At 47.6% G+C, this 137,449-nt stretch overlaps 3 protein-coding genes and 1 pseudogene across 3 annotated transcripts; all 4 read left to right on the top strand.

The window, feature by feature from the left end:
* Positions 1 to 10,776: 10,776 nt before the first annotated feature.
* Positions 10,777 to 20,666, top strand: TM4SF1 (transmembrane 4 L six family member 1). The gene is made up of 5 exons (XM_004603192.2): positions 10,777 to 11,499; positions 13,030 to 13,119; positions 13,221 to 13,366; positions 17,408 to 17,588; positions 19,851 to 20,666. Exons 1-5 carry the CDS (start codon positions 11,323 to 11,325, stop codon positions 19,863 to 19,865), a joined length of 609 nt encoding a protein of 202 aa, XP_004603249.1. The 5' UTR covers positions 10,777 to 11,322; the 3' UTR covers positions 19,866 to 20,666.
* Positions 20,667 to 50,381: 29,715 nt separating this feature from the next.
* Positions 50,382 to 76,010, top strand: TM4SF18 (transmembrane 4 L six family member 18). Its single transcript, XM_055127468.1, has 5 exons — positions 50,382 to 50,810; positions 55,670 to 55,759; positions 64,968 to 65,110; positions 70,885 to 71,065; positions 72,232 to 76,010. Exons 1-5 carry the CDS (start codon positions 50,634 to 50,636, stop codon positions 72,244 to 72,246), a joined length of 606 nt encoding a protein of 201 aa, XP_054983443.1. The 5' UTR covers positions 50,382 to 50,633; the 3' UTR covers positions 72,247 to 76,010.
* Positions 59,509 to 60,038, top strand: LOC129402204 (60S ribosomal protein L24-like; annotated as a pseudogene).
* A 22,382-nt stretch (positions 76,011 to 98,392) lies between the features above and the next one.
* LOC101544398 (ceruloplasmin-like) lies at positions 98,393 to 136,926 on the top strand. Its single transcript, XM_055128132.1, has 19 exons — positions 98,393 to 98,514; positions 100,236 to 100,507; positions 104,596 to 104,808; positions 105,472 to 105,642; positions 106,726 to 106,976; positions 110,906 to 111,069; positions 112,298 to 112,428; positions 113,117 to 113,257; positions 113,465 to 113,676; positions 115,771 to 115,921; positions 117,175 to 117,387; positions 118,488 to 118,695; positions 120,193 to 120,332; positions 122,916 to 123,044; positions 129,452 to 129,558; positions 131,140 to 131,341; positions 133,636 to 133,775; positions 134,773 to 134,935; positions 136,792 to 136,926. Exons 1-18 carry the CDS (start codon positions 98,393 to 98,395, stop codon positions 134,929 to 134,931), a joined length of 3,126 nt encoding a protein of 1,041 aa, XP_054984107.1. The 3' UTR covers positions 134,932 to 134,935; positions 136,792 to 136,926.
* The last annotated feature ends 523 nt before the right edge of the window (positions 136,927 to 137,449 follow it).

Raw genomic sequence — 137,449 nt, 5'->3', positions numbered from 1 at the left:
CTGTAAAAGTACTATGACCTCTGTCTGTTGGGTACTTCCTCCCATAGGCAATGAACCGTGCCAGCCTCCATTCCACGGTGCAAATCCAAGGGTTAAATTTGGATTGAGTTTGTCCTTTCTTTCACTTTATATCTTTGTGTCTTGCATATGTGAGATAATCTGGCATTTCTCTTTCTCAGTAGTTTTCCTTGACATGGCATCCTCCAGCTCCAACCAGGTCATCACAAATGGGAAAATTCTGGTTTCTTGAGGCTGAGTAGGAATCCATTGCGTTCATACTTCTTCATCCATTCACCTGTCACTGAGCACTTTTGCTGTTTCCAGCTTTTAGTTTTGTAAACAGATATTACATAAAGCGATAAAACAATTGCCTTGTACAGAGGTATACATAAATCCTGGCCAATGAATACTTTTGTATTCTCTGGAGAGCTAGCTGGGAGTGGATTTTTAGGACCATATAGTTAAGTCTATTTTTAGCAGCTTGAGTCACTTCAATACTGATTTCCAAAGAGGCTGAACCAGTTTATAATCCTACCAAAAACTTACCATGCTTCCTTTTCTTCCATGTCTGGGGCACAGGGAGAGATCTTGAACATCAGTAAGAATAACAACCTCAAAGGACTGACACACATTAAAAGTTTATACCATTTATTTATTATTTTGAGTTTAATGATACTAAACAAAATAAAAATTAATTGGTCACACTGGGAGGATGACAAGAAGCCAGCTATTGAGTTAAAATCATGATCAATCAAGTGAAAGAATGTGGTCTTTATACTGTCTTACTCAAGTACACCATTGGATCATCAAATGATCCACAAAAGGAAAGTCCTCATTTTTCAAACGTAGTTTAACTAATAAATGAACATGCAGAATATTCTATTTTGGAACTCAAAGAGCTATTTATCTAGAAACTGGTCTGTGACGGCTGTGAGTATTACCCTTGGGGTGGGAGATACATACTGAGATATCTCCTAATGAAAAATCACAAACCCACCTAAAAATATTTTAACCCCCCCCTAAAAAATGGAGGTGGGGGAGAAAGACACAGTATGTTTGAGGCCCTGGATTTGATTGTGAGTCCCTTATGACCTCCCGTTGTCCAGCTCAATGTGACACCACCCCCACTCCACATGCCCACAAGGGGCAATAAAGCCAAAGCAAGAAACAAATCCCCTACAATCATTTTAAAGTTGCCTGTATTAGATTATGAGAAGCTAGACCTTCTCAGGGAAATGTCCTAATGTCTCCCTAGGGACGAAAATTCTTTCTTCGTGTTTATGGCTGTGTTTTTCTGTCTTCTTCGCCCAAGCTTGAGGGAGCTCAGCCCAACTCCGTAGCAAACCCAGAAGTGACTCTCTGGCAGAGTGTTCTGATTTCTGAAGACATCAGCTTCTGTGACTGCAGCAAAAGCTTTCAGAAGACGTCCCGGAAGCCGGAAGAGGAGGAAGGCAGGAAAGACAAGGGCCTGAGATCATCTCCCCCATGTTCTCACGAGGGGGAGTGAGAACCTATACAACTTGTGTCCACAAAAGAAGGTGCAAGGTGAGGTAGGGAGCCCCACTGTGAACTGGCTTCCAGTGATAACTTCTCCGCAGCTATTGCTAAGGGGCTCCCCAAAGAGTTATTAGGTTGTTTCTGGGAAGTGCCTGATAAATAGTCAAGATCATTTTAAAATGATTTAAAATAGGCATTTCAGCCTACCCTCCCTCCCTCCTTCTCTCCTTCCCCTTCCTTCCTTCCTTCCTTCCTTCCTTCCTTCCTTCCTTCCTTCCTTCCTTCCTTCCTTCCTTCCTTCCTTCCTTCCTTCCTTCCTTCCTCCTTCTCTCCCTCCCTTCCTCCCTCCTTCCTTCCTTTTCTTGAAAACAATTTTCATTTCTGAATAAGTTTGAAATCTAAGTGAGATGCTCAGCACAGGTGATCTGATCAGGGGCTGCAGACATGGGCGGGATGTGGCAGGGGTGGGGGCGGGGGAAGGGTCATTCTTGTAATAGACTGGCGGTGACCACTGCTTCTGGGTTCTCCAGATAACCCAAGACTTGGCCTCAGGTGGGAGAAAGTGGCCCCTGTTTCTCACACATAGCCACTTGGCAATTGGCATGACCATTTGGTGTTAGCTCACTGCCTTTATCCCAAGGAGAAGCAAGACTTTACATGTCATGGGACAAGAAGTAGTTTTGTTACTTGAAGTGAGTTGCCTGCTGAAAGGAGCTCCTGTCCTCCCTCCCCTCGGATTGAGGGGGGACTCTATCTTCCTTGATGATGGCATGAATTTTATGGAGGGGGTAAAGTTTCCTAAGAGAGGTATTTGTGGGTCAAAAAGCTGAACCATGAGGTTGCTTGCTAAGTTTCCCTTCATCTCCTTCTGAGTCTGTGAAAGCCACTTCCAAGTCACGTGACGCAAAGGCATTGTGGCATTCTCACGACATGGAGTTTGAAACAGATCACACTAACGTTTTCACTGGAAAATGGAATGGATTTCCCTGCAGGGTTCCCACAAAAAGCAACTGTTTTCATAGCCTAACACAATGAAGGGAGTTGTCGCTAGATGATTCAGCTTGTTCCAATCTCAGCTCCCTTTCTGGAGAGGAAATCTGAGGCCTTGGGTTCATGTTAGACGTTGGGGAAGGCTTACTGGGAATTCATCCACATTGATGCCAGGCGGAGCCAGTGACAGAAGGGGAAGCAGATTCATCACTCCCCTTCCTTAGAACCTGGCCTTCTGGTCGACCCCAATCTGCCCTCTTTCCTTGGCATCTCTCTCTGACACACAGACCCCTCTCACCTGCTCCTTGTTAGAATAATGCTCTTCTTGGGCTTATTCCAGACAATCAACTCAACAGTTACTGGAGGTTTCAACTCCTTCAGTATCACTGGGAAGGTTGCCATGGTGCGTCTGATTGACAGCTGCAAAAACCAGTTTGACTGAGAGTGGTGAGGCCATGAGGCTGGAGGAGTGTTAGCTCATCCACTTGGAATGAAGACGGGAAAAAGATCCAAGGGCCTCTGACTTGGGCCTCCCAAAGTCTGTGGGAGCAAAGTCTTAGGAACGATTAAGCAAATGAAGCTCAGGGAGCCTTTATTCAAACCCAACCACAAGAAAAGGACCGCAGTGACCAGGCTTCCCTGGAAAGCGCTGGAGCAGGGAGGTGTCCCCTGGGAGAGGCTTGCTTTGCATATGTGAGGCTCTGGGTTCCATCCCTGGCCTTGCCAAACAAATAGATAGAAATGCAATTGAAAGCAAAAGGTGAACTCGGAGTCCGTTGCTCACAGCCTCTCAGCCTTATGCTCCCGTCATCTGCCACCCAGCAGAAGCCCACCAGGGGAATGGAAATGGCAGGAAAGATGAGGAGGTGGGGAACCCTCAGCTTTCTAAAAGTGGGTAAACTTTTATTTGCGTATGGGGAGGCACACCCAGCAGTGCTCAGGGCTTAATTCTGGCTCAGCACTCAGGGATCACTCCTAGCAGTGCTCAGGGGATGACAGGGATGCTGGGGATCGAAACCAGGTTGGCCACAGGCAAAGCAAACACCTCACCTACTCTCCTATTGCTCGAACTCTGTACACGTATTTTCTATAGATGACCAGGAAGTGGGAAATCCCTTTGCATATCAGACAGAAGCTAAAGGAGTAAAAAGAGGCTTTATCACTTTTCTCCCATACTGAAGCTAGAGGGGAGATGAATTCTGCGTGTGATTATGTGCATGTGTGTACGTGTGTGTGAATATGCGTGTGCATGCCTCTTGAGTCCTGACGCTTCCAGTTGTCTCCAAGAAACTCGGGTCAGTTGGTCAGACTCCTCAAGTGCTCAGCCCACGAGGAGGACGGGTTTTCTCCTTTGAAAACCACCAGGTTGACCTAAAATTCACTGTTCTCATTAAACTCGAGTTCCGATGTGACTCAGACACTTCAAATAAAAATGCCTTCACCTGGCCCATGTTTTTGGTTGGACCAATGGAAACAAGCCCCCTGGGTGAGGGTCACGCTGTGGGCGCTGGAACCAGGAAGGGGGCAGGAAGAGGAAGGCAGCGCCTGGCACCAGGCTGATGATGCCAGCCCACTCGCTTAAGCCCCTCGAGCCTCAGTTCCCTCCCTCCCCGCCCCCCCCCCTGCCGGACATCGCCCCGCGGGAGAGCTGAAAGGTGCAATGCCAGAGTAGGAGCGCCGGGCACGTGTCTGCGCTGGATGCCAGGAAATTGTCCCTCCCTATGTCTACAGAAACCAGATGACCATTTCATCCTCCCTCCCGGAGGCAGCTGGGAGCCAGGGATGAGAGGCAGCTCCAGAGAGAACCACCTGGCCGGCCACACTCGAGCTACACAAACAGATGCAGGCCTCCACCCTCATTTTTCAGCGGTTGTTTTTGTTTTAATTTAATCAGTGTTTTAATTTTCATCAGACCTTTCGGCTTTGCTCAAAGCAAATAGTCTTTCAAGCCAAGCACACTCCACTCCTCTATTTAATTGAAGAAACTTCAGCGACTCGTTATCGAGCACCAACCCCAGGCTGGCTGTAGTGGTCCCCCCAAAAAAGAATTAATTACCCGCTGGTGTGTCTGTGTGTGTGTGTGTGTGGGTTTGTGAGCTGTGGTCGGATGCTGCAGAAAGCAGGTGTGTCCAGGTCAGAGTGGACGCAAAGAGCAGGTGTGGGAGACGGGGGGTGGGGGGGGGGGGGAGAGGCGGGGGCCGGGGAGAAGGGGCGGGGAGAAGGGGCGGGGAGGAAGTGAGCTGTCAGGGGTATCCGAGCCGCTGTCCTCAGGATCATGACAGATGGAGCTGCCACGTCCCCTGCCCCTGCGCTCACCCAGCTGGTGGGAAGGTGGGGGCCCCTGAGCTAGGGCAGCGCCCGGCTGACGTAAAGGCGGGGGCGTGCGCGGGGAGGCGCTGCGGTGTGGACCGGGAGGGCACGGGCAGAGCAGGAAACCCACCGTGGCGGAGTCAGCAGCAGCCTCTGCAGCCTGCACGCGGCCAGCTGTGCCCTGCCTCTGCTCCCGCCGCGGCCCCCCACCGGGACCCTTGGGGCGCCTTGCTCAGGACAGGAAGCTTTTCCCAGCCTGCAAACCTGCCCCGGGGACCTGCATAGCTTCGTCCTGCCACCCGCCAGCTCCGGTTTAAGTGGCGCCCGCCCGGCCCCACCTCCTGACTGCTAGTTGAACTGCGTCCCTGGCTGGTTGTCTGGTGGATTGACCCCCCACCCCCAAACACACACACACACACACACACACACACACACACACACACACACACACACCCTGGTCACTGTGTCCCTGGCTGCTTGTCTTGTGGATGACCCCCCACCCCCAAACACACACACACACACACACACACACACACCCTGGTCACTGTGTCCCTGGCTGCTTGTCTTGTGGATGACCCCCCACCCCCAAACACACACACACACACACATACACACACACACACACACACACACACCCTGGTCACTGTGTAATTGTGCTCAATGGGCTTGAAGAGCTCACACACACACACACACACCCTGGTCACTGTGTAATTGTGCTCAATGGACTTGAAGAGCTCACACACACACACAAACACACACACCCTGGTCACTGTGTCCCTGGCTGGTTGTCTTGTGGATGACCCCCTACCCCCAAACACACACACACACACACACACACACACACACACACACACATACACACCCTGGTCACTGTGTCCCTGGCTGGTTGTCTTGAGGATGAACCCCCCACCCCCAAACACACACACAAACAAACACACACACACACACACACACACACACACACCCTGGTCACTGTGTAATTGTGCTCAATGGACTTGAAGAGCTCACACACACACATACACACACACACACACACACACACACACCCTGGTCACTGTGTCCCTGGCTGCTTGTCTTGTGGATGACCCCCCACCCCCAAACACACACACACACACACACACACACACACACACACACACACCCTGGTCACTGTGTAATGGTGGTCAATGGGCTTGAAGAGCTCAGTGAAACCTCCCAAAGGGGACACCTGACATCAGCCAGAAGAACAGAGTCCTGTGGGGTGGGTAGCAGGGGCAGGAAGGAAGGACCTCGTGTCCACCAGACAACCGGGCCACAGATATGAAATTCGGGAGTTTGAGACCAGTGTTAGGGGGCCAAGGGTCTGCAGCTCTGCGTGCATTTACAAAATGCTCAAATCTGTGACTTGGGGGGAGAGGGGGGTGGGGGCGGGCGGGAAGGAGCCTTGGAGAGCTCCTGCTTCTTTTTTTGTTTGTTTTTTGTTTTTGGGGTTTTTTTTTGCCTTTTGGGTCACACCGGGCAATGCACTGGGGTTACTCCTGGCTCTGCACTCAGGAATTTCTCCTGGCGGTGCTGGGGGGACCCTATGGGATGCCGGGGATAGAACCCGGGTGGGCCGCCTGCAAGGCAAACGCCCTACCCGCTGTGCTATCTCGCCAGCCCCGAGCTCGTGCTTCTTCAGCCTTGGCCCCGCTGGTGATATCCGTGTGAGGTCGTCCGGGAGCCTCTGCACGGTGTGGAGGGCGCCACGGTCCTGCCAGCACCACCCCCACGCAGTCCTCAGCCCGCACTGGAGACCCACTTTACCTGCACATCACGGGAACAGGTCCTCATTACTCAAGTGCTCAGGGGGCATGGTTCTCTGCGGGAGGGAGGGCCGTGGGGCCTCACACCGTGATGCTCAGGGCTTATTCCTGGCTCTCTGCTCAGGGATCACTCCTGGCAGTGCTCAGGGGACCATATGCGGTGCCAGGGTTGGGACACAAGGCAGACCCCCAACCTGCCGCAGGTTTGGCTCTTCACGGGGAAAGGGAGGTCTGCCCTGGCTTCCTCCAGCCCTTGGCTCTCCCGGGTTCAGGGTCTATTTCCCCAGGGAGGAATTTCAAAAGAAGACAAGGAATGAGGCAGAGAATTCTTATGAAAAAGGGAAGGAGAGGGCCGGAGTGATAGTACAGTGGGGAGGGCGCCTGCTTGCGTGTGGCTGACCCAGGTTCTATCCCCCGCACCCCAGAAGGTCCCCAGAGTCTGCCAGGAGTGACTCCTGAGCACAGAGCCAGGAGTAAGTCCTGAGCACCACAGTGTATGTCTCAAAAACAAAAAAAAAGGGGGGGGGGCTATAGCACAGCGGGTAGGGTGTTTGCCTTGCACTAGGCCAACCCGGGTTCGATTCCCAGTATCCTATATGGTCCCCCGAGCACCACCAGGGGTAATTCCTGAGTGCAGAGCCAGGAGTGACCCTGAGCATCGCTGGGTGTGAACCCAAAAAGAAAAGAAAAAAAGAAAAAAAAGTAGGGCAGTGGGAGAAAAGGAACTGTGAAGTGGGAGAGATAGTACAGTGGTTAAGACACTCCGAGGGGCCCTTATCTCTCCCTGAATGATTCTTTCTGCAGAAAAAGAAACGTGCTGACGAGAGATCATGGGCTTCCCCGGAGAGGAGAGAGCTGACTCACCCTGGCCGTAGGGCTGTCGGCGGGTGTTCTCCAGTGTGTCATGGCCCCGGGTTCTCTGTGCGGGTGGCATCTGGGGGTTGTCAGAGGCCTTTGAACCCTGCATGACCCTTCACTGGCTTAGTAGCTCCATTTTGTTCTTTCTCTTCTGAGAGGTTTCCGCCATTTTATTCCTTCTCTTCTGAGGGGTCCAGCCGGCAGCTTACATCATTCCATCTCAGCAGGCCTCAGCTTGGTGGAATAGGGCTCTTGCCACGTGCTCTAGGGCTGGAGACTTCTTTTCAGGTGGTGTTTTTTGTTTGTTTTTTTGCTTTTTGGGTCACACCCGGTGAAGCACAGGGGTTACTCCCTCCTGGCTCTGCACTCTGGAATTTCTCCCGATGGTGCTGGGGGAGACCATATGGGATGCTGGGAATTGAACCTGGGTCGGCCGAGTGCAAGGCAAACGCCCTCCCCGCTGTGCTATCGCTCCAGCCCCTCCGGTGGTGTTTTGATTGTATTCCCGGATCTCACGGCTAGGAGGTCCTTACCTGCCTAGTTCAAGAGCCAGTTGCGGAAGGAGGCTGCGGTGAGAGAGCATTGAGAGAGCACGAGGGAAGGAAAAGCCAAGTTTCCCCAGACACGTGGGAAGGCCAGCCTGGGGGGGTCAGACCAAGTGAGGAGGAAGGGACGACGGGGATGTACCGGCAAGAAGGACCCCTGGGGGGAGTTGACTGAGCAGGGGTTAGACTGCAGGTGGCACTGAGGCCCCCTCCTGCCTCCCTCAGCTACCCACAAACACATGCGCGCGCACACACACACACACACACGCACACACACGCGCACACACGTGTGTGCATACACACACATGCACACATACACACGTGCGCGCATACACACACACGCACACACACATGCACACGCACACACGTGCGCGCATACACACACACGCACACACACATGCACACACGTGCGCGCATACACACACGCACACACACACATGCACACGCACACACGTGCGCGCATACACACACACGCACACACATGCACACACGCACACGCACACACACACACACACACACACACACACACACACTGCTCTGGGCCCTGGGGTCACCTACTTCCTAATCCCACTATGGGGTGCTATCACAATCTCACTTGCCAGCCCTGTTCTTTACATCGTCTCCTGCTTGGGGGCTCCCAAGCAGTGCTCAGGCTCGGGACTCTTGGCCAAGCTGGACATCCGCTGGGCACAAGGGCCAGTGCGTATACTGCTGCTTGGAGCCTCCGCTCTGGGCTTCCTCAGGCCACCCGGGCAGTGCTGGGGGTCTGCGGGGCTTTACGTGGTGCTGCTCGAGGGAACTGTGTGGTGCCTGGAATCGAACTTAGCCGTCGGCGCGACCCTAACAGCCCTACTCCCTCCAGGCCCCAGATTTTGAGGCTTTTGTTGGTCTCATCGGTTTGGTGGCCACACCTGGCTGTGCCCAGGGCTGACTCCTGGCTCTGTGCTCAGGGATCACTCCTGATGGCGTATGCAATGCCAGGGATCCAACCGGGGCCTGCAACGCAAGGGCCTCGTCTGCTCCCTCTCTGGAGCCTGTGTTGTCTTGGCTCCAGTCCGTGTGGCTTTGGTTTGTCCAAGGCCCAGCGAGGGTGAGTCTGGCCTCCTGCTGTGTGCACACACCTTCGGAAAGTGTCCACAGCCCGAGGGACACTGGAGCACACGTGAGGCGGCCACTGTGCTTCAAGGCAGTTGCTCACCCCCACGCAGCGGGCCAGGCGGGCAGCGAGGGAGAGGGAGAGAGCCGGTGGCTTCCCGGGATCGGAGGTGGCGGGCCGGGACCAAAGCCACGACCTCCTCTCTAGAAAGCCCTGAACCCTTCCCCGAGCACTGACCCGTTCACCCACTAGTCAGGAGTTTTTGCTAAGCACCAAGCAGCACCCAGTGGAGACAAACAATGGGTGTCTTTGAGAGGAGGCTGAGCCCCTCCCTGCAGGGAAGAAGATAAGGCCGGGTGAGGGCCAGGAAGAAGGCTGGGGGGCAGGGCTGGGGGTCTCAGAGCTCAGGTCAACGTGGTCCATTCTTCCTCACTCCCATTTTTTCTCTTTTATTTCGGTGTCTAGACCACACGTGACTTACTCCCGGCTCTGTGCTCGGGCATCATTCTTGAGGGACCCTGGGCTTACTCCCGGCTCTGTGCTCGGGCATTATTGCTGGTGGTGCTTGAGGGACCACGGGCTGTACCGGTGCTCAGAGCAGAGTCCCCTTTTGGCTGAGCTCTCCCTCCAGCTCCTGCTCTCATTCTCACCCTTGGTGGAGGACGAGTGTGATCGAACCTCAGCCAAGGACCAGCGGGCCTTGCACCTGGGCACCTGGGTGTTATACCCAGGGCCTGCAGGGGTCGGCGTGCCCTTGCGGGCACGTGGAGGTGACGGAAGCTGCTCTGGGGTGCAGGGGATCCACCGCCACCATCAGCGTGCTCAGACGGCGCCCCCCCTCGCGTGCTGTCATGTCATAGCCCACACCTGCCGCCACTCGTGTCGCTCATGTGGTACGTGGCCTGATGTCTGCCCTCAGCCCCAAACCTCTGAGATGCTAGGACCCTCTGCCTCTTTGGAAAGGATGCCCCCACTTCAGTTTTCTGCCTCTTTTCTGGCCTCATGCTCGGGCCCCTCCATCCCTCGCCCATTGGGTCACCCTGTCTAGTTCACCCTGCTGGCTGGTGTCATCCACTGGTCTGGTCGAGCCACAGTCTCACTAGACAGTGAGCCTAAGCTGCCACCCCCTCTGCTTCCTCGGGGCCAAATGACAATTCCCCATCTCAGGCGAGGGCTGGGGAAGCCCGTGTGTACCCCACCCCTCCCTGGGAGGCCCTTCCAGTCATTGCGACTTCCCTCCGTCCCATCTCCCCTCTGCTTGCCAGGTCCCCATCTCTGCTCTTTCTTTTTCTTTTTTTTTTTTTTTTGATTGGTTGGTTTGGGGGGGAGGGGTCACACTTAGCAGCACTCGGTGCAAGTTGCAGTGCCGGGAATTGAACCCGAAGCTCCTGCAGATATATCATGTGCTGAGCCCCAGGAGCCTTGGTCTGGATATCTCTCCCTCCCCTGTGCTTCGTCTGGGCCTCCCTGGTCGTTCCTGCAGGGGAGGGGGGCTGGCCCGCAGCCATCTGGGGGAACAAAGGGGCCTGAGCTGTCTGTGTTGACGAATGCCACCTTTGTTTGGGGCCGGCCGGTTCCCAGGCAGATGTCCAGGCGGGCTGGCCGGCCGGACGCCGCCTCGGGCAGGAAAAGCAGGCTGCTGGGTCATCTTCCTGGGTGCCTGCTCCCATCCGGCCACGGCGGCGGGGACTGTCCCAGACCAGAAGGAACCCAGCGCGGAAGGGACGGCGCGAGCCCAGAGACCCCCAGACGGCAAAGGAGCCAGGCCAGAAGCAGCCTGGCAGAGAGACTCAGCCAGCTGGGGCAGCGACTGGCCGCGCTCTCAGACTTCCCTGGCGCATCCGTCCGTCTCGGCCCACCCCCCGGGAAGGGGCAGCCCGGAGCATTCCACGGGGAGGATTAATCATGTTCCCTCTCGCCACTGACTGCGGCTGTTTCTCATGTCCGGCCCCCGGTTTCGCCTGTCCCCGGGATTTCATCTGAAGGGCGGGCCGTTCCCCGGGCCTCCTCCACCTCCCCACCCCACCCCACCCCACCCACCCGGGGCTGCAGGCAGGACCAATGAAAGCGGGGCCAGCACCTCCTGCAGCCGGTGACTAACTGCTCCGGGTATTTAACAGGTTGCAGGAATGAGCAGAGAATCGCCTCTGATTCCTCTCCCGACGGGCGCGTTCCCATAGGCACCTGGGGGGGCTCCAGCCAGCGGGGGGGTGCCTCTGGATTCCCCGACGCCGCCGCCACCATGTGCTACGGCAAGTGTGCGCGATGCATCGGCCACGCTCTGGTGTGGCTGGGCGTCTTCTGCATCGTGGCCAACATCCTGCTGTATTTCCCCAACGGGGAGACCAAGTACGCCTCCGAGAACCACCTCAGCCGCTTCGTGTGGTTCTTCGCCGGCATCGTGGGCGGGGGTCTGCTGGTAAGTGGGGGGCAAGGCAGACCGAGCCAAGACGAGGCTCCTGCCAACGACGGGGCTGTTTTCAGGATGCACTTGGGTTTCTTTGCTTTTTTTGTTTTTTTTTTTCCCCTCCCTGGAAAGTTTTCTCTAAGGTCTGCTTCCAAACCCAACGGCTGCGAGTCCTTTCAGTGCTTCAAAACAGAGGGCAGGAAAGTCCGTTTTTTTCCGATGCCTCATTGTCCAAACTCCTTTTTCAGTTCAGCGAGAATGACCTCTCTTACAGTCTCTTGCTTTGCAGCTGGAAACAGAGTCGCTTTGAACGGGGCTGTGGGTGACTATAGAATTTCCCTTTCTGGAGCCAGGAGCTGTTTCACACTGGCTCCAGGGAGCCAGGAGAAGCCGGGCTGGTTCTCCGTCGAAATCAACAGAATTTGGGCACCAAATTCTCTACTGTTTATTCTCAGGCGTCAGAGACAGGGGGCAAAGAAAGAGAAAAAAAAGAAAAGAAAAGAAAGAATTGTGAGTATAGATTGCTATTTAGAAAAAAAAAAAAAAGATCTGTTTTCTCCTTCTCGTAATTCTGGGTGTGGTATCCAGGAAAAATTCTGCAGTGAGCAGCCCTCAGTGTCTGAAGCCCCTGGTGGAATGCGTTGTTTTTTTTCTAAGGCTTGTTTTTAATTGAAGTGAGAGGAATTTGCCCGCTGAGAGCTGAGCGCATTAGCCTCGCTGGCAGGCTGGAAGAATGTGGGCCAGCTGAAGTTGGCTCAGGAAGGCTGGAATGGAGAATTTTCAAGAGGAATCTGATGCAAGTGTCCATGTCACCCAGATTATTTTTCTTAGTCAACAGATATGAAAACAGTTCAGGCTCATACTCTAAAGTAGGCAGAGCCAATGTGCTTTGAGTGAAAAGTTTCACTGTTTTTTTTATTTTTAAACACCTTCAATTGTTCTGACTAGAATATAGCTCCCGTTTAAGCTGCTTTCCGCCTCAGATGCGTGGCCTCTCATATTTGCTTAGAAGAGCTCACTTGCAAAGCCCTTGCCGCACCACCGATGCTTCCAAGAGGCAGCCCCTGTTTTATGGAACAGGGAAAGTTCCAGTTACACCGTGAAAGATTAGTGGGTATCTTACAGGCTTCGTGAAGGTGGTGGTGGTGGCAGGAGGGGGCGGGGCGCTGAGGGGCCAGTGACGGTCAGATTTGAGGATCAGGACAACTGGTTCCACAGCAAAGATTTCCTTGGGGACGCTGTTAGGAACTTCAGAGTTTATTAAACACATTCCTAGGCCAGTAGCTCGCCCCTCGAGGGCAAGCACCCCTGTAAAGCAGGCAGGGCCCCTGGCGAGGAAGCAAGGATTGCTCACCGGGTTGCTTTTTCCCCTTTCCTCACCACGGTTGACATTTTAGGAAGATGCCCCGGTGGACATGACCCACAGGCAAGACGCCTCCGACGGACAGAAACGCTTTTGTCCCGAGAGGCTCGGCCTGGCCCCGGGTGGAGCCGGGGGGGGCGGGGTGGGGGCTGGGGTTTTGAGTTGCTTGTTTCCCACAGATGTTCCTGCCGGCCAGCGTTTTCATCGGGCTGGAGGAGGAGGACTGCTGCGGCTGCTGTGGGCATGACAACTGTGGCAAGAGCTGCGCGGTAGGTCCCGTGCTTCAGGCTGGGGGGGACCTGGGGGGCACTCGGGCTCGCCCCCCCCCCCGATGCCGTCCCCTCACTCCCGATGTCTGCCCTGCCCCCAGATGCTCTCCTCCGTGCTGGCAGCGTTGGTGGGCATCGCGGGATCCGGTTACTGCGTCATCGTGGCCGCGCTGGGCTTGGCAGAGGGGCCGCTGTGCCGGGACAACCAGGGCCAGTGGAACTACACCTTCGCCGGCACCGAGGGGCAGTAAGTCATGGTCCACACACCTTCCTGCCCAGCGCACGCGCCCGGCCGCCACCCCGGGAAGTCACAGAAGCCTCAGTGTGCCCCCCTGACCGCCCCCCCCCCCGAGGGTTGAGTGATATCGACTCGGCCCTCCGTGATCGGTGGTGTAGAGGAGGGAAGTCAGTGGCCAATCCTGGTGGTGTCCCCTGTGGGGGTTGTGGGTGAGGGGACAGCCACCGTAGGGCCATTTTACAGATGAGAAAACAGAGGCCTGGGAGTTAGAATAACCCATTCGAAGGTCACCACTGTCAGGATTTCCACCCAGGCAACCAGGCTGTTGAGTTGGTGCTCCAGAATGGGTGTCCCGTACCAGAGCCAAGGGCTGATTTACTCGGTTGTAGGAAAATATAATGGGATCCACACATCCTACGGTGGGGGACTCTATGGGTTTAACTTAACTCCCTGGGAAATCACACCCCTTGCCCACACACACACACACACACACACACACACACACACACACACACACGATAATTATAGACAATTCACCCTTCGGTTAAGATGATCAGGTTATTTTTATCCTCCTTTTGGATTTTTCGACCACACTGACAGTGCTTGGGGGCTACTCCAGGCTCAGTGCTCAATGCTGGCAGTGCTCTAAGGTGCCAGGGATTGAACCCAGGCCTCCTGCATGCAAAGCACTTGCCTCTTGAGCTGTGCTCCCGCTCTAAAAGGATTGAGTCATACATTAGGTCTCCTGCACTTTGGTGCCAGGATCATTTGAGAGGTTGCACTGTTTTGTGTGGGTTATTTCTTATCTCCCATCGAGGAGAGAAGAGAAGAGCCGGCAGGTAGGGTGATTTGTTGTGGTGATGAATGAACGGCATCCTCTGGGAATTTGGACAGGTTTAGTTCTGCGGCTCCTGGGTGAAGAGAACACAACTCATGAATTCGCAGTATCTTCCCACGACCCCGTGTGCCTCGTGATTTGTAGAGTATAGTGAGGTCACAAGTTCTTGAACTTGAAATCCAAGAGACCTGGTTTTGACCCCAGGTCCCCCATTTCCTCTCTGAGTAAGCAGGAAAAAAAAAAAGTGAATGAGCTCCCTGCCTTGTAAAATAAGACGAATGCAGGGGCGTTAGCGAGATAGAGCATTTTGGTCACAGAAAGGGGCACGCCCTGGGCACAGCGACCAGTAGTTCTTGGTGCTCTTCACTCCTTGCCCAGGAATACGGCCCCACGGGAGTCGGAAGGTTAACGCTTAAACGACCTTGACGTTTCGGTCTCAGTAGCTATGATTCATGTTTGTTCAAAGCCCACTCACTCTGCTCGGAGAAACTGGTTACTCATGTATACACAAAACCATCTCTCAAAAAGGTGGTGCTTAATGCAGTTGGAATGCAGGGAGAAGTGATTTCATGGGAGATTTTTTTTTTTTTTTTGGAACTGGTTATCCACCCCTCCCGTGAGCCACCAGCTTCTGTAAGGAAACTGCTCCGTTTTATCCCTCATAGAAACCTGCCGAGGGATTTCCGTATGGGGAATAAGAAGGGGTCCCACGCGAGTGATTGGTTGCTCGATAACCTCAGAACTTGCTTTACTATATCCCCGGAACTTGACACCTTTATTCCATGGTTGTGTGAAAAAAGGTCGGGCCAGAAGTTGAATTTCTAATGGGCTCCGTGGACCGTTCCAGGGTTAGATCTCGAATTCCCAGCACCTTTGTTCTCCTGGGGGTAGGAAGAAGCGATAAGGAAAGAATAATGCCTTTGTGGAATAAAGTCGGTCCTGGATTTTCCCACAGCGTCGAATCCCATCTAATAAGAATCCAAGTGTCTTCCAGAGCGTAGGCTGAAATCTAGGAGAGTAATCAGAAGTTGACGTTTTTTCAGACTGTGAGAAAATTCAGATGATCAGAAAATCTCCTGTGTCATGGATCTGGTATAGAAATGTCTCTATACATTCCGGCACATGGGACGTTAGCATGATTTGCTAACACTTCACAGACACCCGGTAGTTTGGTAATGAGTACTGTCACTGTTACTGTCATCCCGTTGCTCATCGATTTGTTCGAGCGGGCACCAGTAACATCTCTCATTGAGAGACTTATTGTTACTGTTTTTGGCATATCCAATACACACAGGTAGCTTGCCAGGCTCTGCCATGAGGGCTCGATACTCTCGGTAGCTTGCCGGGCTCTCCGAGAGGGGCAGAGGAATCGAACTCGGGTCGGCCGCGTGAAAGGCGAGTGCCCTACCGCTGTGCTATCAGTAATGAGTACAGTAATTTTAAATGCTGAGTACCACCTGTAGGTCAGATGTAGGTTGAGGGCCTGGATCCACCGGATCCCTGTGACCCGCTGTCATAGCAAATGGGCGGTGAGCAGGGTCTGTGAGCAATAGGGTCCTGCAGGGTGGTGGTTTTCCTCTGCGGCCCTCACACCCGAGCTCTGCCGGGCAACCTGGGTCTTCCCCAGAATGGGAGGGTCTCCTGCTCAGAGCCACTCATGTGGAGCTATCTGCTCTTACTGCATGGCTACAGGGTAACATAGATGTGGGTGTTCTTTGTGAAAGTAAAGGTACTTATTAATTGGATTTAATCTCTGCTTTATGTTGCAAATATAGATGTGGGCGTTCTTTGTGAAAGTAGTTGGATTTAATTTCTGCTTTATGTTGCAAATTGACTTGTTTCTTAAAAGTAAAAAAAGAAGAGGAAGAAGTTGGATCAGGGGTTAAGGCATTTGCCCTGCATGTGGCTGATCCTAGTTCAATCCCTGGTGCCACCTGGTCCCCAAGCACTGCTGGGAGAAGTCTTGGGGTCTTGGTGTGGCCCCAAGACCCCTCCCAAAGGAAGTTTTTGTTCAAAAGATCTAAGCTGAGGCTGGAGCGATAGCACAGAGGGTAGGGCGTTTGCCTTGCACGAGGCCAACCTGGGTTCCGATTCCCAGCATCCCATAGGGTCCCCCGAGCACCTCCAGAAGTAATTCCTGAGTGCATGAGCCAGAAGTAAGCCCTGTGAATTGCTGGGTGTGACCAAAAAAAAATAAATAAAGATCTAAGCTGACCAACTTTGCGCATTAAAGCTCCAAACTTGCCAAAAAGTGAATAATTTTCAGAAGAAAAAAATATTGTTTTAGCGAGACACTGAGTCAGATGTCCAGAGAGGGAAAGTAAAGAAGTCATATTTTCCAAAAAGTATTCTCTCGATATGGGTATGAAGGCCTCTCTTTCAAAGAGATGAGAAGTAGTAATTAAATAAGAAGACAGAATTTTTCAGTGCCCTCTACCTTCACCTCTTTCAAAGTTACTTCTCCACATTTACTCTTAGCTCACATACACAAACCTATAAGAATTACATTTATCTTGAAATAAAGCTTGCATTTTTGCTTCCTGGATCTGGGATCACATCCAGCAGTATTCAGTGATTATTCCTGGCTCTGTGCTCGAGGTCCATTCCTGCGGGTGTTTTGGGAGCCGCCAAGCACTGACAATTGAACCCAAACCTCCTGCATGTTGTTAGCCCCTTAGTCAACGGAGTAGTGATTTCTCCAGACCGTTTTCCATTCAAAACTTTTTGTGTGTTAATAATTCCTATGTATCTAATAACGTGTTTGCATAATAACTCCTATGCATCTGCAGAACATATAAACATTATGATATAAAGATTTTTAATTCCCCTAGATTAGGGGCCCAAAGTATAAATTTTAAGTTTATGTTTATCATGGCCACCCGATCTGGGATAAGGGGCCAGAGAGATAGCTCAACAGTTAGGGTGCTTGCCTTGCTCACGGCCAATCTGGGCTTGATTCCTGGCACCCCATCTCGTCCCCTGAGCACAGTCAGGAGAGATCCCCAAGCACAGAGCTAGGAGTAAGACCAGAGCACTTCCGGGTGTGTCCCCCCCCCCCCACCAAACAAACAACCAAGAGTGATGGGAGTTAGATCATTCATTTCATGGACCAACCTGGGCTGAAGGAATTTGATCCACGGCGTGGAACTCTCCAGGTTTTGCTTTCTTCATGAATGCAGCCTGGTGTGAGCAGTGTCTGGCTTTACCCACAGGTACCTCCTGGACACAGCCTCCTGGTCCCAGTGCGTCGAACCCAAACACATAGTGGAGTGGAACGTCTCGCTCTTCTCCATCCTCCTGGCCCTGGGTGGGATTGAATTCATCTTGTGTCTCATCCAAGTCATCAATGGCATGCTGGGTGGCATCTGTGGCTTCTGCTGCTCCCGCCAACAGGTAAGAAGCCGTACCGGGAGCGAGGGGAGAGGAGGGAGTTAGGACACAGGTCAGGCGTGCTCCTGACTCAGGCTTGATTCCCAGTGAGTGCCCCATAGTCCTCAGAGTGCTGACCCACAGGACCCCACGCCCCACTGGGTGTGTCCCTGGAGGCCCCTGGTCCAGCTGGGGTGGCCCACAGGGTCCCAGGCACCTTGTGGAGCCTGAGATGCATTGCACCCTTGGAGCCTGTACTGATGACCCAACTCCAGGAAATTGCTGCTGGGGGCCCTGGTCCTCTCTTTATTTTATTTATTTATTTATTTATTTATTTATTTATTTATTTATTATTTTTGCTTTTTGGGTCATACCCAGCGATGCTCAGGGCTTACTCCTGGCTCTGCCCTCAGGAATTACTCCTGGTGAGACCATACGGGATGCCAGGGATTAAACCCAGGTCGGCCTCATGCAAGGCAAACGCCCTCGCCGCTGTGCTATCGCTCAGGCCCACCCCTGGCCCTCCACTTGGGAGGCCTCCTGGCCCCTTCGGAAACAATGTGTGTGTGTGTGTGTGTGTGTGTGTGTGTGTGTGTGTGTGTGTGTGTGTGTGTGTGTGTGTGTGTGTGTGTTCTGGCCTCCCGTGTCCCGTCAGCACCACGCCAGCCGTCCTCTTTCCGGGTGCGTCACAGACCCCGGCCCCCCGGAGAGGCATTTGTGAGGCCCAGGGAGTCTCCGGGATCGCCCAGGCCCCCTTCCCTGCAGGCATACAAAAGGAGGGCGGCCTCCTGAGGCGCCCGGCACAGCACAAACAAGGCCCGAAAGTGCCCCCACCCGCAAGCTCGGGGGGCCGCCCCCCGCCTTTGAATAGCAGCGGAGGGGAAAATGCCTTTCACTGGGGAAGAAAGCCAGGAAGCACTTGTTTCCTGGGGATATGATTTGGGAGAAAAAATATGCATGCGCTCACAGAGGGCACCTCTTGTTTCGAGAGCCCCCCTAGAAGGCATACATTATGGAGGGGGCGGAAGTGTGTGTGGCTAGCGGGGCAGGGGGCTTTGTTCTCCGTCTTAGTCTACACAGTGGGGTGAGGTGCCCAGCTGGCATTGCTCGACCCTTCTGGTTCGAGGTTTCTTAACTTCATTTGTAGGGCTTGGGGGAATGCGCTTTGTGATGTTCTTGGGGCTCACTGCCAGCTCTGTGCCCAGGGATCACTCCTGACAGTGCTCGGGGCACCCTATGCAGCTCGGGCATCGGGCTTGGCCACGTGCAGGGCGAGCGCCTGAGCCCCCGTTATTATCTCTCTGGCCCTAAACTTTCTCTTTAAATGAAGCCCCAACCTCCTGAGCCCCAGGCACGGCCCAGCGCTGCCCTGAAACTCTGGGCTGTCAAATGAATGGAAACTTACAATTTTTGAGGGGAAGTTCAACTAAAGCTCTAGTTTTCCCTTATCAGGCAAGTCCAGCAAGATTAATAATTTCCTTGGGAGCCTGCCAAATTTCCAAGCAAACAGCTGACTGGGAAGCCTTAGGCCTGGAGACGGTTCCAGGCAGAAGGGCTGGGGGGAGGGAGGGAGGGGTCCCCGGGGATTACTCTCCTGTGACCCAGCTGGGGCCTGAGCGAGGCTGTGAGTGCAGGAAGACCAGGGCCGAGGTACCTCATGGTCTCCGAGCAGTGCTGCCAGGAGCCCACCTCAGCTGAGTCTGTTACCCGGAATTTCCTACAAGGTGGTTTCAATCGGGTCAGTGCCCCCCACCCAACCCCCACCCACTCCCCGCTGGATTCCAGCCCCACTGTATATGGGGGACAGGCTGGCAGGCTCCCGGTCAGTGGCCCAGATGGCTGAACCGGTTCAGCAGACCGAGACCATGTCTGCCAAGGGGGCCAGCAGACGATCCCGCAGTGGTTCGCATCCAAGTTGACCTCGGGGACGGCCGAATGCCCAGGCTGGCCAGCAAGCAGATCAACCAGCCTCGTGGCTAGGACAAAAGGCACTTTCACAGGGTTTCGGTGGAGACCAGTCAAACTTGTAAGTGGGGAGTGTTGCCTTGGCAAGGTGACCCGCATTGAACCCACTTCTGGGCCATCTTCTCTCCGGAAAGGAGTTTGTTTAGGAAACAGCCTGAGAGCTCTCTCTCTCTCTCTCTCTCTCTCTCTCTCTCTCTCTCTCTCTCTCTCTCTGCTGAGATTCGAGGGAGCAGGTGGACACCCGCAGTTGCCTTGGCAGATTTGGCAAATTGGGTCTCTCCCGAGGGTGACCTCATGTCTCTTCTTTCCTTTGTCTTGTAGCAATACGACTGCTGAATGGCCCGGCCCGGGACAGAACCACACTCTTCTCGTTGTAATTTATGTATCTCACTTGTATGGATTTGTAAAACTTTGTACTAGTGTATCATACTCCGCATCGTCTACTTTTATAAACGTGTCTGGAGACCGGCTTCTCCACCCCGTATCAGTGTTTGAACACAGCAAGTTCCAACTTTATTTTATTTTATTATTATTTTTTTAAAGGAGTAGGACAGGCGGCCGCACTGGGAGGTCATTTACAGAGCCGCCACGCTCAGACTGTATGGGAGAAATTCCAGTCTAAAGTCTTGTGATTTTTGAGAAAACTACAGGGATAAACAGCACATTCCAATGACTATTGTATATATGTGTGTGCACTTGTGTTTATTAAACGAAAGATTTCTAGCTCTTCTTTTTTCTTTTTTTTAAGACCATGAAGATGATCCGACATCTTAAAAAGATGTTTGTTAGTTTGGGTCTTCTTTTTTTTCTAAAAAACTGTTTATATGATGTTTCCCATGAGTTTGCTTGCAAATTCCTAAGATGAGGCCTTTGAACCATGATGTGCCCTCTGAGGAGAGGTATTTACCTGTCTGGGGTACGGTCCCCAGACCAAAGGACTGAACGGAAGCACGCCACACTGCGCCGGCTGCGAGTCCCAGCAATTTGAAACTTTCCTAACACGGGGGCAAGCTCTTCTCTTCCCAGACAAGCAAGAGGGACCGTGGTTCCCAAAGGGAAAGGCCTCCAGAATTGGACCAGAAAAGCTGGAAACGGAATAAAACAGTTGGTCAGAGTCATTGGAGGTGGGGGTGCGGGGGGGGGTGGCAGTGCAGCTTCCATGCCATCATACTGCCCCGTTTAACCACAACAAAATAAAGTATCTGTGACCTTTTGGTGGTTGAATTTCATTGTTTTTGGTTTGAAGTTGTTTCTTTCTATCTCCCTGTGTTTTGTTTCTTATTTAAGTGTAGGAAGCTGGGGAGCCCCTGTGAGCCCCCCTCTCACCTGCTGTCCCTCTGGCCCCTCCTCCTTGGGCATCCTCTCCCTTCTCTTCCCACTCCTCCTCCCCCTCCTCACCGCCCTCCTCCCCCCTTCCCCTCAACTGTGTCATGCCTTGTCATTGCTCTGTTATGTTCCGTATTCTTACTCTTCATCCCTGCCTCGCAGCTCCCCAAAGCCTTAGTTTTTTTTCCCCTCAGGCTTCCAGGAACAAAGAGTGACTCTCACTAAAGTAGTTTCTGGAAAAGACCAGAATCTGGAGACGGGTCACTTGGGAAACCAGCATCCCTGGAGACGGGAACTTTCGGTTCTGCACCCTGGTTTCCAGGGAAGACTGGGGGCCAAAGGTTGAATTCCATGACCTCTGCATTCGCCCATCATGAACCCCATCGCCCAGCTCACGGGGCCCCCACCGTTGTTAAGCCTGGGTCCCTCTGGCACCCTGCTCACAAAGTGGGCCCTAGGACAAATGAGTTTGAACGGTGAGGGTTCATTCCTCGGGAAGGGGCTCCCAAAGAGTGCTCAGGAGTGCTGGGGTTCATTCTTGGGGATACAAACATGATTTGGTGGCGTGGACTCTGAAGTGCACCCCAGTGTCCAGTGCTATAGGGGTATTCAGTGCTGACAGCGTAGGGGTCCCAGGTGGTGCCGGGGTGCAGGAGCTACTGGACCCCTGTGAAGCACAGGTCTGTGGGCAGGCAACCCAGTCCGGTGAGAACTTCCTTCTCTTTGGATTTTTGCCTATTTGGGGTCACATCTGTCTATGCTCAGGGATGACTCCTGGTCAGACTCAAGCACCTGAGGACTCAGGTTGGTTAAATGCCCGAGATGTGGCATCAGTTAAGCTAGAGGGCTGACTAAAGTCACACACAAACTTTCAGCGGCTTAGCGGGGCCATGTCCTCGACTCTCCTGAGTGGTTCAAAGGCCAACTCTGTTTAGAATTATGGAGTCAATCAATATATTGGAATATTTCATTAAAATATTTTCCAGTGATCACATCATTGTCAGAATACTCGCGGTAGCTTGCCAGGCTCTCCGAGGGGGATGGAGGAATCGACATATTCGATATGCCAACAACAGTAACAACAAGTCTCACAATGGAGACATTACTGGTGCCTGCTTGAGCAAATCGATGAACAACGGGAGGACAGTGCTACATATCATTGTCATGACATGTGGTTCACGACCCCGACATCCACAGACAGGAAGATGAGCAATGCCAGGATCTCAGAGTCATCGCATGCTGTGTCCGAAAACAATTGCACTTTGAGATAGCCTTTTAGGGGCACAGAAACTGTACAAGGGTTTTGGCCTTGCTCGCAGCTGACACCACATGGTCCCCCTGAACACTGCCCGGTACAGCCCACACTCCCACCCTCACAGGTCAACTGATACAGGATTTTAACTGACAGATTTAAAGATGCCTGCAACCATTTTGTCTACCACCACCACTACTACAACAACTACTACTATTATTATAATAATTATTATTATTTTTAAATAATAATAATTATTAGTGGTTGGATAGCAGCACCTCGTGGTGCCAAGGGCTTACTCCTGCCTCTGGGCACAGGGATTCCATCTGGTGGTACTCGGGGGACCATACACAGTGCTGGGGACCACATGGTCCTGGTTATTCCGGGCCAACCTTACACAAGGCAAGTACATTGACTCTTAGACCAATCTCTGACCCTGACCTGCAATCATTTTAACATACTAGGAAAACACAAGGCATTTTGTGTTGCTGATCCTGAGGTGATCACAATCGCTGATATCACTGCAGAGCTGCTTGCATTCTGTCATCATCAAGAAATTACACACATTCACGAGAGGTTAATAAAAACATGGATATATTTCCCCTCATCCAAGTTTCACGCCTTTTCTGCAAGGACCTATCAAGGGTCCTCTTGGGAGGGGAGAGTTCTTAGACACCAAGTTAAGAATCTCTATGAGAGAGAAACAGAGACAGAGAGACACACAGAGACGCACAGAGACACACAGAGAAAGAGAGGGACAGAAAGAGACAGAGGGACAGAGAGAAGGAGAGTGCCGGCCATAGAGTCCTCGAGGCAGACTGGGGGATGGGTAGTGGTGGAGAGAAACCAGGTGATTGGTGGTGGGGAACGAACTGTTGGATCATTGTAGACTGAAACCCAACCATGAGCAGCTTGGTTACTGTGTATCTCATGGTGACTCAATTAAAAAAAAATTCTCTACAACAGAGTCCCACTGCCCCCTCGAGAGAAACAAAAGCATCAGTTGTCATCGTCTGGCACCAGTTTTGGTCCTAAATCCATTCTCAGAGGAAATGGCGGTCATGGCCATTAGCTACGGTAGTGACATCAGCCCTTCACTGAGTTCCTGTCGCGTGTCAGTAACTACACCCCGACACAGTTCACTCACTGACAGATCTCAGCCATTCTCCAAGGAGGCGTTTGTGTCATTTATCACAGCTAAATTGGGCGAGGTTAAATTGGGTGCCTAAGTCACCGTTTTGGCTCACAAACACCCTTGTTTGCCTCTGCTTTTGGGCCTCTGCCTACTCTGCCACCCCCTTACTCGGGGGCTTGAGTCTTATGCCCACTGCGCACTCAGTCAGTCTCTCTACTCATCTCACAGGGACCCTTGGTGGCCCCCTCACATCCCTCCGTCCCAGAGAGAAGAGTGGAGTGACTCAGTTTCCCTCCTTTGTAAAGTCTTCAATAGTGGGCCCTGGATGACCCTGGGGAGACACTGCCTTCTAGCCCAGTTCATTTCTCTTTACGACTCCCCTGTGGGTCTGTAATAACGCTGTGAACCCTCAGCCAGGCTGGAAGTTCCCTCAGGGGGTGCTTTCCCAACAGTCCACGATCACCTGGTAACAGGGAAACAACCAAAGTGACTGTCAACGCTGAGTCACCTGACCGGCACCGGGGCCTTGAAGGTTAGAGAGATTTCCTCTAGGGGGTTATTTGCGGTAGTGATCAAGTTTACAAGTCACCACCCACAGAAAGGGATTTTCTGGAACTGAGATGGAAGGAAACTGGTGCTCCATGGCCTGTCCCTGGTAAGAGAGCTCCTTCCGATGGCGGATCTCCCCCGCTTACTTAATCTCACGCCTGGTGGGCGAAGGTGCGAGTTGTGCTGGGACTCTTGAGAAAACACAAAAGTCTACTCACCCTTTCCACCCAGTATATTTACTTGTAGGAACTGATTTGAAGGGAATCATCAGGATAGTTCGTCTCCAGGGATAAATATCTATATTCCATGAAATAATTTATTCCATGAATTAATTCTCCCAATATTATGATAATTTATTAATCATTCATTCCAGTTATTCACAAAAGATTTTTAAAATAAGAAATCGGTTGGCGGGGCTGGAGCAATAGTACAGCAGGTAGGGCATTTCCTTGCACGCGGCTGACCTGGGTTGGATTCCCAGCATCCAATATGGTCCTCTGAGCACTGCCAGGGGTTATTCCTGAGTGCAGAGCCAAGAATAAGCCCTGTGCATTGACAGGTATGACCCAAAAAGCAATAATTAAATAAAACATGACAATAATTAAAAAAAAAAAAAAGAAATCGGTCGGGGGCTAGAGAGATGGGGATTAAGGCCCCTGCCTTGTGTCTAGTTCAGTCCCCAGGGCTGCCAGGAATGACCACAGACCTGGGAGTAGCCTCTGGCCACAACCCCCACCCCCGCAATAAATAAAATCCCAATTGTTTTGGTGATATGTAGTCAGATAAATAAAATGTATGTAACATTTAATTTATATAGATTTAATTTATATAACACACAATTTATATAGATTTAGGTCTAAGTCCATGTTCATATGTAGGGTGTGTATACACTAAAAAGTAACTGTGATCAAATTCCAAGGAATTCTTGTTTTGATTCATGTTGCTCCTACATACTTCTAACGTTTCTACCAATTGGGTAATTTTTGTCTGTTTGTTTGTTCTGTTTTGGTGCTCGGGGCTTACTCCTGGTTCTGTGCTCAGGAATCATGGTACTATCCAGACCATCTTTCCTTTGGAGAGAACACACAAATGGGAAAAGGCAGACTCAGCCTAAAACCCTTTCGTGGCCAGGAAACCCCCAGGTTTATGAGAACACAGGAGCTGTTCTCCAGAAAACACCCGAGAACCCGTGCCAGAGCCAGGTGAGGCAGACCCAACCCACAGGCTAAAAATATCCCGGGAATGCCAGAAGCAAGCACAGCGCAGGCGCGGAGCCGCGGCACAGGACTCGGAGAAACCTTGAGCATAAGCTGTGTTGTCCATTTGGGGTGTGGACTCAGAGACCGGCCGTGGTTTTCGACAGGTGGTTTCCTGATCCACCCCCCGCCCCCACCCCACCACTGCACACACCCATCGCCCTGAGTTTGCTCTCCTGAGATCTGAGAAGGGTGGGCCACAGCCGTGGTTAGGAGTCTTAGAACTTGACCCAGGCGGAAATGCTCCAGCCTGTTGGGACAAGTCTAGAAACGGAATCCCCCTCAAAGCCAGGCAGGAGTGCTCCTCCTGCCCATCTCATGAGTTTCTTTTGTTCTCTGGCGCTGAGGACTGAACCCAGGTCTCCTGCAGGGAAGGCGTGCATCTTACCCTTGAGCTGTATCCCCAGCCCAGCACAAAATGTGCATGTGTGTGTGTGTTGTGTGTGTGTTGTGTGTGCGTCTTTGTTCATTGAGAGACTTACTTTCATATGGACCTTCAAGAAACTTTCTATGCCTGCTGTAGCTAGATTTCCTCTTAATTCCTGAAACTAATTAATTCTGTGTGCTCTTTCCAACATACACACACACACACATACACACACACACACACACACACCTTTAAGATACAGTGATGAAAGAGAACAAATTTCTGCTACACAAGGCGATATGGATTGTTCTTTCAGAGTTTACTTAATCAGTCACACTGAGACGGTCTTAAGAGAGAAAGCAAGAGGATTTTATTAATTAACATCTAGACGGACCACACCTAGGAATTTATCTGAAATTTTGGTGCAGAATAGGAATTCAGACCACTTTGTATATTGGGACTGGAGTGATAGCACAGCGGGTAGGGCATTTGCCTTGCATGCGGCCAACCCAGGTTCGATTCTCAGCATCCATTTGGTCCCCTGAGCACCGCCAGGAGTAATTCCTGAATGCATGAGCCAGGAGTAACCCCTGTGCATTGATGGGTGTGATCCAAAAAGAAAAAAAAACCACTTTGTATAGAAATGTTTCTGGCAATCATAGCCACGGTGAGGACAGAGAGAAGAAGGTCATAAGAAGGGAAGTTTCCTATTGGTTTCTTTGCCACGTGCGACCTTGCAGGAGAGATACGAGGGGTGGGTGGGGAGGAGGGCACAGAAACGACCCCCATTGCTAGAAATTGTTGTGTTTTAAGTTCCATACGGACATTGATTAATTGACGAATTGTTATGGTGGTCCCATCCTCCCTGCCCACCCTCTCTCCCCCACCCATGTTAACAACACAGTTTTGGATTCAATCTCTGCTCAGGTGTCCAAATCCTTACAGCAGAGAAGCGTCAGGTACGACCTCCTTACACAAAACCCCACAGACTTGCTTTCTGCATTCATGTGTCCTGGCTCCCCACAAAGGGAGGGTGAAGCTGTGGTGCTCACAGGTTGCTCCTGCCCAGGGTCCCACATGCCTCCCTTCTGCCCCCTGCGTCTCGCCCAGGACCCTCCTCACTGGCCCTTGTGCAGGAGTCTGGGCTGGGGGCAGCGGCTGATCCTCCAGAAGGCAGGACCAGGAGCCAGGCAGGGCTCCCTCTGAGCTGTGTGTTGTTTAAGGCAACCTCTGAGAGAGGCAATCACTTTTTTTAAATTTTTAAACTTTATTTTCATAAGGTTGTTGACATTAATTGATTGCATTCAATATTTCAACACCCTTTACACCTGCCCACCAGCATTATTTCGAATTTTCCCACCACCATTCAAGCCTGCCTGCCACAGGCAGATGCTACATAATTTATAATTTTCTGTTGCTTATTGTGAATATCATAAAGCAGCTGCTTGCTCCCGGAACTCTAAAACTGCAAGTGATTGGGGTCCGGAGACATCTCTGTAGGGACCTAATCCATTTTGAGATTCATTTATGAGTCTCTGGATCAAGGCCGGTGACACCCTTAAATATGGCCCGGAGGCAGTTCTGGGCGTGACAGCCAGGACTCCCGAAGGGGTGGGTGGGGAGACGGGAAGAAACAGAACAAATCCTTCCTGCTGAGAGGTGATCATTTAAAAACTAGTCACATGAGTATCATGCTAAGTGAAATGAGTCAGAGAGAGAGAGGGACAGACATAGAACGACTGCACTCATCTGTGGAATACAGAGTAACAGAACAGGATACTAACACCCAAGGACAATAGGGGCCAGGAGTATCTTGGAAGCCGGCCTCACATGGTGGGGGAAAAGGCAGATGGGATGGAGAAGGGCCACTAAGTAAATGATGCTTGGAGGGCCCGCTCGGGATGGGAGATGCGTGCTGAAAGTAGACTATGGACCAAACATGATGGCCACTTACTACCTGTATTGCAAGTCCTAACACCCAAAAGGAGAGAGAGAGGAAAAGGGAATGTGCCTGCCACAGAGGCAGCAGGGGGGTGGGGGAAAATGGGGTGGGGGTGGCGGGAGGGATACTGGGAACATTGGTGGTGGAGAACGGGCGTTGGTGGAGGGGTGGATACTCAATCATTGTATGACTGAAACGTAATCACGAAAGCTTGTTAAGTCTGTAGCTGTATCTCATGGTGATTTATTAAAAATATCGTATCACTTGCATCACTTGTCATCCTGTTGCTCATTGATCTGCTCAAGCAGGTGCCAGTAACATCTCCATTCATCCCTGTCGCGTGCTAGTGCAGCCCACTGACATCTGCTTGTTCCAGGAACTCGAAGAGCTTCAAAGCATTCGTTCAGGGTCTTGAGGAAGAAGTCTGACCATCTCGGTAGGTGGGCGGTCAGGCATTCTTTTGACATCACATAGAATCCAGTCGGTAATGGCTCTAGTCCAGTGGTCGTCTCCAAATCAAATTACGTGTCCTGCCCATCTGATTTTTGATGCCTTGGCAAACGAGGCAGCGTCCCTGATCCTTGATCAACATTTAAAATATTAAAAGGGCTGGAGCAATAGCACAGCAGGTAGGGCGTTTGCCTTGCATGCAGCCAACCCGGGCTCGATTCCTACATTCCTCTCGGAGAGTCCGGCAAGCTACCGAGAATATCCCACCCGCATGGCAGAGCCTGGCAAGCTACCCGTGGCGTATTCGATATGCCAAAAACAGTAACAACAAGTCTCACAATGGAGACGTTACTGGTGTCCCCTCGAGCAAATCCTTGAACAACGAGATGACAGTGCTACAGTCATTAAAAGATTAAATAAATAAAATAAATCAAGTGAGAAAAAAATAAAAAAGTTAAACTAGTCACAGTCTCAGACCTCTCTATGCCCCTTACACTTTGGGAGTGGGATAAGGGCTGGCCCTCCCAAGTGCTTCTTGGAAGCCTGGTGCCATTCCTGGTCATTCTTGGCCAGATGAACTCACAGTTCAGTGCACGGGCTGGAGGATGCGACTCTGCTCAGAAGCCACATTGCTGGGGACCACCAGGGCCACCCGAGTGGTGTTTGGGGGCCTCTCAGCCTGCCGTGCCCAGGAGGTCCTGATGCAGGAGATAAAACCAGGGTGGCCCATACCTTGCTCCCCCGTGTGGTCTCTCCAGCCCTCTCATACTTTATTTTTATTTATTTATTTATTTATTTATTTATTTATTTATTTATTCTGTTTTTAGGTCACACCTGGCAATGCATAGGGGTTACTCCTGGCTCAGCACTCAGGAATGACTCCTGGGGGTGCTCAGGGCACCATATGGGATGCTCGGAATCGAACCTGGGTTGGCCACATGCAAGGCAAACACCCTACCCGCTGTGCTATCACTCCCGCCCCCGGCCCTCTTACACTATAAACCTTTTTTTGAAATTATTTTTCTGCCTGTCGTCAAGTGCCCACCAAGAGGTAGAGCTCAGTGAAGTCTGACCTAAGTTTAGAACCATGTAGACGCACCTGGTCCAGGATTTTCTTAAACGTTTTCCACTAGACCCCTTTTCTCCTTCATCACCAAGAACTTTTACACAACCAGGAGTATACAGGCATATGAAACAGGCATGCATCTCAAACAGTTTCTGATTGCAAGCCACAATCATTCAGTTAAAAACTTGCATATGGGCAGGGTGGGGAGGGGAGTGACAGAGAGTAGGGTGTTTGCCTGGCACAGGACTGGCCCTGCTTCAATTCCTGGCATCCCATATGGTCCCCTGAGGACCACACGTCTCCAGATGTGGCCTGGAGAACCAGGATAAACAAAACAAAATAAAAAGTAAACTAGATGACAGAGATCATCAGGGCCAGAGTGATAATATCGCAGGTAGTGAGGTTGCCTTGCATGCGGCTGACTCAGATTCAATCTCTGGCATCCCGTATGGTTCCCCCAGACACCAGCTGTGATTCCTGAATGAAGAGTCAGCAGCCCCCCGAGTATCACTGGGTGTGTCCAAAAGAACAAAAACAAAAATAACAAAAACTAGAATGTAGGAAGAGGAAGGATGGGGAAGAAGTAAAGTTGACCGGGGAAGTAAGGAGAGTTGGGTGGGAAGTAACAGGGGCTGGGTTCAAGGGTCTCAGTCACGTCCATTAGACATACAGACATCCATGTGTCTAACCTTGAAGTAAACATCACTGGAAGCAGGATATTCAGACCACACAAAAACCAAACTTAAAAATCCGCCTATCAAAGAGGCTGGCTGAGGGGTGAGAGGGGACCTGGGGACACTGGAGTAGGGACATTGACACAGGTGGTGGGACAGGTGCTGGAACACTGGACGCCTGAATTAGAAATCAAGGTGCCTTAATAAAAAGGCTTTTAGGGGCTGGAGCAATAGCACAGTGGGTAGGGCGTTTGCCTTGCACTTGGCCGACCCGGTTCGATTCCCAGCATCCCATATGGTCCCCTGAGCACCGCCAGGGGTAATTCCTGAGTGCAGAACCAGGAGTAATCCCTGTGCATCTCCAGGTGTGACCCAAAAAGAAAAAAAAAAAAAGGCTTTTAAAATAATCATTAAAAACACAATGAGTTGAGTTCACGGGAAGCAGTTCCATCCCAATTCAACGACTCGCCATGTAGATAAATCCCAGGCACCGCAAGGCCCCCCAGGTGCCACCAGGAGTGATTCCTGATACCACTAGGATGCTTAGAGCAGCCCCTCAGCATCTCTTGACCTGACTGCCCCCCAAGTTGTGCACCCCTGTACAGGATCACAAGGGACTTTGAGAAGCTTCTAGAACAAGGAAAGGGCATTTTTAGGACCCTGGGAAATTATGTCCTTTCCTAGACACTCTGAATTTTGTCAACCTACCACACATCCAGAGGAACCACAAATCTAATTTCCGTTACTACAGATTGTTCGGCCAGTTCCTGAGCTTGACATAAATCAATTTATAAGTCATATTCTCTTCTGGGTCTGGCTTTTTTCACGAAACGTTATGTAGTTTTATGCTGCCACCTGAAATATCATCCATGCAATCTGCTCTGAGACAAAGTCAGCTGTGTGTGTGTGTGTGTGTGTGTGTGTGTTGGGGGTGGTTAGGGGAGGTCAGTGTGCAATATTTTCATTCTGTCTCATGACACTGTGTTTTGGTTTCCTCTTGTTCTCTACAGTATCTCTTTGTTGAGATATAAACCAATTCATTTACCTGTTGTTCTATTCATGGTGGTTTCAATTATTTCCAGTAGGATGCTAAGACCATCTTACAGACATCTTACAGTGTGTGTGTGTGTGTGTGTGTGTGTGTGTGTGTGTGTGTGTAAAGTCTCTGAAATGACTTTTTCCCTTGTTACAGAACCAAACTGTCAGTGGAATTTCTCATCTTGTTCTATTAGCAGCCTAGAGCCCGGCACGGTTGAGGAATGGCTCACCTCTCCCTGCTCAAGGGACTTTCCGTTACTCACTCACTCTGGAATTCTGGGGTTTCCACGGAGTGCTCTGTACCACGTCAGGTGCAGACGACACAGGTAGGAGACACATACTCCAGTCTTGGGATGCTGACTTGCTTACACTCACAGCTCCTAGAACAGTGCTCCACTGGTTGGAGGTGCTCAGGGACTGGAAGTCCCCACATCATGAGCAATTCTGTTTGCTGCCAAAATAAATCAATTCCGTTTGGTGGGAACACATTTGTGTTCGTCGGCAAAGGTACTGTCTCCAGCAGCTTTCCCAGTCTGACAGTGCTGAGTCATGGTGACAGAGAAACTAAGTTCCACAACAGTGGAAACGCTCTTGAGTGCATGACAGAAAATCTCTGCTGACTTGTATTAATTTCAGCTGACCACTGGCCCTGCTAAAAATCTGAGGCTAAAATAATAATAATAATAATAATAATAATAATAATAATAATAATAAATAACTGAGGCTTACGTTTCAATGGATGAAAACAAGAATGGATATTCTTATTATTTTGAATCTTAGAATAGAAACTTTCCCGTGTATTGTGTGTGTGCGTGCGTGTGTGTGTGTGTGTGTGTGTGTGTGTGTGTGAAGTGGAAAGAGAAAAATAATGAACTCACTTACCTACCCCTTGGCCTGCAGAATGGCAACGAGGCTGGAGTATGACATCTTGTGCTGCGGTGTTAGAGCCCACACATGCGGGACCATGACAGAAACCCCTTCTCCGTGGAGCTGGAGTGCTGGTTCAAGGGGCTGAAGCATCGGCTTCGCATGCAGAAGTCCCGGGTTTCATACCCAAAGCCAGCAACTTCCGGTATGGCCCAAAATCAAGAGAAAGAAAAGGAAATGACAAAGAAATTCCTTCTTCGAGTTTTGCATGTCAGAAATCCAAAGTCAGGGTGCATGAAGCTGGACCACCACTGAGGGTGCCGGGAAGGCTGGTCGAGGTCTCCCCCCTCCCGTCCCCACCCCGCCCTCCCCTTCCCCCCACTCCTGAACATTCATTCCACAGCATGAATTTCTTTTCCAGAGTCTCTGTCTTCCCTTGAAAGTGTGTCTTGGTGTCCTAATGACAAGACCTGCCCTCAGTGCTCTCACTTTGCAGAGATTCCCTACGTAAGGGCTGTCCTTGAGACTCATGTTCCCTTCCAGGCATCTGAGATTAGGATTTTGTCTTTGTTTGTTTGTTCTTTTGTTTTTTGAGTCACATTCAGCGATGCTCAGGGGTTACTCCTGGCTCTGCACTCAGGAGTTACTCCTGGTGGTGCTTGGGGGACCATATGGGATGCTGGGAATCGAACCCTGGTCAGACCGCATGCAAGGCAAACACCCTACCCTCTGTGCTATTGCTCCAGCCCAGGATTTTATCTCTTTTTGGAGGAGACACACTTGCACCCATGGTCAAAGGAGAGGCAGCTGGTTTTGAGACCTTAGCAGCACCTTCCTTGTTTTCATTTAAAATTTTGTAAAGTCGTTCAAAATTATTTATTATATTCAATATTCTCCAACACCAATCCCACCGCCATTGCACCTTCCTTCCTACCACCATTATTTTCAATTTTCCCAACCATCACCCAAGCCTGCCCCACCTGCTAGTATTTCCTTAGTCATGATCAGTTACCTTCTACTTTATATCCCACTCAATGTTGTGTACTACTCCTAGTATATCGTGGTGTATATCCATGTTGTAGAGTTTGCAGCCATGTGCTCCAGGAATTTAAAAAAATTTGAATGGGGTAATAGAGCTGGAATTAAATTTTTAACTGGATGGTGACTTAGGGATCTAGAGGCATCTCTGTAGCTTGATGATCTCTTTCAATATTTATTTATAAGTCTTTGGATCATGGCCAGTTTAATGAATTTATATGGTGCCAGAGGCAGTTTGTGGGTGTGACTTCCAGGCTCCCTGAAACACAGGGAGATGGGGGAAGGAAGCCCACCCCAGACTCCAGGAGAGCCTAGAGATTTTAGTCACAAAACCTAGTGGTGACTTCTAAACTAAAGTGAGGTCCTACAAGGAGCTCTTGAAAAAGTCTATGAAAGTGAATTAAAGGCTTCTAAAATGCAATAGAATTTTGGGCCAGAGAGATAGTAGAGGGGTGATGGCGCTTGCCTTCCATGCTGCTGATCCCATTTGAGTCCTTGGCACACCAGAGATAATCTTTTAATGACAGTCAGAAGCTGGGGTGAAAGAACAAAACCCCTGAACACTGTAATGAGTAATCCCTGAGCACAAAGCCCAGAGTAAACTCTGAGTTCTGCTGACATGGCTCAACCTCCTCTCCTTCCAAATAAAATTAATTTTTCTTTATTTCTTTTCTTTTCCAGCTTTTGGGTCACACCCAGGGTGTTCAGGAGCTACTCCTGGCTCTCCACTCAGGAATTACTCCTGGTGGTATTTGGGGGACCCATATGGGGTACCAGGGATGAAACCTGGGTTAGGAGCATGCAAGGCAAGTACGTGCAAGATACTACCTCTCTGACCCCTAAAATTAGTTTTTAAAATATGCTGTATAATATTACAATCTCCCTGAAGATTAGCTGCATGCATTACCATTCCACACCCTCTGCGAAATCTGCTTGTGAGAATCAAACTCCAAACTTCCCCACTGGGGCCAGATTGTGACTCAGCCGTAGAGCACATGCCTGGTAGGAAGCTGGGTTTGATCCCTGGCATCACATAACAACACAGCCAAACGTCCCCAGTTCCTTCACTACTAGCTCTTAGAGCTGCAGTTTTGGAAAGAAAGGGGGCAAAAGATGAGGGGGGCGGGCAGAAAAAGCAGAGCTGGACACAAGAAAAATTCGTGGACAGACTCTAAGGTGGGGTGCAGAGATAATCCTTTAATGACAGTGAGAGGCTGGGATGAGAGAACAAAGCCCCACCCCTCTCCCATGCCGAAGGGAGGCCTCTGGGCTGGTCCATATCTCTGTTCTCTGCAGAATTACCACCTTTGGGCCTCTTGCTCCCGTTCTGTTGGAGAATCGTCTACACCTTTTCAACAATCCAACTTCTTAGGCTCTGACGAAGTTTATTTCCTACTGCAGTATTGGAGGTATTTGAGGTAGAGTGCTTCTGTTGTCATTGTCGCCTCTGGGGGTGGGGGGGCGAAGGGGGGAGGGGAGGTCCTGTCAGAGCAAAGCAGAGAGAGACATTCCTGCTTTGAAGACTTCTCATCGCCTGGAACCAAGCCAGTTTGCCCACCAAGTCTGCTTTTCGTTCCTGCGTGTTGAACGGTGGGTGCATTTGGATGCGGGTTATTGTGTCTGCGACCCACCAGGTTGGAAAACCACCTTCCTTCTGCCTCGGCCCACGCATCGTCCTCTAGCGCTGGGTGTGGCGGCTTGGGGTTCCAGGAGAAAACAGGGGTGCAGAGCAGGCGTAGCTGTGGGAAAAAGACCGGAGTGAATGCTACACTGTCACCGGTCTCTGCAAAGGCACGCTGCATGAGTCAGCCTGCATCGGGCTGGCAGGGGTGTGGGCTGCCTTGTGAGTCAGTGAACCTACGAACACTGGGGTGTGCCTCTGGCCCCAGGCAGGATCACCCTGAGTGCTAATGAGTGTCCTCTTGCTCAAAGACAGAAGAAATCAGACCGCAGCGGCGTCAGGAACGCCAGGGCTGGGGAGGGCGTCAGTTGGATGGGTGGGGGGTGGGGGAGGGTAGTGCCTGCGGGAGAAGAGAGAGCACCTAGAGAGGAGGGTACAGGGGCTTGCCCTGGACCCCACAGGGTAGCCCTCTTATTATTAATGCCCTAATGCCAGCTCACCCCCTGCATGGAGGCCCCCTCGGTGGTTTTGAAGGACAGAGGGGGGGTTGTTCTTGCTATTTGCTGTAACACTGCAGCACTGTTGTCTTGTTCATGGATTTGCTTGAGCGGGCACCAGTAACGTCTCCATTATGAGACTTGTTGTTACTGTTTTTGGCATATCAAATACACCATGCCAGGCTCTGCCGTGCAGGCGGGATACTCTCGGTAGCTTGCCGGGCTCTCTGAGAGGGATGGAGGAATCCAACCCGGGTTGGCTGCGTGCAAGGCAAATGCCCTACCCGCTGTGCTATCGCTCCAGTCCTATTTGCTATGTGATTTTTTTCTTTGATAGTCATTTTGCCTTCAATGCCACAGGAAATTAAACAAATACTGGATTCATTATTTGGGGCTGGGGGCTGGGAGCTCACCCAGGGGTATTGGGGGCTTCTCCCAGCTCTGTATTCGCTGCTCCTGGAGGTCTGGTAGGGGCGGATTCGGTGCTGGAGATTGAACCCTGACACTCCAACATGTTGAAGCATCTCCCCAGTGGCTGGGCTCTACTTGACAACACACTTGCACAGAGACGGCGATGCCCTCTCTAGCTGCCTGCCATCTGGGGAGGGTTCAATTCAATTCTGCATGAAAATGTAATATAAACCCCCACGTTCCACCCGTACCAGATGCATTGTTGTGGGTATAAATGATATGTTTAAAAGAATACTCCATATAAATACATATATATACACATATATTTCTTTCTTCTTTCTTTCTTTCTTCTTTCTTTCTTTCTTTCTTTCTTTCTTTCTTTCTTTCTTTCTTTCTTTCTTTCTTTCTTTCTTTCTTTCTTTCTCTCTCTTTCTCTCTTTCTTTCTCTCTCTCTCTTTCTTTCTTTCTTTCTCTCTTGCTCTCTCTTTCTCTCTCTCTTTCTCTCTTTCTATCTCTCTTTCTCTCTCTTTCTCTTTCTTTCGCTCTCTCTTTCTCTCTTCCTTCCTTCCTTCCTTCCTTCCTTCCTTCCTTCCTTCCTTCCTTCCTTCCTTCCTTCCTTTCTTTCTTCCTTCCTTCCTTTCTTTCTTCCTTCCTTCCTTTCTTTCTTTCTTTCTTTCTTTCTTTCTTTCTTTCTTTCTTTCTTTCTTTCTTTCTTTCTTTCTTTCTTTCTTTCTTTCTTTCTTTCTTTCTTTCTTTCTGTTTTGAAACACATCCAGAGATGCTCAGGGATTAATCCTGGCACTGTATTCAGAGATTACTCCTGGCTCTGTATTCAGGAATTACTCTTGACATTGTTCAGATGGCCATATGCAGCACCAAGGACCAAACCCAGGTCACTCTCGTACCAGGCTGTACTTTCTCTCTCTCTCTCTCTCTCTCTCTCTCTCAGGTGGCCTAACTTGAAATAATAGTCATAGCAGAGACAACAGGAGACAGCCACATCCTGAGGACGTTTTCAGGGTCTTCAAAGGAGGCCTTTACACTAAGAGTAGACAGTCTTTCCTCCTGGGAGCTCAGTTCATTTCATAAACATGATCTTATGAGTCCTCACAGCCCCAGACATTTTCAAACAAATGAGTTCATGTTTCAGGCAGTCAAGGTGTGAGGATTATAGACACAGCATGAAGGTAGAGCACTGTCTGGGAAGCTGAACAGATCTGAAGGCCCCAGTGAGATTTTCCTGAGCAAATGTAGCCCCTTCCTCCTTGGACACAGAGGCAGCGGGGGGAACACGTATTCAATAGAGGTTTCCCAGTGTGGAGATGGAGTATGTGGATAAAGTGGAGACACTGAAAGGAGTTTGCCAGGCAGCTCTGGTCGACAGAGAAGGGGCTGGAGCGGCAGTGGCGGGATGCACTGGAAAGGGTTCTGGGAAGGCTTAGTGACGTCTGCCATGGACACAGGGCTGGTTGGGTTGAAACCTACATTCCAGGAGTCTGGGTGGAGCCCAGGGAACCATTTGTGTTTTGATGAACCATCAGGTACTTCTGATTTTCATCAAGTTTGAGATCAACTTGACTACTCTCCCTTGGTTTAAGAAAGAGCCTTGCCCTGAACATCATCCCCGCCCCCACCTCCCCTAAAGGGAGCAACTCTCAGTGTTTGGGGATGGATGCATCGAGACTCTAAGGAAAGGAAGGAGGTGTGTGCTATGAATTTAATAGAGAGGTTGCTCCGATGGGCAAGAGATGTGGGTTGGAAGGTGCCATGAGGACTCTGGGAGGGATGAGACGCATTTGAAGGGTATGCAAACACCATCTGCACCAGAGGGAACCGGACAGGCACATGCCCGGGGAACTCTGGGAGTCCTGGAATATACACACTTTTGGCCCAGCAACACTGGTCCTCCAGTTGGCATCCCCCAAAGTGGAAAATCTGGTACCCAGGGAGGGCCCAGGGGTGAAAGTACCTACCTTGTAAGCATGTGGCTGCGAGTTCAATCCCCAGTGCTACCCACATGTGTGGCATTGTGTGTTTTCTCCCTGACAGTCAATTGCCACAAGTGACACAGAGCAAAGGTGAATATTTTTTTTCCTTTTGGGTCACACCCGGCGAGGCACAGGGGTTACTCCTGGCTCTGCACTCAGGAGTTACCCCTGGCAGTGCTCAGGGGACCATATGGGATGCTGGGAGTCAAACCTGGGTTGGCCATGTGCAAGGCAAATGCCCTACCTGCTGAACTATTGCTCCAGCCTCCACAAAGGTGTGTTTTCTAAGCTATGAGGTGTTTGTCAACACAACACCCAATTTTTCCATTCTCCCCCCATCCTCCCACCCCCATTTGTTCTTGTAATGACAGGGGATCATCCACATTTCAGGCTCTGGGACTCAAATTCCACTTTGGCCCCGCACAGACTGTGCTCAACTCCTGCGGGCACTCATTAACTTCCACGCTGACCTTAGCCACCTCAAGCCAGCATCCAACGCCACAGAGTTGAGTTTAATACCACAGACACCCCTCACGAGACCTTCCAATCCACATCTTGGATGTCTTGTGACCAAGTGGCTGTCCATCAGGACCCCTCTCCAAGCTCAATAATCGCCTGGTTACTCCCTGAGCTCAGAGACAGGGCTCAAGATCCTGGCATGTTACTAGGATGCAACGGAGGAACAGGTAGGCAGGGCAAATGTGGGAGGTGTGGTGAGAGAAAGGACAGAGGCTCCCCTGCTCCCCTGCTTTTTGGGGGGCTCATCCCCCTTCCAGTCCCTTGAGATGTTCACCAACTGGAAATGTCCTCCAATGTCCTTCTCTGAGAGTGTTTGTGAAGCTTCATCTCTAACCACATGCTTGACACTTTCTGGGGACAGTTAGTGGGGGAGCCAGAAATCCTGACGCTCCAGTCACCTGCCCTTCCTGGTGACCAGCTCCATCCTGAGGGCCCCAGGGGGGCTTCACCCCACATCAGTTCAGCTGCACAAACCCAGGTGTCCTGGAAAGGATCCTTCGGAATAAGGAAAGGCAGTTGGACCACACGGAGGGCTCTCGGCACCTTGGTGCTGTGCCTGACCTAATATTGCTTTTTTATTCTACAGGGACAGGAATCTCTGGCGAGGTTGCTTGGCATGAGAACATCCTCGGCTAACTGAGCCAAAGCTGCAACGATGCTGACGGGCTCTGGGCCTCGATCCGTATTGTTTCCACACTTCATTTATCTTGTTCTCTGTCCACCTCTCGGTGTCAGCGCATTGAATCTCATTTCTCTTGATAGAGATCAAGCTGAGCCTCCGTCACGCGGGAGAAGAGGCAGAAAGTATCGTGGGAAACCGTCCCTGCACCTGCATGAGGCACCGAAGCCACGCCACCTGCTGCCCTGCAGTAGGATGCTGGGAAAGACCCCTCAAGGACCCCTAAGTGGGGGTGTTTGGATGGTCTGGGGGTAAGTGCGCGGGGGATGTGTGGATCGTCGTGTGGGGGGTGGATCAGCTGGGCACCCCCCAAAATGGGCAAAGGACTCCCAGTGGCCCGAACAGCCCTGCTCCACACGGGGGCGCTCTGGGCCTGGGCTTGGAAGAAGATGCAGAGCCAGACGCCGGCCAGGCCTTTGCCAGGACAGTCCCAGAGAGCGGGTGCTGAGGAGGCTCATCTCGGATCACCTCCCTGGACGTTTGACCATCTCCCCTCAGCCTGCAGGGTCCTCCTCAGCCTTTCCTCGTTGGAGCATCTTCAGAGCTGGCCCTCCGAAGGCCGGCTGCAGGGAGGGAGGGCTGGGGAGGGAGAGAGACAGAGACAGAGACAGGGACAGACAGAGAGAGAGGGGAGAGGGAGAGAGACAGACAGGGACAGAGACAGAGAGCGCAGGACATTGGGAGCAAGGGACCTTGTCCCACGTTTGACGTGCCTCCATCCCAGCGCTGAGGAGGCTCTATTCAGGCAGAGGATAGTGGGAGGGGTGAGGGGAGGGCAGGGGAAGGATACAACACCGCCAGGGCTCGGGGACAGTTACTCTAATAGCAAGATAGTAGACTGGCGCCAGGGAGACACCACAAGGGTTACAGCCCACGCCTTGCATGGGACTGGCTCACCCCATCCCCAGCTCTGCATGTTCCCCAGAACATTCTACCACCCTGAAAGCCCTCAAGGACCACCACGTGTGACCCAGGACCCCCGGCATCTCAGACTCTCGCACTGGGCTGCTGGCCTGCTTGTCAGGAAAATTGCAGGAGGGGCCCCCAGGCCTTTGAACACCGCCAGGGAGCAAAAGGAAGGCCAGAGAGGAGAAAGAGCACCGGGCATAAGTTGCTTCCTCACTCTGTGACGGAGGTTGAAGCCCGCAGCACGCACGGTCCCCCGAGCACTGCCAGGATTGATCCCTGAGCACAGAAGCCAGGGCTGCTTCTGACCACTGCCAGACAGGAACAAAAACTAAAAGTAAAACAAAAAGTCAGTGTGTGTCGGAGCTATTCCTTTACTGAAAAGCGAAAATGGGGGCTGGAGCTATAGCACAGCAGGTAGGGTGTTTGCCTTGCACGCGGCCGACTCGGGTTCGATTCCCAGCATCCCATATATATCTGAGCACTGCCAGGAGTGATTCCTGAGTGCAGAGCCTGCAATAACCCCTGTGCGTCACTGGGTGTGACCCAAAAAAGAAAAAAAATACTGAAAATGACAGGCTGTTGGGGATCACCTTAGCTAAGAGGACCTCATCTCCTCCCTGCCGTCTCTGTGTTACTGAGAGAGGCCAGCTGTCCAGGCCAGCCTCTTGGGGGAGGTTAGTGAAATAAGAAATAAGTATTGGAGAAGATATGGAGATAAGGGAACCCTTGTCCAAGGTTCGAGATAAAAAGTGGGGCAACTACAACAGAAGCAGAATGAAGATTCCTCAAAAAATTAGAATTTATGTACAAACCATTTATCCCACATAAGGTATATTATCAAAAATTTAAACAATGAATTAAAAGAAATATTTACAGTTCCTTGTGTATTGCCACATTATTCACAATGGCCAAGAACTGGAAATAACCCAAGTGGAAAAAAAAGAAGAAGAAAGAGGGGCTGGAGCAACAGTATAGCAAGTAGGGCATTTGCCTTGCACACGACTGACCCGGGTTCGATTCCCAGGATCCTATATGGTCCCCTGAGCACCACCAGGAGAAATTCCTGAGTGCAAAGCCAGGAGTAACCCTGTGCATCGCTGGGTGTGACCCAAAAAAAAGAAAATGCCAATCCTTCCCAAAATCGGTGCCACTCAGGTTTGGGTTTGGCTCTGGGTGCACAGAAACGGAAAAAGTGGCATTTCTAGGGCATCTCCCTGGGGAATCCTGGGCAGATCTGAAAGCTGAGGGAGGGTCCTGTGGTCTCTCAAAACCCCCGGGGTGACCCCTGCTGTAACTGGCATCCTGAAGCCGCCTTGTGCTGGAGCTAGGTGCTGGTCGCTGGTCGTCAACAGTGCCACCACGTGGTCGATAGAAGTAAAGACAACTCTGATCCCATAGGCTCCACCCTCCCCAGCCAGCCTCCTGGTGGACCAGAACCAGCGTCCAAGGCCAGGGATGCACTTCGGGAGCGAGAGGCTGGCTCTCTTGCTATGGGCTGCATGGCGCTGCAATGACCTTGTTCCATTGTTGGAGCAATTTCTACTGGCTAACTACATTATAAATGTTAAAAATAGACTTGGCTGACATTTCTGGGCATCCATAATATCATTTGGACATTCACAGGTTTTCCTGAACTCTGAACTATAAACCACTGTAAATCACTAAGTTCAAGTCCCATTTTCCTTCACCGGTGGCTTCCTGTACTGGCTTGTATTTTTGTGAAGGAAGAAGAGGAGCAGGTTCCAGGGAAAACCCAGGTTTTGAAATATAAAGAGAAAGATCCCGGGGTCATTACATTTTGTCTCTAATGCACCTTTTTGCTGAAATGCCTATGATTATATATATGAACTTGGTTGATGTTTTTTAAGAATCATTTAGGCCCAAGTGTTGAGCCTGCTTCACTGTTCAGGTAATTAGACATTGGGGTGTTAAGACAGATTGGAGAAGATGACTGGGTAGAAGGTATTCACGAAAGCACAAAAAAAAAAGGGGGGAAGAAAAAGAAAAAAAATCCAATCTCTTTGAAAAAGTTGTTTGTGCTACTTAATACGAATTTGTGATTGATATTTTCTTTTCTAGGTAAATCCCACTATATTGATTTCCCAGAGCATTTATTAGTTTATCAGAAATATAACTAGATAAGCTTGAAATGGCAGCTTAGCATGTCACCACCCGGACAAAAGGAACGGAGGGACAGAGTGGCAGAGGTGAACAGTCTCCCTCAGGGGACCTGCTCGGTCAGAGAGCCATTAAGGACATTAGAACAGAAAAAGGAGGAAGCTGAGACTAACTGACTTTGAGAAGTTGTTCACAAAATATATGTGCCACTTGTGGGGGTGAGGGCGGGGGAGAACTACTTCAACAATGAGTATGAATTGGTGGTTCAGAGAGAGATGAGGGGGCATAGCCTGATGGTGAAAATGGCCCGTTTTAATGCAGAGCTGCTAGCATACTTACAGAATGTGTGAAGAGGGGTTGAGGTAAGGACATAGATGTGATTGATCATTTACATATGTAAGACATCTGGAAATTTACGTAGATTTTTTACATAATAAAACATAGGAAATTCTCCTTTGGGGAGATTAAAGCAAGGAGACACTCTGTCTCCCTGGGACATCTACATTGCTTTCATCTTTCCTTCTAGTTGTATACGTTATCAATCCTTGCAGTTGTTTGGATAAACACAGTAAGAGACAAAGATCCCAACACTTAGTTCTCTGGGCTGAGAGCAAGCTAGACTTTAGCCCTTGGTTCTCTGGGCTCTGAGAGCAAGCAAGGCTTTTAACATTTAGTTCTCAGGGCTCTAGAGCAACCAGGGATTTTACCGTAAATCCCAGACTAAGTCCTCAGGCCAGTTCTGCTTGTCCTTCCCTATGGGGGTCCTGTCTCTTAATTCATAACAGCTTGCATCAAGGCCATGCATTTATGCTTTCTAGAATGTCCCATTTCAATGCCGAGTAGCTTTGCCACTCGGCCCGGGTCCATCCCAGTCCAACAGTGGGACCTCCCTTTTGGGGTATTAGAAAATTTAGCTGAGTTGAAATTGAAGCAATTGAAGCCCGAGTCAAGTAATTATGACCAAGTAATTATGCCCAGACGTAGACACATCTCAGAGTCAATCAACTCCCAAATATTAGGAGCATAGCATTAATGGTCTTTCTGTGTTTAACCAAAGAACATTGCTCTATAATAAAATATATTAAAAGACAATAGGGGAAATAGAAAAGCAGGTACAAATACACAGCACTTCAAATACAAAGCAGTATAAATACTAAGTTCAGAGTTACCAGAAAGTTTTGGCTTCTAAGTAATCAAGACTGACTTGGGGAGCTGTGACAATGAGAGGTAAAATACAAAGGAAAGGTTAAAGATAAACTTTAACTAAATTAGGGATGCTAGCAAGGGCACAATAAGCTTCTCTGGGAGGAGGAAGAGGGGCAATTCACAGATGAAGCCTAAAACACTTTGGGTTAATATCAAACAAGAAGCACACAGGTAGAAGCAAATGCCAGGGGTTGGTGGGAGGGATGCTGGGACCATTAGTGGTGGAAAATGGGCACTGGTGGAGGGATGGTACTCGATCATTGTATGACTGAAACTTAAGCATGAAAACCTGTAAGTCTGTAACTTTGTCTCACGGTGATTCACTATAAAATAAAATAAAATAATTTAAAAAAGAAAAAAAGAAGCAAATGCCAGGGGTCTTGTAAGTAGCAGCCAAAGGGTACCAGAACAGCTCTGACGGAAAGGTGTATCCAGGGAAGACTCTGACACCGGCAGTGAAAAACAAATGTAGGCCCAGAAGGCCGCCCAGCCCATCTTCTTTTGATATCTGTAATGAGAATGTCCTTCCTGTTTACCCCACAGAGCAATTCTTGAGTTAATGCGATTATGCTGGCAAATCCCACTTTGTCAACCGTAAAATTCTATATAGCATGCGACAAAATGCTTAGTATAGAGTAGACACTGTTTGTTGAGACTGTAAGTTCTGTTTTATAAATTATAATTTTTATTATAAATGTATGACTTTTTTATAAACTTGTAATACAGAGCTAAATTTTCAACCATCGCAGAGATACCAACAAGTTTTAACTATGCAAAAGGATGTTGGAATTTGCTCATAATTAGATGAAGTCAAATTGAAACTACACAGAGGCATCGTTTCTCATCTATCAGATTGGCAATAATTTCAGATCTTGGCAGTGTACCATTGGCAAGGGCATAGAGAGACAAGCTCCGTCACACAATGCTGGTAGGAATGCAGAATGCCACACTTCTGGGAGAGGGTGTTGGGCCATGTCTAACACTGATAATCATTATTTACCCAGGAACTATTCCTAGAAAACTCCTTTGTAACTAAACTTCCAATATTAAAGGATGTATGTACAATGCTCCTCGTTATAATATTATTTGTAATAGGAAAATACTAGAAACCATCCACCAGCTCCACTGTGTTAGAGATCCATGATGGAATGCTCAGTCACTAAAAGAAAAAATGTGACACTTCTAAAAACTCATGATGTCCAGGGTATTTCATTAAATGCAAGAGAAAAAAGAGGCTTAGGTGCCATTTATCATGTAAAATTAGCAATACATGTTTGCCTCTTCTTTTCAATATTTAAAAATTTTTTATTAGGGGTTGGAGTTTGGGATGAAAACATCCAAAATATGGTGGTGGGAAGGTGTAATGGTGGTGGGATTGATGCTTGAATATTAAATGTCATCAAATATTGTGAACTACTTTATTCATAAAATAAAGTTGTTTCAATAAATTTTTTAATGAATAAATCAGTAAAGAGAAGCCAAAGACATGGCTCAGCGTGTTAGACACATGCTCTGCATGCTGAAGGCCCATATTTAATTTGTGGCACCTTGTGGTGGTCTAACCACTGTCATGAACACAGAGTCATGAATACTCCCTGACCACCCCAAACCAAAAAATCAAACCAAACCAAAGCAAAAATGTTCAAGAAAGAGCATCTTGGAAGGGCTGGAAAGATAGTACAGTGATAAAGGCATCTGTGGTGCTTGTAATCAACACAGTTCAATCCCCAGCACTCAGGTATGGTCCCCCGATCCCTACCAGGAGTGATATCTGAGCAAACCCAGAAGTAAGCATTGAACAAAGCCGTGTGTTCCCCCAAACAAGCAAACAGAAGCATCTTAGAATACACAGTATATCTGACTTGACATTTTCAGACGCATGTGTTTTGCTATTTAATTCTATTCAGGAAGGAACACGTCATCCACTCCATTTTTTAAGGGATAGATTAAGTTTTAGCAAGAATTTAGCATAGCAAGAACTTAGAAATCAATATTGATTTATTACTCTTATTATATACCTGCTATGCAGAGAGTCTGCGCACGAGGAGAGAACGATCTCCTGATGGCGAGATGCTCATTTGGGAACAGTGCACACAACTCATTAGAGCCTCGTGACCCAACTCCCACATCAGGACGTCAGAAATGGGGAAGGATCGACTGAGCAGTCACCTGGTGACAGTCACCTGGCTCATTGCACTTCAGGCTTCAGCAGAGTAATGGGTGTGGGCGGGTAATCCGGGGTGGTGCTGAGAGCACTGCACTCCTCTAACTGGATTATAAATTATCCAGCCCAGGCGCTTGCTGTGGAGTCTTACTCAAGTCCCCTAACCTTTGTGTGTCTGTTTCTTTCAGTGCAAAAGGTGGGCCCTTGTAGTCAATGGTTGGGGAAAGATGAGGCAGTTAATGCAAAGCATTTAGAATAACAGATAACAACTGTGATCATCATCAGTGTCACCGTGTTTATATCGGGTGATCATGCAGTAGGAGACGCAGAAAGAATTTGTCCTGCCCCACCCCCAAGTCATGCAAAGACGCTGAAAAGTAAGTTCTCTTTCTCATCAAAGTGCCATCAAGCTCCTTTCCCTCCCAGAAGGCTCAGGCCCACAGCTCTGCCATTCGCAATCCTCCTTCCTTTCCCATCCCAACCCCCTGTCGTTTTCCCTTTAGACACCATATTAAGGGTTGGTAGAAGACCCCGTAGGGAGCTCTAGGATGAAAAGGGGCTTCTCTTCCTGGCTTCGGTGGGTTTCCTTTTCTTGCTGCTGCAGTTCTGAGTGAAATCGAGGGGGACAGCCTATCGGTGGGTCCCACACTCCACGTCTGTTGGTGTCTCTTCACGTTTCCCAGCATCGGCTCCGGGGGACCCCTGGAAGGAGCCCCCAGCAGCTCTCCAACTCAGACATGTGCTCAACTGGGGTCCACATAGTCTCAGGGCGAGTGTTCTGGTCATTTCATCCGAGTGACATCCCCTTCGCCCTCCTCCTCTCCCAGCAAGTAGCTTCCTTTCAGCCAGCCTCATCTCAGTGGTTTCCCCCTTGGGGGGACTTCCGGCTGGGACCCTAGCTTGTCGGTGATGGGCCAGCCGCACCCAGGGAATCTCCCCCTGCCTGGGGAGCTCTGCCTGCCCAGGACACTTCCTGCGTGCTTCTCCTCAGGTTTTCTCCAGAGTTCTCCAATTCCTTTTTTTTTTTGCTTTTTGGTTTTTGGGTCACACCCGGTGATGCACAGGGTTCACTCCTGGCTCTGCACTCAGGAATTACCCCTGGTGGTGCACAGGGGACCATATGGGATGCTGAGAATCGAACCCGGGTCGGCCGCGTGCAAGACAAATGCTCTACCCGCTGTGCTATCGCTCCAGCCCCCAATTTCTTCTTATTACCAATAAACGTGTCCATATTAAATGTTCCCTCTGCAATGTCTGGGCATTTCTGTCCCCTAAATAAACCTGGATAGAGACAACAGATCCTTGTCATCCTCTTTCAGGGATAAACTATGTCTACATTGCACTGTGTGTGTGTCCCAGATGTCTCCTAAGCATAGATGTCACAGTTCTTTCTTTATGTAAATAGTAATATTCTGTATGGTTTTTCTAGCTCAGTCATCATTACCTTTGAACACATATAATTGTCAACTGGATTATACACACATATAATTTCATGTCAATAATTACATAGTAGTCCCTTAAATAGATGTGCCATCATTTACTTAACCAGTTTCCTATTAATGAGAGTTAGCTATCTTCAGTCTTTTCCTCCTACAAACGCCATAGTAGTATTCTTATTGAATAAGCCCATATCACAGAAAGCAAAAAATAAATGAAGATCCTTCGAAAATGTTCAGGAAAAAGTTCTGTCTGGGAGGGGAATAGTTTGGGCCATACCCAGCAATTTCAGGACTTACTCCTAGATCTGTGCTCAGAGATCACTCCTGGCATATTTGGAGGACCATAAGGGATACTGGGATTGAATCCAGGTTGGCTTCATACAAGTCAAGTGCCCTACCCACTGTTCTATGGCTTTATCATCCCCCAAAAAGTGTGTGTGTGTGTGTGTGTGTGTGCGCACACACAGTATGCCCATCAAAAGCATCTGATGGTACTATTCATGGAGATAAGTTCTTTGTCAAATTTTTCAGTGGGGGGTTGGTGGTAGGAGGTTTGAGCCACACCTGGTGGTGCTAAGGGTGTATTTTGGCTGTGTGCTCAGGGGTCACTTCGGGCTATTGTTCTTCAGAAATGTTGCATAATTTGACACAGTTATAATGTATGTGCATGCATTCTTAATTCTGGTAAATAAAAATACAAAGAATGTCTATCTATCAAATATCCATTCTTTTTTTTTTTTTTTTTTGCTTTTTGGGTCACACCCAGCGATGCTCAGGGGTTACTCCTGGCTTTGCACTCAGGAATTACTCCTGGCGGTGCTGGGGGACCATATGGGATGCCGGGGATCGAACCTGGGTCGGCCGCGTGCAAGGCAAACGCCCTACCCGCTGTGCTATCGCTCCGGCCCCTCAAATATCCATTCTTAGTAAAAAAATTTATATCATAATATGGTGATTTATCAAACTGTTCATAATATAGTTCTTTCAGGCAATCAGTGTTCCAACACCAATCTCCAGTTGTGCTCTAGATATTTGGGGCCAGATCTTTGCAGAGAAAGGAATACACACACACACACACACACACACACACACACCCTCCTTCCACCCCAGGCCCATTTCCGTGTACACAGCTGTTGGACAGCTTCCTGGTGTATCTTTGAGGAAACTGCTTCTCCCAATGGGTCACTGGCCTGAACCCAGACCGGCCCTTCCATCGAGGCCCAGCCTGACCCTCTGCTGGGAACCAATGTCTGGGAACCAGTATGTAAGTACAACCTGACCTGTAATTAATGAACAACCGCTTCTCGGGGGAAAATATCAAAGTACCTTTTGAAGGTTGCAGAACAATGCCCAGGGCAATCGCCGTCAGGGCCCACATCCAGTTTCATTCAACTTTTGCATTCTTTGCTATTGCCCCCTTCTGCCCACTTCCTCATATAATCAACTATGAAAAACTAGCTGGAGAGAAAGAAACTGGGAGCTTGCTCACATTCCTGCTTTGCTCCCATGCTCCTTGTGTCTGTCTCTTTGTCACTCGCACACCCTCTCCCGGCCATCCACGTTGACCAAGTCCCGTGGGACGGGACAGCCATCCTCGTCCCCCATGTGGGATCCCCGACGCTCTCAGCCTTCTAGGTTGCAGTACCCCTTTTATCTGTGGGTCCCCCTTTGCTCTCTGGCGAGCCCTCAGAAGCTTCCTGCATTTCCTCTGGCCCTCACCTGGGCCTGCATTCCAGAATCGTGTATGAACTCTGACTCCATCTGACTCAGACTGTGACCAAGACTATTTTAGGTGGGGTGCTTCCTCCCGAGTCACCTTGTCCCCCCCACCCCCGAGGGGTAGCAGGCATCCTGCGGATTTCCTCCTCAGCAGGCTGTCAGGACGGGAAGCCAGACAGCCCGGGGAGCCCCCACAGTGCAGGGCTGTGTCCCCGTTCTTGAAGACCAACAAGAAAACGCTGATTCCCCTCAACTCCCTGCTGGAGAGAAGCGGCTTTGGGAATATTTCTTTAGGAATGTTCCCCCCTCCCACCCGCCCCCCAAGATAGATTCCAAAAGAATCATTTTAGGATTGAAATTAAACTCCAGATTTAGTTGCCCTGTGGACTTCACTAGATATTTTCCTTAAACAAGACAATTGCTGACATCTTTTTTTTTTTCTTCTAGCCCTCTCTCTTCCATTTCTTCCTTCAAAGCCAGTACTTCCTTGCTGAGTTTTAATCTTTTTAATTAATTAATTAATTTAAATTTTATTGAATCACCGTGAAATAGTTACAAGCTTTCATGTTTGGGTTACAATTTCACAATGATCAAACACCCATCCCTCTACCAGTGCACATTCCCCACCACTGATATCCCGGGTATACCCCCTCTTTCCCACCCTCCCCCTGCCTCCATGGCAGACAATATTCCCCATACTCTCTCTCTACTTTTGGGCATTGTGGCTTGCAACACAGACACTGAGAAGTCATCATGTTTGGTCCATTATCTACTTTTGGCATGCATCTCCCATCCCAACTGATTCCTCCAGTCATCATTTTCTTAGTGATCCCTTCTCTATTCCATCTGCCTTCTCCCCTCTGCTCATGAAGCAGTCTTCCAGCTATGGGGCAATCCCCCTGGCCATTGTATTTACCGTCCTTGGGTGTTGCGGACATCTTTTATAATTTCGTTAGGCTTGTAGGATCCTCCTCCACCACTTGTGACATCCTGACTCAACTTCTAAGTGGTAATTAGAAGTTGGTAGGTTCCTGCTAAGCTTCCTGACTCTCTGTGACAAAATGCCTCACTTTAGTCCTTTGGGGGAAACTTGATTAAGACAGGGGACTCCTAAGCCTGTGTGTGAAGCCCTCCTGACCCCGTCTCCACAGCAGACATCAAGAATCTCTAGAGAAGCTCTCTGGTGGCTGGATCTCCCCGAACTGAAATCCTGGGTCTTCAAACTGCCCTGCGCTTAGCAACCAGCAGTCAGCATCCAGATGGAAAACGAACAGAGTGAAGAAGAAGGAATTGTTCAGAGACCAGCATGAGCCTGGTGGAAGCGTCCAAAGAAGATGCCAGACCTGGTCTGTTACAACTGCTAGTTCATGGGCAAGCTTGAAACGTTTTCTTAGAGGGGCTGGGGACATGGCTCAAGTGGGAGAGCGCATGCTCAGTATAGGCCTGAATTAGAGTCCAAGCACTCCTGGGGATAGCCCTGGTGGGCCCCAGCACTGCCCATTGTGTTCCTCTCTGCCCCCCTCCTTCTCCGTATCTCCCCACACACTTCTCAGTACCCTCCTCAAGAAAAATGATTTCACATCCTGTGTGTCTACTCCAGAAAAATTTCCCCAAGATTTCAAGACCAAGAACCTGAACTCAGGTGGAGCTAGGAGCTGCCTTCTTCTCCTGCTAAGAGCACCAACACACCTCAGCCCAGGGGCCACAGCTCCTGCCAATTTGGGAATAGCCACCAGCTCCTGTTAAACTACTGTTAGATTGAGTATTGGTCTTGAACACTCCAGTTTTTTGTTTTTTTTTTTTTCCCCACTTTCCCCTATGTTAGCACTGTAGCACTGTCGTCCAGTCCCGTTGTTCATTGATTTGCTCAAGCGGGCACCAGTGATGTCTCCATTGTGAGACTTGTTACTGTTTTTGGCATATGGAGTATGCCACAGGTAGCTTGCCAGGCTCTGCTGTGTGGGCAGGATACTCTCGGTAGCTTGCCGGGCTCTCCAAGAGGTCCCCCATGTACCTGTATTATATTTTTAAAATTTGTTTACTTTTTGCATTTTGGATCACACCCAGCGACACTCGGGGGTTACTGCTGCTCTGCACTCAGGAATTATTCCTGGTGAGGCTGCAGAACCACGTGGAATGCCAAGGGTTGAATCCCGATTGACCACAGGCAAGGCGGACACCTTACCCACCGTACTATCACTCAGACTCAATATTCTCTCTCTCTTTTTTTTTCCATCCTCTGCACAATTACTTTCTAGGTCTTTTTTTTTTTAATGCAAAAGTGCCTCCAGACTCAATTTTATAAAAAGGGGTAAGACTGCTGTTATATAGCTGAATCAAAGAAGCACACTCAACTCCTTAAATCCACACTCTGTTCTATGCCAAACTGAAAGCAGAACGTTGAACCAAAGACAGAGTTATGAAGTAGGGTATTTACCATCCTCCTGTATAAGTTTCTTGGGCTTTTTTTTTTTTTCCCTTTCTTGCTCTTAAATGAAATTTCCCAGACTCAATTCCACTCCCCACCCCAACTTCCTTCTTAAAACACGCTCAGGGTTAAGCCCTGGGAGCGCTCCTCGGGAGGAAAGGGACTTATTTTAAAAAGCAGCGAAAACACCGCATTCCTTTGGCACGGGCTGAAGACTGGCCGGGTTCTGGAGCCGTGTATCAGAGGGTCATTGTCTATTGTTCTCCAAACAGGGATCGAGTCTTTCACACCAAGAGATTCGTGCTGCAGTTCTGTCCAGGGCTCTTCCCAGACATCGAGTCAAGTGGCCGGTGATTTCAAACAAAGGGAGAACAGGACAGGAGGAAGATCATTAGTTTTGCTCTTATTCTACACCCTGGTCCCCCGTGGCGTCGGAGCTGGGTGTGATGGGGACTCGGAAATGCGGAGGCTGCCTGAGTGGTCTGCTCATCCCCCTGGCCCTGTGGAGCATCATTGTGAATATTTTGTTGTATTTCCCCAACGGGCAAACTTCCTACGTGAGCAGCAGTAAAATCACCAACTATGTGTGGTATTTTGAAGGCATCTGTTTCTCGGGCATCCTGGTAAGTGTGGATTTGGAGACTCGGGATCTCAGAAGGGGGACTTTTTTTTTTTTTTTTTGGTGAAGATTGGCTTTGTTCCTGGTAAACAGGATGACTAGCGAAAGAAACAAACTCATTCGACTCATGCTGGGTTTGGGTTCTGGATGGGAAGAGGCGGTGGGCCTGGGTCGGGGCGAGGCTGCAGGGTGGAGGTGGGCAGCGGTAGGGTCTGGAGAACAGCGTGGTTGGGGAAGGCTGCTCGTTTCCGTAGCTTGAGCAGTGCTCTCTAGAGTTTGTGCGACAGTGGCCTGGAGATATATGTGCCCTCGTGAGCCCTGTGTGCCCAGCTCGGAGATTTCGCTTCCAGCTCTGTAAATCTTTCCCTGGACAGCCTGACCCCAGACTCATCGGTTCTCCTTGAGCAGTTGTAAGACAGAGTAGCAAAGGAAGAGACTTAGAAATTCAGACAAACTTGCTTTGGAGGGGGTAGAGGGGGAGATGGGCTCTCCCAAACAGTGCTCTGAAGGCCCAGAGGCCCCACCAGCAATGTTTGGTCCAACTGACTGGTGGTTTTCAGTGCAAGGGACCAAGGATGCGATTCTGCTAAGGCCCTGAGGTGTCAGGGATTATTTGGCCACCTTGGTGGTGTTAGGACCCCCAGTGTTACATCTGACAGGGCTCTAGGGGCCCGTGTGGTGCTGGGGATCAAATCCAGGCTGTATGATCTCATGGTTCTTTAATCTCCTGGTCCCAGACAAACTTGCTTTAAAATAGAAGCTCTTTCGTCTTTGTCCTGTTTGATCTCAAATTACCTACTGAAAGTCTTAGGGGCACCACTCCCCACCCCAACTTTGGGGTTCAGGGTCCTTGTTTGGAATAACGATCGATTCTTATAGTCAGGGTAATCGAGGGGAGTAAATTAAATCTCACAGATGAGGTATCCAGAACAAAGACTCCTCAAATAGGTAACCAGTGTAATCATTATAAATATTGGCCAAAGGGCGAGGCAAAGCATCATTAAATCCTTTGGTCCGAAATCCTGAAATTGGAGGGTGTTTTTGAAAACTAAACCCTATGATCCCCACCAAGAGTCCACAAACGTTTTCCTGTCCACTTTGTGGTCTTTAAAAACAAAATGATAGTCCATCATGTTGGCAACTCAGAGGAAGAAACACTTTTCCTGATTGCATCGTTTCTAAAAATAATACACTGCGTGCTGTATGTTCGTCGTGACTCCAGCAATGCAGGAGAAAAGCCATGAAATCTATATCTCCTCTTCTTTGTGGGAGTTTATAATATTTGACCAGTTATCAGAAGGCAACTTTCATTTAACACTACGTGCATGCTAAACTAGTAAACTTTAAAATAGCAATATCAAGGCTATTAAAATGAGATAAGAACATAGAATCCAGTCACTTTATTTTATAAATAAAAGTAAGGTGCTTGCTTTATACATGTCTACTATAGCCCATGATAATTCGTGGTGTAGAAGGAGGTAGGTGTCCATGGCATTTCTTTCTTTCTTTCTTTCTTTCTTTCTTTCTTTCTTTCTTTCTTTCTTTCTTTCTTTCTTTCTTTCTTTCTTTCTTTCTTTCTTTCTTTCTTTCTTTCTTTCTTTCTTTCTTTCTTTCTTTCTTTCTTTCTTTCTTTCTTTCTTTCTTTCTTTCTTTCTTTCTTTCTCATCGATCTGGCAATGATCAGGGGTTACTCTTGACTCTGCACTCAAGAATTACCTCTGGAGGTGCTCAGGGGCCATATGGGATACTGAAGATCAAATCAGGGATCAGACACATGCAAGGTAAATGTCCTACCCACTGTACTATCCCTCCAGCCCTCCATGGCTTATATTTCATGTAAGTATTACAACTGAGAAAAATATCTAGTATCTTTTTTCACACCTAAGATTAATTCAAACTTATAGTTGTTACTACATCAAGAATTTTTAGGAGAGGGGCTGGAGCAATAGCACAGCGGGCAGGGTGTTTGCCTTGCACTCGGCTGACCCGGGTTCGATTCCCAGCATCCCATATGGTCACCTGAGCACCGCCAGGGGTGATTCCTGAGTGCAGAGCCAGGACTAACCCCTGTGCATCGCCAGGTGTTACTGACCCAAAAAGCAAAAAGAGAAAAAAGAATTTTTAGGAGAAAAGGGGAAATACGTAAAAATTAAGCAGGTAAATTAATGACAGTTAAAGGAAAGTGGAAATCGAAATTGTTGACCACAAATGGTAAAATACGACCAACTGAGCTTGAGATAAAATGTTGCCAGAGAGAATGAAGAATAGGGAGAGAACAGTTGGAAGCAATTCACGGCCCATGACTACCCAAGCCAGAAGCTAGGAAAGAACTAGCAAAGAACACCAGGTTCTTTCCAGAACATCCCAGGAAAGAGAAGTAGAATTAATTAAATTCCCTCAGTTCATTAACAAACCACATTATAAATAAGATTTGGGCCGAGAGGGTTGGACTCTTAAGGAGACTGAACAGTGAGAGAGAGGTGGAATAGAGAGATGCAGTTACAGATGAACTGCGCCTCTCACCTGCATACCCAGAATGCAGTGGAAGGAGAATGGAGGGGAAGCAGCAAAGGCTGCTGAACCATTTTCCTTTGTCCTTCCGAGTGGGTGAAAAATGCTGGTGTGCTGTGATTCCTCCTCTTCATATCCGCTGCTCCACCTTCATCATCCTCTCCTGATGCCTCCTACTAATGGTAGTATAAGGTAACGCTAGCCAACCCCTACCATGAATTGTAGGGGTTGTACACTGTAGTCATCTTTTTGCAGACATCATCTCATAACCCCGTGAGTTAAATCGTCAGCACATTTTATTAATTATTTTTGGTAGTGGTTTCTAATAAATTTTATATTGTGATTTTATTGAAATAGCCATTGTTAGCATGTTTGCACCATTAATGTTTATGTTTTATAAATGTTCATGGTTTTGATATACAAAGTTACTGTCCCTTCACCACCACTCAAGTGTCCAAGACCCTCCGCTACTCTCTTTGTGTTTTTTATAATCCACTTCTTCCTCCCTACCCTCACTAGCCCCCCAACTGCTACAATACTGAGTTTATAATACTGAGTTCACGTATTGTAATAGAAAAACACAGGCTTGTCATCATTTGATTCTGTCTATTCCCTTGTTTCATCTTTCCTTCACAGGTGAGTGAGATCACCTAGTATTTATCCTTGTCCCTGTGGCTTATTTCACTTAATATGATGCCTTTTGGCTTCATGCAAGATCTCATCTCTTCTTCTATCTGTGCTGTATGCCTTTGTGCATATAGAAACAACTTCTTTGTCCGTTCATGTATTCTTGACATTTCTTTAATTTCCATATTCTGGTTATTATACCTCATACTGCAGTGTGAAAATAGGTATCACTTTGAGTTTATGTTTTTCTATTCTTGGGGTAGATGCTGAGAAATAGAAATACACACTGGGTCAGATGGGAGCTTTATTATTACTTTTTTTTACTCTGTTTAGAAGTTTCCATAGAGTTTTCCACTCAGGCTGAACCAGACAAGGTCCCACCAACTGTGAATGAGGCTCCTTTCACCACCTCCTGCCAACTGCTGGTTTCCTGCCCATTTGCACTGGTGTGAGATGATATTTCATTGTCATTTTGATTTGTATTTCCCTGATAATAAGTGATGGTGAACACATTTGTATGCGCCTACTGGCCATCTGCATGTCTAATTGAGAGACATGTCTGCTTATCTTTTCTCCCAGTTTTTAAAATGTTTTTGCTGTTAAGCTTTGTAAACATGCTATCGATCTTGGATCTTAGCCCTTTAACTGGCACAGGGTGTGAAAGTTTCCAGTTCAATAAAACATCTTTTCATTTTAGCCTATTTCTTTTGCCATGTAACAGATTTCTTTTTTTTTTTTTCCTTTTGTTTCACACCCAGCAATGCATTACTCCTGGCTCTGCACTCAGGAATAACTCCTGGTGGTGCTCGGGGGACTATATGGGATGCCAGGAATTGAACCCGGGTCGGCCACGTGCAAGGCAAATGCCCTACTTGTGCTACCACTCCAGCCCCTGTAACAAACTTTTAAAGCTTGATGCCCCGTTTAAAATTTTTTTCTTTTCTTTTCTTTGCCAATAGAATAGAATCATTGAAGACACCTCTGAGATCTGTATTCTAGAGTTTCACCCATGTTTTTCTCAATGCATTGCTTTTTTGTTTGTTCATTTGTCTTGAGAGACATCATCCACTGCTACTTATGGGTTGTTTCTTAGATCTGTGCTCAGAGGTCCCTTTTTCAATGCTCAGGGGACCATGTAGTGCCAGGAATTAAACCTGGACATCTTGCAGACAAAGCTTATTCACTAGTTCATTGAGTGCTCACTCCAGCTTTCCTCAATATGCTCTATGAATTCCAGTCTAATAGTGTGGTCTTGAGTCCGCTTCTATTTACATTTTATGAATGGTATGGTAAAGAGACTCTTTCTTTCCCTGCCTTTCTCTCTCTCTCTCTTCCTTCTTTCCTTCCTTCCTTCCTTCCTTCCTTCCTTCCTTCCTTCCTTCCTTCCTTCCTTCCTTCCTTCCTTCCTTCCTTCCTTCCTTCCTTCCTTCCTTCCTTCCTTCCTTCCCTCCTTCCTTCCGTTTTTTCTTTTATTTCAACACCATTTGTTGAAGAGGCTTTTCTTGTTCCATTTTATGCACTGAGCATTTTGTCGCAGGTTAAGTGAGAACACCTCTGAGTGTTTAATCTGTTCTTGAATTCACACAGCTAAAAAGTGGCAACACTGGCATTGTAACCCAGACCTACTAGACCCCAGGGACCAGGTTCCAAACCCCTTTGCTCTGATCATGGGCACGAATGCAATCCAGTTCTCCTGTCTGATCTTCTCTTCATTCCCCACTTCAGATGCTCATTGTAGCCACGGTTCTTCTTCTACTGGAGAAAGAGAACAACTACAAATGTTGCCAGAGTGAAAACTGCAGCAAAAGATACATGGTAAGAACAATCAGACTTTGAGGCTGCTGAGGGCCCCCCCCTCCCCGCCCCCCCCCATTCCTTTCTTCTAGCTCAGGACCAAAACCTTCTGGCACTATTGGTCTCTCTGTGACCATTTTAGGTTAGAGACTGAGCATTCAACTCTGAATATTATCTGTATTTTTCTTTACAATTTTCTCTCTTTGTTCTGATAATATTTTTCTAGAAATTTGGGGTTTAAATACATATGCAATAATAAATGAATACTCCCTTTTCCTAACTGGGCTTCTATGAATATGTTTTCCCTCTTATCAACTTTATGGAGGAGTAATATACATTTAATATATGTTTATAAAATTTGTCTAATTCTGTGAATTTACACTTGATCTTAGACAAAAGGCCGAGAAGCAATTAATTCTGTAAATTTAGACAGAAGAACACACACAGTACTGAAGTCACAGTCACAACCAAGACAAATCATCTTCCTATTAACCCCCAAGATTAATCTTAGATCTGCTTGTTTTTATTATAGATTAGTTTGTATTCTATGTAAATGGAATCATAAGGTACTTGGTTTTGCACCTGGTTTCATTATCATAATGATTAGGTTTATCCATGTGTTGAGTGTATATAATGCACATTTTTTACATTGGAACAATAAAATTAATAAAAATAGAATTAAGGTAAAATACATACAATTTGTTTAAGCTTGGGTTCAGTAATTAGGCTCTGAGCACCTCCATTTCTCCTATTATCGTTTCTCCCGCACCATGATCATCATCATTTAGAATTATTTGATAACACTTTGCAGTTCCTTCACACTTATCCAGGGATTTAGATCACACTGTTACTTTCCTTTTATAGGTAAGTCGTGTCTGGCTCAGAGAGAATCATCTATCCATGAGAAGGAGCTTTGTCAGGGGCCGGGGGGGCATTCTTTGCTGCTATGGTTCCATGCGTTGTCTACACACCGTCATTGACTAGCAGCCAGACATTAGCATCATCACCACCATCTCCTCAAGCCCTACTTGGCCTGTAAACCAATCATATTTTAATGTGCAGCTAGAATCGTGTGGCCAGCTCTCTCCAACAGATTCCTTTGGAAATTTAAACTGGTTGCTTATTTAACCGTTTCCTTAACGGTAGCACTGTAGCACTGCTGTCCCATTGTTCATCGATTTGCTCGAGCAAGCACCAGTAACGTCTCCATTGTGAGACTTGTTGTTACTGTTTTGGGCATATCAAATACACCACGGGTAGCTTGCCAGGCTCTGCCATGCAGGCGGGATACTCTCAGCAACTTGCCGGGCTCTCCGAGAGTGATGCAGGAATCAAACCTGGGTGGGCTGCATGCAAGGCAAACGCCCTAACCGCTGTGCTATTGCTAAATTTATGGCCCTTTGTTGTTAAGTTGTAGCTCTTTATATGTTCTGGATATTGATCCCTTATCAGATACAACTTGCAAATCTTTTCTTCCACTTTACCAATTGTCTTTTCATTCTGACAATTGTGTCCTTTGATTGTCAAGTTTTAAGCTCTGACATAGTCTTATTTGTTTCTTTTTTGTTTGAATTTCCTGTGTTTTTAGTGTTATAATTAAGAAATCTTTCAATGCCATTAAGAGTTCCTCCTTCGAGAGAGAGATATCAAATTGGAATGCCCCGCCACAGAGGTGGGGTGGGGTGGGGGGGATGGGATTGGGGGGGTGGGAGGGATACTGGGTTCATTGGTGGTGGAGAATGGACACTGGTGGAGGGATGGGCTCTCAAACATTGCATGAAGGAAAAACAAGCACGAAAATGTGTGAATTTGTAACTGTACCCTCACTGTGACTCACTAATTAAAAAATAAATAAATTTAAATTAAAAAAAGAGTTCCTCCTCCGGATCAAACATGATGGCCTCTCATTATCTGCGTTGCAAACCATAATGCCCCGATATAGAGAGTAAGAAGGAAAGTGCCTGTCATAGAGGATGAGGTGGGTAGGGGTGGCAGGAGGGACACGGGGGACATAGGTGGTGGGAAATGTACACTGGTGGAGGGATGGGTGTTTGGTCATGTATGACTGAAACTCAATCATGAATAGCTTTGTAACTGTATTTCATGATGTATCAAACGCCCTACCAGCTGTGCTACCACTCTAGTCCTCCTTAACGGTAAAGCATCGAAATTTTGAAATATACTCCATGTGAATAGTGTATATTCTTAATCCATTGTCTCAGACATCCTCCAGGAGCTGTTGATATCATATTTATGGAAAAAGTGTTCCAAACTGCCATGTTGAGCCAGAGAGCGAATATAGGGGCTAAGGCACTTGCCTTGTACATAGCTAGCCTTGGCTTGGTCCTCAGCACTGTAAATGGTTCCCATGCACCACCAGAAGTGACCCCAGAGCCAGAGCCAGGAGTAAGACCCGAGCACCACCAGGTGTGGCCCCCAAAACAAAACAAAGTACCATGTGAAAGCAAAGGGTTCAAGTAAATGTTTCCCTAGGATACTCAGAAAATTTTTACCAGAGCAAATGCACGTGCCAGGGACTGAAAATCAATGTGTTCAATTCGCCTCCACTCACTATAAGCATCTCTAGCACAAATGGGTGCTGGAAACGGTGTCAACTTCGGGCAGAGTCTCCTAGGCCACCGCAGAAAGGTGACTGATGTCACAAAGGGAAGAGCAGGGCAGAGAAAGGCTTCCTTCGAGACTTTGCTCCCTAAAAGGAAGCTGGAGAATTGAGGTCCCAGAGCACGAGCCCTCAGGAGCCAAATGCCTAAGCTGGAAGTAAGCATGGCTGGTAGTCGGTAGAGTGAAATTTCTATTTCAGGGGGAAAGGGAAGTGTTCTTGGAGTATAGATAGCCCACTGTCGGCAGGGCCGTAATTCTGTTTTCAGAGGTAGAAAGAAGTATGGAGCGTTATGGAAGACTCAGTCATGATTCTTGAATTCTCATTTAAACACAACACAACACAACACAACAACAACAACAACACACACACATCTCTCACAGGCCAATTTTGAATCTGCGTTCATTCATAACTTCTGAAGGCCTGGAATAGACATTAAGATCACCCAAAGGTCACTTTCTAGAGAAGGAAAATTTCTCCCATCCTCTCAGGCTGAGCCTGAAAATCAAAAAGACCGATATGGGGGTGCTGGAGCAATAGCACAGCGGGTAGGGCATTTGCCTTGCACGCGGCCAACCTGGGTTCTCGGCCAATCCCAGCTTCCCATATGGTCCCCTGAGCACCGCCAGGAGTAATTCCTGAGTGCAGAGCCAGGAATAACCCCTGTGCATTGCTGGGTGTGACCCAAAAAGCAAAAAAAAAAAAAAAAAAAAAGACCAATACGGGGAAAAAAAAGGACCAACAGAGGTTAATCAGAGAAACACATGCACACTTCGTTGAATCTGCAAGTGTACCTGGTGCCGTCACAAGAAACTCAAGACCTAATTTGTAGAGTCAGACAGTCTGTCACACTCACGGTAGTCAGCAGTAAACTTCTGAGGAAGAAAGGCACAGATGAAAAGTTTGCCTATGCAAATGTCTTGACCCAATTCCCTGTTTCTGGATCAAGAATGTTTTTCACGGGGCCGGAGCGATAGCACAGCGGGTAGGGCGTTTGCCTTGCACGCGGCCGACCCGGGTTCGATCCCCGGCATCCCATATGGTCCCCCAAGCACTGCCAGGAGTAATTCCTGAGTGCAAAACCAGGAGTAACCCCTGAGCATCACTGGGTGCGACCCAAAAAAAGCAAAAATAAATAAATAAATAAATAATGTTTTTCACTATTCACCATCTTTCATCTTCCCTGGAAGCAGCAGCCACACAGATCAAGCCGCACAGTTTCAGCAGGTACACGATCTACCCTGGACGTGGGACAGAACCAATGGGAACATTTTCTAGTTTCTTAATGTAAAGTGCAAATCTGCATTTCTTTCCAAGAGAAATCCTCGGCAAATAAACTGCACTGTCCCCTGCAGAAGAAAGCACAAAAAGGGACAATCATAAGAAGTTCAAAAGAAAAGAGGTCTTTATGGAGTCAGGCATTTGGTGCCTTTGTCATATCTTCTGCCTTTGTCATCACCTTGACGTATCTTGCTGATGCGACAGTCAAGAGAAATGAGAAATCTAAAGTTAGAAGGGCTCGATGGGAACAAGCTAGCAGGACTGCATATCAAACAAAGAGGCTAAGCAAGCACCTGAAAACACAGCAGTGGCTTCTGATGGTCTCAAAAAGTCAGCCTCTAAGTGAAGATTGCAAAGCCTGGAAAAATTTCTGCTCCCTGAGTTGGTGGGAAATACTAAGTTCATACTAAGTATTTAGTACTATTAATACTTATTATTTAATACTAAATACTAAGATCAGAACTTTAAAGATCTGACCATAATTTTGTAAATAAAAGAATATTTTTCTTCTTCCCAGTATAGAGAACTTGCATTAAACATGGGAGTTTTATTATCTGTTTCAAACACGTGTTGGGGCATGGGGGTTACTCAGCATGGTCTTCCTGATGCTTCTTTCCCTTGAGCCCCTTCAGTTTCTTATTGTCCATTCACCAGATTTTGAGGGAGTGTGCCCCAAACCCCTTCTACATGATGGCAACTCTCTTCCATGGTGTCTCATCATTGGCCATGATTCTGAGAAGTATCCCTGAAAGGCAAATATTGGCCAAAAACGTTATGAGGAGCTGGAGAAATAGTAGAACACAAGGAGGGCACTTGCCTTGCACACTGCTGACCCTGGTTCGAGCCCCAGCACTAATGATGACCAACTCAAGCACTACCAGGAGTTAACCCTGAGTGTAGAATCTAGACCTAGCACTGAGTATCACTTGAATGCGGCCCCCAATTTTTTCAATATCCTTTAAAAGGGCACTTGAAATAATAGATTATATTTTGATGACACTAGCAACTATTCACAAAAAGTTTTACATCCCCTGTGTTCTTCAGGCTTTGAAATGGCCCTACTAGATAGGTGTGGAACCTAGCCACATGACCTACACTTTGCAGGGAGTGAGGTTGTGACGCAGAGATATCTTTATTCTCACTTTATTTTGAGTCTTGATGGTGTTGGCTGGTGCTGATTGTAATTTCGGTGTGTGTGACTATATGTATATTGGGGATGCCAATCTCCCCCAGGGGGGAGGTTCTTCAGTGCTTTTCCCAGAGAGCTACCTAAACTTAAGAAGGGATTTAGGCCCAGATGAGACCCCGAGCAGCCACACACGAACGGCTCCTCCGTTCCTGAGCAACCATGATTCCGGAGGCACACTAACTACTTTCAGCACCCTGTGACTTCTTGCAGAAATGCCTCTAGACTATGAACTAAGCTATGGCCCCTTGCCTCCCCGGAAAGGGAAAGGTTTTTCTCTTTTGGCCTTTCCTTTCAGCGGTGGCGTGGTGACTGCCATCTTTTAGAACCCACTAAACAGAGGTACAAGCTTGCAGTGATGCAACTTCTGGCAGAAATTTCTCTAGACTTAATTACTAAATACCAGAAATCTAAAACCATGAGGCCAGGACACCAATGGAAAACATATTATCATTCTCAGCAATGGAAAACATATTATCATATGATGTCTTTTCGGCAGGTCTGATTGTTGGGGGGAAATTCCAAATAATAATAGCGAGTTTTCTGTCGAAATATTGAATGTAATCAAAGTGAAGAGAGAGTAAAGTGAAAATCATCAGCCACACAGGCAGGGTGGGGGGTGGGAGGGGGGTATACTAGGGTTCTTGGTGGTGGAACATGTGCACTGGTGAAGGGATGGGTGTTTGGTCATTGTATGACTGAGACTTAAACCTGAAAGCTTTGTAACTTTTCTCATGGTGATTCAATTTTAAAAATTAATTAATTAATTAAATGATAAATAAATAAACAAATAAACAAAAGAAGGGATTTAGTCAACAAGGAAATCAATTTATCAAAATGTCCTTTTGGAATCAAGTATGTAACTCAGTGATGACATGCATGTCTGGCATAAATGTGACTTGGTTTAGATCCTAGCATTACAAAATAATTTTTCCTTCCTTCTTCCTTATTGGAAGATGGCATTGGTGATTAGGTGAATTTCACAAAGGAACTAACTGTAATCTATGTTAAAAAGGTGGAAAAGAGAGCTATTTATCTTATCTCATGATAGAGAAAAACACCATTAATATCAACATGACAAATACAATTTCAAAGAGGTTTTAATCATTTGTAAAGATGCCAATAAAATAACAAGTAGGAAAAGAGAAGAATTCTTGTTTTCTTTGTGTCTTTTTTCAGATGTTGCTAATAGGTGTGTTTTTAAAAAATTGGTTAACAGCAGTATGTAAGTTTCAGAATTATAGATTTACCCCTTAATAATTTTATAAACTATAAGAAACCTCCAGCCAAAGTTCCACTCACTATTCACCATGATCCTCTTTCTCTCTAGTAACCTCAGTTTTAGTCTTCATCTGTTTTTTTGTTTTGTTTTGTTTTCTTATTTACCTTGTTGTAGGGCTGGAGCGATAGTGCAGTGGATAGAGCATTTGCCTTGCATGTGGCCAACACGGATTTGATTCCTCCACCCCTCTCAAAGAGCCTGGCAAGCTACCGAGAGTATCCCACCCTCACGGCAGAGCCTGGCAAGCTCCCCGTGGCGTATTGGATATGCCAAAAACAGTAATAAGTCTTACAATGGAGACGTTACTGGTGCCCACTCAAGGAAATCAATGAGCAACTGGGCAACAGTGCTACGACAGTGCTACAGTGCTATTTACCTTGTTGTTATTTTTTTAATATTCTACACACAAATAAATTCATCTAGTATTTGCCTTTTTATGAGTTATGTTACTTATCATAACCCCTCCAAATTTTGTTGTAAAAACTGGCAAAGTTTTATTTAATTTATTTATTATTAGCTGAGTAATATTCTACAGAGCAAATATACATCTCAACCCATCCATTCACTTATGGGTTGTCCTGGATTGTCTCCAAGTCTTGGCTGTTGTGAGCAGTGCTCCACTGAACATGGAGGACCATGTCTATTTGAATCTGAATTCTCATGGAGATGCAAGTGGGAATGTTGAATTAGAGGTAGTTCTTATTATTGTTTTATTTTTTGTGGGCAAGAATTCCCTTGGGAGCTTGATAGGCATTGCACCGACTGAATCTATATATTGCTGTAGGTAGAATATTGTTTTGGAAGCCTCTGCAATTCGAGGGCCAGGGGAACACTCTTGGCAATACTCAACCCAATCGCATGGCTCTGATGGTTCAGTGCTTGTGCTTAGTGGCGTGGCGGTATATGGGGGAGCCCCTGTGCTCAGGGGCCATGGGATACAGGGGATATAAATCAGGGTCTCTTACACTCAAGGCATGCACTCCCAACCTTTGAGTCATCTCCCCATTTAACAACCTTGGAGTAAATTCTCTAAGCTAGAAGCACAGATTATATACACATGACTTGCACCTTTTATTTCTTTTAACATATCTTGTTAACAATATTTTCAAAAATATCTTGTAGCTTTTAGATTATATAGATTTTTTTGTTGGTTTTTGTTTGGGGGACAGGCCTGGCAGTGCTTAGGCTGACTCCTGGCTCTGCACTCAGGAATCACTCCTGGAGGTGCTCAGAGGATCCTATGGGGTGCTGGGGATTAAACCCAGGTTGGCCACATGTGAGACAAGCATACTGCTGCTGTTCTATCTTCCTGGCTGTAGTACACAAGATTTTTTAAACCTGGATTTTCTTCGTTTTTAATAAAACAAAAATTCTTTTTGTCTCTAGGCATTTGTTCATTCTGTAAATATAAGTGTAATTGTTTTCTTAAAGTCCCTTCTAGATCATTGCTTGCATATGTAAACACAAGAGGTTTTAAATATATTTTTGTGACCTTTTACTTTACTTATTTTATGTTTCTAATAATTGTTAGCAGAGCGTTTCCAGTTTTATGCATGTATAATCATGTCACTTGCAAATAGTCTTATTTCTCTTCTAATTTGGAGTTGTCTCATCTGTTTCTTTCTTGCCTAATTGTTCTGTGTAGAACTTTTAATATTATGCTAAATAATAGTGGTAGAGTGGAAATTCTTGTCCTGAATATAGAAAAAAAACCTTTTTTTTTTTTTTTGGCTTTTTGAGTCACACTCCTGGCTCATGCACTCAGAAATTACTCTTGGCAGTGCTCGGGGGACCATTTGGGATGCTGGGAATCGAACCTGGGTCAGCCAAATGCAAGGCAAACGCCCTACCCACTGTACTACTGCTCCAGCCCCTAGAAGAAAAACTTTGTTTTTCATTATTGAGTTTAATAACTCAGGGCTCATCACAGTGTCCTTTAATACTTAAGTATGTTCTTTCTATTCACATTTTATCTAGTTTTTGTCATAATAGAATATTTTGTCATATCAAATATTTTATGGCATCTGTTGTTATTATTCTTTTTTCCTTTTGTAAATGTAACATATCACATTAATTGACCAGCTAATGTTTATCTATCCCTATATTCCTAGAATAAATTCTACTTGGTCTGGTGTATAGCCTTTTAAATATTGTATTGGATTCTTGAGATCTTATTATAGATTTTTTTCCATCTATGTTAATCTTAAGAAACTAACACCATTCCCATTTGAGTCTCAGTTTGGCAACTGATAGTTCCCCTTTTATTCATGTATGTGAAGCTATTCAAGTGCCTTACGAGAAATGCTGTAAGAGAAAAGTGGGGACCGCCACTGCTATTTTCACTGAGCCCAGCCAACCTAAGAAACACGGGAGCCCCTCAACTTTTGGGGATGAAATAACCATTGTGTTGATATCAAAACTCCTGAAAGGGGAGAAGTTTAGTAAATTAACGTTCCTATGTGGTATATGAATCAGAATGGTCATTTTAGACCTTACTGAAAGGACCAGAGCAATAGTACAGCGGGTCAGGCTCTGGCCTTGCACTTGGCTGACCTGGATTTGTTCCCTGGCACCACACAGAGTCCCCTGAGCTTGACCAGGAGTGATCCCTGAGCACAGTGCCGGGATTCAGCCCTGAGCATCACCTGGTGTGTCCCCCAAGCTTAATAAATAAATAAAACCCGATTGAGCGAAGATAAGCCTGGTTTGGGCGAGATGCTTCGCTCCCAGCCAGACGTTCAATGTCACCCAGATGGTGACTGGGTAGATCAGCAGGGGACGGTCCCCTCTGTCCGTTTTGTGCACAGTGCTGCCCTGTTTCTTCCACTGCACTAATTTCCTTCTCCTGTGTTCAATTTAGACGCTGCTGTCGATTATCTTTTCTGCCCTTGGAATTGCTTTCTCTGGATACTGCCTGGTCATCTCCACACTGGCCCTTGTCCAGGGGCCCTACTGCCGCACCCAGCACGGCTGGGAGTACGCCTTTGAAGGCACTGCGGGACGGTAAGGACAAAGTGCCCACACCAGGAAAGGCTGGGAGGTCACACACGACACCTGCTTCGTGCTCTGCTGAGCTGCCCGTGGCCACCTTGGGATCTGCTGTGGGGATGTTTGTGCAGGACGTCCTGCTCGTGCCCCAAGCACCAGACCAGTCGGCTCCTCCACATACTTCTCGTCAGACACTTCCCCCCTCCAGTCTCGTGCTTTCAAATGCATTCTCTAATTTTTGTTTTGTTTGGGGGAGCCACACCTGACAGTGTCCAGAGCTCACTCCCCACTGCATTCAGGGTCACCTCTGGGGGGGCTTCCGGGAACCATAAGTGGTGCTAAGAATTGAACCTGGGTTGGCTGCATGCAAGACAAGCGCCGTAATGCGTGCACTGTGTCTCTGGCCCCTGCACTCTCTGTTCTGGGTCTGCCGTGAAGGCATCCACATGAAAGCGCGCCTCTGCCAAGCAGTTTTGTGCTGATTACATCATTACAGCCTGACAACTCTTGGATCTGAGACGTGGGTGGTTCTAGCTACTTAGCCTCGTTGGGTTGAGGGTTTTTTTGTTTTGTTTTGTTTTGTTTTGTTTTTTCTTTGAGGGCCGGGTGTTTCTGGGTGTAGAACCTAGGCTTCTGTATGTGCGCTTTTTTTTTTTTTTTTTGCTTTTTGGGTCACACCCGGCTATGCACAGGGGTCACTCCTGGCTCTGCACTCAGGAATTATCCCTGGCGGTGCTCAGGGGACTATATGGGATGCTGGGAATCGAACCCAGGTTGGCCGTGTGCAAGGCAAACACCCTCCCCGCTTGCTATCCAGCCACTCATATGCACGCTTTAACACTGCACGGCACCACTGGTCCTCAGTCTCGTGTTGTGGCCAAGCCTGACATGCTGTCTGCTATTGCGGCCAAGGGCTCAGCCGCAAGAGCACCGGGGAGTTGTCGGTTGGTGCCGAGGGGTGCTGCCATCAGCTACTCCACAGAGGAAGAAGCAGGCTGGCGGGAGCAGCCAGAAGCTGCCAGTGGAGGTGGCGGGTCTTGTTCTTCTAGGACAGAGCCTTGCTTGGAAGGTCTGTTCCGGCGGGCGCTGAGGGGCTCAGCTCTGGGTGGCACAGAGGCCTGTTGGGAACTTTGCTGAGTTAACTGACGAACAGCAGCTGCAGAGACAGCTCGGGAAGCCGCAGGCCCCGGGAGGGAGACGGGGGCGGTCCGTGACCCGGCCCCCTGGAATCAGAACCTTAGTGTTAATGCCTTTCCCTGGGTGTAAAAAACTAAGGCTCGCCGAGGGGCGAGCGCACTCGCGGGCTCTCCGGGCGGCTCTGTCTCACCGCCCGCGTTCGGTGCCCCGGAACCGCTGTGTGTGCCGTCGGTCAAGGGCAGGCGACGGAAGGGAGAAGGCCAGACTGGTTGCTCGATCAGTTTATTTCATTCTCTCTCCCTGCTTCTCTCCCAGCTCTCGGTCTCTCTCAGGATCTCTGGATCTGGCCCGTGGATCTGGCCCCGGTGGATCTGGCCCCCCCAACCCACTCTTACAGCCTAGTTAAATCTCCACAGCATGAAGGGGTTGGGGCGTACACATAGGTGTGGTCACCATCAATAGGGTTGAGGTTCCTTTCCCTTAGGGGATGCTTCTCCTAGGACTTAATTCTCTTTCAGCAGGAGGATCCACCCAAGGGCGGAGTCCCATGAATGTGTTTCTCTTCTCCTCAGCCAGCAAACATATAAGAATTCATAATATTAATTATTTTGTATGGACACAATAAGAGATGCATTAAAGTTTATAGAATTGCTCTCCTGGGGCCATCTCAATCTCAGACTACAGTGCTCAGGCCAGATCAGTCTTTCCTATCCCTGGCAGGGTCCCAGTCTCATAATTACTATTGGATCATGACAGCATTTGTCTATGATCAAGCTCTTAACTTATAGTTAAGAATTAGGCGCTTTGGCCAGGCCCATCTCGATGCCAGGGTAGCACATAACTCACCGCTTGCCCTGGATCCTTCCCGTCCCACGTCGGGGACCCTGCTTTGGGGTGCTAGGAACTGAGGGCAACTGAGGCTTAAGTGGAGAAAGCAGATGCCCAGGAGGGAATAATATTCGAGGCCAATTAATTCCCAAGTTATAAAAACATAATATTGTCTTCTTGTGTCTATACAAAACAGACATAGCTTTAAAGTAAATTATTCAAAAGGCACAAGAAGAGGAGAAAGGCAATATTAACTTATATAATATAAATTCAGTATCCTAGGAAGGTCTGACCTTGCAAATTAGCAGAGTCAGATTAAGGGAAAGCCGCGGATTAACTCTTTTGGGGAAGAGAGCATGGAGAAGTGATTATAGCTAAACAAAAGGATGGGAGAGATTCGGGAACACCTTGATGGGTGAGTCTGGGGTAAGCCTAAACTCCGGGGAAAACCGGGACAAGCTACTTGTGGCAAGCGGGGAGAGGACAAAGTAATGTCATCCTATACCTGAGGAAGGACCGATTTCCTCTCGACTGTCCGAGACCAGCTCCAGTGTCCCAGGGCTGCTTCTAGCTGGGCTGTCTGACCTCACCGGGTCTGCACCGTGGGCTGCTCCCGGCCAGCTCCCACGAGATGCTGTGGGCAGAACCTTCTCTCCGGTCTGGGGAACCTAAAAGCACCTTTCTCAGGAGCAGCTACTCCAGGAGGCCTTGAGGAAGAAGGTTTCGTAGACACCAATCTCATTTTCAACACATCAATCCCTGAACCTCGCCCCGCTGCCTAAGCAAAGACACCGCCCCCGTATGCCACGAAGAGGCTTGAAATGGTACCTGAAAGCATAGGCACTCGTGTGAACAAATACAATTTCACCGGACAAAATCAACAAAACTTCCCCTTCCAACGCAGAAATCTCAGGCTTCCCATACACTGTTCCATTCCTTCTTTTTTTTTTTCTTTTTGGGTCACACCTGGAGATGCACAGGGGTCACTCCTGGCTCATGCACTCAGGAATTACTCTGGCGGTGCTCGGGAGACCATAGGGGATGCTGGGATTAGAACCTGGGTCAGCCGCGTGCAAGGCAAAAGCTCTATCTACTGTGCTATTGCTCTAGCCCCCCATTCCTTCTTTTGAGGAGCCTATGATACTGCTAGTCACTGTTTCCAAAAATTTGGGTGGGGGCAGCACAACCTTGTGGAGGGTCCTCAGAAGAGCTAAGTTCCCAGCCTCTTGGATGAGTGGCAAATTCAAAGGGAAACAATCATTAATAGAATAGCATAAGTCAGGTGCATGCAGTCCAGTTTTCTTTTTTTTTTCCTTTTTGGGTCACACCCAGTGATGCACAGGGGTTACTCCTGGCTCTGTGCTCAGGAATTACTCCTGTCTGTGCTTGGGGGACCATATGGGATGTTGGGAATCAAACCCGGGTCAGCTGCATGCAAGGCAAACACCCTATGCACTGTACTATCAGTCCAGCCCCGCGGTCCAGTTTTCACTGAGCATCTCCTATGCCTGGGTCTCCTGTTAGGTGCATGAGAGTCAAAGATCATCATAGGCACAGGTTTCCTTTCCTCTTGCAATCGTCAGGGTTTGTCAGAAAGTTCTGCAGAGGAGGCCTTAGAAGGAATCAGAACTCTAATCTACAAACTGTGGGACCCTAAGTGTTGGGTGAGGTCTCTATTTCTGTTCATTAGTGGTAGTCACACCGTTTCCCACAAGTTTAGGGACTGCGTAGGCTGAAAGCACATATTAGATTGAGCACATTCTCGAGACGTGCTAAATGTTATTGCTAACGTCCTCCTTGGCATAATCTTTCATGGCCACCACGTCCTCCATCTGCCAGGGGTCACCTGCATGGTGACTCACGAGGATGCAGCCTCAAATGCTTGGCCTGTGCTGAGTGTCAGGCCGGTCCACAGGTCTTGGGCCTGACCTTCTGGAGATGAGGAAGTCCTCGTGGTGCCTCCAGAATCTGTGGTGTGGAAATAGATGCCCGCTGGGACGGGGAATGAGAGGACGAGTCAGGCTCTGAGCTGTGCTCTCGAAAGGGAGTGCCGGGGTGAGCGTCTCCGTCCATCCCACACCCCACCAGTGCTCTGAGAACCCTCTCGTGTTCGCAAGGAGATCAGCAGAATCAGGGTGAGGGAAAAGTAGGAATTGGCAGGTCCCGCTGGTTCTAAGGGGATAGATGATCTATGCAGGTCCTGGGAAGGGTCCTGGAGGGTTTGAATTCCCTGAGAGCCCGACCCTGAACTGGAAGCTTTAAGGCTGTCAAAAATGGGCCCTGGGAAACACTCACAGGAAATTGCAACTGCTATACAGTTTCCAAGGCAGTTTTGAGCCTCCTCTCCCCAGGTATGCATTGTAAACTTCAAGATTTCAAGTCATTGTCCAGATTGGATTCTAGAAGTCGGAGGTGGAGGTGGATTGTCGGGATCCAGCATTTCTGACTCTCGGTTCAGTGCTTTTGGGACCACTTGACATTTACGGCTGTTGGCTACGCAAGAAATTCAGAGTGACCTGGAGTGAGGAGAAAAGGAGAGGGAGGAGAGAGAGGTGGAGTTAGGAAAGGAGAGATATATGGGAATGTGGGAGAAAGAATAACAAAGCAAAGAGAGATCTTGGAGGAGGTGGTCACTAAAATGTACAAGTCACATTTTTCCACCATAGACACCAACTTCCGGTACCTGGTGCCCAGGTCGCCTACATTGTGGTTTGCTTATCTTTTTAAAAGCATCTTGTTATTGGTCAGATATTTATAAACTCTGGCCTGCAAATAGAAACCTATTGTTTTTGTTGTGAGAATCTTTGAAGACCAGTGTTCCACCTCAATTTAGCTGAACAAGAAGGGTGGCACCTGTAGCAGAAGTGCTCAAGGCCGGCCTGGAGGTGAGCAAAGTGAGTCAAGTGGTCACTGTGTTTTGGCATTTGTGTGGAAAGTAGTGTAGTGACCATGACCTGGGGCTAGACCAGATGGTGGAACCTTTTTGATGCTCTGTGTTCCTTCTAGGTGGTCGAACTCTTCCTAGCAGCTAGAAAACAGCAATTTTCCAGAGCGGAGATTTGCACAGTCTGGACCCCAGACCCATAGTGGCAGGATATCAGTAGGAAATCCACATTTTCACAAAACCCCCTACCCTCATCTCAGTCATGCTATCTGCTCCACTGCAGGAACCATTATTTTAAAGGACTCTAGACCAAACCTAGGAATTCTGAACAGCATTTCTTTTTTTCACTTTGGCTACTAGTGTGATCTTATGCCCAGCAAAAGCTGTGGCTAGCCTGACAGCTGGGCTAATTTCTGGATCCCAGGGATGAGGAATCTTAACTCCTTGGAGGACTGACATGTGCACATGTCAAATTTCAGGATGTGTCTAATCGCCCGACTGAATGAAAATCATCTCCAAGGCAGCCATGTCATATATAACCATCATCGCTCAGGGATGCTTATGGGTTGGACGTACTATATATACCACGTCTGTATAACTATTGGAATGACTTTCTAAAACATATCAGTTCATATCGAATATTGTAAATTTTAATCTTACCTTCCAAACATATAAATCCGGCCCTTCTTCTTGGGATTTAGCATTTAGTCTTGACCGTAGGTCTTTCCTTTGGGGTAGGAGCAGGGATGGGGCTATAAAGGGGGGTGCTCAGGAGCTATTCTTGGCTCTGTGCTGAGGAGTGACCCCGGGTAGTGTGCCAGGGACCATATTGGTACCAGGGATAGGACTGGTTTCGGCTCCACGCAAGGCAAGTGCCTCAACCCTGCAGCATCTCTCTGGCCCATCGCCCACGGATCTGTGTCCACTTCCTCTCTCCCAGGTTCCTCACAGAGTCCAGCGTATGGATGCAGTGTCTGGAGCCCCCACATGTCGTGGAATGGAACATCATCTTATTCTCCATCCTAATAGCTCTCAGCGGGCTTCAGGTGATCGTGTGCCTCCTCAAGGTAGCCATGCAGCTATCCAAGATCCTGTGTGGCACCTACTCTGTCATCATCCAGGTAACAACTTCCCCTACCCGGGCCCCCAGGCACCTGAGCCTCCCCCGTGGAAACCCCGCCCCTCCACTGCCCTGCCCCGAACTCTATGAAACTTGTTAAAAGGTTTCTAGAATTCCACCTCTTTCTTTGCACTCCTACTGCCCTCATCTTGATTTAAATGCTAGTATCCCTTTTTCTTCCTCATACACCAATGTGGCTTTTGGGTTGACTGTCACTATCACTGTCATCCCGTTGTTCATCGAACTGCTTGAGCGGGCGCCAGTGACGTCTCCATCCGTTCTGACCCTGAGATTTTAGCAGCCTCTCTGTTTACTCGTCCTTCCCAGTGGTGCCACAGTAGAGGCTCTTTGAGGGTCCGGGGAATGAGACCCATCATTGCTACTGTTTTTGCCATATTGAATACGCCACGGGGAGCTTGCTAGGCTCTGCCGTATGGTTTGACTATATGGAAAAAAATATATGGAATCTCAAAAGTTTGTATTCTGTGTTGAATGGTGAAAATCACACCCATGTTTTGAATGAGTAACATTTCAGTGTTCTGAGTAGAAAGAAATCAAAACACAAAGAAATCTTACTACTTTTGGAGAATTTCCTGGTTCATAAGATAATCAAAAGTCCACAGCCCTTTGTATTCTTTTATATATGGGCTTAAATGGCTCCAGAATGAAATACAACAACTTTCACACACTTCCCTCTTAACTGTGGTGTGAAGATGCTTGCTGGTGGGTGAATCTTCGAATATTATCTGTAATGAACTATTGTGAACTACTTTATGAAAATAAAATGTATTTAAAAAATCGTAAAAATAAAAGTTCACAGCTTTATTCTGGTGAAATAACTACTGCTTTGAATGCTGCTACATTAGTGAGGTAGAAAAATGTCTTTATCTTATTAAGCTGTCTGCTACATTTGTTAAAACATCAATATTTACTTACTTATGATTCAACTTGCTAATCTCTCAAGCAAATCCAGAGTAAATAGAAATCCTAAATGCGTTATCTATGGTTTGTTTGCCATCAAATAATATGTGGTACCCTTCCTACTTGTTTCAGAGGGATATTTTTCTGTTTTATTGTGTTTTGAATATGAAGATGCGTCTTAGCTATGGATTATTCATCACTCCAGGTTTACCACTCAGCTCACTTTTACAACCTTTTATGTTCCAGCCTGGAGTCATTTGAATGAAGACAGATATTGTTCCATACCTGCAGGACAGACTGGAGAAGATACGCAAATATTTTCTCTGTTGTTTATTTTTCCCACTTGTGAAATTCACAGTCCTCAGTGGAAATACCAATGGTGCCACTTTCCAGATTTTTTCAAAGAAATGGGTGTCAGGATCTTCAAAACTGTTTATAACCTTTGATCAAACAAATATATTTTCTGTAAACTCTGTTGTGATAGTAATTAAGAATGCTAAAAGAAAATTTTAGGAAAATTCATATATTGCATAATTATTTAATATTCTGAAAAATTAGAAATATACCCCAAAGTCTCACAGGATAAAGACTGGACAAAGAATAGTAAATTAGGGGCTAGAGCGATATAGCACAGCGGGTAGGGCATTTGCCTTGCACACGGCCAACCCGGGTTTGATTCCCAGCATCCCATATGGTCCTCCAAGCACCGCCAGGAGTAATTCCTGAGTCAGGAGGAACTTCTGTGCATCGCCGGGTTTGAACCAAAATGCCAAAAAGGAAAAAAAGAAAAAAAAGTAGTAAATTATTTGTGATGGGGGCAGGTATTAAGTCACACCTGGAGTAAGCCAGGGACTTACTCCTGGCTCTGTGCTCAAGGGTCACTTCTGGTGGTGCTCACGTGATCTTATGTAGTACCAGTGATGAAAGCAGGATTGGCTGATTGCAAGGCAAGCACTTAACCCCCGTATCTCTCTGGCTCAATTGTGATTTTTTAAAAATCATTATAAACGTTACACAGCCACTACAAATGATGTTTTAAATAGAAGTACCGTCATATGAAATTACAGATTACAAATTTATGTTTACATTAGCATAAGACAATCACTGTCACTATATCACTGCCATCCCGTTGCTCATCAATTCTCTTGAGTGGGCACCAGTAACATCTCCATTTTGAGACTTGTTACTTTTTTTTTGGCATATTGAATATGCCACAGGTAGCTTACCAGGCTCTGCCATGCGGGCGAGATACTCTTGGTAGCTTGCCAGGCTCTCTAAGAGGGGCAGTGGAATTGAACCTGGGTCAGCCAAGTGCAAGGCAAACGCTCTACCACTGTGCTATTGCTCCAGACCAAGACAAACAATATATCAAATAATCCTAATAAATTCAGGATAAAAACGAAATCAAGAAGAATTTATCTAAAAGTATCAGCTGTGGTTGATTTGGGTCACAGATGACCTCTCTGCTTACTTTAATCTGTATTTTATGCATTTTTAATATTAAGTTTGTAATTAAGACACTTAAAAATTTATTTTGAATCTTAATTTTCCCCTATTTTTCCAGGTTTTATGTTTGCCACCTTTGGAAAATGAGAAAAATAGAGTAGTTTTAAAAAGATTAGATAAACCTAAATAATCACTCCTAGTGGCAAATGTGGCAAGCTATGAGAGATAACTTTGAAATAAATGAACAGTCCCTGGTTAACCCAAAGCATTATTTTTTTTAAAGTGACCTCTGACCAGTGGATACCTATGTCATGGGGTTACCCCTACCTATTTATAAATTTTTTCCAATAAATGTTTTATTTAGGCACTGTGATTTACAAATATGCTCAAAATAGAGTCTCAGTCACACAATGCTCCGACACCAATCCCACAGCCAGTGTCAACTTCCCTCCACCAAGGTCCCTAGGTTCTCTCTCATCCCTGACTCTGTCTCCTTCGAGGCACGTCATTCAGTCTGCTTTTTGGGTCACACCCGGCGGTGCTCAGGGGTTACTCCTGGCTCTGCACTCAGGAATTACTCCTGGCGGTGCTTTGGGGACCCTATGGGATGCTAGGAATCGAACCCGGGTCAGCCACTTGCAAGGCAAACGCCTTACCTGCTGTGTTATCGCTCCAGCCCCGGCACATCATTAAGTCTGATGATGGTAGTTTGGGTCCCTTGCTTACAGTGTTGATGGCTCTGGGGTTTAGATACACACAGCGAACACCTACTCTCCACTAAGTGTCCAAGGCCCCTCACCTTTGCCCTTGTGGCCTCTTGCCCACCTTTTCTTACCCCCCCTCACCTCTCTCCTTCCCAGGCCTCGTGTTCAGTACAACATTTCAAGCATCACGCCAGACTTCCCATGATTTTCCTGAGGACAGTTGTCATACCTTATACTTTCCCATCACCCCCAGGGCCCAACACAAAGTGGGCATAGTCAGCGCCGGGTGTTGGCCCTTTGGCTCTCCTGACCGGTTCTGGTGTGAATCGTTTTCCATGCGGAGTCCACTAGACTACTTGCCCCTTGTCCTGCACCATGGACCCTCTAAAATCCTCTAAAAACAGGAGGGCAGGGGGTGGGGGGACGTGGTGGAGAACACCTACCCCCTTGGTGATTCTCTTCTGAACCTCCTTTGGGAGAAGCCGCTCTCTCTGCAGCTTTTGCTGCCACAGCGTCTTGAACTTGGGTAGACTTGGCATGACTTGGTAGATACCAATCCAGTGGCAGCCCATTGGCACCCGACTGGCCTCTGGTTTACTCAAGCTTAAGACGCTGTTCACTGGTGTTCAGTCTTTCTGGAATTTGAAGTAGGAAGCCAGAAGGAAGCAAAACTCATTTTTTAAAAATTATTAAAGGAGGAAGAATAATCTCAATATGCAGGTATTATTTGCTCCATCAAGCCCGTACATTCCTATCCAGTGCCCTCTTTTTGCTTAGTTCTCATGAATACTCGCCCACCCTCCTGTAAGCAGACCCACCCCACCTGTCCATCAGACTCACTCAGACTGTCTCAGTCCTAAGTTCATTCTGGGACCACACATGGAATGCAGTAGAATAAATGTCAGACAAAAGACTGGAAACCATTCCTGAATGTTAATCATGAAGTTATTGTTTGCCTGATAATGTAATTATGAGTTTCTTTTTTTCCTTACATTGTTTTAGATGTTCAAATTTTTCTTTGCAAATGTCCTACTTGAATGACTTGAAAAAAATAAATCTCATTTAAAAAGCGAGTTTCCTCCAAAGTTTCCTGAAAAATTCATCTTAGGAGTTTATTATAAGGAAGAACAGGTCATGGAGGCGAGACGCATGAAGGCCTTTTTTCTCTTGTCTTAGAAGTTATCTATTTTATAATCCTTAATATCATATTAATTGGTAATTAATTATATGCTATGCATGTATACTCATATTTAGTTTTTCTTTCTTTTTGTCTTGCTTCTATCTTGTACTTTTTCTAACTTCTAAAATGAATGACTACCTAATTCTCAACCTTCCTCTTCTATTAAAATGAATATTTAAAGCTATACTTCTAAGAATTTATGACCTCTTTAAGATTTAGCAGTGTTGTACTTTTATTATCCAATTATAAATATGGCCTGTTTTTCTATTTGCTTTATTTTGTTATGACTGTGAGTGTGCTCTAAAGTTCTCATATAAATCAGTTTTGTTGTTTTTTTAAATTTTAGTTCCGACTTATTTGCATTGTGTTCAGCAAATGTGGTCTTTAGGATTCTGAGTCTTTACTCTGTTTTTGATATCTTGGTCATCCTGATCAGTGTTCAGGCTTACTCATGGCTCTGTGTTCAGGGTTGACTCCTGGAAGCTCTCAGGGGAATACATACCATTTTAGGGATCAAACCTGGGTCAACCGCATGCATGATACAATACATGGTAAAACTCTTTACAATCTCTTTGGCCTCTTTGAACCTTCTAAAGATTTACTTTATGGCTAGTATTTGTGTTTTAAAGGTATATGCTTTCTTTAACTGAGTGCAAGATTTTATATATGCCCATTAAATCTTTTTATTTTTTAAATTTTGTTGTTTGAATTGAATCTCCAGCATTTGTCCTTCTTTGGGTTTATTTTTTTTGAGGGATGGAGGTTTATGGGTCACACCCAGCGATGCTCAAGGGTTACTCTTGGCTCAGGAATCACTCCTGGCAGTGCTCAGGGGACCATATGGGATGCTGGGAATCGAACCCGGGTCAGCCTCGTACAAGGCAAACACCCTACCTGCTGTACTATTGCTCCAATCCCCTTCTTTGGGTTTTTTGCCAAGTCTAGTATACATGTGAGGGTCAAATGAGCATGTATGTGTATAGAATTTGCATAAATGTATATATATAATTATATATATATATATATCTTATTATTTTCCATACAAAATAGTATACATTGGAATATATAAGAGAATTGTTTGGAACCTGGTTGTAACTTACAAGAGGCTACAACATAGTTTGAAGATGTTTGCTGGAATCAGATGTTCAGTTTCAAATCTTATTAGCTGTGAGAGCTTACTAGTCAAATTTACTTTCTTTTTTTTTTTTTTTTGCTTTTTGGGTCACACCTGGCAATGCACAGGGGTTACTCCTGGCTCTGCACTCAGGAATTACCCCTGGCCATGCTCAGGGGACCATATGGGATGCTGGGATTTGAACCCGGGTCGGCCGCGTGCAAGGCAAACGCCCTACCCGCTGTGCTATCTCTCCAGCCCCTCAAATTTACTTTCTTGCATCTTAGTTCCCGAGTGTGTAAAATAGGAATAGCAACAGAGTTGTCTTGAAGAGGAAGTGAGTTAATCGCCATAAAACTGACAGGGTTACACATCAGAACTTAAGTGCACGGGCTGGGGAGGTAGCAGCGGGATTAAGGCTTTTGCCTTCCATGTGGCTGACCCTGGTCACATTCCTAGCACCGAATATGGTCCCCTGATATCCTCCAGGACTGACGCATAAGCACCCAGGCAGGAGTCAGCCCTGGGTACTTGCAGCAGCAGTACCTCTTAGCCAACTGCACCCCCACAGTTCCTCTCCTCTAAGGCTGCCACAGTCTGAAGGAAACCTCCCTTTTCATAAGGAAACAGGACAGAGCTGACTCTCTGCCAAAGCTGAGGCACGTACACAAGGATCCAAGGTCTCACTCTGTTCCCTGGGGCCCATCCCCAAGATCTCACTGTTCTGCCTGAACTGAGGACTCAGTCCTGTTCCCACCCACGTGACCCAGCCTGGGCCCCTGTCAGGCCACAGCCTGCCTGTGCTTGGTGTGAGAGAAAAGCCTAAGGTTCTCCCGAGAGCCCCTGTGCAGGCTAGAGAGCAGTCCAGAACTTTCCCCGCAGTGTCCAGGCCCTACATTCTGAAATCTAGGATCCCGAAAGGGGCTTTGCAAGTGCGATAAAATTGAGGGTCTTCGAGTGCCTGGAGCGTCCAGGGAGTCCAACAGAATCATGAGAGTCGTTGTAAGAGGGAGGCAAAGGTATCAGGTTCAGAGTGAAGGCGGCAGGGTGGAAGCAGGGATGGGCAGAGAGAGGAATGTGCATGTTGTGGGCTTGGAAAAGGAGAAAGGGGTCCTCCTTTGGTCCAGGAACACAGACTTCCCACAGACGGTGGGGGAGTCCAGGAGGTGGATCCTAGTAGCAAACCCGGTAGGATCTTGGGGTAGCTGACGCCTGGATTTTAGGCAAGCAAAATCTGAACTCTTGCTCCCCAGGACTGAAAGATAATAAATTTGCATTGATGTATACCACTGAAATGACAATTATTTGTCCGTGGAGCCATAGCAAATGAATCAAGTGACATTCAGACTTCTTACATCAATGGTTCGACAGAGTTGCTGTTTATTTAAAGAATAACTTTTAAACAGCATGAAAAAATTTAACACAACCCCAATTCCTGCTTTTATCAGTAACTGGGGCTCATGGGAGACAGGCTGTGCTTGGAACACCTTAGAGACAAAGAATTGGTCAAAAATAAAGGGATATAAAGGGATACAACATGGAAGAATTAATAACCCTATTGGAAAAAAAAACATTTTTCAACCTCACTATCTATGTCGATACTACTTGAAAACAAAGCATGTCTTCACCCACATATTCATGTTTTTAACATTCAGTTGATACTTAAGGTAAGTTTCCATGTGGCCAGTTTTACACCAAGACACGAATAACATCTATAAAATCAAAGGAGAGGACGTATGAGTGCAGACGCAGTAAACTATAGTCAGACAAGAGCATCAACCTTGGGTGTTAGCTGTGGCCTCCAACACATTGCCCGGCTTGTTTGCTTAGGCATTTCTAAAACCAATCGGTCTTGAGTGAAAAAATATTGTCACATAGAAAGACAACCAAAAGAATGATTGCCACAGGCTTTCCAGGCATTTCTGGAGCAGAACTAGAACTCTGACTTAAAATGTCTGTGTCACCTGCTAGGTGACTTGAAGAAGCAACTTGTACTTGGACACGTGTGTTCTACCATGTTTCTTATCTAAACTATAACTCTAGGTCTCATTCACAATACATTTAAAAAAAATTTAACGTTATTAGAGTTTTATAAAGTTGTGCGCAATATTTGATTACATTTAATATTTGAACACCAATCCCACCATCATGAAACCTTCCCACCACCATATTTGGATGTTTCCATCCCGATCCCCAACCCCTGCCCCAAAGTAGCACCAAAATAATTTATTTTATATTGTTTGTTATGAATAAACCGCTAAAAATGCTCCAAAAAAACTTTGCTTAGAGGAGAGCGTGTGAAGATTGTTGTATTTCACCCAGGGGCCATTAAGCCCTTCTAAAAGAGATCACTAATATGTTGTTAAGGGTTGAGTCTTGACATTCGCAACTCTTGAGGTGCTCTCAGACTGAAAAAAATAAATAATGGGAGGGAGGGGGTTGGTTACAAAAATGAATGTGCAATTCATCATCAGGATGACTTTTCTCCAACTAGAGCAAAGTTCTCGGGGTGAGTGGATCCCACTTCTACTTTCCCCATGCCATTAAAATCCCCAAAGATCGAACAAACAATCATAGATAACCATTCCCCCAAAATGGCCTCTAGCATCGAAATCAAGCTGAAATAGGAAGTAGTGAGTTTCATGAGACCTTTATTCTTAGAAAGGAAATCAGTGGTGAAAAGAAGCTTTCTTTCATTCATAACTCAGTGTTTCCCAAAAGGGGTGATGCTTACTCCAGGGGTGAGAGGGCGTGCTAGGAGGTGGTAGTAACTTTGGGTGCAACTGGAGAAAGGGTTACTTTCTGTTTGTTTCTTAAAGAAGAGAGATTTTCAGGGAGCTTGAAAGATTTTTCTCAGAAAAGGGAATGGTAAGCCAAGTAAGTGTGAGAATATATGGAACCTGAAATGCTGCTTTTTATTTCTAAAAATGGTATTATAGTTTCAGCCCAGAAAGATTGTTCAGCAGGGCAGCACCAGCCCAGTTTCCAATTCGCCCCGGCCTCCCGAAGTCACGCCCTCAACCCACCCTCTCGCCACAACCAACAGTGCACCATCTTGCCACAACGAGCAGTAAAGAATTGGGGCCGTTCCAGCAGCACCACAAGCTGGAGATTGCTCCGGACCCCAGACCGAGCCAACAACACCGGGGTGCCAGACAGAGAAAGTACAGCCAGCACTCCTTCTCCAGATGGAGCCCCAGTGACACTGAGCTTCTACTAACACGGCTCCGGTATGCAGGACTGGGACATCTCCAAACCGTGTGGCCAACCTTTCCAGATATACAAAATATATGTTCATGAATGGCTCTGCCACCTCTGAGCATCCATTATCCCAGAGGCACAGATACCAATCTCAGAATGCAGCAGCGGCTGGCAGATATACTCCTAGACTCTGAACTAAGCTACGGCTCCATGCAGCCCCAGGAGGGGAAGGGCTTCTGTCCCTTGACCTTTTCCCCCCTGGACAGCATGGCGACCACCACTGTTCAGAACCAACTGGACAAAGAGGTAGGAGTTTGCAGTGATGGGACTGGATGCATGGGGAATCTTGCGATGGGGGAGGCAGAACCGACCCTGCCTCCTGCCCAAATGAGACCCCGAGTGGTCTCCCATGAACGGCTACTCTGCTCCTGAATAGCCATGATCCCAGCGCCACAGACACCAATCTCGGAATGCAGCGGCTGCTGACAGAAATACCTCTGGACTTAATACCAGAATCCCAAATCTGGGCGGTCGCTTTCACGACCGTGCAACATCATGTGCTCTTTGTTACCAACAATAGAAAACATACATTCCAATGATGCCATTCTGACAGGTCTGACTGTTGGGGGGAAAACTCCAAATAATGATAGTGAGTTTCCTGTCGAAAATTGAATGTAATCAAAGTAAGGAAAGAGCAAAGTGAAAATCATCTGCCACACAGGCAGCAGGGGAGTGGCAGAGGGCATATGCTGGGGTTATTGGTGGTGGAACATGTGCACTGGTGAAGGGATGGGTGTTTGAGCATAGTATGACTGAGACTCAATCCTAAAAGTCCTGTAACTGTTCTCACGGTGACTCAATTTTAAAAAATTATAATAAAAAAATAAAATAAATAGAATTTTAAAAAATAAAGATTGTTCAGCATGCTGGCACACACATTTTGCCTGCAGAAGCCCCAGGCTTGGTCCCTAACACTGTATGCTTTCCCAAAGCACCATCAGGATGACCACTGAGCATCAAGCTGGGAGTCGCCCCTGAGCACTGCTGGGTGTGGTCCCCAAGCAAAATTAAATAAATACATGTAAAATGTCTAAAAATGAGTTTCAGGGTTGTGATTCGTCTTGTAATCAAGCCTAGATCTTAGATCTTAGAATGAACCAAACACCAAAACAATGCCATTTAGCTCTGATACGCCCATTTTTGTTGACAAGGTTTCAATCACCTTCAGTCCTGAGCTCTTTGTGTTTCTCTTTTTTTTTTTTTTTTTGTTTTTTTGGGTCACACCTGGCAATGCTCAGGGGTTACTCCTGGCTCATGCATTCAGGAATAACTCCTGGTGGTACTCAGAGGACCATATGGGATGCTGGGAATCGAACCCGGGTCGGCCGCATACAAGGCAAATGCCCTACCCGCTGTGCTATTGCTCCAGCTCCTCTCTGTGTTTCTCTCGACTTTTGCAGGGCTTTAACCAAGGGGCCATTTTGCCTGAACATAGAGGCCATCCTGGGGCCAGCTCTTACCCTGGCATCGTCAAGTCTGCCTTTGGATACAACCAGTCCTCATCTCTGTTGACTTTATTTTCGTTAAACATTTGCTAGCCAAACTCTGCCAGATCCTTATTTGTCAAACTGTGGGCATCAGTTGAGCACTTTGTCATTAGTTTCAAGACTTTAAAAATCCCCTGTAATATTATTTTCATTTAACCCACTTTGGAAAGTGAGGTGGGGCAAGGAGAAAAATTGAAAAGTGACTGACTCAATACCAGGACCCAGGCTGGCTGGGGGGCGAGTCTTTGAGACAGTGGGGAATAGCCCCCAGGAAACCTCCTGCCAAAGGACCTTCGCTAGGGGCTGTATCCATCAGCTCCTGGTGGGAGCATTCTGGCATGCGACCCCCCTGCTTCCTCTGGCCCGCCTGAGCTCTGGGCATAGATACTTGGGTACCCGGATATCCCATACCCAAAGAACTGATTCAGCTGGAGAAAGGCCCTCAATCTGTTCTCAAACCTTCTGCCGAAAGCCTGCTGAGCAAACCAAGGAGAAAAGGGAAAATCCTGGCATGCCTGCTACTCTGGGGGTGCAGTGAGCAAATCCCGCACCCCACCCCCAGAGTTCTTCTTGTGATGGTTGTATTTACCTGCGTGGCACATCAAAACAGTGCCACACAGGTAAACAAAAGAAAACCTATTTCGTAACATGTGCATGGGGAGCAGCAGTACTGGTGCGGCACCCGTTTCCTGTCCGGGAGAAAGGAATGAAGCAATGGGGTCAGGAAGCAGAGGGGAGAGGTGGGGACCTCACATGGCAACAAGGATCCAGCTTCCTCTTTCAAAGGGAAAGGTTGTATGAGAACTGGCCATGGCAGGAACTCCACTCGGGTGGGGGCGGGGGAGGGGCCGGATGGGGAGGGGAAGGTTAGGGCGATGGTGAAGGGAAGGAAAGGGGTCACTCTGGAGGACAGGGTGCTGCCAGGAGGAAACGTGTGCATGAAATTCTATCAGGAGCAGGACTGTAACTCAGTGCCTAAGAGAAAAGCAAAGGGAAGGAAGGAACTGGGGACGTCGGTGGGGGAAGTGGACACTGGTGAAGGGACTCGTGTTGGAACTCCAGATGCCTGAAACTCAATCCTGATGAGCATTGACATTCGTCATTCGCGGTGACTCAATAATAATAAAGGAGAGGGAGACAGACAGACAGACAGACAGACAGATAGAGACAGAGAATGGGAAAGACTTTCTCAAATAGAGAGGATATTTCACCGATCAGCTTAAACACACACACACACACACACACACACACACACACACACACACACCATGTCTTCTGGGTCATTCCCTTCACTCGTTCCCTCTGGAGAGGAGCAAAGGAGTAAGGGAGGTGCAAGGGTTTCTCCTGAGCCCGCGTTGTTTTCAGCACAAAATCTGCCTATTAGAGCGGGAAGCCTGGAACACAGCCTGCGACAGTCTGGAGGTGGTCTGATGTGTGTGTGCATGTGTGTGCGTGTGTGTGTACGTGCATGTATGCATCTGTGTGCATGTGCGTGTGTGCGTGTGTATGTGCATGGGTGTGTGTGTGTGAGTGTGTGTGTGTGTGTGTGTGTGTGTGTGTGTGTGTGAGAGAGAGAGAGAGAGAGAGAGAGAGAGGACAACAGGATGGAGCCCAGGCCCCACGTATGTGGAGTAAGCGCTGTGTGCTGAGAGCCCAGGCCCCGGCACTGTGAGCTGGCTCAGAGGCTCTGCCAGGTGTCTGTTTCGAAGAGGCATAATTTCAGGCTGGAGACAGGGCTCGATACTAAAGGGCACACACTGTGTGCACTCACCTGCCTCCGGCTCTTCGCATTGAAAAAATAGATGTAATGTCAACTCATAAAATTAGATGTGTATCTTTTCCCTTTTGCTATGAATAAATGCTTTTAAAGATGGTGCTCTGTTGGATGAGTGTCTTATTCTGCAAGCACGTGCGCACTCAATTTCAGCGTTGTTCAGTCGTAACTTGCTCTCGTAGTCACAGGATCCCCATCTGGGAGTGATGAGGGGGACCTCAGCTGTTCACGCGGTAGCTTAAACTGCTGTTTTCTTTAACAAATACTGATTCACACAATCCATATGTGCTCATCTTCATTTGTACTTATTTATTTATTTATTTTTTAGTGTAGGAGCACTGCTATTTGCTCAGCCATTGATTAAGCTGATTGAATTGGGCATGAACTCTGCATTACTTTAAAAAAAATTTTTAATTGCATATCCGTTAAACAGACAATTACAAATTTGTTCATAATTGGGTGTCAGTCATACAAGGATCCAGCACCCACCCCTCCACCAGTGTACATTTCCCACCACCAATGTCCCTTTTGTCCCTCCCACCATCCTCCAACCCCCCACCCCCAGCCCTCCTCTATGGGAGACACTTTCCTTCTTACTCTCTCTCCTTTTCCTTTTGTGCATGTGTTCGTCTTTTTTTTTTCTTTTTGGGTCACACCTGGCAATGCACAGGGGTTACTCCTGGCTCTGCACTCAGGAGTTACTCCTGGCAGTGCTCAGGGGACTATATGGGATGTTGGGAATCGAACCCAGGTCAGCTGCGTGCAAGGCAAACGCCCTACCTGCTGTGCTATTGCTCCAGCCCCTGTGCTCATCTTTAAAGGCACTAGGGAAACAGGATCCGTAGGATGAAGCTCATCAGGCAGTATTTGTTTCTCAGCCCTCATTGTATCATATTTACATCTGAGGGGCTGGCGTGCTAGAACAAGGGACAAGGCATGCTCCCTGCATCCTGCCAACCTCGGTTCAATCCCCACAGAGCACACGGTCCTCTGAGCACCGCCAGGGGGTCAGTCCTAGGCACAGAGCCCAGAATAGCCCCTGGGCCTAATTCCATGTACTCTCCCTCCCCCCAAAAGCCATATTTACAGAAGAAAATTGGAGGCAGCAACATTAGTTTTGTGATGTCCACAGAGTCACTTGCTCCTGCTTCACTCTAGAAACTTCGCCGGCAAACCATCAGTACAGTGGAAAAAAGGATGAAAGAGAACAATTGCTTGGGCAGAGAAGGACTTCACGCTTTCCATTGTGTGCTCTTGTCAAGAAAGGGAAGATGCCTGCGGAGCGGGAAGGACATGTGATCACAGAGACCCGCTTCTACTCACCTTGTCATTAATCAAGAGACATGGGGACAGGTCAAGAGGAGCTCCAAGGACAGGGAGCCAGCCCGTCGGAAGATGGTGTACTCATGTCCTCAAAGGAACAATTCTGTGTGCACAGTCTCAAGAAGGGGTGTCCTGGGGGGAGGGATAGGACAGAAGGGTGGGCTACAGACCAATGGGGGCCATAACACACAACAAAAACCCTCGTGTGGGCTGGTTCAGAGAAAAACTACATTTGAAATGAAGAGGGCGACACAGTTCTCAAACACCACTGTGTTTTATAAGGCTGCAGAGACAGCGCCACAGGCTGAGCCCTCGCTTTGCATGCAGTCGGCTGGGCTGATCTCCATCAGCACATGGTCCCTGGAGCACTGCAGAGGTACAGGAGCAACCCTGGAGCACAGAGCTGGGAGCACCGCTGGGTGTAGCCCCAAACCATGTAGCACTGTAGCACTGTCATCCTGTTGTACATTGATTTGCTCAAGCAGGCACCAGTTATGTCTCCATTGTGAGACTTGTTGTTACTGTTTTTTGGCATATCGAATACGCCCCGGGGAGCTTGCCAGGCTCTGCCATGTGGGCAGGATATTCTCGGTAGCTTGCCGGGCTCTCTGAGCGGGACAGAGGAATCGAACCCGGGTCGCTTGTGTGCAAGGCAAACACCCTACCCACTGTGCTATCGCTCCAGTCATAAATTACAAAATACAATGGCACTGGCAGGTACGCCCCCTGTTCCCAACACAATGCAGGATGTCAGTGTGGGCACACTGGGAAACGCAGCCACAAATCTCTCGGGCCCCCACAGTACAGACACCAGCCCTGGGCTGGTCCCTCTGGGGTCTCTCACTGTTTCTGTTCCTGTGAGACAGGGCCTGGATGCTAATTCAGAGCAACTCTAAGCAAAAATACTTTGAACAAAATATTTCTAGGCTCAAAATGCTTTGCAGTTGAAAATACAACTCTAGGGCCTGAGCCATAGTATAGCAGGGAGGGCACTTGCTTTGCACGCGACTGACCTGAGTTCAATCCCCGACATCTCATATGGTCCCCCAAGTACCGCCAGGAGTGATTCCTGAGTGCAGAGCCAGGAGTAACTCCTGAACATTGCCAGGTGTGACCCAAAAAGAAAAAAAAGGAAGAGAAACTCTAAGCAAAATACTTAGAGCAAAATACTTCTCAGTGAAAAGCAGGGAAATTCCCAGGCCTGGAGCCTAATGCACCCCAACTGTCTCCCCAAGATGGTGGCTCATATTCAAGGATAGAAAAACCTACACAGAGCACACGGACTCTCCACTGCAACTGTGTAGTAAAGGCCACTTGCTCTTCTTTGCCAGGGCCCTAACCCCCCCACAAACCCTTCCTTCACAAACTCATTCACCCTCTTCTCACCCCCCACTCCTCCAAAACACACTTATCTTGTCCACAAATCTTACCAAAGTCGGGGTTAGGCTCTGTGGGGAGGGCCAAACAGGATGAGCCACCCTTCGAGCTAGGCTTTGGGGCAAGCCGGACTGTTGCCCTTGTCTAATATTGATCTTTGGTCCACGTTTCCAAAGGGCTGAATTCCCCTTGGCTGGAGAGGGTTCTCTTATGGAGCTCATGGCGTATCATTGCAACCTGCTTCAAAGGGGAAGGCCCGCCCTGCAATAGTAGAAGCATAAAATTCAACTTATTGCAAAAGCAAGAGGTAACAACAAACAAAAAAAATACTGGAAGCAGGTGGGGGCCCCAGTGGACCAATATTTCCTGTTTAGAGTCCAGAACAGCCCTTGCAACATGAACCTCTTTGGGCAGAGCGCAGGGGACAGCTGCCCAAATCCAAAGAACGTTGGGCAGCTCCATGGGCACAAAGAACGAAGTGCCTGAGATGGGCTTATTTCCACTCTGCATTTAGATTGCTCAGAGGCAGATTTTCTGAGCTACCTGTTACATCGGGGGGCCTGGCTCTTGGGAACTGCTAGGTTTCAATTCTCCTTGCTACTCCAGTCTGTTTATCAATGTCTCTTTTTTTTTCATTCTTAACCATTTTCAAATGTACGATACAATCATGTTAAATAGATGTGCAGATGTGCATTATGTCACTAGTGCTTTTTCTTTCTTTTCTTTTCCTTTTTAATAATTGAATCACCATGAGAAACAGTTACAAGCTTTCATGTTTGAGTTTCCATCATCAATGATCAAACACCCATCCCTCCAGCAGTGCACACTCTCCACCACCCATGTCCCCAGTATCCCCCCCCCCACTCTTTCTTACCCCCCCCCCCCGCCTCCATGGCAGACAATTTCCCCCATACTCTCTCTCTCTACTTTTGGGCATTATGGTTTGAAAGTCAATGTCTCTTTCATTTGATTTTTGGGGTAAGTTCCCCCCAGCTGTTGCAATGATGCAGGGATGGGGTGGTATACCCAGACAACCGGGGTGCCTCCCAGGGCTCACCACTATAGGGGTGCCAGGACAGTGTGAGATTGTGGAGACTCACACCTACAAAGTAGCTACTTTGGTACCTTAACACCAAGTGGCAGTCCCAGAACCTGTTGCTTTTATTTAAGTTGTTCAGTCAACCTAATACAAAGACATTCGTTTTCTCTATTGCGTTATTTCATCCAGGAGAAATGACCCTTTTGTATTCATTTAGCAATGTATTTAGCATTCGTTGCATTTCTTTCTTTGTCTAGCGTTCTAATTTTGCAAATGTTTTCACATTATTCCATAGACTTGGGTGTTTTATTTTGTTTTCTTCCCCTGCCCCCCTCTCTTCAAGATCACTGATCTTTCTCTCTCTGGCTCTGGGTCCAGTTCAGCGGAACACCAAAAGCATTCTTCATTTCTGCTGATGTTTTTAGTTTCACTTCTGATTTTGTCTTAGAATGTTTCTTTCTCTGCTTACATTACTGGCACCTGTTCTTGCAGGTTTCCTCACTGAGCCCCTTTAGTTGTTTGAGTATTCATCAGTATTATCAATAACTGATACACTTTCCTCAGAATGTCTAATTCTTTTTTTAAAATAAGACCCATCTTTTAATTATTTTTATTTTTGCTGAATCTCTGTGAGATACACAGCTACAAAGCCATTCATGATTGGGTTTCAGTTACACAATCAGCACCCGTCCTTCCATCAGTGTACATTTCCCACCACCAACCATCCTCAGTTTCCCTCCCACCACAGATTCTCCCCCCTCCTCACCTCTGGGGCAGGCACTGTTTTCTTCTTTCTCTTGCTCTCTCTTTCTCTTTGGGCATTATGGTTTGCAGTACAAATACTGAAAGGTTATATCATGTTTTCCCCTTTACCTACTTTCAACACTCAAGGTCCAGAGAGATCATTTCCAGCTATCACTGCCATAGTGGACTTCTCTGTCCTATCTGACCACCCCTGTCCACCTTTTGTAGCAAGCTTCTGGCTGTGGACCAGTCCTCCTGGCCCTTGTTTCAACTGTCTTTGGGTAAGAGTCTCATGCTATGTCTTTTTTTAAATATTCCACAAGTGAGTGCAATCATTCTCTGCCTATTCCTCTCCCTCTGACTCATTTCATTCTACATGTCCATCCAAACAGCTGCATAGTATTCCATTGTGTAGATCTACCAAAGTTTTTGTGGTTTTTTGTTGTTGTTGTTGTTGGTTTTTGTTTGTTTTGGGGGGTCATACCCAGCGACGCTCAGGCTGTACTATTGCTCCAGCCCTACCAAAGTTTCTTTATCCAATCATGTGTTCTTGGGCACTCGGGTGGTTTCCAGATTATGGTTATTGTGAATATTGCTGTAATGAACATAGAAGTGCAGATGACTTTTTTGCAGTGTGTTTTTGGGCCCCTGGGGTATATTCCCAGAAGTGGTATTTTTGTGTTGTATAGAAGCGCGATTTCTAGTTTTTTTGAGGAGTTCCATACTGTTTTCCAGAGGGGCTGGTCCTATCAGCATGCCCACTAACAATGAACCACAGTTCCTCTCTCCCTTCATCTACACCAGCACCAGTTGTTCTTGTTCTTTTTGATGTGTCTCTGTGATGTGAGAAGATACTTCTTGCTATTTTGATTTAAATCTCCCTGAGGATTAGTGATGCAGAGCATTTTTTCATGTGCCTTTTGGCCATTTGTATTTCTTCCTTGAGGAAGTTTTTGTTCATTTCTTCTCCTTGTTTGTTGAGGGATTTGGTGTTTATTATTTTTTTTGTAAAGTTCTACCAGTGCCTTATATACCTTTGATATTAACCCCTTGTCAGATGGGTATTGAGTAAATACTTTTTCTCATTGCATGGGCTGCTTTTGTGTCTTGGTCACTGTTTATTTTGAGGTGCAGAAGCTTCTTAGTTTAATGTAGTCCCATTTGTTTATCTCTGCTTCCAATTGCTTGGTCAGTGGTGTTTCATCTTTTTTTTTACTTATAAATTTTATTTTCATAAAGGTAGTTCACAGTATTTCATTACAGATAATATTCAAACACCAATCCCACCACCAAGCACCTTCCCAACACAATAAGAGGGAAATGTGTGAAGGTTGTTGTATTTCACTCTGGAGCCATGTAAGCCCGAATATAAGAGAATACACAAGTATGTTAAAACCAAACAAATGTGTGATACTCTTGGTAAGTAAGTGGGTTAAAGTAAGTGGGTTAAAGTATAAGAGGTCATGCTCCAGGAAACTCTGCAGCACTCTCTTCTGGGAGTTTTAGTTTATAGTCTCTGGGTCTTGGTCATTGATGAGATTATATGGCACGGGGGCAGTTTGTGGGTGTGACTGCCAAGCTACTCGAAAACTGGGAAGCTAGGGGGAGGAGGCCCAGTCCCAATACGAGTGGGCTTGGAGATCTCAGTCACGGGTTCCCGCATACCTGGGTTTTTCTGCTGGTCTGCTCTTCAGTGAGGTTCATCCCCTCTTGGGTGAGGCTTGTCCTGTCTGGGTGAGGCTCATCCAAGCGTGTGGAGAGTGGCTTTGAGCATGGCGGTGGTTGGGTTCTGGAGGTTTTCGGCTGCCAGGATTCTGCTGGGGTGGGAGGGATACTCAACCCACCCACCCCCCTCCAAGGTGTCCCAGTGAAGACAGCCTGGCGCAGGGTCAGGACATTCTGCTGGTGTTTCATCTTTGAAGATGCCTTTGGCTTCAGTGTTACAGATGGTTCTGCCTATGTTTTCCTCGCTGCACCTTATGGATGCATATTCTGACATGGATTTAATCCATTTGTACTTGACTTTATCATGGCATTAGAAAGAGATTGGCGTTTACTTTTTTTGCATGTAGTTATCTAGTTTTCCCAGCATCACTTGTTGAAGATTTCCTTGCCCCATTTCATATGTCTTGCTTTTTTATTAAAGATTAAGTGATCATATATTTGAGAGTCAGTGTCAGGATATTCAACTCTATTCCATTGATCTGTGGGTCTGTCTTTATTCTAATACCATGTTGTTTGAATTACTTTCGCTTTGTAGTACAGTTTGAATTTGGGGATATTGATGCCTCCCATCTTCTTTTTCCCAAGGATGGCTTTAATGGTTCCTGGGGTTTTATTATTCCATATGAATTTCAGGAGTACTTGACCTATTCCTTTGAAAAATGTCATGGGTATCCTTATAGGGACCGCATTGAACCTGCATAATGCTTTGGGCGGCATTGCCATTTTGAGAATACCTGATTCCTAATCGCATTTCCCAACCAATAAAGCAGATCTATAGAACATAGGCAAAGTGGAGACAAAATGGAGATTCCGAAGGCAGCAGGAAAGATGTCAGCCACTTGCGCATTCCATTTTTCCCTTCTATTTCTTCTGCACTTCATTACTATGTGTTGAAGGTCAGGCCCTCCTTAATCACCCTCTAAGCATTAGTCCTGCGGGTGTTAGCAAATGAAAAAGAAAGCTAATGAAGCTCTTTTCATAGATGAGAAAACTAAAACCAATTTTTACTGTGGGGCGATATGCAAGAACAGATCTGAGTAAAGTAAGCAGAGAGATGGGTAATGTAGGTAGGATTAAGTACATGCAAAACAAGCCAGTTCCCTTCTGTGCTACTCTCAGACCTCTCCCCTCCTCCAAATACCTTTCTTCAGGGATTCTTTATGTTTTGACAAACATATGGAGCTATTATTATGAGGCCATTATGCTGATTTTTGTGAGTTCTGTATATTAATGAAAAAAAGCAGGAAGTGATCTAAAATCTCCTCCAAGTTATTTGAGCTCATCCCTGTAGGCCAAATTCAATAGATCTTTCCTACATAAGTTTGTTTATGTTTTGAGTTGACCAAGAACACAGTCAAACAAAGATGAGCAATTTCAAATACTTCTGAGCTTAAAACTAGTCTGCTGGGCTCCACAGGGACAGATGGCAGCACTGAGAAGATAATTTCCAGGAAACGGGGCATCTTCCACCCCTGCTCTCCAAAAGAAAGTCCATATTTCTTAGTCATTTGTTGAAAACAAAAAGTGTCACCAACATCATTTTCCTTCTCTGGGTGATGCCAGTGGACCCCACGAATGCCTTATGTGAGGCAGGCAGGAGAGAGACGGTCAGTTTCTCCCAAACCACCTCTGCCACCCGGGACCCAGGATTACTGGGTTCTTATCTCACCTTGCAGAAAAGAATTTCAGGAGTAGACAAGCAGTGGAGTAAAAACAGATTTTATTTGGAAGTTTTAGGAGGGGAGGAGGAAGAGGAAGAGGGAGAGCCTGGAGAGTGACGGGCACAAGAAAGAGAGCGCGGGCTTGTCCAAAGGAGGAGAAACCCTTACACATACCCCAGCATTAGAGATGGAAGCATGAAAGCACACATCTCAAGAGGGGATGCGGGCGACCTGTGTGCTTGGGCACCACATGGGCACAAACAGCACATGGGCTCGGGTAGCATATGTGCGCCCTTCATTTGTTCAAGGTGGCTTTTATAGGGTTTTTCCAACTTGCCCCCATATAGGGATTCTCCCTAGGTAAAAGTTCATTGCTAGGGAGGTCGCCTAAGTGGGTAGAGTTGGAGTCTTTGATGGTCTTTGAAATTCCTTTCCTGGCCTTTTGTTCCTGCTGGAGTATCTATGGGAGGGGGAGCCAGCCTTCCTTAGGTCAGCTGCAGGTGCCAGGGGAGAGTCCTATCAGACCTCAGTTCCTGATTTCTGCAAAGTTGGCTTTTTGCAACTTTCAGGGCTATTGATATTATTATTTTAATGAAGAAATGTATGTTTATTATTAATCATTAATAATGGTTAATAATTAAAATTTTTATTGATTTTCATTTCCATTTTAATGATTGATAAAGTATTGATAAGTAACTATCAATTTATTGATGGTTGTTATTAATTATTATTTATTATTTCAATGAACAGATTCATTGCCATTGTCTTGGGAGGGGTCTTCCCTATCTACCTGCTGCCTGCATCATGGGGAAGGTCTGTGCCCTCAAGGTTCTCCTGGTCTTGAAGCCCTGTGACTCCCATGTTACAGATAAATGTACCTGGACTCCTAATGAGTAGCTGGGAAATGGGGGAGTGGAACTTGGGGCTGGATCTATTTGATTTGAAGACATTAGACTGCACTGCACTTATTGATACTGGAAAGAAAAAAAGGGGGAGGGACGGGGTCAACCCAGTGGGTTCTCTATTAGTCACATTCCAGAGGGAATGATGTTTTCTTAGAGTCCAGAGTCGACCACCCCTCAAGGACAGAAATCAGAGCCCATAATGCAAATCGCATAGCAAGGGTTATTGCTCCAGCTAGCTAGGGTCCAAGTATCCGATCGACGCAGCAGGGTGCAACAAGGATCTCGAGCACTAAATTCAGCGAGTTCTTATACTTTTCATTTTGGCAATTAGTCAGCATTAGTCAGCAGTTTTCTACTACCTACAAGAGTATACATATATTTTTGTTGTTGTTGTTGTTTTGGCCCGCCTCCCTGACAGTGACATTCCAGAGACCAATCTTATTCCGGGGATGTCATCTTTGACAAAAGCATCTGGTTTTTCTGCTTTTCTTGTTCCTGGAAGAAGCCTAGTCACTCAGAAGGCCACTTAGCCTGTCATGGCAGTTCTCTGGCTAAGTGGGTCCTAACAATTTCAGGGAGGATGAGAAAGGAAGTCACAGAATCTGGAGAGAGTCGACTGGAAGCCCATTTGAGGAATACTGAGGTCACCGAAGCTGGCAAGCCCACCGTGTAGATAAAGACTACCAAGTTCCTCCATCTTGAGAGCTAAATATGCAAGACGGTGGCCTCCAAGGATTGACACAGTTCTGTGTCCCACAGAGCCGGGGGCGCATCTTTGCTCTCACCCGCTCTCCCAAGACACAGCAGATCTGATCCGGGTGTTTCTCCAGCCTTTGCTCTTCCTTCTCCTGCCAGAAGTTTCTCCACAGAGAAGCCCCAGTGCCTGGAGGACATGCTACTCTGAAGTCGTTTCAACATCCGCAAACAACTAGTTATCCAACTTCCTCCTAAGACTCCCCCAAGGTTTCACATGTGTGAAAAACGTTATGGCGGCTGTGTAGTTTGATCTCTGTCAAATTTGGCGACTGTGGCTTATAGGGAAGATCTATCGTCTCATGATTATTTAACACAGACAAGAAAAATAACCAACTGATGAGATCAGAGAGATTTACAGCTGCTTAGGTGCTGCCTTGAACATGGGTTTTGTCCTTGCCTTCAATCTGGGTTCCATCTCCATAATCTCCTATGGATCCCTGAGCCTGGCCAGGAGTGACTCCTGAGCCCAGAGCCAGGAGGAAGCGCTGAGCACTGTCGGTAGTCCCCCTCCAACCCTGCCAAATTCAAGTACTTTGTTGACGTTTTAAAACTGAAAACTATATGTAAATGAGTTTCCTCATTTTAAAAAGGAGTTAGGTCTGGGTTTGTGACTCAGTGACAGAAAACATGTGCCTTTGTGTGAGGCGCTGGGTTTAATTCCCAGATAACATACCGTTTTTAATATAGAAATTATTTCTCTCTTCCTCTCAGAGCTACACTTAATTTGATTGCAATGAAGTATGAGTACACAATGGTATATATATTCAGGAGAAATCATCATCATCATCATCATCATCATCATCCCGTTGGTCATCGAATTTCTCGAGCAGTCTCAGTAATGTCTCCATTCGTCCTAGCCCTGAGATTTTAGAAGCCTCTCTCTACTCGTCCTTCCAATGATGCCATACTGGAGGCTCTTACAGGGTCAAGGGAATGAGACCCAGCTTGTTACTGTTTTTGGCTTGTTAATACACCATGGGTACCTTGCGAGGCTCTCCCATGGGGGCAGGAAACTCCCAGTAGTTTGCTAAGGTTCTCCCAGAGGGAAGAGTAGGCTGTAAGATATCATGCAGCCGCTTTGCAGCCACACACTTCCAGGAGCTTGCTTTTAAGTCTCTGGATGCTGGCCGTTGACAGGATTACACGGTGCTGGGGGCAATCCCTGGGTGTGACCACCTAGCTACTGGGAGATGGGAAATCTGGGTGGAAGAGGCCCAGTCCCGATCTGAGCAGCCTTGGAGGTCTCAGCCCTGGGTCCCACATACCTGGGTTCCTCTGCCGGTTCCTTCATGCATGAGGCTCGTCCAAATGTGTGGAGAGGGACCTTTAGCATGGCTGTGGCTAGGTTCCAGAGGTCTTTAGCTGCCGGGAGCTCTGCTCGGGGTGGGGAGGGAAGCTGGAGCCCACCTCCTCCAAGGAGGCTCCGGGGAAGACAGCCAGGCACGAGGGCAAGAGACTCTCTGCGTCACTCTCTTCTGGGGCTGAGACCTCCAAGGCTGCTCAGATTGGGACTGGGCCTGCTTTGCCCAGATTTCCCATCTCCCAGTAGCTAGGTGGTCACACCCAGGGACTGCCCCCAGCGCCGTGTGATTCAGGAGAAACATACTTTTATTTGATAAATTTTTAATAAATATACATCCATTGGAAATCGATGAACAATAGGATGACAGTGACAGTGCTACAGTGCTATATACATTCATTTTTTTTAATGAAGGAAATAGATTTCTATGCAGTGATAAAGATGTCTAAGGTAGGTTGTTGAGAAATAAAATTTGTTCACATGGTCTTATGATTGCATTGTCCTGGTAGTCCTAACTGAGTTTCTATATAGCATTGGAGTCATTGGGTCACAGCTAGAGGTGCTCGAGGCCAATTCTGGCTCTGGGTTCAGGAAACCAGAGCTCGTGGCAGTGCTCAGGAAACCATATGTGGTACCAGGGGTATAAACTTGGATCAACTGGGGCCAGTGTGATAGTACAGCAAGTAAGGCATTTTGCCTTGCATGCAGCCGACCTGGGTTCAATCCCCGGCATCTCCAAATGATCCCCCAAGCACCGCCAGGACTAATTCCTGAGTGCAGAGCCAGGAGCAACCCCCAAACATCACCAGGTGTGACCCAAAAAGCCAAAGTAACTAATTAAATTGAGGGTGACAGGATGTATGGCAAGAGGTTTAAAACCTATACTATCTTTCATGCCCTCATCCTGGGTCTCTTAACCTAAATCTGAGCTCCATGTGACTACTAAAAGTTGCCGTGACTTTCAAATGGGTGAGCAACCCGTAACGGTAGTAGTAATCCCAGCAGACAGCAGCACACAGGCAAGTAAAGGTAAATAAAGTTTCCTGTTCTGTTGGAGCTGGACTGAGCTACCAGAATGAGCTCATTGGTTTGGATGAGGTTGAACATATTCTTTTGGCTGCCTTAGTAAATAATTTCCTAAATTATAACAAAATTGTCAGTCTTCCTTTTCTCACAGATCCCTGGTTCTGCGTAAGCCTGTTTGTTGTCAGTCTGCAGATCCCTCATTGTTTATTTTCCCGTATGCAGAAGAACTTTGCATGGTCTTCCCGTAACTCCTTTGTTGATGACCCCACTGTATTGAGCCCTATGAATTATAGAGTGGTAATAAAAGGAGACTTCAGGGCTCTCTACCTTTGTCACAGAGTCAGAGAGAACCTGGACCCTCCATGACATACATTTCTTCTGCGTTCCTTGTCTCAGCGCCTCCAACTGCACGAATATTCACGCAACATTGCTCCTTCCATTACAAATGACAACCACCATCCCCCCACATTATTTGGTCCCCCAGCTTCAAATAAAAATTAACAATTATTTCTCAACCTCCCTGGGAGATAGAGGTAGTTTCAAATCTTATTTTCCCTTGAAATAAAGATTCGAAATCATCTTGTTTGTTATTATAAATAAGAAAGTCCCACACAAGGCATTAAGGCCACACCATGCGTAGCTAATCACCAGACCCCGTGCCCCTGGTGGAGTCAAAAAGAGGAGGCCGTCTGGAGGCTGGAAGGTCGGGGAGGCTTTCCTGAGGAGGAGAAACAGCACTGAGACTTGACCAATGGAAAACCAGGCAGAAGCTACGCCAGGGAGAAGTGGCAGATGGAACCCCCAGGCTGGGGGTCTCGGGGGCCTGTGATCAGCTAAGCACGAAGAGTCACTTTGCTGAGGAGAAAGGGAGAGGAACAACACTTGTTGGGTGGTGACTTGTCCGTCTAGGCTCCCAGTGGGACCCCCAAACCACCACCCCCGCCCACAGCATTGCACTCTCACCACTTCCTAACTGGGGAGGCAGAGATTATTACATTTTTGAATGAAGACACAGTTGTGGAGCAGGGTGACAGACACTGGGGCAGATAAGACCTGGTCTTGCAAAGCGGCCCAGAATCGAAGCCTCAAGAGAGAGTGTTTGGGCAACGCTGGCAAGAAGAGGGTGTCAGCACAGGGTGTTCAGCCTTGAGCCTCACTAGTCACATGCACCCTAGTCACATGCACCCAAGACACAGAAACTGTCACGTCTGCTTAGCAGGTTGTCCTAACTGTAGCATCTAGCCCTGACTGGGATTGGACCCGGGCCGAGCCAAGAAGGAGCCGTGATTGGCCAATCACCTTCTGTGACTGGACCTTCCTGTAGGCCGAGACCCTCTATGAAATATGTGTGTGTCTGGCAACAAAGTGAACAGCTGCTCCCAGAGGGTGTTCCTTTGTGTGTGCCCGTCATCCTTCACCCCACATCTGCCCAGACCCAGTATGCAGTATGTCCAGGCATGTGGGGGGAAGCTGCTCCCCAACACCCACTGACGTCCAGGCCCCCCAGCTGACCAGGCCAGAGTGAGGCCGTGTGAGCTGTGGCACTGAGGATTTTTTTTTTTTGCTCTTTTTTTTGGGGGGGGGTCACACCCGGCGATGCACAGGGATTACTCCTGGCTCATGCACTCAGGAATCACTCCTGGCAGTGCTCGTGAGACCATATGGAATGCTGGGAATCGAACCGGGTTGGCCGTGTGCAAGGCAAACGCCCTTCCGGCTGTGCTATCGCTCCAGCCCCTCCCCTTTTTTTTTTAACTTACTGTCTGATTCCTGCACTCAGGCTCCTCCCCGTCAGGGACCAGTAAACCAGTTTCTCAGAGAAACGGCGTGTATGTGAATTGTGGAGTCAAGTCTACAATGCTAGGCTGGGGCCGGGTTATTGATAATGGAAGCTGATCAGAGAAGTGGAGATGTGAGGCCCTGCCTTCAGTCCTGGCACTCAGTTGAAAAAGGGGAGAAAAAGGTCTTCAGTGATAAGGAATTAAAACGATCTTCTAGTAGAACAGGAAGACGCTTGCCTTGCATACAGCGAACAGGATCCCATCCCTGACACCACATGTGGCACCGTGAGTGCCACAGGGGTCACTCCTGAGCACCAAACCAGGAATAGCCCCTGGAACACTTCTGGGTGTGGTCCAAATTTCCTCTGACTACACACGCACACACACACACACATTTTTTAATTAAATATGATAAATACCTCGTATAAATACCTCTATAAGACCAAGCTTCCAGAAGAGAGCGACACAGAGAGTCTCTTGTCCCCACGCCTGGCTGTCTTCCCTGGGGCCCCTTGGAGGGGGTGGGCTTCAATTTCCCTCCCTGCCTCGAGCAGAACTCCTGCAGTCAAAGACCTCCGGAGCCTAGCCACAGCCACGCTTAAGGCCCCTCTCCACACGTTTGGATGAGCCTCATGCATGAAGGAACCGGCAGAGGAACCCAGGCGTATGGGACCCGGGGCTGAGACCTTCAAGCCTGCTCGAATTGGGACTGGCCCTCTTCCGCCCAGATTCCCCATTTTCCAGTAGCAAGGTGGTCACACCCAGGGACTGTCCCCAGCACCGTATAATGCCATCAACGGCCAACATCCAGAGACTCCCGGGAGCTTGGTTTTATATCTTATAGCCTAGTTCTCCCTCTGGGAGAACCTGGAAAGCTACTGAGAGTTTCCTGCCCTCATGGGAGAGCCTTGCAAACTCCCCATGTGTATTCATATGCCAAAATCAGTAACAATGACGGGTCTCATTCCCCTGATTCTGGAAAAGCCTCCAATGCTTTACTTGTCCTTTGGGAAGGACAAGTAAAGAGAGGCTTCTAAAATCTCAGGGCTAGGATGAATGGAGACGTTACTGAGACTACTCGAGAAATTCTACAATCAACAGGATGATGATGATGATGATGATGATGATGATGACGATAATGATGATGATGATGATGATGATGATGATGATGATGATGACCTTGTCATCTAGGGTAATGCTCCCCAAAGTGACTAATACTGCTCCCTGCACCTGCCCCAAAGGGGGTGCTAGAAAGATTCAGGAGGACAGTAGTAACCTCAAGTACAGTCAAGGGGGGGCACTTTCCATTCACTGAATGGAGGTAGGATTTTAGGCTGGTACTGAGTTGTGTTTTTTTTCTTCCAAAGGGGGTGGTAAGGCCAAGTAAGTTTGGGGACCTCTAGGGGGACAGCTTATAAGAAGCAGCATGGAAAGGACCCAGGGAGGGGTGTGCAGAGGGCCCAGGACAGGGAGATCACAGAGGCTGGAAACAAGACAAATGCGGTAACAGAGCAAAAGATTTTCCCTGTTTGGACTTGGAAGGCAGGCAAGGGGCCACCTACCAGGATGTGCTGTGGCCAGAGCACACTGGACCCAAAGCCAGGATTCCCCCAGGCTTGTCCAACCTGCCACTTGGCCTCACCTGTGAAAACTCAACACATTTGGAAGGGAAATGAGGTGCATGTGGAGGAAGCACCTGACCGGCTCTTATGCAACCGGGACACGGTGATGGGACATGGGGGAAGAAAACTGGCTATAAAAGAGGAGAAACACCTCCCCAGCCCTCCAGGCCCAGGGCGTGACCATGGAGGTCCTTTTACTGCTCAACTTCCTGGTGCTTCTGAGTGCTCCCAGCTGGGCCACAGAGAGGCACTACTACATAGCCATCGAGGAAACCACCTGGGATTATGCCCCCTCTGGGAAGAACATGCTCAATGGGAAGCCCTTTGCAGAAGACGGGTGAGTGAGCGCCCCTTGATGTTTGTAGTGGCCCCTGACTCGAGAAAGGCCTGGGGTTGGTTTCCCATTGATGGTGATGGAGAATGCCGTTGAGCCTCTGCCCTAGAAATCTCTCCCTTTGTTCCTCTGTACTATTAAGACACAGAAGATCGGGACTGGAGTGATATACAGCGGGTAGGGGGTTTGCCTTACACATGGCCCACCCGGGTTCGATTCACAGCATCCCATATGGTCCCCCAAGCACCGCCAGGAGTAATTCCAAAGCCAACAATAACCCCTGTGCATTGCCAGGTGTGACCCAAAAAGCAAAAAAAAAAAAAAAAAAAAAAGACACAGAAGATGGATGTGAAATAAGAAATGTCTCATTCCTGGGATGATGGCCCCTTTGAGTTCCAGTGACTCATTGCTTCAGGGATTCTTTTTTTTTTTTAATTTTTTTATTGTGGAAAGTTACAAAGTTACAAAGTTTTCAGGTTTAAATCTCAGTTATACAATGCTCGAACACCCATCCCTTCACCAGTGCTCATATTCCACCACCAAGAATTCAGGGATTCTTTTGAATTCTAGGCTTCTTGTCAGTTTTGTTGGCATAGGGCTCAAAGCACTCAACTCTCCCTTTCCTTCTGATCGGAGGGGAAGGCAGAACGGAAAAGTGCAGATGTATTTTTCATCTCTTTCTGTAGGGGAGGCACTAAAGGTTAGAGGTGGAATTCTGATTTGTCCCAATGTCCCGTCCCGTGGGACTTGTTCAACGTGGGTAACCGGGAGAGGGTTCGAGAGTGAAAAGGAGACAGATGCAAGGAGAAAGAGACAGACACAGACAGACACAAGAATGGGAGAAAGCTCCAACTTTATTTCTCTTAAGCTAGTCTTTTATAATTGATTATATGAGGAAGTGGGCAGAATGGGGGAATAGCAAAGAATGCAAATGTTAAACAAAACTGGATGTGGGCCCTGGTGGCAGTTTCCCTGGGCATTGTTCTGCAACCTTTCCCAAGAAGCGGTTGTTCCTAGTTACAGGTCAGTTTGTACTGACATATTGGTGCCCAGGCATAAGTTTCTGGCTGTTCCCAGGCATTGGTTCCCAGCATCCCAACAAAAGTCCAGTTCTGCCAACACACTCTGACTACCATTTACATGTGTAAGAAATCCTAATTTTGAGAAGTTCATGTAATATTTGAGATGTAGAGTAACCTTAAAGTGGGAGTCAAGGCCTTTTTTGGAAGGTGTCTCTCTGAGAAAATACAGAAGGTAGGGCAGTTGCCCTGAATGCATTCTGCCCTTGTTCCATCCCTGGCACTATGGACACTTCCTTAAAGGGTGTGTTCCCTGAGCCCAGAGCCAGGATCAAGCCCTGAGCATCACCAGGTATGACCTCAAAACTGAAAGCAACAAGAGCAATAAAAAAGAGAAATACCACAAGACATTGTAATGGTCAGTACAATTTGGTAAGTCTTTCAAATCAAAATGCCACCGTGCTCTTTGTTTTATTTGCATTTGCTCTCTTCATCCAACAGTTCAATATTCTCCTGGACAGCAGGATTCCTGATTACTCCCCTCTCACTGTCCCTGGTGTCTTGATTCTGTCTTCTCGAGTTTTTCTCTTAAAGCATCTCACTTTTAGCTTCTGCAAGCATTGTGCTCTTTTTCTCCTTCCAGTCCAACCCTGTTCCAGTTCCTTCTTTTTTGTCTTTGTTTCTTTTGGACAGAGAGTTTCGATCTAAAACCTACCTACAGCGAGACCGAGATCGGATAGGGTCTGTGTATAAAAAGGCGCTGTATTTTCAGTACACCGATGACACATTTAAAACCATTATTGAAAAGCCCTCCTGGCTGGGCTACTTGGGCCCGATTATTCAGGGAGAGACTGGAGACATGATTCACGTGCACGTGAAAAACAATGCGTCCAGGGCCTACACTGTGCATCCACACGGAGTCACCTACAGAAAGGAATACGAAGGTAAGCCACTTCTCTGTCCCATGGGTGGAAGCAGGAGTCTATTCCAGGAAAAGCCAGGGAGTCTCTGGGGTGGAAACAGACTCTTTGTTCCAGTATTTTTGTGGCTTACACTTTCTTATCTTTTATTTTATCTCTGAGACAGTCCTTTAACAACTTCTCTTCTTCTACCTCCTTCTCTTCTACTTCCTCCTCCTCTTCCTCCTCCTCTTCCTCTTCCTCCTCCTCCTCCTCCTCCTCCTCCTCCTCCTCTTCTTCTTCTTCTTCTTCTTCTTCTTCTTCTTCTTCTTCTTCTTCTTCTTCTTCTTCTTCTTCTTCTTCTTCTTCTTCTCCTTCTCCTCCTCCTCCTCCTCCTCCTCCTCCTCCTTCTTCTTCTTCTTCTTCTTCTTCTTCTTCTTCTTCTTCTTCTTTTTCTTCTTTTTCTTCTTCTTCTTCTTCTTCTTCTTCTTCTTCTTCTTCTTCTTCTTCTTCTTCTTCTTCTTCTTCTTCTTCTTCTTCTTCTTCTTCTTCTTCTTCTTCTTCTTCTTCTTCTCCTCCTCCTCCTCCTCCTGCTCCTCCTGCTCCTCCTTTTCCTCCTCCTCCTCCTCCTCCTCTCCCTCCTCCTCCTTCCTTTTTGTCTGGTGGTGCTCAAGGATTACTTCTGCCTCTGCACTCAGAATCACTCCTGGTGGGCTCAGGGGACTATGTGAAATGCCAGGGATCAAACCCTGGTAGACTGTGAGTAAGGCGAGCACCTGCCCACGGTACCTACTCTATTGCTCCAGCCCCAACAATTTCTCATCTTGCATGAGTGATCACCCTTTTGCCCTACCTGAGAAGGAAACAAGCTTTTCACACACAAAAAATAAATATATCAGTGGGCTTGAGTGATAGTATAGCCAGTAAGACACTTGCTTTGCATGTGGCAGACCCGGGTTCTATCTCTGGCACTGCACATGACCCCTAAACACCATCAGGAGTGATCCCTGAGCACAGAGCCAGGAGTCCACCCTAAGCACAGTTGGGTATGAGTCAATAACCCATTTAAAAAAATAAGTGAATAAATAATAATTGATTAACAGAAATATTCTTCCACTGAATTCCATTTCCTTCTGGAAATCAGTAGAAACCAGAGAAATCATTACCAGTTTCTGAACAGCATCTCCTACATGCCGACATTCCCAGTTACCTGACGGTGTTAGAAATAGGAAGGAAAAAGAAAACCCACGAGAGAGGTTTTGTGTCCACCAAGGAACAGGAAGGAGGGTCAAGGAGGAGAAGCTGACCATGGGACAGTCTCCTTTGGAATGGGTTTTGTCTAATGTTTCGTAGTCCTGTCTTCAAAGCTGGAAGTTGGAGGCACGTTTCTACAAGACAAAGACATGAGTGAGGGCAAGGTGCAGACTCAGAGCTCCAGGGAGGGGAACTCAGTGGAGCTCACCCAACCTACAGGACCCTGAGGGGGCCGAGTCACCAGGCAGATGCTTTTGGGTGTGCCATGTGCCAAGCCTGCAGTGACAAAAACAGGGCAGGACCCCTGGAAGTTTTATTTTTTGCTTTTTTTGATCAAGCAGCTTCTTTCTTTTCTTTAATTGGTGAAACTAGACAGTTTTGAAGGAACAGAACTCACCTAGAAAAGATAGGAGGGGAGAGAGAGAGAGAGAAGAAATCTGTGTTTAAGACAGAACCTGGGCATCCCCGGAGTGGGAAAAAAGCCACAAGCAAAGAAACCGAGAGGAAGGGAGGGAGGGACGGGCCTCGAGAGCGAGCCAAGCTCCAGAGCCTAGATCTCTGCGTGTCTGAGAGAGAATCATCATATTTTCACGAAAACATTTGCAGAACCCATCCATGAGAAAGACGCACTTCCACACACAGTTCACATGACCATTCTGATTCAGTCCAGAAACAGGCAGACCCAAGACTGCAGCGAGACTCTCTCTAAGGCAGATGGGGTGAGGGGGCAGAGACTGTCTCTAAGGCAGACGGGGGCGGGGGGCAGAGACTGTCTCTAAGGCAGACGGGGGGGGGCAGAGACTGTCTCTAAGGCAGACGGGGGGGCAGAGACTGTCTCTAAGGCAGACGGGGGGGTGCAGAGACTGTCTCTAAGGCAGACGGGGGGGGCAGAGACTGTCTCTAAGGCAGACGGGGGGGTGCAGAGACTGTCTCTAAGGCAGACGGGGGGGGGGCAGAGACTGTCTCTAAGGCAGACGGGGGGGGCAGAGACTGTCTCTAAGGCAGACGGGGGGGGCAGAGACTGTCTCTAAGGCAGACGGGGGGGTGCAGAGACTGTCTCTAAGGCAGACGGGGGGGGCAGAGACTGTCTCTAAGGCAGACGGGGGGGGTGCAGAGACTGTCTCTAAGGCAGACGGGGGGGGGCAGAGACTGTCTCTAAGGCAGACGGGGGGGGCAGAGACTGTCTCTAAGGCAGACGGGGGGGGCAGAGACTGTCTCTAAGGCAGACGGGGTGCAGAGACTGTCTCTAAGGCAGACGGGGGGGGCAGAAACTGTCTCTAAGGCAGACGGGGGGGTGGTGCAGAGACTGTCTCTAAGGCAGACGGGGGGGGCAGAGACTGTCTCTAAGGCAGACGGGGGGGGGGCAGAGACTGTCTCTAAGGCAGACGGGGGGGCAGAGACTGTCTCTAAGGCAGACGGGGGGGGTGCAGAGACTGTCTCTAAGGCAGACGGGGTGCAGAGACTGTCTCTAAGGCAGACGGGGGGGGCAGAGACTGTCTCTAAGGCAGACGGGGGGGGTGCAGAGACTGTCTCTAAGGCAGACGGGGGGGGGCAGAGACTGTCTCTAAGGCAGACGGGGGGGCAGAGACTGTCTCTAAGGCAGACGGGGGGGGTGCAGAGACTGTCTCTAAGGCAGACGGGGGGGGTGCAGAGACTGTCTCTAAGGCAGACGGGGTGCAGAGACTGTCTCTAAGGCAGACGGGGGGGGCAGAGACTGTCTCTAAGGCAGACGGGGGGGGCAGAGACTGTCTCTAAGGCAGACGGGGGGGCAGAGACTGTCTCTAAGGCAGACGGGGGGGGCAGACACTGTCTCTAAGGCAGACGGGGGGGCAGAGACTGTCTCTAAGGCAGACGGGGGGGGGCAGAGACTGTCTCTAAGGCAGACGGGGGGGGCAGAGACTGTCTCTAAGGCAGATGGGGGGGGGGCAGAGACTGTCTCTAAGGCAGACGGGGGGGGCAGAGACTGTCTCTAAGGCAGACGGGGGGGCAGAGACTGTCTCTAAGGCAGACGGGGGGGTGCAGAGACTGTCTCTAAGGCAGACGGGGTGCAGAGACTGTCTCTAAGGCAGACGGGGGGGGCAGAGACTGTCTCTAAGGCAGACGGGGGGGGTGCAGAGACTGTCTCTAAGGCAGACGGGGGGGGCAGAGACTGTCTCTAAGGGAGACGGGGGGGGGGGCAGAGACTGTCTCTAAGGCAGACGGGGGGGCAGAGACTGTCTCTAAGGCAGACGGGGGGCGGGGTGCAGAGACTGTCTCTAAGGCAGACGGGGGGGCAGAGACTGTCTCTAAGGCAGACGGGGGGCGGGGTGCAGAGACTGTCTCTAAGGCAGATGGGGGGCAGAGACTGTCTCTAAGGCAGACGGGGGGGCAGAGACTGTCTCTAAGGCAGACGGGGGGGGTGCAGAGACTGTCTCTAAGGCAGACGGGGGGGCAGAGACTGTCTCTAAGGCAGACGGGGGGGGGGGTGGTGCAGAGACTGTCTCTAAGGCAGATGGGGGGGGCAGAGACTGTCTCTAAGGCAGACAGGGGGGGTGGGGGCAGAGACTGTCAGAGACTGTCTCTAAGGCAGACGGGGGGGGGGCAGAGACTGTCTCTAAGGCAGACGGGGCAGAGACTGTCTCTAAGGCAGACGGGGGGGGGGGTGCAGAGACTGTCTCTAAGGCAGACGGGGGGGGGGGGGCAGAGACTGTCTCTAAGGCAGCCGGGGCAGAGACTGTCCCTAAGGCAGCCGGGGCGGGAGAGGCTCTCGGGCATGCAGGGGCAGGGGAAAGCGGTGGGAAATGCTCTGCTCTGGAAAGCGCAGCAGTGACCTGCACGCAGGGCCCGACCGCCGAAGAGGCAGGAGGTGGCCTGCTCAGGGCCCGCCAATTCCCTTGCAGGCGCGCTGTACCCCGACAACACCTCGGGCTTGCAGAGGGAGGACGACCGGCTGGCCCCCGGGGCACGGTACACTTACTCGTGGTTTGTGGAGGAGAAACAGGGGCCTGGCCCCAGCGACAGCAACTGCGTGACCAGGATTTACCACTCCCACCTGGAGACCGTGAGCGACATGGCCTCGGGACTCATCGGCCCGCTAATAATCTGTAAAAGAGGTAACGCCTGGGACCCCCGACCCCCCGTGCCCGCAGAGCCAGGGCTCTCCTTCACGGCCCTAGTCAAGTTCGGCCACCCAGTCATTTATCTGTTTCTGATAACTTAAATGTGCTTGATAGAAGAGGAAGAACATTTTCTTTTTCTGGCCCTGACCTGCCCGTCTCTAAGCGGAGGATGGAGTATGCCATGTGGGCGCTAGGTGGCGGTGCTGAGTCCAGGGTGCGGGTTCAAGTCCAAAGACTCGGGTAGGTCGGCAGGTGGTGGTGGAGCCCCGGGGAAGCTCAGTTCCTCCCACACACACAGGCAGCCTTGGGAAGGCCCTTGGCTGGCTTTCTGCTTTAACGCTCTGCCTGTGACTTGGGGGATGGAGCGATAGCACAGCGGGGAGGGCGTTTGCCTTGCATGCAGCCGACCCGGGTTTGATTCCCAGCATACCATAGGGTCCCCTGAGCACCGCCAGGGGTGATTCCTGAGTGTAGAGCCAGGAGTAACCCCTGTGCATCGCCAGGTGTGACCCAAAAAGCGGAAAAAAAAAAAAGCTCTGCCTGTGATGGTGCAAATCTGACTTGGATATTTTCAATGACTCTTGGAGAGTCACCCATTTCGTGTGGCAATAAAAGAATCACAGCAAAGAACAACTGTTGCCCCTTGCTTCCTTTCAGGCACGCTGACTGGAGACAGGGAGAAAGACATCGATAAGTCCTTTTTCCTGCTGCTGTCCATAACTGATGAAAACGAAAGCTGGTATATTGATGACAATATCAAAGCCTACACGGACAGTGCTCGCGTTAACAAGAGTGACCCTGGCTTCCGGGACAGCAACCTCATGCCCTGTAAGATGGCAGGACTTTGCTCGTTCATTAGACCGGCCTTAGAACTTCCGGGACTCGGTCCAGGAGTTTCCGTTCATTCAGGTTTTCCTTCCTTCCTTCCTTCCTTCCTTCCTTCCTTCCTTCCTTCCTTCCTCCCTTCCTTCCTTCTTACCTTCCTTCCCTCCCTCCTTCCTTCCTTCCTTCCTTCCTTCCCTCCCTCCCTCCTTCCTTCCTTCCTTCCTTCCTTCCTTCCTTCCTTCCTTCCTTCCTTCCTTCCTTCCTTCCTTCCTTCCTCCTTCCCTCTCTTCCTCCCTCCCTCCCTCCCTCACTCCCTTCCTTCTTCCATTTCTGCCTCCCTTCCTCCCTCCTTCCCTCCTTCCCTCCCTCCCTCCCTCCCTCCCACCCTCCCTCTACTCCCTTCCTTTCTTTCTTGCAGTGTTAGGGTTCAGACCCAGTACTCCCAACATGTGAAGCAAGTACTACTAGTGAACTACGTTCAGGGCGTAATTTTATTATTTGGGGGGCTCCTAAATAGTGCTCAGTGTCCACCTGCCACTTCTGTTGGTGCTCAGGGAACCACACAGTGCTGGAGACTGTTCTCAGGGCCATCTCGTGCAAGGCAGGGGTTCCAGCCAATTGGCCTATCTCCCCAGCCCTAATTTTTAGTTTTTCACACAAGGTTTGATTCTACTTGCTCCTCCCCTGATCACCCCACCCCCACCAACAGTCGAAAAACAAAAAGAGTGAGGTAGATGGATTTTTTTTTCAAAACCTGATAATGATCAAAAGCAGATGGCAAGAACGTAGGAGAGGCCGTTGCAAAGGGAGAAATATTACGAAGAGCAAAGCCTTCATCTCTTTCTATTCTCGTCCCTTTTCATTGCTTCCTGCCTTCAGCTCACTTTTCCTTCTCTTGCTCCTGTAGCTTCTCAGGATATACAATGCTTATGTCCCTTTTTTCTTGGCAAATGCAGCTTTTGTCACGGGTCATGCGTGAGCGCAGTGCGCAGATGATGAGATTTAGGCTACGCGGAAATGCTCAGAATTCTCTCCCCGTGGCCCTGCTCGGCCATGCCTGACAGATTCTCGTACCTTTGTTTTCAGCCATCAACGGATACATGTACGGAAACCTGCCCAATCTCACCATGTGTGTGGGCGACAGGGTCAGGTGGTTCCTGGTGGGCATGGGTGGAGTGACCGACACCCACCCTGTCTATTTCCACGGCCAGACGCTCATCTCTCAGAACCAGAGGCAAGACACCATCGCCCTCTTCCCTTCCTCACTGGAAGACGCCTCCATGGTGGCCCAGGGCCCAGGCGAGTGGTTGCTGGGCTGTGCGGTCCACGGTAAGGATGTCTTATGCAAAGAGCCTGAATCCTTGGAAGCAAGGAAAGAGAGAACTTCCAAGGTTCCAGCTGTCATAAGCACCTTCTCATCTGAGAGCATGCGTTTTTAATAGAGAACTTACGGTAGTGCATGCACCATGGTACAAGTACAAGTTGCAAAAAGGACAGTATATGCAACACAGTATATGCAATACAGATGCTGATTTGTGGTGATGCCTCCCTGGACCATCTGTAAGGGGATACATAATGCTACATCCAAAATACAGTTTCAAAAGGGCAAAGGAAAGCTAAGAATAGTACGTGTTCACTTGGCAGCTCCTGTTCACACATGCTAACCTTATTTTATTTTATTTTGGCTTTTGGGCCACACCTGGTGATGCTCAGGGGTTATTCCTGGCTCTGCACTCGGGAATTACTCCTGGCAGTGCATGGCGGGACCATATGGGATGCCAGGGATCGAACCTGGGTTGACCTCATGCAAGGCAAATGCCTTACCTGCTATACTATCACTGGCCCCATGCGCTAAACTTTTAAAAAATAATTTAGTGCCCTTAGCACGCCAGGTGGGAGAGCAGGTAAGGCAGGCTGTCTCAGGACCCGAGTCCTCTGCCCAGTTCTGATCTCCCAGCTCCTTTTGCAGTGTCTCTGGCTCTGCAAACTTTTGCTGGGTGAGAGAGAGAGAGAGAGAGAGAGAGAGAGAGAGAGAGAGAGAGAGAGAGAGAGAGAGAGGGAGGGAGGAAGGGAGGGAGAGAGAAAGAGAGAGGAGATATGGAGGGAGAAGGGAGAGAGGAGATAGAGAGAGGGGGGAGGAGAGGGGGAGAGAGAAGAGACAGGGAGATAGAGAGAGGGAGAGGAAGGAAGAGAGAAGGGAGAAAGGAGATAGAGAGGGAGAGAGATAGGGAGAAAGAAGGGAGAGAGGAGATAGAGAGAGGGAGAGAGAGGGAGAGAGGAAGGGAGAGGGGGGGTGAATGGGAAGAAGGGAGGGAGAGGTGATGTGAGAATGTGAGACCTGGGTAGACCCTAAGAAGGAATGTTTCCTTCTATTGAGAAACATGGGCAAAGGTTAGTTTTTTATTTTTTAATGTTTTTGGTTTGGGGGGACTGGCCATGCTCAGGGGCTAATCCTGGCTCTGTGTTCGGAGATTGCTCCTGGCAGTGCTCAAGGGACCATGTGCTACCAGGGATCAATCTCCCACCCCTCTGCAAAGCCTGCACTCAGCCTGTTGAGACTCGCCCCCCCACCCTGTCTCTCTCTGTCTCTCTCTGTCTCTGTCTCTGTCTCTGTCTCTGTCTCTGTCTCTCTCTCTCTCTCTCTCTCTCTCTCTCTCTCTCTCTCTCTCTCTCTCTCTCTCTCCTCTCTGTGTGTCTGTCTCTGTCTCTCTCTCGCTCTCCCTCTCTTCCTCAAAGTGTTGTAAGGGAACAGCAAACAACCTCGGGCGTCATAACTAGCATTCTCTGTAGTGACATCTCCAACTTCCAACGCCTTAGGTCTCTTTTTCAAAACAACAATTTACAAGACCCATGAGTGACAGGCAGGGCGGGGATTATTACATTGTTACAGTTCTGCTTTGTTTTTCAGGTAAGGAAACTAGTCTAAGAGGTCACACTCTTGCCTTCAAACCTAAAAACATTAGAGTTAGGAATTACGTTGGACCAAATAATCTTAGTCCAGTGGTCCATACATTTCCTTCTTTTCTTTCCTTCTTATTCATGCCCTTCATTTAATGATGGAACAGCCAACAATGGACTCATTCATCTTCTTCGGTCATAAGAAAGGCCAGTGACTCTGTGCTGGGCCAGAAAGGTAACACAGGTGGTATTGTGCCTGCGCCCCCCACCCCCAGAAGTGGCTGATGCCAGTTTGACCCCAGGCATCACCCAGAACCCCTGGAGAACCACCAGGAGTGATCTCTGAGCAAGCTGGGTGTGACCAAAAGAACACAACACAGAACAGAAATGATACTATGCTTCAGATATTCACGTTTTATTTTTCAATCGGAAAACATTATTGTTGTTAGAAATGAAAATCTCCTTTTCTTGTACAAAAAAATTGAATTTACTTTCTGATCAAATTTTTTTTCTAAGGCTTTTGGATTTTCGGTTAATTACTTATACACCTAAGCATCAAGACTTATCAAGATTTCCTATGCATTCTAATCCTGCTAGCATTTTGGAAAAGAGCCCTGCAGTTAATATAACTCAGGGGCTGGATGACAAAGTGTTCTCACTTAAAGAGAAATACCATGTTCAAGTTTAAAAAAATTACATTCATGGCCAGAGAGATAGGACAGTAGGTAAGGTCCTTGCTTTGCATGATGCAAACCCAAATTCAGCCCCCAGCACTCTGTCAGCTACCCTGAGCACTGTCAAGAATGGCACCCTGAGCATCGAGCCATAGGTAAGCCCCGAGAATTGTTGGATGTGACCCCCAAACGGTCACAATAAAATACATCCAGTTCCATCGCTTCAAGTGCCCGTGTTTGTAGATGGTACCGTTAAGGGTAATGGTACCCTTGATTCCTCCACTACAGCCCAGGGAAGAATCTAGAAAGTTCCTGAAAGTTCTTTGATCAGCCCCACAGCTTTCTCCTGTATGTCTCCTCTCTCTGTGTCCTTGTACCATTTTTGTTTCTTGTCATTATAAGAATACATGAGTAGACCATTGCTGGAGGGGGCAGAGTGAGAGAGTGAGAGAGAGAGAGAGAGAGAGAGAGAGAGAGAGAGAGAGAGAGAGAGAGAGAGAGAGAGGTGAATAGGAAGGGAGGGAGACCTAGATGTGGGAATGTGGCAAGCAAAGAAAGCCAAATTTTAATGTGTATGGGTGTCAATTCCTAGCAGTTCAGGAAAGCCGCAAGTAAGATAAGTCAACTGGTAAACACTTAAATTCTTCAAATTGGCCACAGTGGGAGGCTTCGCCCCATAAAAGTTAGCAATAAATCAAATAGTGGAGACCTGGCTTAAAAACAGCCCACTTGAGTCCCATAAGACTCCACCCACACCCCAGGCCTATCCTCAGAGACTGACCACAGCAGTCTTTCGGGTCTGAATACTTGCCAACATCTTTACTGTTATTTTCCCACAAGACGGATGCATATGCAGAAACGTGCAGCTGTGTTCTGCTTCTCATAAGTAGATGGTGTTGTAGAAAATGCTTGGCTGGGTGCCTCTTCACTCATTAGCAAGTCTTGAAATCTTGATGGTCCCCGTACATTGAATTAATGGTTGCATAGCATTCCACATTAAAGGTATATCCTAATTTATTTAACCACCCTGGATGACACTTAAATGGCTTCCTTTCTTTAGTTCACAAAGTTCTAATCAACTGCTTTTTTTATATGTATTGTTTTACACATGTGCAAAGATTTGTCTTGGCAAACTACCAAGAAGGGAAATTGTATACTGGGGAGGTTTTGAATGTGAGCAAATATTGCCAAATTGCCTCCTAACGGGTCCATAGTGGTTTACACTCTCAGCAACGGGATTCTGAAATCAAAATACAGGAGAGATGCCCTCATAAAAATGTACCTATCTTGGACTTTTTCCTGTCTGCCAACTTGTTAGCTTCCTAAGCCCATCTACTCATTCGTGACTGGTGATATTGCTTTCACATATCCACAAGAAAGTTGTTTTGACTAAATCAATGCTCAAATTTTGCTTGGTTTGGAGGTAGCATCTTTACCTCAGAGTTGGTCCAATGCCAACTACAGGCTGTAGCAATTATGCTGCTTTTCTGCCTGGCTTATCTCCTTGCTTCATTTAGCTTTGGTTTCTGCTCAGAACCTGCAAATAGCTCAAACTTCTCAAAGAAAGGCATGGTACAATATTGTTAGCTACAGTAAAAACATGTATGGACAAAGAAAAAAGGTTTCAATGTTTTAACAACCATCTGTCCTTGGGTTTATCATGTTATGATGTTGTTGCTGTTTTCTCCCCAGAGAGCATGCAAGCCTTTTTCAACGTCAGGAATTGCCGAAAACCTTCGACAGTTGCTACCGAGACACGCATTTTACACTATTATATTGCTGCTGAAGAAATTTTTTGGAACTATGCCCCTTCTGGTGTGGACTTATTTACTGGAAAGAATATAACAGCACCTGGAAGGTAATGACTGAAATTTTTATGGCCAAATAAGGATAATCAGTTACTTTCTTTTATAACTCAGTTATTTCTAATAAGGATCTGAACATTTTAAAATAAAATCATTAACTAAAGACAGGGAAATAATCACATCAGTCACTGGAGAACAATGTACCTAAGAATTATTGTCCACATAATGAGTGAAGAAAAAAAAATGTTTTTTTTCCCTAGTATAAATTTAAAACAGGTTGACTTGATAATTGTGAAACATCCAATAATAGGGTGGATTATGTTCTCAGTAGCAGTTTTACAAATGTTTTTAAATATTCATTATGGGAAAGCTCTCTGGGTATAGAGAAAAAATTAAATTTAGTTAGGCGCAACTCTCATTTGATATTGACTAGACTAAAGTAAAAATTAATAGACTTGCATTTTAATTCTATTACAATAAAATAATCCCCTGAGGAAAAAAATTCCCAACAGTGAAATAATTTAAAACATGCAAAAGATTTCTGAGAGTAAATATATCTCTTGTTTGGTTGTTATTTATTCTTTTGGTTTGGAATGCGGGGAGGACCACACTCAACAAAGCTCAGGGTTAACTCTTGGATCTGTGCTCAGGGGTCACTCCTGGATGGACATGGGGATAAAACTGGGGTCAGCCACATGCAAGGCAAGTACTTTACCCACTGCACTATCTCTCTAGTCTCACACTTGCCTCATTTTAGTATGAAAAAACAAACCAAACCAGATGGACAGAATGTCTTTTTAACTTTTGTCCCAAAAGAAAGTCTGGAATTTGAAAGATAGTCCAGGTGCTAATACACCCTTACCTGGTCCTCTATGTCAACATCAGGAGTCACCCAGGAATACAGACCAAGAGTAAGCCCTGAGCTCCACCAAGTGTGGTCAAAAAACACAAAACATGCGAACAGACAAACATAAAACCAAGAGAAAGTCTGTGGATCACCACTAAGAAGACAGATACAGACACTTATACACAGAAGCATTGACCAAAACCAGTTTGCATTCCATGTGGTTATACACACAGATGATGGAACCATGATCACCTTAACTTTTTTTTTTGGTAGATTTCCCTTATTTTCAGAATTTCTTACAGTAAACATGCACCATTTTTATAATCAACAATAAATGTAAAAATATCTTCAAATAAATGTACGTCAATTTTTACTTTCTTTTCGCATGCCTACTACACATTTTGAAGTTATTTGTGTTTCTACTTTCTCTACAGCAAATCCCGTCTCTATTTTGAACAAAGCCCAGCCAGAATTGGAGGAACTTATAAAAAAATAGTTTACCGTGAATACACAGATGCTTCCTTCCAAACACAAAAGGCCAGAGAAGAGCACCTTGGAATTCTTGGTAAAATGCCACTCGAAGTTTGTGGGTTTATAAAGACAAGTTATATACTCCTATGCATCAAAATAGCATGCAACAACTCTGTTAGAGATTCTAGCTGTCATATTATAACCTTATGAAAGCAATTCAATTTATTCCTGGATCTGTGCTTAAGAATTACTCCTGTCTGCGTTGGGAAAACATGGGATGCTGGGAGTTGGACTTGCAGGGCAAAGGCCCTACCCACCCTACTAACTCTCTGGCTGCAAGAATCACCCACGTTTTATCTTTAATTCTTAACCCTGTGAACCTATACAGTTTGGATTTATTTGTGTGATCCAAAGTGATTTTTTTTTCTTGGGACCGGAGCAATAATACAGCAGGTAGGGAGTTTTCCTCACACGCGGCTGACCGGGGTTCGATCCCTGGCACCCCATATGGTCCCCCAGCACTGCCAGGAGTGATTCCTGAGTGCAGAGCCAGGAGTAACCCCTGAGAACTGCTGGATGTGACCCAAAAAGTGAAAAAAAAAAACCCACAAAACAAAAAGCAAAGAGACTTTCTTAGGACCCCAGATGACCTAGACCTCCTGTAATTGGGTCCATCTCGGGCTCGTGGACGTCCCCCTTTCTTGAAGCTCCCCCAAGCGAGACAGCTCCAGACCCTTGTCTCCATAAATGAGAGTACAGCCTCTACCTCTGCTGGCTTGCAGGCCCCGTCCTGAAGGCGGAGGTGGGGCAGGCCCTCCGGGTCACCTTCTCCAACCGGGCTTCCGTGCCACTCAGCATCCAGCCGCAAGGGCTGCGTTACAACAAGAGCAACGAGGGCTCGTTCTACCCAACCTCCGGAGGAAGTAAGTAGAGCCCGGGGAAGGCCTCGGTAGCCCCACCTCCATCCAAGGCGCTTCTTCGGGACCCCCTGCCATCACTGCTCTGTCCCTGAGTCAGAAACAGGGATTCCTTCCCCTCCTCGGGCCTGTCGCCAAGCACCAGGCCTCCCCCTGGGCATGAGGGTCCTTTGGGTCCCGGACTCGATTTTGCCACCGTGGCTTTCTTCCTAGGCACGCCCCCACCTTCCTCCCATGTGAATCCGGGCTCGACATTCGTCTACACCTGGGAAGTGCCGGAGGATGTGGGCCCCACGGCCATGGACCCGCAGTGCCTGACGTGGCTGTATTACTCCTCGGTGCACCACAAGAGAGACACCAACAGTGGGCTGGTAGGGCCGCTCCTCGTGTGCAGAGCCGGGAGTCTTGGAGAGGACGGCAGACAGGTGAGCCTCGCCACGTGGGTCCCAGCGGGACGTTGCTCAGGACAGAGAGTGAGGACAGGCCATGTGGCCATGTGTGACCACCTTCCATGTGCCCAGGGACCCCCATTTCCTTCTTTCTTCCACTCTAGAGCATTCCTTCCTTGGCCAAGTGAGTGTTCCCCGACGCCTCTCACCCCGGCCTACCTGAGCCCTCCAACATCCTCTGCTTGATTTGGTTTTGTTTCCTTGGTTGGGGTTTGGCTCGCCCCCAGCTGTGCTCAGGGCTCGCTCCTGACTCCGTACTGAGGTGCTGGGGGGACCATAAGTGATGCCGGGGATTTGAACCAGGGTCAGTCACATGCGAAGCAAATGTCTTACCCCTGTGCTATCTCCCTTCATCGGCCTCTGGACGGTCACCCCTTCTTGTCCCTTCCTCTTCTACATAGACCCTTTCCTCTCTTTCTGGTCTCTGACACCAGAGTCAGTGAAGCCTGAGTGTCCTATCACCCCCTAACTCCCTCTTCTCTCTCCTTCCACTCATAGGCTGCCCCTCCCATCCCCTGGTCCTATTTCTGACACCGACTTCTCCAGCCAAAAGCCTTCGACCTCCAGATCCTGTCCCATGCTCTCTCAGCTTCGGAATTCTTCCTGGTCTGTCCCTTTGGCTCCCATAAAGCATTCTTTTATTATTATTATCATCATCATCATCATCTTCATCATCATCATCATCATCACCATCATCATCATCATCATCATCATTATTATTATTATTATTATTGTTATTGTCTTTTTTTTTTAGCACAGCAGGTAGGGGTTTGCCTTGCATGGGGGCGATCCGGGTTCGATTCCTCCATCCCTCTCGGAGATCCCAGCAAGCTACTGAGAGTATCCCACCCACATGGCAGAGCCTGGCAAGCAACCTGTGGCATATTCGATATGCCAAAAACCGTAACAACAATGGAGACGTTACTGGTGCCCACTTGAGCAAATCAATGAACAACGGGAAGACATTGCTACAGTGCTATTTTTTTTATTATTTTCAAAAAAATTTTAATGAATCACCATGAGATACAGTTACAGACTTACAAACTTTCGTGCTTATGTTTCAGTAGTACAATGACCGAGTACCCATCTCTCCACCAGTGCCCGTCCTCCACCATCAATGGTCCCAGTATCCTGTCGCTTCCATGCACAGCAGAGACGCCATTTAGTTCAATCCCCAGGTCTTGTCACAAATGTCTTGCAGCCCTAAATGGGGAGCAGGAATGAAAGCTAGTACCGAAACTAAGGTAAAGTTTCCCTTGCAGGTGGTCCAAGCACCTCCATGAGTGATTCCTGAGCACAGAGCCAGCTGGGTGTGGCCCCCAAGATAAATAAACAGAAGTCTGCATTTGGAATGATAGTCCTACCTCTCCCCTAGATTCTTGGGTCCTTGAAAGCACAGTTTTGTTCATTGGTTTGTAACAGCCACAGCGCCCTCTCTGGCATGAAGCGGGTGTGCAATAAGCTCTTGAATAAATTTCCATTCTTCCTCACTCACAGATTGAGTTGCTAGAAAAGTTTTTCTTTGTATTATAACTCATATGTAATACAAATTCCCAAATAGAAATATAATTAGATGTCAATTTTATTCTAAATATTTTTCTATATCATACCTACTAATGTAATGAAAGTCACATACAAACACCTGATGTATCTTCTCATACATGTAATTTTTATGTTTTGCTCCAAAAAATATGTTTGTTTCTGGATCCCAACAGTGCAGACTTCTTCAAACTAAAGTATTTAATTTAATTTAACTTCCTCACTGAAGTCTATGAAAAGCCACTACCAGTAAACATCAGTGATTCTATGGCCTCATCTTACGGAGTTAAGAGGCTACGGTTCCTCATTTAAGAGCCTTGGACGAAAACTGAGATACTATAGATGTTTCTCTCTCATCTTCTCAGACCTGTGATAAGTCCATTCGGTTGGATTCATGACTTTCTGTAAAATGTCCTTGAGAGGAAAGATTAAATTTCACTTGGTTAAAGTTTTCACAGCGTTCACATTTCCTCACATGGGAACCTTGTATCGACTAGACCATCAACATTTCATGTCTGTTCTCATCCACAGAAAGGAATAGACAAAGAGTTTTACATACTTGCCACTATATTTGATGAGAACGAAAGCTATCTCTTGGATGCAAATATCAGAACATTTACCACAGAGCCTGAAAAGGTGGATAAAGAGGATCCTGATTTCCAAGACTCGAACCTAATGTCCTGTAAGAGATCATTTAGTTTATAAGACAAATGCATTGATTCCATTACGGTTAAAAGTGTATGGATTATTTTAAAAAGACACATTTCCCCCCAGTGGTGGTAAAGAGATGTCATGTTTCCATTAAATATAATTTCCCAATAAAAATATTAGCTAATAGGATGGCTATGCTAAATTTAATTTACCAAATATTATCGATGTCTTCTTGGTATAAATATCTTATTTTATACCAATGTTTAATTTAATTTACCAAATATTATCGATGTCTTCCTGGTATAAATATCTTATTTTATACCAATGTGAAGCAGAGGGCCGGAGCGATAGCACAGTGGGTAGGGCATTTGCCTTGCCCTTGGCCGACCCAGGTTCGAATCCCAGCATCTCATATGGTCCCCTGAGCACCACCAGGGGTAATTCCTGAGTGAAGAGCCGGGAGTTACCTCTATGCATCACCGGGTGTGACCCAAAAAGCAAAAAAAAAAAAAAAAAAGTGAAGCAGAAAAGTCATGTATTTCTGTATTGCCGAATTAGCAGCGTGACTAGATAGGTATTTGATTGTTGTTGTCTGGTTTTTAAAGTGGAGTAGAAAAAGTATCAGTCTAAATCTGCAGATTTGAATTCCGAACTTTTAAAATCATAAGCGTGATGACATTGGACAAAGAGTTTCCTCTCTGACCGGATTTCCCTCAAATAAGATGTCGATTTATTTGTAAAATGTTGACGCAGATCTTGAGATTATTCATTCCATTTTTCCTCTCTCTCTCTTTGGGAAGGGAGGATGAAAGCTAGTACCAAAATTAAGGCTAAGTTTTCCTTGCAAGTGGCCCAAGCTCCTCCAGGAAGGATTCCTGAGCACAGAGCAGCTGGCTGTGGCCCCCAAGATAAATAAACAGAAGTCTGCATTTGGAATGATAGTCCCACTCTCCCTCTACATTCTTGGGTCCTTGAAAGCACAGGGCAGGTTTGTTCATTGTTTTGTAACAACCTGCGGTGCTCAGGGGTTACTCCTGGCTCTGCACTCAGGAATTACTCCTGGAAGAGCTTGGGGGACCATATGGGATGCCAGGGATCAAACCCAGGTTGGGTAGTTGCAAGACAAGTGCTCCCCTCCCCCCCTCCCCTGATGTACTATCACTCTGGGCCCAAGAGACGATTCATTCTTACGTGAGTGAAGCATTTTATTATATTTGGTCTTTGACTGAATTCCAAGTGGTGTCACTTCATTCAAGTCCCTGTCTTGTCACAAATGTCTTGCAGCCTTAAACGGATACATGTATGGAAATCTACCGGGACTGGTCATGTGTGCAGGAGACAATGTGTCATGGCACATCCTCAGTGTGGGGACGGAAAAGGACTTACACGGCATCTATTTTCAAGGAAATACCTTCATTTCTTCAGGCTCCAGGAAGGACACTGAAGTCATCATTCCCCACACATCCAACACGCTTTTAATGACACCCGATTCCATAGGTGAGCATGAAAGTCCTCTTTCTCAGACTTTAGCGTGCGTGGGCATGCACACACAGGAGCAGCAGGACACTTGTGGAGCCCTTCAGTCACGTGCTCTGGAATCGTTGTGTTTGGGACAAATTCTCTTCCCCCAACCTCTAAGTCTGACAATATCATATTCTTGAACCCTCCTCCCACTAAAAGTATCAGTGAACTAGCACAGCAATCACCGGAGAGGTCTAGTGCTGGGAATGGAGGGGTGGGGGGGGGCAGAGTAGGTCAGCCTGGAGCTGGACTTTCGGTGGTGGGGGGGATGCCCTGCTCTTGTTGTAGCCAATGTTTGGCATTATTCGTATATTCATCTCCTTCCCTTTTGCCGCCTCTCATTGGCCCTCTGTGACCCCTGCCGGCCACCCCACCACCTCTTGTCCATCTCTTCACGGCACCTAAGAGGTCTCTGCCTTCCACCCTTGCTTACCTCCACCTGTTTTCAGCTTCCTTGCAGTAACGCCCCATGTCACTTATTGATGCCAATCTCACACCTGTGCCCCATTTCAGACCCGGAGCCACAGATTTTGCAGTGGTCTCAAAGGACCCCACCCAGGTAGTTATCTCGCCCTTGCAAACGCCTCACGCACCGCAGGCCCTGGACTTGACCATCTTCCTGCCTGGATCACTCTTCCTGCTAGACTCATATCCCCTCCCTCCCACCCAGTCATCTGCTCTTGGTCATTAGATCAAATATCTCACATCTGAGCCCCGGCAGCACACATGCATCCTAGAATTCTCAGTTCTCCATCCACTGTTCTATATTGTTCTTTAATCCACAGTACTGACCACCTTCCCAATCATCTAAGTCACTCTACTTTCAGTTTCTACAATGCCCCATAATAGAAACCCTAAGGACAAAGAGATTCCAGCCATTTTGAGTGTTGAAGTGTCTGAAAAATAGGTGAGGGATGAAGAAGAAAACTTGTACATGTTTGCCAAATGAATGGAACATCTTCCTCTATTTTTTTTTAAGTGTGTATGTGGGTGGGGGGTGTTGGGGGAAGCATTGTATCTTAGAGATAATTTCACAGAGAGAGGAAAAGTAAATAACCTTCCCTGATTCACCTTAGGAACTTTTGACCTGGTTTGTATGACCGCTGAACACTATCAGGGAGGCATGAGACACAAGTACCAAGTCCAGTCATGTTCGGAGAGAAACCCGAAAGAAGCACAGTTCCAGGAAGAAAGAGTTGTTTACATCACAGCTGAGGAGATTGAATGGGATTATTCTCCCAGCAAGAAATGGCAGCGAGAGTTGAAATACTTACAAAGGGAGAAGTATGGCGGTGATCTCTTTCGAACGGGCATGGGTTTGTTCTGTGATCCTCCATCTTTCCTTTGGTTCGTTGAGTGTGTATGTGTGTGGAGGGGGGCGGGGCAGAGAGAGAAAGAGAGAAAAGAATGGAGAGGGGGGAAAGAGAGAGACAGGTACAGCTCCACTTCTTTAATAGCCTGCATTATTTTGTTTAAAATTTAATTTAATTTTTATAAAGTAGTTCACAATATTTGATTACATTTACTATTCGAACATCAATCCCATCACATGACGCCTTCCCAACACCGTATTTTGGATGTTTCCATCCTGAACCCCAACCTCTGCCTTAAAGCAGAACCAAAATAATTTATTGTGTACTGTTTGTTATGAATAAACTTCTGAGAATGCTCCAAAAAACTTTCCTTAGAGGAGAGTGTGTGGAGATTGTTGTATTTCATCCAGGCGTAATTAAGACCTTCTATAAGAGATCACTAATATGTTGTTAAGAATTGAGCCTTGTGTGCTTACATGTATAGGGCTGGAGCGATAGCACAGCAGGTAGGGCTTCAATTCCTCTGTCCCTCTCGGAGAGCCCGGCAAGCTACCGAGAGTATCCTGCCCGCACAGCAGAGCCTGGCAAGCTGCCTGTGGCTTATTCGATATGCCAAAAACAGTAACAACAAATCTCACAATGGAGATGTTACTGGTGCCCACTCGAGATACATATATATATGTAAAATGTATACATATATATCTGTAAAAATATATTTCCCTCTAAGATTGGTTGCCTTATACTTTTTTTTTTTTGCCTTGTACTTTAAACCCCATCGAATGCGGTACACTACTCTTGGAGTATGAGTGGTGTGAGGTATGAGATGTTGTGTGGCCCCGAATGCTATAGTGGCCTGCATTTAAATACCAGGTTGTGTGTGAACTTCAAATCTTCTACCCACTTGGTCCTTCTATGCTTCTTCTGCTCTCTCTTCCCTCCCGGCATCTTCTTGTCTTGACCTTGGGTGTTAGCAGTCAACCTCACAATTTAGAAGCATAGTCGGTATAACTTCACCAGCACTGCCTGTGAAGCAGCCCGCCTCCCCTCTGGCCATCTGGCTTCAGCCGCTACCTGGGAAGCTCAGATTGATCCTTTCTCTTCCTTGCAAAATTGGATGGCTTTCTGTGATTTTTCTCTTACTGTGTGTTCATTCCTTCTAAACTCAAATTTTATCCTGAAAACATGGTTTAAGGTACAGTTTAAATCACTAACAATCGGGACTGGAGCAAGAGCATAGCGGGGAGAGCATTTGCCTTGCACTCGGCCAACCCAGGTCCAATTCCCAGCATCCCATATGGTCCCCCCAGCACTGCCAGGGGTAATTCCTGAGTGCAGAGCCAGGAGTAAGCCCTGGGCATCGCAACAACTATTTTTTAAAAATAGAAAAAGATGATTACCTGATATCAAAAAAGTCTTTCAAATGAGGATTTATCATGAACATTGTGTTGTTTATTTTTGTTTTTTAAAGCAAAACAAGCATGTTTATAGATAGAGTTGGGGCCTCCCTTGGATCCAAATACAAGAAGGTCATCTACCGCCAGTATGAAGACATTACGTTCACAAAACAAACAGTAAGGAACGAGAACGAGACGCACCTGGATATATTAGGTACTGATGGAGAATCAAGCTGGTGTTCGGGTTCTCTCTTCCTGGGTCAGTAGAGACTACAGACAGACGGAGGAACTGGTTATCAGAGAACAGACAGCTCCTAGGAGTCAGAGGAACCAACTCGAGTTGGTTCCATGGAAGCTTAAGAGACCGTAGATAGCGCCGGTGGCCTAACTGGCTTCCTGTCACCAGGAACAACCAGTCCTAGGGGAATCCCGGAGTAGCAGAGAGAAATCAATTCACTGACATTGACACGAAGCCCGAAATGAAGAGGGAAGTGTTGCTGTCTGCATTTCAGCGTTAATCACATTTGATTGGATTCAAAGTAGGAGGCAACCAACCCAAGAGGGAAATGTTATATTATTTCAGTTCTGCTTTGGGGCAGGGATTGGGGGTTGGGGTGGAAACACCCGAAATAATAGTGGTGGGAAGGTGTCATGGCAGGACTGGTGTTCGAATAATAAGTGTAATCAAATATGGTGAACTCCTTTATAAAATTAAAAAAATCAAAAATAAATAAATGAATTTTAGCGTTAGTCCGTAGAAATAGTGAGGTGGGACTGGTCACGTGTCTTGCCTGCAGCTGAGCTGGTTCAATTCCAGCACATCTGGTCTCCTGTGGACCACCAGGAGTGAGCACAGAACCAGGAGTAGATCCTGAACACCACTAGCTGGGACCCCCCCAAGCCAAGTGGGATGAGAAGTCTGAAAACGTTTGGGGAACCCTGGCTGAGTCCCCCCTACTCCATGGCAGCCTTCCTGCCGGCTTCCCTTCTTCCTGCCCTTTGAACCATAATCTCTTCTGAATTAAAAAAGAAAATAGACGTAAGTGTTTAATAGTACGCTTGCACTTCCTCCTCCATCCACGTGGGCCATCCCGAGAGGACGCTGCGGTCACCCCAAGCCCACAGGAGGTGCGCGGAGCACGTGGGCTTTCTGGGCGTTTGGGCTGGACTGTCCCGAGCTCTGTGCGTCTCCCTGCGCCCCCTCCTGGTGGCTCTGAGAAGGCAGGTTCGCACCAACGGGCCCCTGGCGGGTGGAGGGTCAGCTCTGGCCGCTCCCCACCTTAGTCACGGAGACTGCTCACTTGCCCTTGGACTCCGGCCAAAGGCCCCCAGGTGACCTCCAAGCCTCCAGTACAATTTTACAAGGACAGAAAACCCCTTCTCTGAGAAGAAAAATTCGGGGCAGAGGGAGTTTGGGGGACAAGACTGCGGCTCTGTCTTCAGCATCTAGGGGATCCCGGGCTGACAGGGCCCCAGAGCACACTTTTGAGAGTCCTCTGCCCACTCAAATCAGCTTGGTCTCTGGTCTTCTGGTTTCACCTGCTTCCAACCAGAAAACCATTTTTATTTTATTTATTTATTTATTTATTTTCTGCTTTTTTGGGTCACACCTGGCGATGCACAGGGGTTACTCCTGGCTCTGCACTCAGGAATTACTCCTGGCGGTGCTCGGGGGACCATATGGGATGCTGGGAATCAAACCCGGGTCGGCCGCGTGCAAGGCAAACACCTTACCCGCTGTGCTATCGCTCCGGCCCTGATTTTTGAAGGGGTTCTTGGTTTGTTTGTTTTTGTTTTTGTTTTGCTTTTTGGGTCACACCCGTGATGCACAGGGGTCGCTGCTGGTTGACTAGGAAACGATTTTAAAGGAAGTTTATCTGTCTGATTCTGACCTGGAAAGGAGGCAGAGAGCATGGGGGCCTGCGGTCTAGGAGCAAACATCACCCTGCTCAGTGAAAAGGCCTTGCCCTCTTCCTCCACCCCGCCTCCTCCCGCTCCTCCTCCTCTCTCTTCCCTTCTTCCTCCTGCCTCTCCTCCTCTTCCCTCTCTTCCTCCTCCTCCTCCTCCTCCTCCTCCCCCTCCTCCTCCTCTCTTCCCTTCCTCCTCCTCCCTCTCCTCCTCCTCTTCTCCCTCCTCCTCCTCCCCCTCCTCCTCCTCTCTCTTCCCTTCCTCCTCCTTCCCCTCCTCCTCCCCCCTCCTCCTCCCCCTCCTCCTCCTTTCTCTTCCCTTCCTCCTCCTCCCCCTCCTCCTCCTCTCTCTTCCTTTCCTCCTCCTCCTCCCCCTCCTCCTTCTCTCTCTTCCCTTCCTTCTTCCCACCTCTCCTCCTCCTCCCTCTCCTCCCTCTCCTGCTCCTCCCCCTTCTCCTCCTCCTCCTCCTCCCCCTCCCCCTCCTCCTCCTCCTCCTCCTCCCCCTCCTCCTCCCCCTCCTCCTCCTCCTCCTCCTCCTCCCCCTCCTCTTCCTCCCCCTCCTCCTCCTCCCCCTCCTCTTCCTCCCCCTCCTCCTCCTCCTCCTCCCTCAAGGCAGAAGCACACACAGAGGAAGATATCCCTCAGGTGGGGTATCTTCCTCTGTGTGAGCTGCTGCTCCTAAACTCTGTTTCCAAAGGCAGAACTGAGAAAATGTTAAGAGGCCTGAAGGTTTCCAGGCCGGGACCAGGCTTCGGGACTCAGGGTCTGTTTGTGTGCCTGTAGAGGGGAGGAGCCAAGTGGCACCGTCTGAGGACTTCAGGGGACAGATGACTCAGACCGTAAATAACCCCGAGCCACCCGTTTCCCCTTTTTCTATTTTTTTTTTTAGGTCCTTTGCTGCTTCTCTCCCCTGGTCAAGTCCTCCGAGTCGTCTTTAAAAACAAAGCTTCGCGGCCCTACTCAGTCCACGCCCACGGCGTGAGGACCAGCTACTCCACTGTGGCCCCCGCCCAGCCAGGTAACTGCCTCGGGGAGGAAGAGGCGAAGGCCCTTCCGGGGGGTGATGCCCAAATGCCTTCTCCGAGGCAGGGCTGCTGCCAGGGAGAGGAGGAGCAATTTCCGGAAGTCCGGTTTGGCGGCCTGGGATGTACCTTAGACGAGACTCCCTATGGATCCACTTTCTCCCCCTCCTCTCCTCCTCCCCTTCTCTAGACACTCACTCCCACACCCCTACACCCCCGCACCCCGCACTCTCCCTTCACTTCCTGTCCAGCTGCCACGGGTCCTTCATCTGGGTTGCATTCAATTGCTCCAACCCAAGTGCTCGGGCGCAAAATGCAGCGGGGATGAGGGAGCTGAGCCACCCAGACACGAGAAGCTGTGTCTATTCACATGTCTAAGGCATCCCCATGCACAGCGTTCTGCTGGGGTACTCTCGGCTCAGTGCTCAGGGGTGGCTCCCAATGGTGCTCAGAGAGGATCAGGCAGTGCTAGGGAACAAAGGCGGAGGGAGACGCAGGAGCAAAGCACGTGTTCCAATCCTTCGATCCTCCTCTCCAGCCCGAGAAATCATTTTGATTTTGTTTATGGATTTTTATTTTCCTCCGGGCCCCACCTGACCGTGCTCACAGCTTCTTCCTCCTGCCTCTGTACTCAGAGGTCGCTCCTGGCAGATCTCGGGACCACGTGTGGTGCTGAGGATTGAATCTAGGCGATTACATGCGAGGCAAACGCCTTTACCCTGGGCACGGTTTCTTTTCTTTCTTTATTTTTTTTTTTGCTTTTTGGGTCACACCCAGCAATACACAGGGGTTACTCCTGGCTCTGCACTCAGGAATCACCCCTGACGGTGCTCAGGAGACCATATGGGATGCTGGGATTTGAACCCAGGTCGGCCGCGTGCAAGGCAAACGCCCTACCCGCTGTGCTATCGCTCCAGCCCCAGGGCACGGTCTCTCCGGCCCTTAAGACGTGATGTTTCCATGCACGTGCCCAGGAGCTGACTCTGAATGAAGGCTCACAGGAAATAGTGCTCTTGGCACCAGTGACGGGAACCCAAGTGGGAACCAAATAGAACTGGCCGGGGACGAGCGTTGACATAGCGGCAGCCCCCACAGAAGCAGCAGCCTGCTCTGGGGGTGCTGCAGACGGCTGTCCTTCGTTGCCCCGTTCCTCGCCGAGGCCACCTTGGGCCCTTTTGCCCCTGGCTTGGCTGTCAGAGGCAGGCTCGAGGCACACAGTTCAGGAGGGACTCCCCCCCCCCCCCACACACACACACACACGTCCTTCATTCTGTTTTTCACTTGTTCGTTCTGTTGGACCATACCTGGAGATGTCCAGGGCCTGCTCCCAGTTCAGTGCTCGGGTGTCCTTCCCAGCCATGCTCCAGAAACCACAGGGTGCCAGGGATCAAACCTAGATCTCCCTCAGGCACAGCCTGAACTGAGCTGTCTCTCAGCCCGTTGTCCTTCCGTCCCAAAGAGGGCTGAGAGGACTTTCGGAGTGGTTGTCCCGGGCGGGCCGCACGGAAACAAGGCATTCTGGGAATTAAAGGGGATCAAGGAAAGAGCCAGATTCCGGAAGAGTTGCACCCAGGGGCTCTTAGACACTGATGGTGAGTGACACGTGCCCCTCTGGTCTTAAAGACAGCCCTGGGGCTGGAGACGGCAGTGAGGGCACGTGCCCGGCATGTGTCCAGCCCAGTTCAGTTCCCGCCACCACATGGTGTCAGGAGCATCCCAGATGCAGCCCTGAGGCCCCCCGGCCTGCCAGGGTGACCGGGGAAATCCCCAGAAATACCAGGCCAGTTGGCCGAGAGTCACTGGTGGGGTCTTGGACCACTTGAGCCATAGTTGGGAGCACCCCTCTTGCCAAAAATCTTTTTTCAGGATTCTGGGGTGGTCCCCAGACAGGCCTCCAGCCCTGGGAGCTCACACGTCATCACGCTCGCTCTGATGATCAGGCAAGGATCGCACATTCCTTGCGTTCCAAAACCGCTTCAGGATGGCGCGTTCTTCCCTAATGCGCCCCAAAAGCCTGCTGGAAATGAGAGCGAAGTGAAATGATATCAAAGGAAACTGACATGACCTCAGGCTGATCAATACAGCAAGAGTTCAGTTGGCACGCCCAGGAGCTGGTACCGCGGGGAGGGTGCTGGCCGTGCACGTAGCGGACGCCCGTTGGGTTTATGGCACTACAGATGGTCCCACACACACCACTAGGGGTCATACCTGAGCACCGAGCCAGGAGCAAGCCCTCAGGACTGGAGTTTGTAGTCCCAACTGCTGCCTTCCCAAAAGAGGTAAATCCTCATAACTTAACTTCTACAGATGCACAAAACTTCTAGAGACACATAGTACTTCTCCCGTTAGTTTCTTATTTGCATTCACTTTTTCATTGCTTTCATTCATTTGTTCATTTGGCATGCCAGTTCAGGAGAGCAGGTGCCCAGAGCCTGGCCCCAGTTGACCAGGGTCAAGCACCTCTCAGGGCTGGGGTACTCCTCCATTCTCTGGCACATCCCCCAGGCTCCTGCCGGGAGCCAAAATGTCAGAATAGCCTGACCTGCGATTAAGGACCCAACTCTTTTTTGGAAAATGTTCTTACATTAAGAAATTAACCTCTTCTCGGGAAAATGTTAGAACACATTGTGTAAAGTTTCTGTTTGTTTGTTTGTTTGTTTGTTTGCTTTTTGGGTCACACCTGGCAATGCACAGGGGTTACACCTGGCTCTGCACTCAGGACTTACCCCTGGCAGTGTTCAGGGGACCATATGGGATGCTGGGAATCAAACCCAGGTCAGCCTTGTGCAAGGCAAACGCCCTACCCGCTGTGCTATCGCTCCAGCCCCTGTGTAAAGTTTCTGAGCAACACTGGAGATAACCGTCATGTGCCCCCTGTTAGGGCTTGCGCCCTGTGTCACTGGAAGTGTGCATGCATTGTTACTTCCCCATTTTGCCTACTTTCTCACGTAATCAATTATAAAAAACTAGCTTGAGAGAAATAAAGGGCCTTTGCTTGCTTGCTTGATCAAAGCCTTGTCTTACTCCCTTTCTTCTCTCTCTCTTTTACCACTCTCGCACTCTGTCCCGGTCACCCACGTTGATTAGTCCCACGGGACGGGACAGTCTCCCACTTGCCCCTGCTGGCACTACTGCAGGACCCGCCCGTGGAGCTCACGTACATCCTGGGGGGTTGTGGGCAGAAACCCAGAAGCCCAGAGGCACCCACAGACACGTGCCCTTCACCTGGACATTTGGCAGGAATCATTTCACTTTCTGCTTTTCTTTGTTCTTATCAGAGTTTTCAGGAACTGATATCATTTAGGGTCTGTCCAACATCACTGGACATTCTAGAAAGGGAAGGTCAGTACCAACGGATTTGGAGAAGGGAATGGAAATGGTTAGTGGAGGTGTCGGGGGGAGGGAAGGGGGGATTAACTTAAGCCTCTGTGAGGCAGTCAGAGGAGCAGGATAGTAAAGAGGGAGGTGCCCGTGTTCAGGGCTGGGGTGGGTAGAAAAGAACTTTCCTGCAAGAGACAGGCATGAAGTGTTCAGACTTGGGGCTAACGAGGGGTGAGGAGGGGGTGGGGATGGGAGGAAGGACCACCAAACAGAAGGCAGAGCTGGGATTCAAAATAGATTTTAACATCTGTGTTATTCTTACTGCACTGTTTGTTGAAAGAAGGAATGAGAGGTGAACGTTGCCATCTTTTAAAGGCAGAATTGCTCTGGGGGTTGGAGTCCGTAACCCCGAGGACACTGATTAGGGACCTCAGCCTCACCCTGTGTCCAGGTAACACAACACCAAGGGCTTAATTTGTGTCGCCTCACCTAATCCCTAAATCCCCTAAAGCCCCATTTTACACAGAGAGGACACAGCAGCTTAGAAAATGTGACCAGAGGCAGGAAGGCCACAAAGTCAGGAACTGGAGGGCCAGGAGTGGGGATCAGAGCCTGGTGTCCCCATTGGTGGCCCCCACAGGGTTGCTGGGGTTCCGGTTCTCCATAAGCACGTGTGATGCAGAGATTCTGTTCGGTTTGGGAATCATATTATATATCATGGAATTATGTATTAAGACTGCTACCAAAGTTCTAGAACCTTCCAACCACCTCATTCTCAGTCCTCTCCTCATTCTCCATTCCTCCCACTTCCCTCCCCTTTCTCTCTGGGAACCATAATCTTTTCATTGAGCTTAGAAGTGTTTTTTTTTTTTTTTTTTTTTTTTTGGCCAGTCCATTTCTTTTTTTTTTTTTAATGATTCAATTTTTTTATTTGAAAAATTATTTTCCCCTTACTTTATATAAACTCTGTAATTTGCAGAGTTATTCATGGTGATTTGTTATAGACATTCAAGATACCAACCCAAATCCAACCACCATTGCCTTCCCACCACCGTTATCTCCAAACCTTTCCCATCCTTAATCCTGCCCCGATAGCAGGCCCTCAATAATTTATTTTTATATTGCTTCTTATAAATAACTTGCCAAAAGAATGATCAAAAAATGATTCCTTTACATTGTTTATGCATATATCAACATCAGCTTGTATATTGAAGATAGATTATTTGTAAATTTTTCTCAATAAATCTAAGAAAAATTAGGTAAAGCACTTTACAATTTGTCACTAACAGTTATATGTGTATTCAAACATTGCATGTATGTTGTTTGGGTTAATATATTTAACCTTTTTTTTTTTACATTTAAGTTCCTTGTGGTTATTTTTACCTCCTGGTTTGAAAGTTTTCTGGAATGTTCATACATGGTCTTTCTAGGTGTCTGTTCTTTTTTTATATATATAATTTATTTATTTTTAATTAGAGAATCACCGTGAGGGTACAGTTACAGATTTATACACTTTTGTGCTTATACTTCCCTCATACAAAGTTCGGGAACCCATCCCTTCACCAGTGCCCATTCTCCACCACCCGTAAACCCGGCGTCCCTCCCACCCTCCCCAATCCCATCTCCCCCCCACCCCACCCTGCCACTGTGGCAGGGCATTCCCTTCTGTTCTCTCTCTCTAATTAGCTGTTGTGGTTTGCAATAAAGGTGTTCAGTGGCCGCTGTGCTCAGTCTCTAGCCCTCATTCAGCCCGCAACTCCCTTCCCCCACATTGGCCAGTCCATTTCTTAAGCCATCCTGATTTCACATAGGAGTGAATCCACATGTCATTTGTCATTGTGTCCTTATTGCACTCAGCACAGTCACCTTAAGAGTCATCCATTTTGTCCCAATGACACAATTTTATTCTTTAAAGACAGGAGGGGCCAGAGTAGAAGTACAGTGGGAAGGGTATTTGCCTTGCACAGTGCTGACCAGGGTTCAACCACCAGCATTTCAGAGTCCTCTGAGCACCACCAAGAGTAATTCCTGAGTGCAGAGCCACGAGTAGCCCCTAAGTAGCTCAGGTGTGACACCTCTCCCCACCCCCCAAAAAAGACTCAATACATACAGAATTGTATTCCATTGATCTTATGCATGTACTGCAGCTTTCTTATGGAGAGGCACCGGGGCTCACTCCGGGTTGGACTATGGTGAATAATGCTGCTACGGGCATAAGGATACGGGTCTCCTTGGCCTCGGGGCCTGCATACCCCCCCAGTTAGCGCCGTGTCTTCAGAATGATGCTGCTGCATCCCAGGCAATTCGGATTTTGCTCTTTGCTTGCTCTGGGACCATCCTTGTCAGCATGGTTTGTGGACTTGGTACTGGAGGTATGGGAGGGGGCTAGTTACTCCTGAGGTACTACGTAGCCCGGGATCAAACCCAGGGCTCAGAATGTATGAACTCCGGCCCTTCAAGCTATCTCTTCAGCCTTCCATTTTTATTTCTTATAGAAATCTCCACACTTTTCCAAAGAGACTGAGCCAATTAACCTTCCCACCAGCCACATACCGAGTTTCTCTCTTCTCCACATGCTTGCCAGCATTTGCTGTTTCCAATATTTTTATTTTATTGTATTATTATTTGAGGGGGGTGGGCCATACCCAATATGCTCAGGGACTGTTTCTGGCTTTATGCTCAGGAGTGACCCCTGGCTATTTTTTGAGAGTTTATGGGGTGCTGGGGATTTGAACAAGGGTGGGTCGCACGCCAGGCAGGTGTCCAGCCTCCTGTACTAGCTCTCTGACCCCCAATATAGTATAATTCTCTTTTGTTGTTGTTTTGGGGCTTTGGCCACCCTCAGTGGCTGTGTTCAGGGGACCGTGCTGCCAAGGAGCTGTGTGCTAGGTAAGCACCTCAACCTTTGCTTTCAGTGTTTTAGACAGAAGCCATTCTCCTGGGTGTAAAGAGATACTTTACAGATTTTGTGATTCTCCTTTCTCTAACAATAAGCAATGTTGGGCATTTCTTTTTCAAGTGTCTGGGTCATCTGAGTGTCTCTAAAGGTTTTATTTACATAACTGGTGTTTTCCTGTCTTAGGAGAGATTCAGACATACATCTGGGAGGTTCCTGAAAGAACAGGACCTACGTCAATGAATTTTGAATGCATACCATGGTTTTATTACTCAACTGTGGACGCTGTTAAGGTAACATTTAAACAGAATCAGTTTTCCATCTGTCTCCTCCCAGAAATTATAGTGGCAGAAAGGAGTTGGATTTTGTTTAGAAGGTAATCTTAATTCTCTGGACACTTTCTGTTAAGTCACCTAAACACTGCCCTATTTCAACCCTCCACAGGGTTGACTTTTTCCAGGATAAAGCACACAATTACATTGTGATTATTAACATTTGCAATGTGCCAGTATAAATAGGAACTTATCTCTCTCTTGCTCTCTACATACATACACATATGTATATATGTATAAATATGTAATCATATATTTCTCTTTGTCTCATTGAATAGGATTTGGTTTATACAAAGAAAAGTCAAGTCATCCCTATATATCAAGTCAGGATTCACTCCGGGAACCCCCTCAGATATCCAAATCCATAGTTGCTTCTAGAAAATACTGTGGTATCTTCATGTTCAGCAAATGATGGGGGCCCAAGAAATCATTCCCAATTAACCTTGGTGTGTCATAGGTTAACTTGGTTTTATGTGATCACCTCTTTGTGTGACATGTACATGATGAAATCACCTAGCAATAGAAGGGTCCACTACTATTGAGAGATAATGATTCTAACCATTCCACATACTTCAGAACACTTTAAAAATCACCCCCAAATTATTTACGATACTCAACATAATGTAAATGTGATGTGAATAGTTGTTATAGTACTTAGAAAATAAAGACCAAAGAACAGTCTACAAATGTTCACTCTGATACAACTGCTGGAGACACTCAATGTGCAGATAACCTGTTTTCACATAGAACCACAGATGCAGAGGCTGATCTATGGAGTTTAAAATTCAGTCATTAATGACAAATAAAACATAGATGGTATGTATACTTACATATATTTTATTTTATTTTTGCTTTTATTTTTGGGGTAACACCCGGTGATGCACAGGGGTTACTCCTGGCTCTGCACTCAGGAATTACTCAGTGGTGCTCAGGGGACCATATAGGGTGCTGGGATTCGAACCCAGGTCGGCCGCGTGCAAGGCAAATGCCCTCCCCGCTGTGCTATCGCTCCAGCCCCAACTTACTTATATTTTAAGTGACTGTTTCCATTTCAGTTTCTATATAGTCACCAACAAAAATGCCTGCTCCCTGGACATTTTACTCATTGGTTTTCCTCTCTTCCTGGAACAAAAATACACATAGACATTCAACCCCAAAGTAATTGAGTTATGAAAAACCAAGGAAGGTGTCAGAGATGCTTAGACTTTTCTGCCAACTTATAATAGTGCCATAGAATTCTAATGAAAACCATAGTTTCCTAATTAAAATATCAGGGAGGAAATGGAGCTGAATGCATGGAGGAGTGTGTCTTTAATCCCTTTCAGATGTTTTTCATTTGTTTTGAACATCAATTTTCAGGAGGGAGAGGGTAAGGATTTTTGCCACCGGGATTTAACACATTTTTCATACACTTAGTATCTGATTATTACAACCTGGATCTGACCCCAGGAGACCCCAGCCTTGACCGGATCCAGTCTTGGCCACAATTGGCAGCCAGGCCTAGTTGGGGGCCCCATGCCTAATCTTGCTTTGCCTCTTCAGGATCTTTTCAGCGGACTGATTGGCCCTTTAATCGTCTGTCGCAAAGACGCCAAAGCCAACTTAGTGCACCGGGTTCTCCTCTTCATGACCTTTGATGAGAATAAGTCGTGGTACTTGGAAGAAAACATCAACACCCATTCTGCAGAACCCAGCCAAGTAAACAAGAGTGACGACAATTTTCAGCTCAGCAATCTGATGCATGGTAATGTCTCCCCGACCAACTCTTCAACCAACCAGCAGTTTCCCGTAAAGAAGATGGGTGAAGGGTCACTCTGATTAGATGTGGGGAGTTGGGAGGCTGTGTGGCCCAGAGCTGTGAGGGTCTGCAAGTAGAGGACGTAGGCTTCAGCCCCTACAGTCTCTGGCATAAATTATTTGCTTCTCTGCTGCGGTCACATAAAAGAACCCAAAAACAAAATGTAACAGAGGGAAGAGGCTCCATGTCAATGCAGCTTCCTAAGTGGGCCCTCCAATGTGTATCTCAAGCAAAGTTTTGCCTATCAAGAAATAGCCTTTAGAGACCGGAGCGATAGCACAGCGGGGAGGGCATTTGCCTTGCATGCGGCCGACCCGGGTTCGATCCCCGGCATCCCATATGGTCCCCCAAGCACCGCCAGGAGTAATTCCTGAGTGCAAAGCCAGGAGTAACCCCTGAGCATCGCTGGGTGTGACCCAAAAAGCAAAAAAAAAAAAAAAAAAGAAAAGAAATAGCCTTTAAAAATTCTTTTCAACTGGTCGGAAACTGAAAACCTAATCTGCTCAAGGCAGTGAGGGGATTTTGCCTGTGGGATGTGGACCATTAACTTGGCAATTTTTTTTTTTTCTGGATTGAAGTAACATTGGTTTAAAACACAGTGTATGGTTTAGGTTTCAGACCTCTTCAGTAAGCGTGTTACCATGCCACACTCCTAATCCAAGTGCCAACAGTCCTCCATCACTTTACACCGGACTCCTCCACCCTCCAGTCCTCTCCCCATGCTTGATTTTCATGACCTCAGTCCCATGTTCCCAGTCTAAGAATTTGTTTGGGTTTGGTTTTGTGCACCCCTTACTTTGTTTATCTGTAGCCCACATATGAGTGCGATTTTTTGGTATTCGTCTTTCTATTCCCCACTTAATGCACTTACCAAGACCCTCCTTTTTAGTTTCACCCCATGTGGAAAGATTTTATCTTTTTTACAGCTGAGCAATATTCCGTTGTGTATATCTTCTTTGTCTAACTACCTGTTGTTGGGCACCCGAGTTGTTGACATATCTTGGCTACTGTAAACAGTCCTGTCATGAACACAGATGTACCCAAAGCTTCTGGCAATCATAGTTTTATATTCTTTGAAGAGCCTGAGGTGTAGATTGCTGGGCCATATGTTATGTCTATTTTAGTATTCTGAGCAACATGCATGCCGATTTTCATAGAGGACGGATTATTTTAGCCTGGATATCACCCCTGATGGAGGACAGCATTCCTTTTCCTGCTAGATCACTCCTGAGCACAGAGCCAGGAGTTATGCCTGAGCACTGCTGAGTGTGGCTCCAAACCTGGAAAAAAAAAAAACAACCTCAGAGTCTGTGAAAAACACTCTGGGCACTTACCATCAGGTGATTTTACATCTCACAATATGGTTTATTTTATTTTATTTTTTTCCACTAAAGTACATAGGTGTCTTTATTTTATTTTTAATTTTTTTTTAATTTTATAATTGAGTTCACAGTATTTGATTACATTTAATATTCAAACACAATCCCACCACCATGACACCTTCCCACCACCAAATTTGGGATGTTTCCATCCCAAGCCCCAAGCCCTGTCCCAAAACACAACCGAAATAATATATTTCGTATTGTCTGTTATGAAGAACTGCTGAACATGCTTATAAAAATGTGTTCATATAAGGAAACAGTGTAAAGATTGTTCTATTTTTAAAATTTTATAATTTCAGAAGCCATTAAGACATTTTATAGGATATCAGTAACATGTTAAGGTTTGGGTGATATGAGCTCTGGCATATATGTCTGAAAATATGTACATATGCATATATATGTATATATATTTCCCTCTATGTTTTTTTCCTCTTTTTTAATTAATTAATTATTTTTATTTTTTAATTAGTGAGTCACAGTGAGGGTACAGTTACAGATTCAAACATTTTGTGCTTGTTTTTCCCTCATGTAGTGTTCGGGAGCCCATCCCTCCACCCGTGTCCATTCTCCACCACCTGTGAACCCAGTATCCCTCCCACCGCCCAATCCCATCCCCCCCACCCCATCCCGCCTCTGTGGCAGGGCATTCCAATTTGTTCTCTCTCTCTCCTTTTGGGTGTCGTGGTCTGCAATCGGGGTATTGGGTGGCCACCATGTTCGGACACCAGTCCACTTTCAGCGCGCATCTCCCTTACCACGGGGGATCTCCACTCACAATTTACTTGGCGTTCCCTTCTCCATTTGGTATGACTTTCCTATTGTTGATTTGAATCAATTGTGTTTCCCTTTCTCTGACAGCAATTAACGGGAGACTCTTTGGCAATAACCAAGGTCTGACGTTTCACGTGGGGGACGAAGTGAATTTTTACCTCATTAGCATAGGGGGGGAGTCGGACCTGCACACGGCACACTTCCATGGCCACAGCTTCGAGTACATGGTAGGAGCCCTGGGGCCCACTGCTTCACCGCTGGGGCCTGGGGAACCCGGGCTTGGGGCAGCGTGGTGAGGCCGGGTAGAGTCAGCTCCAAATTGAGGCTCCGTCCACACCAGGCGCCAGGCAGATCCTACAGATTTGGTTCTTTGTGTCCTGGGGACGTTGCTAAGTGCCGTGAGAGCGTGACGCTCCTTTCTCACCCTTTCCCAGGTGCTGCCACACTGTCCTGATCTCCTCCTGCTTTGACTTCTCCCAGGATTCCTTCCCGCTCCAGATTCCACTAAAGGCTCTTTGTCTTGATATTTCTGGACCCCTGCCCTGAGCTGTTCTTTCCTTCCCCCGTTCAGCCCTCCAGATTAGCCCTCGTGTTAGCAGACAGAGCAGCTCTCACGTCTCTCTCGCCCTCTCAAGGCCATCCAAGCCAGGCGCTCTACCTTGGGCTTTCAAAGTCAAGGTGGCAGAGAGATGTGGTTGTCTCGTAAACACATCAGGCTTCCTGCCAAGGAGAGAAATGAGCCAGCTAGGCCCCCTGGCCTCAGTCCTGGCAGATAGAACCACAGGTGGCTTCAGACAGCCCTTTTCCCGCCCACCAGAAGCAATCGGACTCAGTGCATCCCAAGCAATGATTGCCTTCATTTCCCCAACATCCCGAGTGAGAAATATTTCTCTTGAAACCATTGAGGTATACGAGGCCTCCTAGAACCTTCTTCTGTATGGCTGCAATCTAGCATGATGCTGACACAAGTCCCCACAGCGAGTGGGAGGTTTCACTGGGGACTGTCTGTCCATCACTGAAATATGCTGGGATTCATTTTCCCTCCTGCACCCTCAGTTATGCTCAGAGGAAAGATATCAGGACCCCCAAAGCGTCGTTGTCATTGTTGTTCAACCAAGCCCAGGGAAACGGGGTGGAGAGTTGGGGTCGTATCAGATAGTAAGACAGGAAGTGGCTGCTCCCGGTTGGTTATAAACTTTCTAATGGTGTTTTGTCTTGGTTGAGGATTCCGGACTGTACCGCTCAGATGTTTATAACCTGCCCCCTGGGGTCTTCAGAACTGTGAAAATGTATCCGAGAGATGTTGGAACTTGGTTATTTCACTGCCATGTGACCGATCACATTATAGCAGGAATGGAAAGCACGTACACTGTGATTGAATGAAAAGGTAAGAGTAGTTAACCCCATTTATGGAAAGACCCATGCTTAAATGAACTCCAGTTTCTAGAAGTGTCTCTGATCCCTGAATATTACATCATTTACAGTGACCCCTGTCTCATCATTTCAAGAAAACAGAGAAACTGGTTTTATTGCCTTTATCAAGTTTTAGACATGGTTTATGGTCTGAAGAGAAATATGCTAGAATTAACTGTCAGTTCCAGAGTCCCATAATACACGCATGAGTGGTTTCAGCAGATAGTTCACACATGATGATTGAACTTTTAATTTTTCTTAGATCATTTGGGAACCACATTTTTTAAAATTTTATTGAATCACTGTGAGATAGTTACAAGCTTTCATGTTTGGGTTACAATCTCACAATGACCAAAAACCCATCCCTCCACCAGTGCACATTCCCCACCACCAATATCCCAGTATACCCCCTCTTTAGGAACCACATTTAAACAAAATTTTTGCTCAGGAGGAAAAAATAAAGTCCTACTTCAGGAGAAAAAAAGGTCAGATGCTTTCTTAAATGAAAATGTTATACATTTGTCAAATATTTCTTTATGGGAGACTAGAAAGATAGTCCAGGGATTAAGGCACGTGTCTTACATGCAGCTGACCCCATTTGACCCCCCAGCAGTACACATGGTCTCCCCAGCAGCCCCAGGTGTCCATCCTGAGCACAAAGCTGAAGTCTGGGCACTTTGGGTAAGGCACAGAGCCCTTTGCCAGCACCCCAAGAAAATGTTTTCCAGTTTGATATTATTGATAAGATCAATATATCCTTTAGCAGATCTCTCAGGTGCTCCCGTAGCTCTTCCTCAGAGTAAGGGCTGGAGAGACCGCACAGGAAGGAAAGCACATGCCTTGCCTGAGACACACCTGGGTTCCATTCTCAGCACTACGTGGGGCTCCCTGAGAACCCCCAGGCATGACCCCTGAGAGAGCCAGGATGAGCCCTGAGCACTGGCGGGGCCAACCCCCAGACCAAATTACAATCAGAGAAGTTGTTGAACATAGTTTCATGTGTTATTTTAGCCCATGCTATGCTCTTGGCTGATTCCTTTTTGGGATGAATAACTGAAGGAGAGGCAGGAGCTTAGTTTGGACTACTCCCTTGGAAACTACTCTGACTACAAATAAAGACTATAATTCTTCCCCAAAGTATAAACCTACTCGTCCAAAGTTTAAATTTTACCTAGAGTGTGCTATTAATAGCAAGACTGATGTAGCTGACAACTAATACAATTCAAAATCATCATCATCATCATCATCATCATCATCATCATCATCATCATCATCATCATCATCCCGTTGACCCTCGATTTTCTCGAGCGGTCTCAGTAACGTCTCCATTCGTCCTAACCCTGAGATTTTAGAAGCCTCTCTTTACTTGTCCTTAATTATAGTATAACTACTATCATTCTTTTTATTGCTTACATTTATCTTTAGTCCAAGAAATTTGGTGGTCTGAGAAATTAACCGTAACTTTATTCACTTTGGAAACTAGGTTTTGCTTTCCAAATAATACCAAGCCAGACTTGGTCGCATCAATCTGTTTTCTGTCCATATAAGAGAGTGACAGAGATGTTGCTATGGGATTAATGAAGTGAATTAGTTAGAAGTTATATAATTTTAGATGTTAAATGAATATTAAATTGCAAAAGTAATGGGACTCAGCAGAGCAGCCACACAACAGGAAGCCTGAGGGCCCAATCCCATCTGTCCTGAGCTATCAGAGCCCGCCCCTGGCCAGGGATTGGTTCTATCGCACGTCAGTCTGTGCTCTAAGCCCCAAAGACTTACATAGATATACTACTTTTTTCCCCTTAAAGATTTGTAATCCTTTGGGTTTAGTTTTCCCACAGAGCATCATAAGACCTTCTCTGCAGCATACATATTTCTCCCTGATATAAATCTTGGAAAATTGATAAACAGAAGGAAAAACCAAATAGAAGAAAAACTCCAGGAATGAAAGCGTCTATAAGGAGCTGGCTAATGTAACCAAAACTCACTTAAATAAATATTTTCTTGGTAAACTTTTGTGTGAGTTTCTCTCTCTCTGAAAGGCATCTCTCTGCACTAGGTTCTGTAGGGGTGTGGCACAGCCTTTACCGAATAAATGGCGTGGGGGTGGAGTGGGGAGCAGTAACTAAGGAAGACAGAGGTATTGCAAAAAATTTTAGGGAAAAAAGAAAGAAAGAGTATGCAAAGGTTTTGTAAACCATAATATTGCAAATCTTTTTTGTTTCGCTTTTGAGCTTCATCCAGCCATGCTCAGGGCTCGATCCTGGTTCTGCGTACAGGGATAACACCTGAAGTGCTTTGGGGGGACCGTGTAAGGTGCTGGGGATTGAACCGAGGTCCACCACGTTCAAGGCCAGTGCTACCTGCTGCGCTATGTCTCCGACACCAATATTTGCAAATATATATATATTTTTAAAGTGAAATTCAGGCCAAGAGATAGGACAGGGGTTAAGCCACTTGCCGTGCACGAGAATCACTCCACTTGATT

This window comes from Sorex araneus, chromosome 2 (genome assembly GCF_027595985.1).
Source record: "Sorex araneus isolate mSorAra2 chromosome 2, mSorAra2.pri, whole genome shotgun sequence".
NCBI classification, from domain to species: Eukaryota; Metazoa; Chordata; class Mammalia; order Eulipotyphla; family Soricidae; genus Sorex; species Sorex araneus.
This window is presented reverse-complemented; position numbering and strand designations above follow the sequence as displayed.

Bases quoted from the DNA above. Each gene is read 5' to 3' on its own strand.
- TM4SF18 (XM_055127468.1), top strand. From the start codon at position 50,634: ATGGGGACTCGGAAATGCGGAGGCTGCCTGAGTGGTCTGCTCATCCCC. The intron at 50,811-55,669 runs GTAAGTGTGGAT...TCCCCACTTCAG, and splicing joins TCTGTTTCTCGGGCATCCTG to ATGCTCATTGTAGCCACGGT. The intron at 55,760-64,967 runs GTAAGAACAATC...TGTTCAATTTAG, and splicing joins ACTGCAGCAAAAGATACATG to ACGCTGCTGTCGATTATCTT.
- LOC101544398 (XM_055128132.1), top strand. From the start codon at position 98,393: ATGGAGGTCCTTTTACTGCTCAACTTCCTGGTGCTTCTGAGTGCTCCC. The intron at 111,070-112,297 runs GTAATGACTGAA...CTTTCTCTACAG, and splicing joins AATATAACAGCACCTGGAAG to CAAATCCCGTCTCTATTTTG. The intron at 133,776-134,772 runs GTAGGAGCCCTG...GTCTTGGTTGAG, and splicing joins GCCACAGCTTCGAGTACATG to GATTCCGGACTGTACCGCTC.
- TM4SF1 (XM_004603192.2), top strand. From the start codon at position 11,323: ATGTGCTACGGCAAGTGTGCGCGATGCATCGGCCACGCTCTGGTGTGG. The intron at 13,120-13,220 runs GTAGGTCCCGTG...CCCTGCCCCCAG, and splicing joins ACTGTGGCAAGAGCTGCGCG to ATGCTCTCCTCCGTGCTGGC. The intron at 13,367-17,407 runs GTAAGTCATGGT...CTTTACCCACAG, and splicing joins TTCGCCGGCACCGAGGGGCA to GTACCTCCTGGACACAGCCT.